This window comes from Corylus avellana, chromosome 3 (assembly GCF_965113065.1).
Source record: "Corylus avellana chromosome 3, dhCorAvel1.hap1.2, whole genome shotgun sequence".
Lineage (NCBI taxonomy): Eukaryota > Viridiplantae > Streptophyta > Magnoliopsida > Fagales > Betulaceae > Corylus > Corylus avellana.
This window is the reverse complement of record NC_142492.1, coordinates 31,479,676-31,617,935: the sequence shown is the minus strand read 5'-3', so window position 1 is coordinate 31,617,935 and position 138,260 is coordinate 31,479,676. Positions and strand designations below refer to the sequence as shown.

At 34.7% G+C, this 138,260-nt stretch overlaps 15 protein-coding genes and 1 pseudogene across 23 annotated transcripts in view; 6 read left to right on the top strand and 10 right to left on the bottom strand.

The window, feature by feature from the left end:
• The first annotated feature begins 620 nt into the window (after positions 1–620).
• LOC132174640 (heparanase-like protein 1) lies at positions 621–6,327 on the top strand. Of its 2 annotated transcripts, none has more exons than XM_059586270.2 (10): positions 621–765; positions 1,578–1,838; positions 1,981–2,017; positions 2,191–2,374; positions 3,163–3,311; positions 3,389–3,622; positions 4,506–4,695; positions 4,845–4,970; positions 5,117–5,216; positions 5,783–6,327. In XM_059586270.2, the coding sequence occupies exons 2-10, from the start codon at positions 1,629–1,631 to the stop codon at positions 6,173–6,175; spliced, it is 1,623 nt and encodes a 540-aa protein (XP_059442253.2). In that variant the 5' UTR covers positions 621–765; positions 1,578–1,628; the 3' UTR covers positions 6,176–6,327. The 2 variants fall into 2 exon arrangements, with proteins under 2 accessions (XP_059442253.2, XP_059442254.2); XM_059586271.2 differs by lacking the exon at positions 621–765 and adding an exon at positions 938–1,033.
• A 2,961-nt stretch (positions 6,328–9,288) lies between these two features.
• LOC132173999 (heparanase-like protein 1) lies at positions 9,289–13,508 on the top strand. The gene is made up of 9 exons (XM_059585717.2): positions 9,289–9,534; positions 10,460–10,496; positions 10,631–10,814; positions 11,135–11,286; positions 11,557–11,790; positions 11,957–12,149; positions 12,259–12,384; positions 12,501–12,603; positions 13,152–13,508. The coding sequence occupies exons 1-9, from the start codon at positions 9,295–9,297 to the stop codon at positions 13,506–13,508; spliced, it is 1,626 nt and encodes a 541-aa protein (XP_059441700.2). The 5' UTR covers positions 9,289–9,294.
• Positions 13,509–17,851: 4,343 nt separating this feature from the next.
• On the top strand, positions 17,852–21,880 carry LOC132175014 (LYR family of Fe/S cluster biogenesis protein). The gene is made up of 2 exons (XM_059586805.2): positions 17,852–18,243; positions 21,549–21,880. The coding sequence occupies exon 1, from the start codon at positions 17,937–17,939 to the stop codon at positions 18,219–18,221; it is 285 nt and encodes a 94-aa protein (XP_059442788.1). The 5' UTR covers positions 17,852–17,936; the 3' UTR covers positions 18,222–18,243; positions 21,549–21,880.
• Positions 21,700–26,863, bottom strand: LOC132175013 (SNAP25 homologous protein SNAP33). Its single transcript, XM_088514746.1, has 6 exons — positions 26,672–26,863; positions 25,086–25,679; positions 23,356–23,449; positions 23,022–23,152; positions 22,083–22,180; positions 21,700–21,941 (listed from the first exon to the last, which is right to left on the bottom strand). Exons 2-6 carry the CDS (start codon positions 25,572–25,574, stop codon positions 21,842–21,844), a joined length of 912 nt encoding a protein of 303 aa, XP_088370872.1. The 5' UTR covers positions 25,575–25,679; positions 26,672–26,863; the 3' UTR covers positions 21,700–21,841.
• Positions 26,864–29,748: 2,885 nt separating this feature from the next.
• Positions 29,749–35,954, bottom strand: LOC132173940 (uncharacterized). Of its 2 annotated transcripts, none has more exons than XM_059585625.2 (9): positions 35,785–35,954; positions 35,025–35,145; positions 34,456–34,515; positions 33,494–33,596; positions 31,886–32,483; positions 30,885–31,020; positions 30,553–30,720; positions 30,354–30,465; positions 29,749–30,158 (listed from the first exon to the last, which is right to left on the bottom strand). In XM_059585625.2, the coding sequence occupies exons 2-8, from the start codon at positions 35,103–35,105 to the stop codon at positions 30,409–30,411; spliced, it is 1,203 nt and encodes a 400-aa protein (XP_059441608.2). In that variant the 5' UTR covers positions 35,106–35,145; positions 35,785–35,954; the 3' UTR covers positions 29,749–30,158; positions 30,354–30,408. The 2 variants fall into 2 exon arrangements, with proteins under 2 accessions (XP_059441608.2, XP_059441609.2); XM_059585626.2 differs by having other exon boundaries at positions 29,749–30,154.
• A 251-nt stretch (positions 35,955–36,205) lies between these two features.
• On the top strand, positions 36,206–43,224 carry LOC132173941 (uncharacterized). Of its 3 annotated transcripts, XM_088514778.1 has the most exons (8): positions 36,206–36,296; positions 36,405–36,510; positions 40,730–41,177; positions 41,348–41,581; positions 41,670–41,762; positions 41,874–41,975; positions 42,078–42,594; positions 42,986–43,224. In XM_088514778.1, exons 1-8 carry the CDS (start codon positions 36,275–36,277, stop codon positions 43,036–43,038), a joined length of 1,575 nt encoding a protein of 524 aa, XP_088370904.1. In that variant the 5' UTR covers positions 36,206–36,274; the 3' UTR covers positions 43,039–43,224. The 3 variants fall into 3 exon arrangements, with proteins under 3 accessions (XP_088370904.1, XP_059441610.2, XP_088370905.1); XM_059585627.2 differs by lacking the exon at positions 41,874–41,975; XM_088514779.1 differs by lacking the exon at positions 40,730–41,177 and having other exon boundaries at positions 36,210–36,296.
• Positions 43,225–46,765: 3,541 nt separating this feature from the next.
• Positions 46,766–48,051, top strand: LOC148587092 (protein ASPARTIC PROTEASE IN GUARD CELL 2 pseudogene; annotated as a pseudogene).
• A 2,599-nt stretch (positions 48,052–50,650) lies between these two features.
• LOC132175800 (uncharacterized) lies at positions 50,651–56,572 on the bottom strand. The gene is made up of 4 exons (XM_059587857.2): positions 56,147–56,572; positions 55,101–55,544; positions 52,457–52,639; positions 50,651–51,304 (listed from the first exon to the last, which is right to left on the bottom strand). Exons 1-4 carry the CDS (start codon positions 56,489–56,491, stop codon positions 50,774–50,776), a joined length of 1,503 nt encoding a protein of 500 aa, XP_059443840.2. The 5' UTR covers positions 56,492–56,572; the 3' UTR covers positions 50,651–50,773.
• Positions 56,573–60,207: 3,635 nt separating this feature from the next.
• LOC132175820 (uncharacterized) lies at positions 60,208–62,397 on the bottom strand. Its single transcript, XM_059587880.2, has one exon. The coding sequence runs from the start codon at positions 62,225–62,227 to the stop codon at positions 60,572–60,574; it is 1,656 nt and encodes a 551-aa protein (XP_059443863.2). The 5' UTR covers positions 62,228–62,397; the 3' UTR covers positions 60,208–60,571.
• A 10,581-nt stretch (positions 62,398–72,978) lies between these two features.
• LOC132175789 (uncharacterized) lies at positions 72,979–77,078 on the bottom strand. Its single transcript, XM_059587842.2, has 9 exons — positions 76,926–77,078; positions 76,767–76,850; positions 76,564–76,673; positions 76,402–76,452; positions 76,157–76,300; positions 75,973–76,062; positions 75,333–75,439; positions 74,541–74,625; positions 72,979–73,578 (listed from the first exon to the last, which is right to left on the bottom strand). Exons 1-9 carry the CDS (start codon positions 77,035–77,037, stop codon positions 73,480–73,482), a joined length of 882 nt encoding a protein of 293 aa, XP_059443825.1. The 5' UTR covers positions 77,038–77,078; the 3' UTR covers positions 72,979–73,479.
• Positions 77,079–78,782: 1,704 nt separating this feature from the next.
• On the bottom strand, positions 78,783–87,988 carry LOC132175600 (uncharacterized). Of its 3 annotated transcripts, none has more exons than XM_059587588.2 (9): positions 87,777–87,988; positions 84,993–85,402; positions 84,581–84,754; positions 82,536–82,709; positions 82,038–82,205; positions 81,514–81,637; positions 80,926–81,153; positions 80,668–80,792; positions 78,783–79,721 (listed from the first exon to the last, which is right to left on the bottom strand). In XM_059587588.2, the coding sequence occupies exons 2-9, from the start codon at positions 85,393–85,395 to the stop codon at positions 79,135–79,137; spliced, it is 1,983 nt and encodes a 660-aa protein (XP_059443571.1). In that variant the 5' UTR covers positions 85,396–85,402; positions 87,777–87,988; the 3' UTR covers positions 78,783–79,134. The 3 variants fall into 3 exon arrangements, with proteins under 3 accessions (XP_059443571.1, XP_059443572.1, XP_059443573.1); XM_059587589.2 differs by having other exon boundaries at positions 78,783–79,715; XM_059587590.2 differs by having other exon boundaries at positions 81,007–81,153.
• A 1,575-nt stretch (positions 87,989–89,563) lies between these two features.
• On the bottom strand, positions 89,564–93,780 carry LOC132175319 (uncharacterized). The gene is made up of 3 exons (XM_059587212.2): positions 93,067–93,780; positions 92,098–92,248; positions 89,564–91,385 (listed from the first exon to the last, which is right to left on the bottom strand). Exons 2-3 carry the CDS (start codon positions 92,240–92,242, stop codon positions 89,971–89,973), a joined length of 1,560 nt encoding a protein of 519 aa, XP_059443195.2. The 5' UTR covers positions 92,243–92,248; positions 93,067–93,780; the 3' UTR covers positions 89,564–89,970.
• Positions 93,781–95,958: 2,178 nt separating this feature from the next.
• On the bottom strand, positions 95,959–101,486 carry LOC132175311 (Leucine-rich repeat (LRR) family protein). The gene is made up of 11 exons (XM_059587205.2): positions 101,151–101,486; positions 100,223–100,292; positions 99,944–99,990; positions 98,585–98,693; positions 98,341–98,426; positions 97,996–98,086; positions 97,195–97,280; positions 96,911–96,997; positions 96,685–96,800; positions 96,256–96,305; positions 95,959–96,167 (listed from the first exon to the last, which is right to left on the bottom strand). The coding sequence occupies exons 1-9, from the start codon at positions 101,247–101,249 to the stop codon at positions 96,690–96,692; spliced, it is 786 nt and encodes a 261-aa protein (XP_059443188.1). The 5' UTR covers positions 101,250–101,486; the 3' UTR covers positions 95,959–96,167; positions 96,256–96,305; positions 96,685–96,689.
• A 3,745-nt stretch (positions 101,487–105,231) lies between these two features.
• LOC132176028 (pre-mRNA-splicing factor ATP-dependent RNA helicase DEAH1) lies at positions 105,232–122,696 on the top strand. Of its 2 annotated transcripts, none has more exons than XM_059588138.2 (28): positions 105,232–105,592; positions 106,353–106,454; positions 106,535–106,665; positions 106,816–107,028; positions 107,143–107,214; positions 107,680–107,766; positions 108,335–108,368; positions 108,524–108,578; positions 108,776–108,835; positions 108,993–109,064; positions 109,965–110,028; positions 113,624–113,703; positions 113,884–113,951; positions 114,046–114,103; positions 114,277–114,334; positions 114,428–114,496; positions 114,993–115,061; positions 115,286–115,375; positions 115,816–115,902; positions 116,373–116,488; positions 116,569–116,635; positions 117,373–118,413; positions 118,747–118,809; positions 119,197–119,320; positions 119,419–119,519; positions 120,412–120,474; positions 120,581–120,653; positions 122,214–122,696. In XM_059588138.2, exons 2-28 carry the CDS (start codon positions 106,355–106,357, stop codon positions 122,255–122,257), a joined length of 3,159 nt encoding a protein of 1,052 aa, XP_059444121.2. In that variant the 5' UTR covers positions 105,232–105,592; positions 106,353–106,354; the 3' UTR covers positions 122,258–122,696. The 2 variants fall into 2 exon arrangements, with proteins under 2 accessions (XP_059444121.2, XP_059444120.2); XM_059588137.2 differs by having other exon boundaries at positions 106,350–106,454.
• A 1,176-nt stretch (positions 122,697–123,872) lies between these two features.
• LOC132176029 (UDP-glucose 6-dehydrogenase 5) lies at positions 123,873–127,497 on the bottom strand. Of its 2 annotated transcripts, none has more exons than XM_059588139.2 (2): positions 127,394–127,497; positions 123,873–125,484 (listed from the first exon to the last, which is right to left on the bottom strand). In XM_059588139.2, exon 2 carries the CDS (start codon positions 125,473–125,475, stop codon positions 124,033–124,035), a length of 1,443 nt encoding a protein of 480 aa, XP_059444122.2. In that variant the 5' UTR covers positions 125,476–125,484; positions 127,394–127,497; the 3' UTR covers positions 123,873–124,032. The 2 variants fall into 2 exon arrangements, with proteins under 2 accessions (XP_059444122.2, XP_059444123.2); XM_059588140.2 differs by lacking the exon at positions 127,394–127,497 and adding an exon at positions 126,568–126,649.
• A 6,588-nt stretch (positions 127,498–134,085) lies between these two features.
• Positions 134,086–138,260, bottom strand: part of DGK1 (diacylglycerol kinase1) — an 8,063-nt gene continuing 3,888 nt past the window's right edge. Inside the window, exons 4-8 of the mRNA XM_059585531.2 lie at positions 137,813–137,889; positions 136,791–136,910; positions 135,936–136,100; positions 134,989–135,126; positions 134,086–134,444 (exon numbers count right to left, since the gene is read on the bottom strand). Of these exons, the coding sequence (XP_059441514.1) occupies positions 134,295–134,444; positions 134,989–135,126; positions 135,936–136,100; positions 136,791–136,910; positions 137,813–137,889 (650 nt within the window). The 3' untranslated portion in view covers positions 134,086–134,294. The remainder of the gene's footprint in view (positions 134,445–134,988; positions 135,127–135,935; positions 136,101–136,790; positions 136,911–137,812; positions 137,890–138,260) is intronic.

The window sequence follows — 138,260 nt, the reverse complement described above, 5'->3', positions numbered from 1 at the left end:
TCCCTCTTGTCATGAAGGGGTAGGATGCCTCTTCAAATGTTAATTACTCTTCTTGTTTTATTGTTTTTTCTTACTTAATGCTAAGCTAATATCAATTACTCTTCAAAAACTTGATTAGATGCAGGTGGGTATTAACATTTAGACAGATCTTACGGTTTATATTGACTTTGATCAAACCATATTTAATTCTCAAATAATAATAATAATAAAAGCCAAAAAAAAAAAAAAAAAAACATTCTTCAACCCTCACCGCATTAAGCAAAATCCATGTTACAGGAAAGAGAGATTTGGTGAAGGCATAACTTTCTTTTTTTGGTAACTTGTGAAGGCATAACTTTCAGCCCAAGCTAACTTGGAATCTCATCCAATAGCACCTGTACAAGTACAACCAAAACATTTTCATTTTTTATTATTTTTAATGGAAAAACATATATTATCTTATCTCAACCTTTTCCCGAAAAGATACTTAAATGTTTAAACCCACCAAACCCATGAAAAGATTATGCTTAAACTAAAACCTCAGCTCGATTTAGCCGTAGCTTTTAGCCGAACCGACAAATGCGACAAAACCGACCCAGTTCACGCAACGTGTTTTTCTTGTAACAGTAGTGTCAGAAACGCCAAGATAAGGAAGACAAGGCGAACAGTGAAGTCGCTCTCCTCCAAAAAAAAAAGAACCGCATTATTGATGTACTTTGTCTGAAGGAAGTTGCTGGAGAGTTGAGCTTCACTGTTGTCATTGATGGTGAATTTGCAACATTTGGGGTTAGTTTTCATCTGGGTTTGCGTTATTTTCTTGAATTCTATTTGGGTTTCTTTAGATTTTGTTCTTCATGTGTCCCATCTAGTCATTTCTGGTGCATGCCTCCAGGAAAGCTACTTTTGAGCGTCACCATTATTAACATCTATGGCGTAAGTTGTATCATGACTCTTAATTTTATTGACGTAATTGTCATCGCGGTTGTCCTTAACTATCTTAAACTCTATTTGGGTAGTTTTGGACTTGGTCCTTCCGTTCTACGAAGTATAGCAGGTGAAAAGCCAGTTTTTTATTTTTTATTTAGTCTTTTATAATGATACTTTCTGGGTTTAAAGAACTGGTTTTGTGATTTCTAATCTTAGGAATGTTGCTTCCACTTCTTGTATCTATGTTATGATTATTGCACTTTTCTCAGATACTATAAATCTTCATGGATCTAACAAGAATTTCTAATACAACACTAGTTTCTGTGTTCTTGATTTTCAACGAATCTGTTTCCAGTATGTAGATGTTAGTATTGCTCTCTCTCTCTCTCTCATCTTTTTAGGATTTATTTATTTTTCTCTAAAATCTTTTTAGGATATTATAGATATGAAATGAATGTTAGTTTTGAGATTTTCAAGTTCTTGATTGGCTGAAAAGGTGAAAGATGCTTATGTGGTTTAGGGCAAATGAGAATTGAAATTCTGTAACTCCCTTCCCAACTGAGTGGAAAAATCACAAGTGTCATGTAATCCATTTCTAGTGACATCTACTAGCTGTACAACATCTTAGAATATCTGCTTCTCATTAAAAAGATCTATCATTCTTGTTGCAGTTAATTTGTATAAGTTGAGGTGCTTCTGAAGCTGTTGTCATTGATCTACCAATGGGACTCCACCTCTCTTTTTTCCTCATCCTGGTTTCCCTCCCTGTGATTTTGGCTCAAGAAATTAGACATGCTAAAATTGTAGTTGATGGGACTACAGCAGTAGCTGAAATTGATGATAATTTCATCTGTGCAACTCTTGATTGGTGGCCCCATACTAAGTGTGACTACAACCAATGTCCATGGGGGAATGCATCTGTTACAAATCTGGTGAGGATTTAGAAACTTACCACTTTGTAAGCTTACATTAGCATTGAAGGACTGATATTAAACCTTTTTCATTAGTTTGCTGGAAAACAGTGAAGCAATTTGAATCATTGCTTGGTGTGATTTTTTTTTTTTTTTTTTTCAGGACTTATCTCATCCTTTACTTGCCAAGGCAATCCAAGGTTTGTCTATCTGTTTCAATTCGTTTTTGTTTTTTTAAAAGAAATTTTCTCGTAACATTCGATTGTTATTTACAGTGATTAACAAATAGTGTATGTTTTTTACGATTAGAATCTTGTTGGATTAGTTTGACTAACAACACAATATTAATCTTTTGACGTTGGTGGATTGATAGCTTTCAAGCATTTGAGGATAAGAATCGGAGGATCTTTGCAGGATCGAGTATTGTACAACATAGGAGATTTGAAGTCTCCTTGCCATCCATTCCGAAAGATGAAAGATGGGTTGTTTGGATATTCAAAGGGATGCTTATACATGAGGAGGTGGGATGAGCTGAACCATTTTTTCAGTAAGACAGGGTAAGCTTTATGACATCGGGAGTATATTTTCTTCCCTGTGGCCAAAAAAATCAATGAAATAATCTTTTTATTTATGTTGGGATACTACATATCAACCTGAATTCTTTAAAAATTAAAATAAAACATTCATACTACCAAGGTAGTTGATTGTCTGGTTTCGTCAACCCTGATAGTGACTGAAAGGACTGTCTTTTCTCTACTTGATTGATTGTTAACTCGCACATAATATGCAAAACAGATAGGCTTTAGTTGGTCGTACTTTCAAGGTCGTGACAAGCATCACAAAGTTATTTGTCAAGCTTCTCTTAGATTGGACATCCATGTAGATAGTCATTCTGTTTTAGCACACCATCTATGATGTAAACTCTCTTTTAAATGCTGTCTTATTTTCCTTATGAAACTTCAATGAGAAGGCCTCTTCTCTTTTTTTGAGTGTGTGTGTGTGTTTACCAACTGACAATGCTGGGTTTCTATATCTTAGGTTTTACCATCCTTCCATGTTCTTTTCAGCTTAAACGCTGGATGCATAATTCAAGTTTTTTTTTTTTTTTTTTTTTTTTTTTTAAGTAATGAAAAACTTTATTGAAAAATCATGGATGCATAATTCATGTTTTTCCAGTTCATTTTTTAGATTGTCTTTTGACTTCCACAAGATTTCCCAATTATGTTGAATTTTTCAAATTTGTATCTACAAGTATTTGAGTAAAGAGAACTTTTTTGTTCTTTTTCTTTTCTTTACTGGTGGGGAGGTTGCACTCATGGTGGTTATGTGAATCTTTCATTTGCAGGGTAATTGTCACATTTGGCTTGAATGCGCTTTATGGGAGGCACCAGATCAGGAGGGGTGCTTGGGAAGGAGATTGGGACCCTAGTAACACAATAGATTTAATGAAGTATACCATTTCGAAGGGATACCAAATAAATTCATGGGAATTTGGTATGGAACAATAGATGAAGCTCTTTATTGTTTCCATTATCTTGTTCTGCTTCACCAATATTTTTGCCTTTGCGTAGGTAATGAGTTGAGTGGAACTGGCGTTGGTGCAAGTGTTCGTGCTGAACTGTATGGGAAAGACTTGATCAAACTTAAAGATATTATGAACGAGTTGTATAAGAAATCCCACTCGAGACCTTCACTTATAGCTCCTGGAGGATTCGTTGACCCAAAGTGGTACACTACACTTCTTGATGTTTCAGGTTCAAATGTACTCAATATCGTGACCCATCATATATACAATTTAGGTGCAGGTGAGCAACTGTAATATCAAAATTCTTTCACTGTTGATATTTATACATACCACCATTGGCAATATGAAATGCTTGTTCTACATTGAAATTAGGGCTTATATAATATTCAGTAATAGCTTTATTTGATATTAGTTATACATCAGAGCATTTTATGCAGTGGATATATTCCATTGTCTTCTTTGCCTTTTGATTTTGTCCCCTTAGCCCGGGACTGTATTGCATGTCAGCCATGATGAATAGTTAAGAGGACATGGAAAAATGATTGAATGTGTAAACTAATGTTCTTGTTTTCTCTTCTTCTTTCTTATAAATTGAACCCTGACAGTATGATTGCTAGGGATCAACTTAGGACTTCTTTTTTCCTTGCTGCTAGTTGTCTATGACAAAAGAAGGGAAACAAATTATTGATCTTCTGAACTTCGAATATAACTGAAGGTCTATACTACTTTCGAATGATATAAAACAGTTGATTCCCCCTCCCAACAAAAAGAAACGCACCCTGTTGTACACTGCACAGCTAGAATATAGACATAGCTCTTTGTCTTCTTATCTCCTGTTTGAACAGCCAAATCTCTCTCTCTCTCTCTCTCTCTCTCACACACACACACACAAACACGTGCACGCCAACACACATACATTCACCATAGATATTTGCAAGGAAGTTAAAACTTGACAAGGCAAAAAGGCTCATATAAGTTTGACCTTATTACATAGATTGCTTTAAGCTCCTATGGACATCATTTCAAGACCTCTGGTTTCTGAATGGTGACTTTCTTGTGCAACTAAATAAGAGTTGACATGTCCCTGACAAACACACACACACACACACTTGTATTTATCATTGTGCTCACTTCTGCTTTTATATTTCCTCTCTCCATTTCAGGTAATGATCCCAATCTTGTAAGTAAGATATTGGATCCCTCTCACTTGAGCAAGATATCAGACACATTCAGCAATCTTCAACAAATTATTAAAAAGCATGGTCCTTGGGCTTCCGCATGGGTTGGAGAATCTGGTGGCGCATATAACAGTGGTGGCCGTCATGTGTCTGACACATTTGTGAACAGCTTCTGGTAATCTTGGTTGTCTCATTACTTCCATTATTTACCTCTCTTTTTTAGTACCTTAAGCATTTTGTCTCAGCAAAAGAAGAATTTGTTATTGTTTTATATTAATTGTGTCATCAATTACAGGACAATTCTTATTTATGTATGAATTCTAGGTACTTAGATCAGCTTGGAATGGCATCCAAGTACAATACTAAAGTATATTGCAGGCAGTCTTTAATTGGTGGGAGCTACGGTCTCCTCAACACAACCACATTTGTTCCCAGGCCTGATTACTACAGGCAAGAAGCCAAGAGCATTGACGTTGTTTCTTTTTTTTTTTTTTTTTTTGCCCGGGGACGGTTTAAAAAGTGTTTGAGTATTTGTCCTTGACAAGCTTATCTAATTGAATATTGTTTCCTTTTGTTTGGTGTCTTTTTTTGAGTAGTTCACTTCTATGGCATCGACTTATGGGAAAAGGCGTTCTTGCTGTTGATGCCTATGCTTCATCATATTTACGCTCTTATGCCCATTGTTCAAAAGGAAGAGTAAGGCTCTATTATGTGTTGATTTTGTTCCAATTTTGGGGGCAATGTGTAGGTTTGTCTTTATTACAGTGAGATGTTCATAGCCAAATTTTTTTATTTTTTATTTTTTTTATCATTTGTGTAGGTCTGTCTATACTATGGTGAGATGTTCATAACCTTTATTTTTTTTAATCATTTTCTGTGACCATTGAAACCCAAGCTTTGGCATCAGTATTTTCATGCGGGCACAGATTTTATCAGGTGCTCAATTGAGGCACATGCACCACTTGCGTTTCATAATTGCACCAACTTGGGTAATCTGTGAGACATTTGTGTTTTACAGTTGTAGGCTCAAATCTCCGGATTTGGCTTAGGTGCGTGCTGTAAAAACAAAACTACAGGAGATTTTCTATAGTTTTTCAACGATCCCGATTTAATTCTACTCTCTTTCTCATTGAAACCTGAAATTAAATCTGAACCGTTAAAAAAATTGCATGAGATCTCCAGTAGTTTCTACAACAATGCTTCTTGTTGCTCTTATCATATCTTGCATTCCCTTATTTTGACTACTGTCATCATTTTTACAGGCGGGTATAACTGTACTCCTGATCAACTTAAGCAATCAGACTCATTACATAATCAATGTCGGAAATCATATGAACTTTGATTTCCGTGCAGATGGGAAAAAAATTGAGCTAGAAAATTCTATCATGCATAATCTTAAGAGAACAGTTTCTTGGGTTGGAAGGAAAGCTTCAGATGAACCCTTATACAGAGAGGAGTACCACTTGACCCCAAAAGATGGGTTCCTTCGAAGTGAAATCTCAGTTCTAAATGGAGTTCCATTAAAGCTTACAGATGAAGGAGAAATCCCCAAGCTGGATCCTGTTCTTAATGATGTAAATTCTCCATTATATATTGTGCCAAGGTCCATTGCTTTCATAGTATTTCCCAACTTTGATGCTCCTGCTTGTGTATAACTCTTCTCAAAGCTTATTTTACAATGTTGGTTGTATAAGTGCATGTATAATGATTGTGATAATTGTAAGTTATGATGTATTAACAAGAAGTTAAAGCCTCCTCGATGAGAAATTATGAGGAATAAGATACTACTTCTGGTTTTGCTGTTTAATATTGTTACTATTTTTAGTCAAGGGATATTATCAAGTTATTATCTTGAGTTTTGTTTTTATATCAAATCACTTCCTGAAATTTTAATTTTTGCAATTAACTCACTGAAGTTTTTCTATATTACAAATTGGTTACTTTCTCCAATTTACCATCCATCATCTAATAGAATCGACATGAATTTTCAATAATACCCTCAAGAAATTGTAAAGAGAAGAGGCTGGCCAACCCCTAATTGAGAGGGTGGAGGTTGCCCCCTAAGTACAAGGGGGAAACCTACTCCTTTTGAGGGGTGGAGGTCCCCCTTTCGAAGGCAAGGGGACAGCCTCCACCCCCTTGGGTCACCCTTCAACAAGGGAAGGGGTAGAGGCCATAATTATGCAAGCATCTACCATCTCACGATGGACAAATATCATTTATATTTCAAATGAAATAGGTAATATTTATTTTATGGTTAAGATTTACAAGTAGTGTATCTAATAGAGTACATGAAGTTAATACTGACATGCCTTTTAAAAAATTTACATGATTTGACATCATGAAGTCAAAAGACTAAGAAATTGGCTGTGTGCATATTTCGGCACATTGTAGAACGCTAATAATGTAACATTTTAGGCATTTTGTTTTCCACCGATAATGTTATATTTCCTGATGTATAAAAAAAGTTGAAAAATTTCATAGCATCTTAAAAAAGGTCGACAATTGTATGAAATTTTAGTGTTTTTCTCGGCCACCCCCATTAGGCCAAGGGTTGGTTTCAACCACCCCCCTTTGGCCATTTAGGGTTGGCCGAACCACCCCCATTGCCTTTGGGAGTGGTCCGGCCACCCCAAAAGGCAAAAAAAAAAAAGAAAGAAGGATTTTTATTTTTGGGATGGCTGGACCACCCCCAAGGGCCATGGGGGTAGTTCGGCCACCCCCTGGCCTAAAAGGGGTGGCCAAGCCACCCCAAGGCCTATGAGGGTGGTTCGACCACCCCTAGGCTGGCCATGAGAGTGGCTGCAACCACCCCTTTCTTCTTCTTCTTACTTTTTTTTTTAAAAAAAAAAAATTATTTTCATATTTTTAGTTTTTTAATTATTAGTTTTGTTATATATATATATGATTCCTGAATTGAGTGTAAAATTTACAAAAGAACATTGAAATATAAAAAGAAAGTTAGACAAAAAGAGAATTTGGAAATATTTTGTTTTCATTCGTTAAGACAATTAAAAACATTACAAATAAAACCCTTATGTTTTAATTTTAAGAATAATAAATGAGAGAATAGGAGAGAGAGAGAGATGAGGTATACCATAATTATCCTACATAAAATCCCGTCACTTAGTAAGATTCATATAAAGAAAATTTTTAAAATAAAATCTTCAGAATAATGAAAAACCCGTTCAGTCTATCAAACACATTAAAAACTGGTTCATTTACTGAAAAGCATGAGTTCAGAATACGTGTCGCAATTCTAGGCTCTCTCTAAGCCAGAACTCGGATATGGTTCCTGAATTGAGTGTAAAATTTACAAAAGAACATTAAGATATAAAAAATAAAAAACCCTAGAGAAAGAGAGAATTTGGAAACTTTTTATTTTCTTCATTAAGACAATTAAATACATTACAAATAAAACCTCTATGTTTTAATTCTCGGAATAATGGAGGAGAAAAGTTGATAGAGAGATGTACGATACCAAAATTATCCTACATTAAATCCCGTCACTTAATGAAATTCACATAAGGAAACTTTTTGAAATAAAATCTCATAATATTGAAAACCGGTTTAGTCTATTAAACACATTAAAAATCGGTTTATTCACTAAAAAACATGGGTTTAGGACACATGTCACAATTCTAGCTAAAATTGCCAGAGCTCGGCTTATATATATATGATAACCAATTGAAGTTTCTAATTCAATTAATACAAAATGTAATTTAAAGTTGCTGTCATGTAGAATAAGTAGCAATTATTTTTTATTTTTTGATACATCCACACAAAGAAAGGGGGAGGGGGATTCGAACGAGTGACTCTCGCTTCATGAGACGTGATCTACTGCCGATTGAGCTATCCCTTGAGGGCAATAAGTAGCAATTATAGTGCATAATGAACCACAAAAACTACTTCTATTAATCTACACTGAATTAAGGGCCTTTACAAATGCCCTTCTTGAGCTCCAAGCCTCCACCATTGCTTCAAATTCAATGCACTATTTTGCGAAAAAAAAATATAAAAGTTGAATTCCTGAAGAAAAAGAAAAGATTATTAAAATAAAAATAAAATAAAATTGTTGGAAGTAAAAATTAATTACGATTTAATGCTACTAATTCATTCAATTGAAAAGGAACTGGCCGGTTCACGGTTATTAGAGCAATGTAATTAATTAATTAATTAATGTTAGCTAGTAATAGTAGTGGCGTTGCTCCCATTTGTACGTTGTATATATATGTTACCTTTTTCAAACCCTATATAAAATGTTCTTCTTCTAATTCTTTTTTCCCAAAGCTCTCTATCAAGTCTCCTACCTGGTTAGTTTTCTTTTTCTAGTATTTATTTATTATTATTATTTTTGTCATATTTTGGGTCCTCTTTTCTTCTAAAATCAATTAACTTGGGTTCTAGGGTTTCTTTTTAACAAAAGATGTGTCTAAAGAGTTGCACAATGGCTTTGGTGGTGAAAGACCATGGCCATACATTTAAACACATTTAGGATTTGTTTGTTTGTATGTAAAATATTTTTCGACAAAAAATATTTTTAGTGAAATCATTTTTTCTGAAAACGGCCGATCAGAAGAAGAAGCTCAAACTCAGAAAAATGGTTTGCAATTTCAACAATGTTCGAGTAGGATCTTGTTATGCACGTGAGGAACATGAGAGGACCAAATCCAAGGAAATGGCAACTGCATGTAACTGCAAAACATATAAGATGTGTTCTCAGTTAACTATTTTTTTTTTGGTTTTGTTGCAGTGAATTTGCATTGATCCGACAATGGGATTCATGAGCCTGATGATCACCTTGTTTCTCGGCCTGCTGGTTTCTGTCCCTGCAATATTGTTGGCCAAAGAAATTAATTTTGATAAAATGCTTGTTGCTAACATTGTTGTTACTGGCAATAAAACAATAGGTGAAACCGATGATAATTACGTTTGTGCAACAATTGATTGGTTTCCTAGTGATACCTGTCGTTACAACTATTGCATGCTGCAGAATTCTTCTGCAATAACTTTGGTGAGTATTTTCAAAACTATATATATATATATATACAACTCTCATCTTCATTTATACAACATGATTTATATATATTAGTGAAATCCTAACAAATACATGATAGTATTCATGGTTGACAAATTGATTATATGGAGAAAAATTATATATACTAAATTTAATCATCTCTCATACCTACTTGCTTTAATAAGTGAGACTCAACATGTAGAATTTTCACTTTTTGTTAAATTCTCATTTATTTCAAAAATTTACGTTGTTAAGAAATGATGAATTTAATTATTTAAATTAATATTTTAACACTCTTTATCACGTATGGGACCAAAGTTAAGTGTTCGAATTCAAGACATTTGCTGTATGATGATATGTTAAACTACATATTACTTATTTCAAAAGCTTATATTAATAAGAGAAAAAAAAATTTTAATTTAATTATTTAAATCAATATTTTTAACACTTTTCATTAAGGGTTATAATGGAATTATGGTATCATTAATTCAGGATCGTATGTTCTAAAAAACCTAACCTTATTGAGAATTTAATGCATTGTTCTAATGGTGATCAAGATTTGAAGGCATAGCTAGCTGTCTCATTTATTTGCATTAATCTTGGGACCATCCATGCATTTAAGTTTAACTTTGTATTAATTGTTGATATTTCACCAACATGTTCATGATGTTTCCACCATGATTACATGAAAGAGGAATTTGGATCCTCTAGAGTTTAAATGTATCCATTTAGTTATATTGAAGGAATATTTTTGTTTTATCAAAAAGTGAAAAGACAAACACATACCCCTCACATATAACTAACTGGATATTCTTCGGTTCAAATGAGAGGGCCTGATATGAAATCATTAAATTGCATGAAATGATTTGAATCACTGTTCAATTAATGTGGTTTTTTTTTAATTTTTTTTTGGTTCTTTCAGGACCTGTCTAATCCTCTACTAGCCAAGACAATCCAAGGTTAATTTGTCTGCTTTAGTAATCTTTTAGAAGCTATTATATTTTATTCAAGACATTCTATTATAGTATCATTGGCATGTTTTTGGAACACAACATGTAATATAATTGGTCTTTCAATGTTGGTGGATTGATAGCTTTCAAGAATTTGAGGCTTAGAATTGGAGGATCTCCCCAAGACCAAGTAATTTACAACGTAGGAAGTCCAAGGTACCCTTGCCGTCCATTTCAAAAGGCAGCAAACGGTTTGTTTGGATTAACAAGCGGATGTTTATACATGGAAAGGTGGGATGAGCTGAACCACTTTTTCAATAAGACAGGGTAAGAGAATACAAAATATATTGTCTCTTAAATGCTCCCTTATTTAATTTCCTTGTTAAAAAAATTGCATTGATAATTGAAAGGGTATGTGTATGCTTTTACGTTATCGTTTTAAAAAATATATATAATTTCACAAACGGGTCAATCATAGGTCAAGTAGGTTGACCTATGATTGATCCCTTTATTAAACGGTTCAAGTGGGTCGTTCCGTTTATGTCAAATTTTAACTTTCTAATTTTGTATCAGGTTCGCAAGTCGTATAAAAAATTATCATATATACTTTCGTATCATGTGATTTTAGTTGAATCTTGTGTTTGTAGGGCAATCGTGACATTTGGCTTGAATGCTCTCTATGGGAGGAAGAAGCAGAATAAAAGTACACTATGGGTAGGAGATTGGGACCCTAGTAACGCTCGGGCTCTAATGAACTATACCATTCTAAAAGGATACCATATAGATTCATGGGAATTTGGTAAGTAGCTCTTAAAAAATTACCACTTATCTAGCTCGTAGAATATTTAATTGAAATGTGAAGTGAATGATGGAAACAATACTTAAACTAGAAACCTTTACTATAATACCATGTTAAATCACCACTTATCTTAAAAGTTTTTTTTTTTTTTTTTTTTGCTGAAAACTTATCATAAATGCTTAAACTAATAAGAATGGATAAATATAATCATTTAATTTATATTTTAACTGTATCGATGAACTAAGCTCTTTGTTGTTCCCATTACTGTAGGTAATGAGTTGAGTGGAAGTGGCATTGCCGCAAGAGTTGAAGCTGCACAATATGCAAAAGATGTGATCAACCTTAAAAAGATTATGAAGGAGTTATACAAAACTACCAATTACAATTCTAGGCTTGTAGCCCCGGGAGGGTTCTTTAACAAAGGCTGGTATACTGAGCTTCTTCAGGATTCAGGTCCAAGCATAGTCGATGTTGTGACACATCATATCTACAATTTAGGTGGAGGTATGCAACCATGGCTCCAAATTTTTCACCTGTGTCGAAAGTTTTAGTCGATAAAAAATAACAAAACTAATTATTTAATCAATACTCTAACAATAAGCTATATAGAAAGCTTATTATATAGCTTTGTTTACGTGCCTTCAGCTTATACAGTCTAATTCCATCGTAGGTAATGATCCCAATCTCATAAGGAAGATATTGGATCCTGCTTACTTGACCAAAAGCGTATTAGACACTTTCACAAATATAGAAGGGGTGATTCAAGATTATGCTCCTTGGGCTTATATATGGGTGGGAGAATCTGGTGGTGCCTTTCAGGGTGGTGGACGTTATGTCTCTGACAGATTTGTGAATAGCTTCTGGTACTAGTGTTTGTTGCCCTAATGGTTTTTTTTTTTTTTTTATCATTTTATTAGTGGAAGAAAATCTCAATTACTCCAACATGTTTGGTTTCTTGTCTACAAATTTTAGGTACTTGGATCAGCTTGGAATGGCAGCTAAGTACAGCACTAAGGTGTATTGCAGGCAGACTTTGGTTGGTGCAAACTATGCTCTCCTCAACAGAACCACAATGGAACCCAACCCAGATTACTACAGGCAAGAACAAATGTTTAAAGATGTTGGGTTGTTTTTTTTTTCTTCTTTAAGGGGGCAGCCTTATCTAATTGACCAATATTGTTTGCTTTGGTTGAATGTCTTCTTCTTAATTATAGTGCTCTTCTATGGCATCGGCTTATGGGAAAAGGAGTTTTTGATGTTCATAGACGCTATGCTTCACCATATTTACGCCCTTATGCTCATTGTTCAAAAGGAAGAGTAATGCTCTATCATATGCTCATTTTTTGTCCCTTTTTTTTCTTGGATGAGTTTTGGGGCAACCCTAGAGTCTCAAGGCAATAGCTTTAAAGCTTATTTTGAAATTATCATTAGGTTTACATTTTATCTCTTTGAACTATATAACCCATTTTACTCTTACACCTCCAAACTTTAAAAAGTAACATTAAGGCCTCTTATGCCTTCCTTTGCCTCTATAAATTAATATCCTCTCATGTTTATTTGAACCAAACAGTATCCAGTTATTTATATTTAAAGGGTATTTTTGTCTCTTAAAAAAGTAAAAGGATAAAAATATTCCTAAAATATAAGTAACTAGATACTCTCCGGTTTAAATGAACCGGAGAGGATCCAGTTCCCTGCCTCTACGTAGTTATAGGGTTTTAAATGGGGAGAGAGAAATACATAGACTTTCATTCATTTTTTTGAAAAAAACATCATAGACTTTCACCTTTTTAGATTCACTGGTCTTCTCATATATATATACAAATTATAGCTATATCTAGTGATGATCATGCATGTTGTGACAGGCGGGAATAACTTTGCTGCTGATAAATTTGAGCAACCAGACAGAATTCATAGTAAATGTCAACAACCGGACAAAATTCAAGTTCCAGGAAAGGGAGAAAAGGAGAGAGAGCCCTTCACATGGACGATCATTCAGAGAAGAGTACCACTTAAGTGCACAACATGGGAATCTTCGAAGCCAAACATCACTTCTTAATGGACATCCATTACATGTTACAAATGGAGAACTTCCAAAACTGGATCCTCTTCTTCGTGAAGAGAATTCTCCAATACGTGTTGCACCTTTATCCATTGCCTTCATTGTAATTCCTAACTTTGAGGCTTCAGCTTGTGCCCAACCTGCACCTTCATCATGTTGATGTATTTTATATATATATATAATCGTAAAGATAATGGTGATTGTAAGTCATGATATATATAGTTACAACAAGTTATAGTATGAGAAATAAAAGGTTTGAGAGATATGATATTGTAAGGTATATTCTGAATATATTTTGGATATCTATCTTATTGTCTTGATATCAAAATCTGATTTTACCGTGTTGAATGCTGATTTATTTCTTTAGATAGTTTGATATTATTTTATAATATTTTGTAGAGAAATGTTACTTTTCACGCATATTTATTACACGCATTTTATACCGGTTGATTTGACGTGTTTTAAGTGGCTCTTGTCAATCACTTAGAAAAAACAAAAAGAAAACCACTTAAAACACGTAACGTTAACCAATGTGAAATAGGTGTTGTAACACTCCCAAAACTAATTAATTTGGAATGTTACTCATAGCACCACTACATTAATTATCTTGTAATTAGCTCAAATTACTACATTTAACAATAATTATCAGAGTAAAGAATGATCAAAGCCAAAACTATAACCTCAGTAATATCATTTATCATCAAATACAAAGATAGAGCTTCCAAGAGAAAGTAATTCACAAAAAAACATTATTGTCTAAACTACACTATGCAAACCTGTCTACACAAGCTTATCACTTAATTAGTATCTTCAACCTTATGAATTGCTCAAATTTGCTTCTCTGGAAACCTACTAAACTACAGAACATCAAAATATTTTGTAGGTGAAAAAGTAACTGCGTAAGTTCACAACTTAGTAAATAAATTATCACAAAACTTGTCATGCAATGAGCCTTATTTTATAGAATATAAGCATTGGACTTTAGTAACCAGAAATTTCAGAGAGTACAGAAAAACCAAGAGTCTATTAGAGAATAGAAGTAGAAGAAAGAGAGAGAGAGAAGGAAATAAAGTAAGAGAAAAGAGGTTGTGCTTCTAAGCTTTAGATCATCCACATTGAATTCTTTAATTCTTTTTAAAAAAATAAAGAATAATTCTATTTTATTTTATTTTTAATGTACACTTTTATATAATAAAATACTCTAAATCTCATTCTTTATTTGAAAGAACCGAATTTGTAAAGAAACTTCCTCTGCATTGTCTCCCCGATCAAATTCTCTTCGAAGTTAGTAAGTGGTGGTAGTTTATAGATTAAGAAATCTTTTTTAATTGCTTTTAAGTTAAAGCTTTTGAATTCCATCGTAGGGAATGTGGGAATGAGCTTCATATTTCTCTACGTTAACCTGTGCCTGTAATAATACCTCTAGTACTTTGAGTGATTTTTATTTTTTGACCCTAATAATATCCCTACTTTGAGTGTTAGTATATTAACATATTAGCTAGTAAACAATATATTAAGTATTACTATGTTATTAACTTACTTTTTTTTTTACCGCACTTAAGCCAAACCCTATTAACATTCTAGTACCATACATGCTAACTACTAATTCATATTAGCATTCCCAATGGAGGAGCCATATTTTTTTGTAAAATGGCTCCTCATAACTCACTTTTATCTAGTTTAACTAAGCTATTTTTAAATGTCTCTACATCCAATTAGCTATATTTCTTTCTATTCTATTAAAATATTATTAAAAGTAAAAAAAGTTTTGGGAATAAGAGAACATGTGAGAGGAAAAATTGAAAAAAAATTTGGAAAAAAAAAAAAGAACATGAAGAGAAAAAGTAGGAAAAGATTTGGGAAAAAGATAAAACAGGTGAAAGAAACAATGAAAAATAAAATAGCTCCCTTAAAAAGTGCTGCTACATTTAGCTATTCCAATCAAATATCTATTTTACATTTTTTTTTTGCTAATCCAATGTATGGGGTTTTTTAAACATTTGAAGAGCTATTTTAGATAAAAGTAACATTTAGCTCTTCCATTAGAGTATTCCCAATGGAAGAGCCATATTTTTATGTAAAATTGTTTCTCAAAACTCACTTTTATCTAGTTTAACTAAACTATTTTTAAATGTCTCTACATCCGATTAGCTATATTTCTATCTATTCTATTAAAATATTATTAAAAGTAATAAAAGTTTTGGGAAAAAAAGAACATGTGAGAGGAAAAAAGGGAAAAGTTTTGGGAAAAAGATAACATGCAGAGAAAAAGTAGGAAAATATTTGGGAAAAAGAGAAAATAGGTGAGAGAAACAATGAAAAATAAAATAGCTCTTTTGAAAAGTGCTGCTACATTTAACTTTTTTTTTAGCTCTTCCAATCAAATATCTATTTTACATTTTATTTTGGCTAATCCAATGTAAAGAGTTTTTTAAACATTTGAAGAGTCATTTTAGATAAAAGTAACATTTGACTCTTCCATTGGAAATGCTCTTAGTGATACTAAAAATAAGTCAACATAAATTAGCGTGCTATATCACTATCTGCTAAGATATTAACCTATATTTATAGCCTCAAGGGTAGCTCAATTAGCTAGCGACCATACTTCATAATGCAGAAGTTACTAGTTTGAATCACATTCTCCCTTTCCCCCCTCCTCCCAACCCCCCTTTTTTTTTGACATGTCCACACAAAAAAATGAAATGAGGGAAGAAAATTCGAACCAGTGACCTCCGCTTCATGATGTAAGTTTCATAGCCGATTAAACTACCCTTTTGAGAACCCTCTCTCCCTCTCTTGGTTGGTCATGCCATTAAAAAAAAAAAAAAACTACATTTAGGATAATTAACCTACATTTACTAACTTGTTATGCCTTAATGTACTTGTGTTAATGTATTAATATACTAGATAATAGTATATTAAGTACTGCTATTTTTTTTTTCTATTCGATCATTAATTTTTTTCTTTTTTTGAAAGGCTATTCATTAAGTACTGCAATGTTAATTGCAAAAACAACATTCTAATTACTTGTAATGAATTAACTTAGAACAGAAGAAACGCCAACAGTTCACTTTCAAACAATAAATCTTATTTATGTTATCTATAAATATCTAATGCTACTTCTTCCAATTTATGGTAATTATTTATAGGCGAAACTTCATTTATCCCATGAATTATCACCCATTTTGCAGTGTCCCTCATAAAGTTCAAAACTTCTCAATTTAGTGTATTGAACTTTTAATTTTTTTCAATAGCCCTCATCCGTTAGGGTTTTACGTTAAATCGCAACAAAATTCCCAAAATACCCTTTATATATATTGTGAAGATTGAGGCATGGGTATTTTGCAAATACCATTAAATTCGGACTAATCTTTACAATTTTTTTCTTTTTTTGTTTCCTAAAACAAATGTGAGTATTTTGAGAAAAGTTAACGGATGGGTGAGGTTGCAAACAATTAAAAGATAGATACACTAAATTGAAAGAAATTGAATTTTAAAGGGACATTACAAAAGTGATAACAATTTAGGAGGATTAAGTAAAGTTTTCCCTTATTTATATTACTAAGAGTGGGGTTGCTCCCACTTCTTGTATTTGTTACCTTTCTCAAAGACTACATAAAATTTATGGTATTTTTTTGTGTTTTTAGTTTTAGTTCATATTTTATTGTTACCATTCTTTATTGACTTAATAAAATAAAATAAAAAAATAAATCTTAAGAGTATTTTGGGGATTTCACTCATCAACCGTTAAATTTTGACAGGAGGGTTGACATTGCAAACTTTTTAAAGATAGTAATATTGAATTGACACATTTTAAAGTTTAATAGTATAATTGCAAAAGTGATGGAAGTTAGGGGTAGTAAGTGAAGTTTTTCCTAATTTATATTTTAACACTCTCATTCATATGCATATAAAATATTTAATTGAAATGGAAGATAAATGACGGAGACCAAACTCTTTGTACTTGTAGCCCCTAGAGGGTTCTTTGACCAAAATTGGTATAGTCAGCTTCTTAAGGATTCAGGTTCAGACATAATCGATATTGTTGTTAAAGTAATGGTTAAATGGTTAAATTTATCTCTTCTTATCAGCTTAAGCTTTTAGGAAAACTGGTAATTTAACATGGTATCAGAGGCAAAGGTTTTGAGATCGAACTATGACTTCGTCAATTCACCCCCATTTAAATTAAATATTTAGTTTAAAAATTGTGAGACATGTATCTACAATTTAGGTGCAGGTATGCAACCTGTTGGAACGATTTTGGGTCCAAGAATCTGCTACCTCAGGTCTCCAACCGGGACCGAAGACAGTCTGATGCTCAAGTCAACATAATTGTTTTTGGTGTAAGAAAAATTGTCTCCCATTTTTAAGAATATTTTGGAAAGCATAAAAAAATAAATCAAATATTAAAATCTCATATTTTTGGTCGCGCACATTCTTGGAACCAAACGCCACCTTGGGCCTATGAGTTTCCTTGCTGGAGGGTTAGTCCCAGTTTAAACAGAAGGAAAGCCCAGCCCGTCAGCTTTGGCTTCTTTCCTATTCGTATGATATCGCTCTCCATCTCCACCTGAAGAGCAGTAGAGTAATGGCGTCAACAACGGCATCAATTGTACCGACGAGGTCGGAGGTGCTGTGGCTTTTCCGGTCGCTTCTACGCACGGCCCGGCAGTTCACCGACTACAACGTAAGGGAGTACACCAAGTGCCGAACCGTCGACGGGTTTCGCCAGAACCGGACCCTGACGGACCGGGACGCGCTCGCCTCCGCCTTCTCTTACGGCAAGGCCCAGCTCGAGATCGCAAAGAGACAGGCCATCGTCTATTCCCTCTACGCTCCCAAGGTCAAGAGCATCATGGACATCAAACCCTGAAACCCAAGCCCCAAAATTTATGGTACTTTCTTGTTGTAGCTCGAGGATGGTCTTCTCTTTGTTTATTGTCAATTTTAACTAAATATTTTTTTGTTATTGATATAGTAAAGTGACAATTTTGATTTTGGATTCATGGATGTCTCTGGATTTACTTTGTTATAGGTTTACTGAAATAATCATTCCTATGATTTTTATGGCTTTCATAGCTTAGTTCAGATTTATTTTTTGACTGATGGTTGAGTTGTTTATAATGGGTTTTAGGGGTTTCCTGAATTGGCTTTGATTTTTATTGACGAGTTCTTTGGGTTCTGAGGAATACCCAGATAGAAGAAATTAGGGCAAGTGATACCAAGTGAGGAATTGGTTTGGTGTTGGAGGTGGGTTTTAGGATTAAGATGCGTAATCTGTGCTGGGTATATGGGCATTCAATTTGTTGAATTATTGGGTTTTGTAGTATCTGGAATCGAAATAATTAAGATTGCACCATGTTTGCTGATAGACTTATACAAAATGAGAAATGCTTGAGCAGATATAGTTGTGGTGCAATCATCAGTGTAAGTTATAGTAGACGTTTTAGGTTAACTGTTTACTGAAAAAGAAATACAGGGTTTTCAACCTATATTTTTTCGTGTGATGTACGGGACATAATTGGTTTAAAATTGTGGATGTTTAACTCTTAGGGTAAAGGATTAGACTTTCAAGCTGGTGGTTTCAATTCAGAGTAGAATGTTCTAAAGGCTTAAAATTTCATAGAAGTTAACTGGTTTATGGTTTAGACTTGGCTTGAGCAAGTGAAATACTTGTAGTTTTTCACTAGTCTGCACATCACATACGACAGGCTGAGCATCCAAGGATGCACACCCACTTGAGAGACTTACTAGTTGGGCAGTTTTGTTTACTTAGAATAGTTTCTGTTCGTGGTTGAACAATAGAAATGTAACTCATGCATGAAAAGAAATTGACCTGGGTTCCTTTGGTAGAACATTGTGTACATGTTATAACAGCTCAAGGAAAGTGCTAGTCAAATCTACACTATCACTACAAAAGAACTAGTTAAGTTGCAATTGGAGTTAATGTAGGATTTAGCACCTGTGAGTACCTTTGTAATCCATCTACCTACTCATACTCAATGTGAGCAATTCATCTTTCTAATGTAGAACTAGCTTTTTGGAGTATCACAATCTCCCCCACGCAAATCATTGATGTCCTCATTAGGACCCATGTCATGTATTGCTTCATCGCCACATGGTGTAACTAGATTGTTCTAATATCATTTATAACGATATAGGAGAACTGCTAGCCAAATTTTGCCATCACTCTAAAAGTACTAGTCAAGTTGCAACTGGAGCTCCCTATTGTCGTTTGTAAAGCTTAATCTCACATAATAAAGAACTAATGTGGAATTTAGCACCTATGAGTACCTTTATAAACAACGAATTTAATGTAGGCAATTCATATTTCCAATGTGGGTCTAACTTTTTGGAGTGTTACATTTGTAATGACTCGGGGAACGTTCAAGTCACATTTGCGTTATTACTCCAAAAGAACTAGTCAAGTTGCAATTGGAGCTCCCATAGAATCACTTATAAAGCTCAATTTCATCTATTAAGGAACCAACATGGGACGTAACACTTATGAGCATCTTTATAATCTACCCACTCAATGTAGACAATTCATCTTCCTAATGTGGGACTAACTTTTTGAAGTGTCTCAATTTTCCCCACTCAAATTCGTGACGCCGTCGTCAAGGTCCGCATCATCTAGCACCTTAGTGTCATATGGTGTTACTAGGTTGCTCCAATACCTTTTGTACCGACCCAATGAAAATACTAGTCACATTTGCGCTATCACTCTAAAAGGACTAGTTAAGTTGCAATTGGAATTCCTTAGAACTACTTATACAACTCAATCTCACCTAGTAAGGATTCAATGTGGGACATAGAATCTCATGAGCACCTTTATAATCCACTCACTCAATGTGGGCAATTCATCTTCCCATCTGGAACTAACTTTCTAAGATGTCACACATGTTTATGAATCTTTGGTGTTCCAGTGTAAATAATGCGATTTGGAGTTGTATTCCATTCTAGCTTTTGCAACTTGCAACCATGCAGCAGAAGTTAATGCTTTTCATCTATAAACACCCAATGTTTCTTTGATAAATATAGTCTGTTGTTATATGTCAAAATATTGGTTCAGATCGCTGTTTCAGATGTTTTTCATTTGCATCGATAGAAGAGTATACATAAGATATAGATGCCCCTTGTTGCAGAAGGTTCTTAGGACAATGTCAGTAGATGGAAGAAGATGAAAGGAGCTTCTATTTATCTGAGAATTGAAGTAGTTTGGTTCCCTGGAGTCTTTTTCTCTGTTTCAAACCTCTAATCAAATTACTGTAACTCTTTAAATTCTTTAAGATTTCAGCCACCTTTAGGGTGGTAGCTTCTCTTGTGTGCGTTTCATGTAGGAAGGCTTTGCTTTTTATCTCTAATAAATTATTATTCATCAAAAAAAAAAATATTGTCTCAAAGGTTGAGAAGGTAGGGAATAGAAATAATAAGAGCAGCTGCCTGACTATAGACTTGGGGAGACATATGCCATGCCTTATGATTGATCATGTATTTAAAGAGGAACAACTATGCCTCAGCGAGAACTGATCGTAAGAGGGCAAGATGTCGTGGAGCAACCTTTTTTTTAAAATGCGCCTAGGAAACAAAAAAAAAAAAAAAAACACTTTTCTTAAAATCCAACTGTTGGAAAAGGAATTAAGTGTGCCTAACGACGAGTGGATATTTGAATCTCACCTTAAATTGCTTAGCACTCATTCTGGGGTCTGAAATTTTTAAAGCCATGTTGAAGTTAGGCGCATTCCGATAATTGGTGTGGCTGGATCTTGCTTCTGACGGCAGGGAGCTTTTTGGCTGCCCTACAAAGAATATTTAAGTTTTAGATAAATTATACTTTACCCCTCAAACTATTATTCTATTGTTACTTACACATCTAAACTTTAAATTAATGTAACTCAAAAAGTATTTGCTCCAGCTTGCTCCCATTTGTCAAATTTTGCTGATATTTTGGATGGAAAAGGTTACATCCACCATGTGTAAATTTCTTATCACACTCCCATATAATTGGATCGACGTGGCCATGCCATAAGCCCTTAGATTATAGCCTTTATTTAAAAAAGAAAAAAAAAATTAAAGACTTATAGACATTGCCACATCAATCCTGTTGTAAGGGAGTGGTGGGATGAGAATTGAATATTTTGCATAACTCATACACCATGTTTTTAAGTTTGATGATTCGGATGACGGGTTTCTATTTCAGGTCGTCTTCTAACGGCCGCTTTTCTGATGGTAGAGTTGGCACTTTCAGGCATTGAAGGACAGAGGCGTGGTTCATATAATCCCAGCAAGAGGCTGCTACGTTTAATATCATATTCATATTGGAAAAAATTATAAGCAGTAAAATTGCAAAAGATGTAGACAACGACTTCCAGTCCTGTAAGATCCCGATATACAAATATTGTTTCAATTGTGTCTAATCCATGTCCATAACCGCATAACAAACAAGTATGGGAGAATTTGAGCAGCGCAGTGTTGCTCTGATGAATTTGAGCTCTACTTTTTAAGTAAATGACGAGCACGACGATTACTGTCTTTTACACGAATGTCCAGCACATCAACATCATCATTGAGATGATCCAGAGCCTTGTTCTGGCTGTAATAAGCATGAGTAATGTAGTTAGATATATGTTCAGGTAAAACAAAAAGGCAGAAGATTATACACAAATTGAGAGTTGTTAGTATAAAAATGGCTAAACATCAAATAGACCAATGTAAATGGATCAGCATAACCAACCCCTCAATTTCTGACCCCATGTCAACAGCCATCCCCTTTAGCTCATCCAATAGATGACTTAGATCATTTAGTGCATCATCCTGCTTCACCTTTTCCACCTGTAAACAAAATGATAAGATTATATGCAAGATTAAATAATGCATTCGAGAGGCACAAAAAAAATATTAAGCAAATAAACAGATTTTGTCATTAAACAAAGATGGCTAAAGAAAATTCTCTTTCTTTTGGGAAGGAAAAAAGTGAAGAAAACTATATTGAAGGTATGATATTGTGTATTCAAATTCAAGCCTCTGATATCTGAACCTGGATTTGCACCACAAGCCCAAACAAACAACTCTGTTAACAGAAGTCAGGTATCCAGGAAGAAAAGAAAAAATTCATATGGCAAGTAAACAAACCCTAATGCAAGCCTGGTTAGTTTCGGTTTGGGTTGGAGGAGAATCTAGAACCAAACAGAGTGGTCGGGAATCAAATCGAACTTGCCATAAGAAAAAAAAAATCCACCGAAAAGCAAAATTTGGGTTGGTTCAATTTGTTTAATCAGGCTGGGCTGCCATTAGTCATGGTTTAAAATAAATTACGAACTGAACCAACCAAAATTTTCATCTCTTCCCTTTCTACTTGAGCAAACTCTGTAAACAAAATTCAGGTATACACAACTCTCAGCCAACTTAAGTAAATTGATATAACAGGCCATAATAGTGAAACCCATGTTGAGTATGTCTTTTTACAAGTGATATTTCTAAAATGCACATAGGGTATTGTTAACAGGTACTGAAACCAAATCAAACAGATGAACCCTCAAAAACCAGTGTGGACCGACTCTAAGGGTGGTTTGATTGGGTTCCCGGCACACCTCTAACAAAATGGAGTAATTTTGTTTCATGCTGTCTTCAAAAACCAGTAACTGTTGCTTAAATAATGAAAAGAAATACATGCCTCAACTTTCTGAAATGCATCTGTTGGTTCAGCAGGTGGGTTTGGTGTGTTTGACCGTCCCCTGGGAGCAGAAGTTAAGCCTAACTTCTCCTTCTGCTCCAAGTGGCTACCCTTTCTTCTGGATGAATCAACTACAAAACCAAGTAAATAACACATTAAGAAAACAACACAAAAGAAGAAAAAGAAGTAAAGTGCACACAAAGTTGTAAGGCAAAAATAGTTCAGTCATTGCCAGTGTTCTTTTTTCGTTTTTGAAAACCAATATAATCTTTAATATTTGTGGGGAACAAAATGACAGATGAGTTATGGAGAGTATAGAAGAAAGAAAATTAACCTCCTGTGATAACAGGGCCTTGTATTGGGCGTGTCTTCTTTGGCTTCCAAGTCTTAGAGAACATGCCTCCAAGATTACCCAGAAGCTTCTCACCCTGAAATCAAGCAAAAACATTAATCAAATTGTCTCTTTCACTTCAGAAGATCAATTTATTATTATTATTATCTCTTTTAAAAAAAATAAAAAATAAAAAATAAAAGGCAACAACAGCTTCAAAACCAGAGGACTATAGGAGTTGCCATTAGAGGATTGAAATGCCAAAAGAAGCAATACTTCGTAGGTCAAGGCTAGTGAGAAGAATATACTAAGAAATTGAACCTACAAGTCACCTGTCTTCACATTTTTAATTGATTTTCTTTTCTTTTCTTTTCTTTTTTCTTTTTATATCTTGGTATGTGATCATGTTTTAATTAACAATACTTTGCTTTTCCTTTTGCAATTCCAGGAAGACATGAAAAATGATCTATAATAAGGTGGATGTAATGCTGCAGATGTATTTTACTCGATCGAGGGTGCAACAGGAAGAGAAGGAACAAACTTAATATCAATGCAAATAGGACTTGCTAGCAACCAGATACATGACCACATTATTCATATTCTAAGACTGATCAATAGGACTACTTCCTATAATGGCCAAGCCTCAATATCTGAAACTCAGATCCATCAAGTGATCTCAAGCTCTTTCAAGATGAGTTTTTTTTTTTTTTTTTTTTGGTTGGATGGGACTCACACAAATAAGGCCAAAGAATAAACATATGTCTTCAAGAAGCATAACATGCATACAATAACTATATTAGAAATTCTGAAGATAACATTTGGTAACTATATTAAAAATTCAAAAGATCACCCACTCCATCTATCTTAAAAAACACCAACTCTAGCAAGATATAACTAACCTGTTTCTTGTTAAAATATTTATCTTACCACCTTCAGCATAGACTATTTTCTTACCAAAATATCCACATGCACTACATTTTTCTTTTCGCCGGGGGGGGGGACCACACAGCAACATGAATGAACACAATGAGATGGTGCAGTTGAGGAGGGTGGTGCTGTAGATAGACAGCGCAATAGTGGACTAGTTATTGGTAATAATCATAGGATTGTACAATTTTGGTGATAAGGTTGGCACAGCACCAGATTAGAAATTAATGGAACTCATCCTTGATTAGGTGTCCTCGCCATTCTTCCTCATTGCTTTCCACCCAGATAACGACATTTAGAAAGCATGGTGGAACTAAAAGGCTTGATTTTTGTGTGTGTGTGTTGAGTGTAAAAGCTTGCTCAGTTACTAAAAAAATTAAAACTAAAACTTATAGAAGTCATGACTCCTTTGGTTCTCAAACTAGGAAGAGGATCAAAACCCCTAAAATGAAAAGCTATTTCCCACAAGCAGAGACATTCCTAATCAACTTTCTAAAGCATGCAAATTATATCCTAAATCAATGACTATGTATATATTACTATGAAGATTGAAGCAGCACAAATGTACCATATCAAAGACAATCATGTCATAATCAACTGGTAAAACAAACAAATATTAAAAATCTACATGTAATAAAGGATGTAAAGATCCCATGGCAAGCCTATTAATTTCAAGAGCAGTGTTAATGCGGGTGTGAAGAACAGACCATAAACCAGGAAAATTTCAGTGGAACATAGTTTTTTGGTTATTTATATGTACTATTTTCTTAAAGTAGAAATTCTGATTCAACAAATAAGAGGCATACCCTACTAAGATCGTGATCAATATCGGCAGCAACCATGTGGGTCCTGGTAATTTGCTCACCCTGCTGGTGCAAGGCAACCAAAGTTTTGGTCGCATCCTCTCTTATGTCCTCTGCTATCTTCAGGCAGCTGTTGACTGACTTCGTGGTCTCCTCAGCCTTGTACACAGCAAAGTTCTCCAGTTCTTGCACTGATTGATTCTCTAATCCACCTGAGTCACGGAAATCATTCTTGTACATGTTTCTCGCTGCTGAGGTATGCACATATGAAGATGAAGAAGAGGTTGTTTTCCCCTCATCATCATCAAAGGGGTTGGTGCCAAAATTTGGTGCAACTAGGGAAGGCTCAGAAGAAGTCCTTCTTGAGGAATTCTGCTTTTTCTTAATATCCGAATCATCATCAAAAGGGTTCGAGCCAGAGTGAACAGGATATCCAGGGTCAACTGAGTTCTGTTTAGCAACCTTCACGGGAGATTTCTTTAAACCAAACATTTTCCAATGAAAAATATGCAGAATCCAGTCAGAAAGATGATGCTGTATAAGATCTTGCAGACGAAACAACGATACTATTGAACTGCACAGAGATCAACAATGATCCTGTGGAAGCAAAAAGGAACAATATGTGAGATTGCGCCACTTGTTATAAAGAGAAACAAATGAAAACGAATACAACCAAGGCTATCCATCACCATGAAGAAGCACCATGAAAATAGGGGAAAACATAAAAATCATTACCACGAAGCAGGAAAGCTAGACATATAAAGTAAGAGAGAGTCATAAAGCATGTCCAACATTCCTATAGCAAGAGGAGATATAACCAAGGCAATCATGAAAAGTTCATGGTTTTCTACTTTATATTCTTGAAAGAAAAGATGTTGGGAGACGGTTTGACTAAATAGATCAAAAGGAAAAAAAATTCCAAAAAAAAAAACTGTATTATCAATTTTATTAAAAATAACAAAAGCACAATCAAACAATCAACCTACCCATATGCTCTGCTAGGTTGAAAGGAAAATTCAGGAAATAAAATAAACCAAATTCTTAAATAAAAAATGATTCATCCTGTCAGAACCCAAAAAACTAAAACCTTCTCTATGATGAGCCTAAGACAAGAATTTGACTTGGTTGACATGACTTTCATTCTCTAACAGCCATAACAACATAAATGATAAAACATAAAACTCAAAATTTTCATTTCCCTTTTCTTTTCCTCCAATTTCTCACCAATCAAACAGAGGATTAGGAAAACAAAATAATAAAAATAGCGCAACCCATGTAAGATATCAACAAAAAGTACCTGAATTTCATAAGTGAGAATTCAAGAACAAGTGTAGAAAAGGATTATAAAGCATATACATACTGAGTTAAAAGGAAACATGGGTTATGTTTTTTATATCCCGAAAGAAAAAGGAAAAAGAAAGGAAATGGAAGTAGCATTGACCGTACGATAAAAGCAAGAAAGCAAAGAAGACAAAAGCAAAGACCCAGATAGAAAAAAAGATTTAAGATGTTAAATAATCAAAGCCCAGAAACAAAATCCATCCAAACAAATCAATAATCATCGCTGGTGAGTAGCACAATCTGGGTACCTCAGAAGTTCCACCAAATGAGGGAGATAGCCTCGCAAGAATGCAGAGTTGCACCCCCCACAGTCAATATATGAGAGAGAGAGAGAGAGGGAGACGGCTTCAAAGGACGACTTGGCAAAAGCGTGGGTCAGGACTCAGGCGATACACAAATCGCGTCACGAAAAGTCTTTGGAAACTGACATGAAAGTGCAGGGATGTTCAAAGCGAGTAATCTTCAATGTAGACGTGTGTTTTTTTTTATTATTAGATTATTGTTTGTTGAATAATACAAATCAAATTGTAAACTTGATCACACCCACCTACTCTTCTATTTATTTTATTATTTTACAATTTTTTGGCCGGATTAAACTCTATAAATTTCTCTGATCTCTTCGAGAGTAAGGAAGATTAATTCAAGCAATTTGATTTTGACAACTTCTTTCTATGAAAGGTAAGACCTTGGGCAAGATAGGCTTGCACAATCAAGGCAATGTAGCCAATATTAAGCCATCAAAATTTGATAATTTGTGTGCTAATATTATCTAGCAACTTACAAAAGGATATAGACAAAGGTCGGTCACTTTTACTTGGAAATGAATTATCAGGACAAAATATATGTGATAAACAAGTTACCAACTTTTGTGACTTAGCATTTTGTATTTTGATGATTACAAAAGCCTATCTAACCAATTGGGTACTTCATCTCTTTGTAGCAAGATGAAGGGTGAAGTCATGATTTCAAGCCCCATCGAGCATCCGGTACGTGTGTTGGGTCTGTTTGAATTTGAGAGTTCAAATGTATAATTTGAAAACGAGATTTTTAAAAACATAGTTAATTTTTTGGTAAAATAACATATTTGCCATTTAAATTCGCAATTTAGCCTTGTGCTATTTGAATATACAGATTTTTCTTCGTTTTCAAATTGTCAATCCAAACGATACATTATTTGCAATTTGATTTAAAATCGCATTTTTAGACCGCGAAATTGCAATCCCAAACACATTCTTATTATTTAGAAGAAGAAAAAAAAAGTGTGCATATTTTAATATTTTATGTGTTTTTTTTTTTTTATTACATAATATCATCAAGGATAAAATCTTTCACCTAAACAAGTTAGTAGTCCCCCTATCTCAATTTAGAGTCCTGCTTTATTTTTTGAAATATCCCAAAATAAAATTTCCACTTTCTTAAAGGAATATTTCTTTGATATTTTTTAAACTTGTCTTTATCTTCTTCAAAAAATTAAGAATGAGTAAAGATGGCCCAATTGCCCATATCTTTGATCATTCCGCTTAGGATCGAGACACTTATTTTTATGAAAAATGATAGAGACGCAACTTTGGCCAAATTTTTCTCTTATATGCTCATTTAAAAAAAAAAAAAAAAAAAGTAAAAATAATTTTTGAAGTGATAACATCCTATGCGGTCATTTTTTTATTTGGTCTTTTTTTTTTTTAAAAAAAAAAATGGTATTTTTCTTCATAATAATGACATTTTTTTTTTAAATAAGACCATTTTTATGAAGAAAAATACTTTTTTTTTAAAAAAAAAAATAATAAAAAATGATCACATATGATGTTATATATATATATATATTTGTTTTTTTTTTTAAAAAAATGACTACATAAGAGAAAAGTTGGGCCAAAATTGTGTTTTTATTATTCCTCATCTGTAATAAAGTCGAGAACCAATTTTTATAATTTAGAAAAAATTTATTAAACTTTTTTTAGTTTTCATTAATAACCATACTATTTAGAATCGAGACAGATGAGATATTATGAAACGAAAATAGATCCAAATTCTTAAAAATTGAAAGTGACAGGCAAGAAATTCCCCCCCAAAAATATAAAATAAAATAAACAATAAAAAATAAAATAAAAAAATAAAGGGGAAAGGTCACAGTTATCATATATATATATATGAATATAGATTACCCTTTTGATGATGAATGAAGTGCAAAACGTTAAAAATAAATAAATAAATAAATAAAACACTTGCAAGCGACGTTTCTCTTCTTAATGGGGGCGGTGTTTGGTTTACCTCAAAGTGAAAAGAAAAAAAATCATTGAAACCTCATAAACAGTAAATGTCTGGCTACAAGTTTGAAAATGTCTGGCTAGACAGAGTTGCAAGATTAGAATATTTGATTATTCTAATACGAGGTGGTAATGTTTAACTAGGTTTTATTTTAAAAGAAATTAAAAAAGTGAAAAATACCTTTTTGGAGTTTCAAAAGGTTTATTTTCTTATATGAAAAATGGTTCAATATTTCTTATATTTTCATATAATATGAATAGCTACGAAGAAGAGAGAAACAAAAAAGACGAAGGGTGGATGAGAGTGAGAATAAAAAACTTAAGACGTAAGATTGAAATTAAATGCAATTGTTTTCCATATTGCTTGCAATTTGAACAAATAACTGTGAGAGGACCCTTGTAAAGCCCACCCGCCCAGGTGTAACCCGAGACCTGCTTGAGAAAGTAGTCCCGTAAATGGTCTTCTCACAATTTCATACCAAGAAATGTGAGAAAGTAATGGAAAATAGTTTAGACAGATGAGAAGTTTAAATTATTTTATGCTTTATGAAGTTTGTTTTTCTTAATCAACTAAAAACACTTTCAAGTTGTCCAATATTTTACGCCGCGTTTTTAAAAAATATCACAAAACATTAGGCATTTGGCATTATGATTTAAAAAGATCTTAATCTAAAATAGGAAGAAAAAAAAAAAAAAATCTACGATTTCAATAAGCAAGCTAGAGAATACATATTTGAAAAAGCACGAATTTAAACCAAAATCACAATTTCGCATAACAAATATTTGATAAAAATAAATAAATAAAACTTTTTAATATGTTTTACCAAACACTTTACGATTTTAAAAAGTAGCAATTTCAAAAATACAATTTTTAAAATTGCATTTATTGAAACCGCAATTCCAAACCGACCCTAAATAATATTCATTAAGAAGTACTAATTATCACTTCTTTTTTTTCTTTTTCTTTTTTTTTTTTTTAATTTTTTTTTTTTTTTAATTATCACATATTGAACAATCATGATACTTTACTCCGCAGTCTATCAACTTTCTGCACACATGAGACATATAAACGGGATGGATCTCATTCGTTCCGTGATGCTCAAAAATATTCTCGACTGCCTTAAGCACCAAGTATACAATTCGATACAATTCACCAACAACATAAATAAATATCTACATCGATTGCTGAATCATATACCCCCCCAAAAAAGGGCTATTTCCATCTGCAATGCATTCCATGGCTGCTTTAACAAACAATTTTATCCATACAAATTCCACTCATGACACAACACACCTTGCCTAACCTCTTCAATGCCTTGCTACATAAGGCTGCTTTACAAAGTGCTGCATCATCTGCAGTACTCCATCAAGTTTTGCTTTCTGCAGGTACTTTCACAAAGCAACGCATAGAAAGACTTCCTGAGGATGGTAGGCTTGACAGCTTCACACATTGTTTCTGTGTGGAGCCTGCCTGCATGGAAAGATTAAGCATGCATTTAAGAAAAGAAAAGAAAAAAAAAAAAAAAAAAGATGTTCTGCTTTCTTGTCAGAGGGTACTAGGAATATGAATTGGAGCGCCTTATATGGATGAAAAGTAACAGTTATGAGCAAGGGAACAGTGAAAATGAATGTGCAATTTAGAAAGAAACTTTAGAGTCATACAAACCTCAGTAACTTCTTCTCTACATGGACCCCTAAAGCTTTTGATACCAACATCTCTATTATGCTTCACGGAGGTGCAGGACAGCAGCAAAGGATTTTCTATTTTCTTTTTGAACCTTGATCACCAAAACAAGATTGTACGTTTTACAAAGTGTATTCTTTTTAAGGTTTACAAGAAAGATTGCAAATCTAAACATCAATACCTGTGCCTCTAATTCAGCAATTCTCAGCAAAGATGCATGTTCGATGCAAGCACGGCGCTTGCACTCTTCTTCAAGCAATCCTGTAATTTGGTACCTTAGCTCAGCCATTTCTTGAGCTAGGTCCTCTGCTTCTTCTTTTGCTTTCAACTTTTCATCTCTCAATTCTTCCTGGAAATCATTAGCATGTTAAATTCTACAGTTTAAGAATCGAGTCATGAAACCTCCAAGTTCAGAAAGGACAAGAACCTAGGCGACAGAAGTCTCACTTGAAACCTAATTTTGTTTATTCAACCCACTGAGATTGTTCACTCACTGTCAAAGGCATGTCGTACCTTAAGTTGCTTCACAAGAAGTTCATATTCTTGGACCTGTCGTGACATCTTTTCCATCTTCGTTCTTGAATCTGCATCTGGTCCTGATACCACTACCAATTTGGAAAGGAGTGGACCCAAGACTTCTCCACAAGTGCTAAAAGTAGTGTTATATATTAATAAGGATGTCAAAAGATTAACTTTGATTGAAAGTAGCTAGAGAGACAAAGATAAACCCATAAAACTAGTTAACAGTTTAAGGGTTCAAAACAAAACTTAATGCATCATTTTCTCCTCAAGACAATTCTAACGACAATCCCTTAAAAGATAGGTTTAACATCTACTCATTGGGTCAAGAATTATGCAATTCAAAAGATAAGAACACTAGTGCAATGGAGCCAAAATGGATAGAAACCAATGATTTATATTAATCTATTGGAGATAAGGAATGTATTCTTTAATCTTCTAAAACCACCCGTCTGAAGTGATGCCTTTTGTTTTATGATCTTGAGTGGATGTCATAGTAGGATTTGGACCCAGGTGAAGTTTTCTGACCATCTGTCAGAGAAAAAGAACGAATAGATCTTGTAGGATTCCAAAGAAATTCTTCGATTTCTTTTGGAAGCAGATGATTATCAGTCACCTTGAAACAACACTGACCAATAATTGTAGTAAAACACCAATAGAAGGACTCCACCAAGGAAGAGCTCAAGATCCAAGTCAAATCCCAAATGGAAGCAAGTACTATCCGATGTCAAAAAAAAAAGAAAAGAAGAGCTGGCTCATTGACTATTTTTCTGATTCTACAGAAATGTCTTGACAAGTGGATTTATTGAATACGAGAGATTAATCTAAACGTTGATTTTATTGTCAGGTGTATCTGGCAGGTCTAAAGAGTGGACTAGAACAAAAGCCTCTTCCTATAAACTATTATAATATTATCTAGATAGCATACCTAATTGGGACATACAACTTACAGGGTAAACAAAAAAAGCAATTATAAAATATAAATTGCGATGTACCTCATTTCTTTAGATATACTCATCTTGTTTTCCAGTGTACTCAAGGGCGTCTCAGACTCCTGATGTGATCTCTCCTTGTTTGCTAGCCATTCTTCAATCCTTTGATAAAATACTCTAGCATTTGTTTCAGATGTATCCAGCTTCTCCTTTAGTTCCTTATTTTCCTTATCTAGATATTTGATAATTTGTTGTGCATCCTGAAACTGAACCTCAAGCTCTTGAATCAACTCATTCATCTCATCTTTTTCTTCAACAGTTTCTTCCTGGATTTTCTTAGCCTCAAAGCAACTCTGCTCCAAGGCCATGATATCAAGCCTCATGCTTTCTATTTCACATTGAGACTCTAATGCCATCGATGAGATTGACTCCTCTAGTTTCACCATGTACAAAGTTGACTTTTGTAACTCTACTTCTTTGCTTTCCAGTTCCTGTATCAAGAACAAGCGCTCCAAATCAGACCTCTTCAGTTCCTCGCTTAACCTGTTAACCTTCTCCTGTAGATCTTCCATGTCTGCTAATTTCAGCTCAAGGTTGTGTACATCCTCTTCCAGGCAGTTCACCTCCGTGTTCCTTGCATTTAGTTGATCCTGCAGGTAATCTGCGATGAATATTGTGATTGGGATGAGCCAAAGAAAACCACCAACAAGAGAGTCATGGATGGAACAGCATGCTGCTAGAGCCATCAATGTGCATACATTGTTATATTGTCATTGACAAATACGCAAAGGATACATCTTAAGTAAACCATTGGATGGCTTAAAGGATATTGGAAAGCAAAACTTAACTTTAAGAATCATATAGTTGAACACAATTGTCCTTATTTGTGGAACCACGTACATAAACTGCTTTACCCTAAACCCTGCATAAATGCAGGATGAGCTATATAGAAAAGCGGGTGTCAAGCCCCAACTCTTGATATAATTTGTCAGAGTACCTGATCAGGGAATGATTATCATGACGACTTGCATGGTAAGGTGGTGCATGAATGTAACACACCAATTAGTTATCCGTGCATTGGGTTATACTATTTTCTAATGGCTATGTCAAATAACAGGTTCCTTTAAATGTAAGGACGAAAAAAAGATCCAAAAACACACACACTGTTGCAGTTTCTACATTGCCCTAACTAGCATGCATAATGTGAGTTTCCACTAATGAGAAATGAGTGAACATATCGCAATCAATAAAATTCTTTGCTCATAGGTTTAATGTTATTGCATCTTAATAGTCTCTTAATCAAAAGGGTTTGGAATGCATTAATCAAATAATCGAATGCTTTACTTTAGATTATAAGAAAACATATATTACAAGATATTGATCAAATAGTAGACTGAAGATGATCTCATCCATAGTTTAAATACCACAGACAAAAGTGGATTAGAGCTTGAGGAGTCAAAATAGAAGACATTCATAAAATGCCACTGAGACATCCATTATAAACATAATGCATGTTTCAGAGATGGCAATTTATGATACATGAGAAGACATCATCAAATTACAGAATGCAAACAAGCTATAATACTCCATACACAAGCAAAAATAATAATCAGCTACAAAAGTTGAATGAACTAAGCAAATATACATCTTTATAAAAGCAAGAATAACTACCTATTTCTTGAGAGCAGTTCAACAGCTCTTTTTCCACCTTTTGAATGTGTTTCTTGTCTTCTGTACGAGCCTTTGACAAAGAATTTACATGTAGTTCTAGTCTCTGCATTTTAAAAAAAAAGTTTTAAATCAGATAAGTTTGCTGGAGATAATAACTTCAAGCATTTTTACTGATATTCTGCCGGAATATATTCTTCTTCTCAAAAGGCAACTTGTTTACAGACCAAAGAAGAAGGGTGGAGTGGAAGGTTAAAACCACCATCTTTTTTTTTTTGTTTCTTCTGTTATATCCTTTCTTTTCTTTTCCCTTTTTTGCCCTTTTATTGACCTCTTCACTTCAAATGAGGGGTTTTCTTCACATGCTTTTCTGAAAATTATCATTAGAATATTTATGGAAAATTTAGAAAATAACTATGCCTGACTTGGCACCCTTTTTCTAGCAGCTGACTCGCAAAATAAGCAGAAACAGTACATGCATATGTGTCATAATATTTACTAAGTTGGATTTTTCAATCTATCTTTACATGTCATAATACAGGAAATTGTCATTAAAAGATTGGTATTCAACAGCTATGAGAGGCTCGACCTCAACCAGCCTATGCAAGGTTACAACAGTTAGGTATTACCTTTGGAATTATATCTAATTAATGCAGTTCAGAACATGGTACACTGCATTCCAAAACAGTATATTTTGCAACACCAAAATTTTCTTTTCATGTCTTAACTAGTTTCTATATTACAGGACAATTTCAATAATAATGAACTGAAAAGCAACAGAGAATGTTGGTAAGAGGACAATGAAATGGGAAAAAGGAATAATTCAATGTCATGTCCATACTCACTTAATTCATCCAAAGAGGAACCAAATAAATGACTTGATCATATCAAAGATAATGATTGTTTTTTATGTTAGATAATCTGTTGAAATGAAAACAAAACTGCTATAAGCAACAAAACATTACTCGGATCAATTCGAAGCTTTGGGATTGTGAATCTTTCAGCCTATCCTTTTCTTTCCTTAACTGCATACAAATAAGTGAATAAACAGATACATCAATTATAAAAGGCACGAGGTGTTAATTTGGATGACAATATACAGATATCCATATTGAAACTTGAATTGATAACAAAGAAACATCACCCAGCTAATGGCTGAAAAATATTACTATGGCAAAGTCTTCTGAAAATAGGACAAGTGGCTGCTAGTTTCTATTAACCTGGCTCATGAAATCTAAGAGGATACATTAGGAGTTCTTTTTTTTTTTTTTCCATCTCAATCATTTATACTCAACACAGCGACGATTATATGAAAAAGGAAATTCATTGCTCAATCCTACCTCAAACTGTTCATTGCAAATGGTTCATGGCAATTTTCATATACATAATCCTAATATAAATTAATGTTTGGATCTCAACTCAAAAGCTAGCCAATTACAGTTATCTAAAATTACCTTAAGGCCACAGATTATAATTCCCCTAACAACATCTTAAAATCATACTCAAAAGTAGGTAAGATGGGCATAAAATATACCTCTCTGCATCTAGTTCCAATCTGTAAGAGTTCCTCAATGTCAAAAGAGTTTTCACTATCACTCCTTGTGTGATGCGACATTTGTGCAAGAAAAATAAAGACAAATGCGCAAAAGGAATACCTGTATCCATTACCAAACCATCAGACATGCTCCCACAAGTATAGCATTAAATGCCATCATCAATAATAAACAAATGATGAACATAGATGATGCAACACGTTTTCCAGGTAAAGACTATATGCAACATATTCATGTAAGCTCTAAAAAAAACCAAAAAAGCAAAACAAAGGTGAGAAATTGCTTATATTTGTCGTACCAACTATACAAGAACACACGAAATGAAATAAAATCCCAAAAAAGAAAACAAAAATAATGTGGAAATTTTCTCGGTTTCTCCCTCATATTTTATTTTAAAAAAATGGAAATAATATTTGAAATTCTTAGATTCACGTCTACATTTCGTCATTACTTAACCAAAAACGCATTTCGAGTACTCTTTAATTCAAGCAATCAAGTTTATACATAAAATTGCGAATTACATCTCCAAGGAAAAAAAAAGAAAATACTAAAATACAACATGGGTTTGAACCATTAGATGCGAAAAATGAAACCCTTCAGCACAAATTCATGAAAAGCAAACCCTATTCTTCAGATTCTCAATTCTTCATAACCTTAGCACAATATCCATGAAGACCCAAGTAAATTAGCAAACCGAAAAACAAACCAATACAGCAATCTAAAATGCATCGAAGTTTTTACCTCTGTAGGTATGAATCAGAGACTCAAAGCTCCAAACTCTGCAGGGCTGAGAGATTAAAAGGGTTTATGATTTTATGGGAAAAAGATCGAAACGTTGATAGAATTTCGATTGTTGGCAAATGGCCAGCTCAAACTGCAATTTGAATGGGAGCGGTTTGAGCTGTCGAGTGATTCGGGTCGGGCCAATATAAATAGTTCACATTTTTTTAGATTGCCTTAAAATAATTGTTCCGCCTAAAAAAAAAATAAAATAAAGGATCTGGCTTACGTGCAGTTGCTCAAATAACCGGAGATCTCCTGTAAAGAAAATGGATGGTCACGATTTAATCTTATAAAACGACGTCGTGGGTGACTAACGCTGAAGGCAAAACAAACGTTCCGTTGCCTTTCTCAGCCTGATAAATATGTTTGACCGGGAAAGAAGAAGCCCTAGGGAACAGTGGAAGAAGGCGGTGGAGAGAGAGAGAGAGACCAACGGTAAAGAAATGCAATGAGGAAAAGGAAATGCAACGGTAAAGAAAATCTTTTTCCTTTATTTCTTCTTCATTGTGTTTCTTGGCCATGAAAATCCCATACAATTTCTTGATTATTTTTGTTTTTCCTTGGATTCTTGATTGCAGATTTAGCAAGTGGGTTAGGTTTAACGATGTCGAAAAGGGAGCTCCCAGAAGATGTGCACATGGAAATCCTATCAAGGCTGCCCGTCAAATCTCTGGTGCGATTCAGGTGCGTATGTAAATCCTGGTGCAGTCTGATGACATACCCTGATTTCATCACCAAGCACCTCACTTCTCACAATCCCCATCGTGGGACGATCCTCCATAGGCATGATTGGGATGGGTTGGGGCAACCGCGTGTCTCCACGCTCTCTAATGAAACCCTAGAGCTGTCCGGGGATGTAGATCTATTACAATTGTTTCAGGATAAGGTTGCCGGGGTAGTGAGAGTCTTCGGTCCCTGCAATGGAATACTTTGTTTTTCTGGTATTCTGTGCAAGGATAGGGCAGTGCAGGGTGATTATGATCAGGTAGTGTTATGGAACCCTGCGACATGAGAATCAAAGATGCTCCCCCCCAATCCACCGCCAACCGGATTTGCCACTCTCTGTTTCTAACTTTGGCTTCGGTTTTGATCCAAACACTAATGATTACAAGGTGGTTAGGGTTCAGAACTTGGATTCTCGATCCAAGGTTGCCGTGTACAGCCTTAGTACTGATTCCTGGAGAGAGATTGATTCATCCGCTAACCCAGCTTATAAATTTGGTTTATCTCGTTTTCCTTCATACCTAAAGGGAGTTCATCATTGGTGGACTGCTGAGAAAAATGACATTTTCCACCCATTCTTGCGTCACTTAAAAAAAAGGGTATGTTTTTGACGTGGCAAACAGTAACCCACCTTTTGCCACGTCAATAATTATTTTATTGACGTGTTGAATGTGCCACGTCAATATTTAGTGACGTGGCACATTCCACACGTCAAGAAATAGCAACGTGTCAAATATTGACACGTTGCTAAATTTAAATTCAATTTAATTTTTAAAAATTATATTTTAATAATTTAATATAGTGATGTAGTAAACTATTTATTGATGTGTGAAAGTGACACGTCAATATTTACTGACGTGGCGGAATGGCACGCCAATAATTTATTGACGTGTTAAAATAACACGTCAATAAATATTAATGTGTCATTGTTTCACACATTAAAAAATAATAATATTAATTATGTATTTAAAAAATATTTAACAATTAATAAAAATTAATAACAAAAATTTTATAAAAAAAGTTTTAATAAAAATTAACGATTAATAACAATTGGACATGCAGAAATTCCCTCCAAATCGGTTTGGAGGAAATATTTTCCAACCCATATAAAATAGTGTCAAATGTTTATAAACATTTAAAATGCACACTAATTTTAATCTAGATTTCCTCCATACCGGTTTGGAGAAAATTCCTGTCCATAACAATTAATAATTAATAACAAAATTTAATTGCTATGTGTATAATGATTATTGTAATTAATTTTATTGTTTCCGTAAGATATATATATATATATATTAAAACCCATTAAAATGTTATAAAAATCATAAAATTTAATGTGTTTGAATTATAGGCTTATAATTTATATATATTAAGGCCTTTCACAATATACGAAAACTTCACATGCATTGATTATTTTTACTTTGAAATTAATCCTACATGTTTAATTTGACCTTTCATATATATATATATATATAGCTAGCTAGGGTACGTATATGAACCTATCTAGCTAGCTATATATAGCTGTTAAGTATATATATATTATAGGGTAAATACACCTTTCATGGACTATCAAAAAATCAAGTGATATAAGAGGCACTTTTTATTTATTTCTTTTTAAAAATTAAACAGTTAATTAGTAGCTAGCTAGGTTTTATAAAACTTAACTACCAATTAAATAATTAAGTACTTACCATATATAATTAGCCGTGTTTTAATTATGGTAATTACTATAATTAAAAACCGGACTAATTATGGTAAGTTAACTAAATAATTAACTTACCGTAACTATAGTAGCTTACCATAATTAATTAGCTAGGTTAAAAACATATATAGCTATTTATGGTAATTAAGTTAGGTAATTATTTTAATTAATCAGCCATTTTCTGACGTGCCACATGTGACACGTCAGAATTTATTGACATGCCACATGTGGCGCGTCAGCCTTTTTCTGACATGCCACATGTGGCACGTGAGCCCTTTTCTGACGTGCTACATGTGCCACGTTAGAAATTCTTGACACGTCAGAAATTCTTGACGTGTCGCATGTTGACACGTCAAGAATTTAGATCTGGCCACGGATCCCCATGCCAGCTCCTTTTCTTTCCTTTTCCCTCTTCTTTCTTCCTCCTCCCGCGCACAGCTCGCACAGCTGCTCCCATTCTCAACGATTTTTTTCACTGCCGACCACCCATTCCTCTGCCGTCGCCGCACATATCCCCAGCTCCATCTCACAGTACTCACTCTCTCATTCTCTCACCCGCTCTAGCTCACTCTCTCTCTCTCTCTAACGGCCAGATGCCGTACGTCTCCATTCGTCCTCGCCGTCGCTGTCTTCGTCTTTGGCGGTTCCCCGGCCTTAGTTTCTCCATCTCCGACTGTAGCTTCTTTGCCGATTGGGTATATATATATATATATATGGTTTAATTTATATGTTTTAAATTTATTTATGTGTTTGTTTATTTATTTATGATAATTTGGATGCAAATATATGTTTTTTAAATTTATTTTATTTATATGTTTATATATATGTTTTATATTGTATTAATATATGTTTGGATGCATTATATAATGTTAAAAAATAAATTGCTCATAACTTTGACAAATTATAGTAGAGAATCATGAGTCTCTGATTTCAATTATCAAAATTTACTTGGACAAATCTCAAGGAGGAAGGTGGAATAGGGTTGATTTAACTTTTTCATGCATTAAGATAAATCAAGATGAATTGATTTAAGTTTTTCAGCAAGTTGGATATTGTCAGTACTGCAGGCTAGTGCATTTGTAAGGTGGAATAGGGTTTTCACATTTTTGTGGGTTAAGTTGGGCCAAGGGTACCCCAACCTTAGTAAGGAATATTCAAGGGTTGGTTTGAGTTTGAGTGGAGGGCGGGCTGCCCTAAACCCAACAATCTAGTCAATGTTCTTTCTCTTGTCCATAAATAGGAAGGCATAAGCTTTATGCACATTCTAGTGTATTTATATACAGCAAATTAAAGCCAACATCAGAATCAACTTTAATACTTTTTACATATATATGATCATGTGCTATATATATAACCAATGAATCTACTAAATCAATTAAATTTGGCAAATTTTATGCAACATGAAATTAAGTTGAACTTGGGCTAGCTTTGCCTGCTTTTGGTAACCCAAGCAATATTGTTTACATTGCATGGGTTAAATGCCATGCAAGCTAGACAATTGAAATTATACAGGCTCATACAAATTCTTTGACATTTAAACTTTTGAAATCAGTGACGATTTAACAAGGCTAATTTCAAACTTACTTTTTTTTTTTTTCCCAATTCTTCATGTATTTCTATTCAAGTCTATTTCTTTCATGTAATCTCTATATAAAAGTTGAAACAATTGTTGTGGGCATGCATATGATCATCATCATATCATGCATAAATAAATTTTATGCATAAATAAATTGTGTTTTGGTTTTAAAGTTCATATTGTGTAAATGTTAAAAAACTAACCTAGATTTATTGTATTTAGGGTCCTCATAACGAACCTAGGTAGATGTTATAGAAAAACCTTATAAAATAACCTAGTTAGAATTATTTTGTTTAGGGTCTCCACCAAAAATGCATTTAAATTTGGGTTGAGTATTTTTTTTTTTTTTGGGTTTTTCAAGATTAATTAGATTAGGTAAATGTTAAAAATACACTTTGGTACTATTCCCCATATATAACAAATGCATATCCATGAATACTTGATATATTTGTTAATTAAATAACTAACCTAGTTTTCTTTTATTTAGGGTCCCCATATATAACAAATGCGTATATACCCACGAATATTTATTATATTTGTTAATTAATTGAGAGTTACATTTTCACATAAAAAATATAAAATGTTAAAAATACACTTTGGTACTATTCCCCATATATAACAAATGCATATCCATGAATACTTGATATATTTGTTAATTAAATAACTAACCTAGTTTTCTTTTATTTAGGGTCCCCATATATAACAAATGCGTATATACCCACGAATATTTATTATATTTGTTAATTAATTGAGAGTTACATTTTCACATAAAAAATATAAACCTATATATATATATATGTTTATATTTTTTATGTAGTTGAAATTAGGTTTATATATATGCATGTGCTTGAAATTAGGTTTATATTTTTTAAGTCTTATATATTTGTTCCTAATGCACGTAGAGAAAAAATGGACAAGAGTTGGATGACAAGGTCTAGAGGTACGAGAGAATACAGAGACGGGTGTAGATTGTTCGTGGAGTTTGCAGTTAGTAACTGTAGAACCCCTGATGGATTCATGTATTGCCCTTGTAAGATTTGTAGAAATAACCGGCGCCATCCGCCAGGTTTCGTATTCGACCACTTGACAGGGGGTAAAGGAATAATGCCAGAATACACACTCTGTTACTATCACGGTGAAAAGCATGTACAGGGTTCTAGTACAGGCTCTAATTCGAATCATCCGGCCGCAGATGCGGGTGCAAGCGCAAATCAGGTTATGAGGTTTAGCGCTATGAGGTTTAGACAAATGACCAGTAAGATCGTAAGGAGCGGAAATTATGTCCGAATACGGGACGACTGGACGAAGGTACCGAAGTGTACGAAGGAGGATTTATGGGACGCTTTGATGGTATGTTTTAACTAAATGTTATATGGTAGCATGTGTATTTTATTATGTCAAACACTCATAATGCATGTATATATACGCTTTAAGTTGTACATATATATGTGTGTTTATATGTATATACATATACACATATTTTTTTGTTTTTTTAATTTATCAATTTTGAACTTGTGCAGGTAGACTTTTTCGTCCCGCCCGAATGCAATATGGTTGCCATAAAGAAGAATGCATTTCGAGATGTTGGCACCGAGCTGAGGACTTGGAGGCACGAGTTAAAAAAAGATCTTGCCATTCAGCCGGACGATACTCCGGACACCGTACGGGCGAGAGTGGGGCAAGAAAGGCTCTCCGAGTACGACCCCTTCGACTTGGAGATCTTGTTAGATAAATGGTGTAGCAAGAAGAACCAGGTAGGTCATGAGTAATATTATAATTTTGTGTAGTTTCATTAATTGTAATTATGTTAGTATTAACATATTAAGAATGTTAATTGTGTAGGAGTATGCTGCGCATATGAAGAGCTTGCGAGCATTGAACAATACGCCCCATTGCACTGGGTCGAAGAGCTATGCCAGGGTAACACATGAGGACGTATGTGTGTAATTTATCCTATACTTATAGATGTAAACATTTGATATATATATATATATATATATATATATATATATATAAACATATCTGTATGTTCTATTTTTTCGGCAGACCGTAAGTGTGGGCACGCCTCCTACACGAGCACAGTCTTACATCCGCACACATAAGAAGAAGGATGGTCAATATTCGGATGACATAGTCAAGGAGAGATGTGTATGCTACTCACCTTTCATATGATGTTTTGCTTATATATGTGTGATAATTTATTTGCGATTAACAGTTGTATGACGCATCAATAATTAATGTAACATACAGGAGAGGATGGAGGAGCTTATACCCACCAACCCTGCAGCATCGTCGAGCGTGACAGAGAGGACGGTACGATGGGCGTTAAACAACTCGTACGCGCAAGCGATTGGAAATAAACCTGAGTACGCTGATAGGGTTCAGAAGTTTGGACCGAATGTTCTACCTGTGCGGGGCACCATACACTCATACTATACAGCACGATCACAGAACACTAGGCACTCCGCGGTCTCACAAGAACTTCTTGACAAAGCACTTGAGGCGGAGAGGGCACACTACAAGGCACAGTTAGAAGCGCGGTTGGCCGCAGAACAGGAGCAGATAGTTGCGCGAGTAGCTCTGCAAGTGGCTGCGAATCTTGCGGAAAAGAAAGCTCAGATGACAGCAATGTTTGAGGCCCGTTTGCGCCGGCTCGAGGAAATGATGTGGTCGAGCTCCGCGCCCGAGGTGACTCATTACAAGGGAGCGCCAGACATAGCTTCCCCACCTTTTGCGATTGTGACATCGTCGGTTGATAGTGGATCAGGTAATGACATTTTTTAATGGTCAATGTGGTTTTAGAACTGTCCCTATATATATGTGCACTTCTAAATTTAGAGTTTGGATATGTTGTAGTGATTCTCATTAATAATGTTGCAAATCCTATTGAATTTGGTTTATATCATGATTTGTTTGGTGGTGGATGTGGGTTAGAGCTTTGCATTTGAAGTGTTTAGTATTGTGAGATGGACCACTATGGTCCTTGTAGAATGTGACGTCCATTTGATTTGATCACGAAAATATGTTGAGGGTGTAGATATAAATCTGAAATTTGTTGAGTATGATGACTTTTGTTTATATAGTGACGTTGCTCAATGATTAAGACTTGATAATATTCTAGAATATTGTTTGGTGATTTTTTGTTTTATTATTTGCAGCTAGTGGCTATCATGGAGAAGATACTATTGATATCAATGATAACTTGGATTGAACAAATGGTTGACCATTCACACTAGGTGTACATAAGTTATTTTGTTGATGTAATTGTATTTGCGATAGTTTTCTTGATGTAATTAGATATATATGATATCAGAGATAGTTTTATTGGTGTATATGTCTTTGTTTGTGGTTGGTGTATAGTTTTATTGTGTTTTGAAGCTGGTTTTGGTTGATAGTTTGTTAGATGTACATCGAACTTGTATGTTTGTGATCGACGTTGATCAATATGTATTATGTTATTTGCATGGATTGATGGATAGTTCCGTTGTAGTACATATGTAAATTGTATATCAGGTTAAATCCAAAATTCAGGTAGAGCCCCGAAAAAATTCAAAAAATATATAGGGGGGAAGCAAAAAAACAAATTTAAAAATTACAATTATTTTTGACCACGTCAGTAAATTTCTAACGTGCCATTCTTGACATGTCAACCATTACTGATGTGTCAGTAGTGGCACATCAGCAAAAATTTTGATGTGGTAAGAGTGGCATGTCAGAAAATTGATTGACGTGTCAAATTTATTGACGTGGCATTTTCTGACACGTCAGAAATTTATGACGTGTTATAAAATAACACAATAAATTTTTTTGACGTGCCACTTTTTGACATGTCAAAAATTATTGACGTGTTAAATAGTGACACGTCAAAAAACCACCGTTTTTTACACTCATAAATTTTAACGCCTGACACGTCAATAAAGTTTAATGACACGTAAATAAAATTTAGTGATGTTTCAAATCACCTACGTCAAAAATAGCCTGTCAAAAAAAATTTCATTTTTTGTAGCGCTTTCCTTTGATCTGAGCAATGAGGTGTTCCAAGAGGCACTGCCTCCTCCAACTGAAGAATCCATTTTTCAGGAGATTGCTTGCTGTTATCCATAACTCTGTAGCTTTGCTTTTACAATGTGGCAATGTGTTTGAAAAATCGCTTGATATATGGGTGTTGAGTGAGTTTGGTGATGAAAGATTTTGGATCAAAATAGTAACATTCGAACTCATTCTTCCACTTCTTTGGGATCTAACACAGCTTCGGGATGACGGTTTGATAGTTCTAAGCAATCAAGATGGAGGCTTGGAATTGTATGACCCAAGAACACAACAACTGAGGGATCTTGGTATAGGTGGGGATGGATTCTGTCAACTTGTTAGTTACACAGTCCATAGTTTTCCTCAATGGATCGAGGAATGTGATTGAGCAACAAGACAATTCATAACAAGATTCCAGGCTATTTTGGTGACCGGGCTTCCAATTCATTTCATATGTGCATGACCTACAAAATCACATATTTGGCGTACTATTTTTGGATTCCAAGTTCCTGGAATTACGATGAAGGTTAGATTTCTCATTAAATTCTAAAACGTGGCTTATTTTATACGCTTAGATGAAATTGAAGACTAAGATTTATGAACTTGAAAATCTTAAATTTAAGAAGAATTCTAGGGGATCTCAATCCCCCACAAGTAGTCTCCTCTATATATATATATATATATATATATATACATAATAGATGTGAGCGCCGCACAAGGGTGGCCTTTGCTGCCTCCCCTCCTTCCCCTTGCCCTCTCCCCCTTTCGAGCTAGGCAATTTACCTGATGCTCCCTAACTTTCTGTGCGGTGCTCTTCCCCCTTCTCTTTCGCCCTTTTCCCCTTCTTTGTCCTCTTATTATTATTATTATTTTCAGCCCTTCTCCTCCATTTTTGCTCAACTCCTCCTTTTCGTCTCAAAGCTCTACCCCCATCGTATTGCCGCCTAGCCTTCTCCTCGGTCTCTGCCATGTCTTTTTCCGGATCTGTTTGGGCTCTTGGATTGGGCTAATCCACCGTCCTCTATCTCGTCGACACGAGCTCCACCACCTGGCTCTCCGGCTCCGCCCGGGTCCTTCATCAACTACCGCAGCTCTATCCTCGTGCTCCGACCAGTTTCCTCTGGTAGTTTTCCTTCCAACGGGGCTTTTGCATTGGGTTTTTTCTTTGTGTTTTTGTTTTTATTTTTCAGTAATTCTTATGTTCTTGTGGTTTAGTTTCATTTTCCTGTTGTTTTGTTGCTTGTAATAAAGCTTTGTTTTCTATTTGATTTGTGGGGTACTCGTTTTCTGATTCAGACCTTTAGATTGTAGATGAGAATTGTATTCTGGCATTTAGGTCGAGGATGATGAGTTTTGGCTTGGGGGTTTTCTGCTCCCAAGGTCGATGAATAAGAGCTACCTCCTATGCACCAGTTTGAGTATGTCTGATGCAGATATGTTGTTTCATTTAAAAATTAGTCGTGGGTTAGTGAATATTAAAAGAGTCTGAAATGTAATACGCCATCTATGATGCTTATAACCTCGTAGCTTCGGCTATGGTTGCTTCAGAACTTTTTGCTCTATGTTGTAAGAGCTTTATGCTCGTGTTATCAATGAATGAGATAAGTGATAATTTAACATATATATAAATAAAAAATCCCACGTATCAACATATAGACGAATATCCACAACATTTGCGAGGCGGAAGCATTTTTTGATTATGAGTAATGCTAAAAATCATTCTCTTATTCCATTCTTATATATTATACTGGGCTGATGTGGCAATTTTATTTGTTTTTTAGATCTGCCAATATTTAAAAAAAAAAAAAAAAAATGCAAAAGTTGTATCCAGGGTTCAACCGTTCAATTAAGGCCATAGTGAGAGCAATAATTTCGCTCGCTTTATTTGGCTTGCCAACTCATGCAGGTGTATTGTGAAGTTCGACTGACTTTTTGGTTTATTTGGAAAAACAGTGGACTAGCGTTTTGTGGAAGAATCTATCCTAATACGGATAGATTGGATTGGCGTTGGTGGTACGTACTTGAAAGCAAATAAAGGATCAACATATCATGGATGGATGACAAAGAAAATGAAAGGCCATGATCCATCGTGGGGCCTCATAATTATGACATCAACAACACTGGATAATCTCCTAGGTAGCTAGCTAGATTTATAATTTGCTGTGGGTGGTAGTAGTATCACTATGTGTATGGGGACTTCTCTCTCTTTCTACCCTTATTTTATTAGTAGTGGAATACGTGGCAAAACAATGACCATTGAATAAAAAATAAACGGCCTGAATTCAAAATACCTAAAACTGAAATTCTCTAAAAATCTCAGTAGATCTTAATCCTTTCTTTATCTCCAATTTTGTTTGTTTTTCTTCTCTGCATTTATGTCATCGTTCTTGTAAAAGATCCTTTGACAGGGTTGTTCCTTAAACGTTTGGGAATCTAATTAACATAGTGCTTTTTCTGACAAAAAAATAAAATAAAATGTGCTTCTTCTTCTTCCCTGCATGCATGCATGATGCAGTTCTTTTTCCCTTGTAATTTTCGTCATTATTATCCATGTGGTGTGGTTCAAAGTGACTTGGTTAATTTGCTTTTTCCTATTTTTGGAAAAATAGAGACAACACAACCACATGGCTGCTTAGCCTGCTTTGATATAGTGAAGTACACCCCCAAACACACTTGTTCGATCTAGATATACTTAATTAATTACAAGTTTCATAATATGACTTAAAACTTTTATCTGACTATATTCTTCATATAATTCTATCCGGCCCTATAAATAGGGGGGCTGGGTGGGGGGACATTCATCCAAAAATCAAGATCTACATCCTCTCAAACCTGTCAAAACCCCTCTCTCTCTCTCTCTCTCTCTCTCAGATAGATACATCATGGACTTGTTTTGCAGCTCAGTAACAATGGTAATTGTGATAATATTGATGACCTCCTCCTCCCCTTCCACTCCCTTTCCAACAGTCCCACCCAACCCATTTTCATGTCCGCAGAGATTTTCCCCCAAACGACAGGGCTTGGGGCATATTTTACTCAAATAGAAGTGGGTACCCCTCCAGTCACCCAATTTATGGCTATACACAGGGAGTGACATTCCATGGTTTTAGTGTAAACCATGTAATTGTGACCAAACGCCAGGCCTCAAATTCGACCCACTCAATTCCACTTCCTTCTCCATACTACCTTGTGCCTCCGCCGCCTGTAATCACCTCCGTCAACACAGTTGCAACAACAACAACAGTCAGTGTCCCTACGTGGTGAACTATCCGCAAGGCACCTCCTCCAATGGCTCGCTTGTACTCGAAACGCTCACGTTTGGAAGCACCATTGTCCCGAAGGTGTTTTTTGGGTGCAGCCACTCAAACTATGGCATCGTGGCTGGAACCAACGGCTTGTTGGGCCTGGGAGGTGGCCTATTGTCATTGCCGACTCAGCTTCTGCTCCGTGGATTCACTGACATCTTCAATTATTGCTTGCAAGGTTTGTTTGGAGGGCCACCAGGTTGGTTGAATTTCAGCCTTATTGGTGCAGCGCTACCTGCGGAACCGCATGGATTCCTTTGCTCCGAAACCCAAAAACACCGACTTTCTATTATGTCGGCCTCTTGGGTCTTGGGATTGGAGACGTGCAGCTACCCATTCCCGAAAACAGCATCAAAATAACAAAACAAGGCTTCAGAGGAGTGATTATAGATTCAGGTACAATATTTACCAAACTAACTGAGCCTATTTACAAGGTTTTTCGCAACGCCTACATTGCAAAAACCCTAAATCTTCCTCGAGCCCTCGCTAGACCCCCGTTTGACACGTTCTACAACCTATCCGGGGTTCAGGTTCAAAATGTGTCATTCTTCTTTGCTGCCGGACCAATCCTAACATTGAAGATATGAAACATTCTAGTTGGGCATGAAAGTTATATTGGCAAAAGCATTTTCTGTTTAGCATTTGTCCCAACCAATCATCATAGATCCATTATTGGGAATACTCAGCTCATCGGAATCCAAACTTCCTTCGATACGGCGGCCGGATACGTGAGATTTGGTCCGAATATTTGTAGTCCACTAGAAGATTCTCCTCATTGTCATGGGCATTGGCCACCTAGGAGTCTAGCCTTGGAGAATTATATTCCTCCAAATCCATTACTTGTATGTTTATTTACTTGTTTTTATTTGTTAATATATACATGTAATTGATCAAATTTGTAATTAAATAAAAATTGCGAAATGGGTGCCCCTATAATCTTTCTCAACTTAATCGAGATCACTCATCAAGAGACTATGAGTATTTTTAGCCAATTAATTTCAACTTCAAAAAATTGCTCTTTATTTTCTTCAAGAGGAACTCTGAGCAGTCTCTCTTCTAACTCACCCTTTGATTTTAGCACATGGTTCGATGGTTCAACCATCTACATTATATCTTTGGACTAAAAATTATATATATATATATATATATATATATATATATATATATATATATATATATATAATGATTATCATATGATAATTAATTGAAAAGGAACGTTATTTCACAGTTATGATAATGTGGAAAAGTATTTTGACTTTAACTAATTATTCATTAAGAGAAAAAAAAAATAATAAAATAAACTTATTGTTAATCAATAATAGAAGAAAATGACTAATCCAAGGAAGTTAATTTTTTTTATTAGCGGCACAAAAACTACAATACAAGTACAGAAATATGACCCTATCAGCCATTCACTTCTAATTTTTTTAGGAAGAGAAGAGGAGATGCAGAGATAACTTCTGCAACATCCCTAATATTTGAGAGGAGGTGGTCTACCATCACTTCCATAACATTGAAATATAATTATTTTTTCCTTTATTTTCTTTTGTTTTATTTATGAGTACCACCATCCTTATTTCATTTGGGAGTAGTTTCATTAGCTTTTGAAGTAGTTTCTTCTTTTCTGTAGCAGATGCAGATATCTAGTGGGCCACAAATTCTATAGTACGGACAGTTTTTCATATATAGAACGCAGTTGATATTGCTACGACAGTGAAGTAGAGCTACCTCAGCTCTTGGTACAATTGAGAACGATACACCTGTCATTAGTATTTCATCAATCATTACGATAATATAAAACAAAAAAAAAATCAATGGTTAAGAGAGATAAAGACTACTATCTTATATATTGAGAAAAAAAATACAAACTAGCTAGGGTTATTAGAGAGAGATTAACAAGTTGCGACAAATAAGACCATCAAAAAGCCATTTTGAAACAAGTCTTCCCCATTTTCTTATGAGTATTGATGTTGGAGAGTTTGTGATCGATGACTTGAGAATTTTATTTGCTTGGTAGTGTGTTTGATTTTAATTTTTAATGCAAGGAAAAACGAAAAGTGGAAGGTCCAATAAATTTAGAATTTAAAGACAACCATAATCTAATTAAAAACAATTTACACATGCAATGAATCACTCTCTTTTCTTTTAAGGAAAGAAAATCCCATTAAATGTATTGTAAATGGAATCAATTTCCCTCCTATTATCACCCACTTTTAGAAAATGATTCTATTATCACCCTCTCATTTTACATTCCATTCAATTTTTTAAAATATCTATATGCATGTATTACAACATAGTATCATGTTTAGTGATTGGTCATATATGATGGTGATATAATATCAAAATATGAATTTGTATAGCAAAAATACATGCATATAGATATATAAGTACTCACTCAATTATCTATCAAAAAAAAAAGTACTCACTCAATTGAACCTTGCTTTAATATTATCTTGTAGACATTGCATGCTCAACTATTAGAGTAAGTTAGAGAAAATTTCTGTCTTTAAAAATTTATGTCCTTAGATGGACACAAATTTCCTGAATAATGCATTCAATTCTAAGATGAAAAAAAAAAAAAAAAAAAAAAAGAAAAGGTTAATAACTTTTTTGGTACCTCGGTTTTAACATTTTTATTTCCCCCTCCCCCCCCTTGGCTCACCGGATGGGGGTGGCTCGGCCACCCCCAATGAGCCAAAGGAGGTGGCCGAAACCACCCCCAAACCCACTAGGGGTGGGTTCGGCCACTCCTATGGCTATAGCCACCCCCAAATTTTTATTTTCTTTCTTTTTTAAAAAAATATATTTTTTTTCATCTTTTTAATTTTTTTTTAAAATATTTTTTTCAAAAAAATTAATTATATGACATGTGTCAATTTTTGATTGGTGCTGACATAACATTCCATTAAATTTTGGATAGAATTTTAATAGAGGTATTATCTCCGTCTTTATGAAAACTACAAGTACCTCTTATGATAAAAATGAAAACCTATGAAAAATAAAAAATAAAGAGTTTAAACCTTAGGGGGAATAAGGTATTTAACCCTTCACCGTTATATCAAATTAAAATACTTAAAATAAAAAACCCTCTAAAAATGTTTTGCCAATAAACCCAACAATGACCTAGAAATAACACAACCATTTTTTTTTTTTTTTGATAATAGGGAATCCTTCAAATGCAAGTGTACCCACCTATATCAAGTAAACCTCGAATCTGTGTAAAGCACTCCCTCTACATAAATCGAGTAATAATCCGGCTTCGCCTACGGATTGACCCCAAGAAATTATTTGCACTCAAGGAAATTCGAACTTTGAATCTCATGGACTACTACAAAGACCCAGGCTCTTACCACTTAAGCCAACCCCTTGAGATTGTAACCAATTATTGGAAACCATTGACGCATGGTAGTATTATAGGAATTTTAATTCCAAAGAATCATGATTTTTGTTGCATTTTTTAAGGGAAAAACCTTACTAGGACAAAAACACAGACACTAAAGGCTACATCTTAATATTTCAAGACAAAAGGGGCATGTACAACATCTTGAAAAGAAAAAATGATCCTGATAAATTATACTTGGTCTCCAAGCAATCAGGTTTAGGTGGCAGTTATTAGTTGAGACCCTGCGATTGCTTCACCATGGTAGCATGCTTCTGACCAGCAAGATGAGAATTGAAGACTGTCTGGCTGTTGCACACCACATTGCATATGGTGCAGGTCCTAACAGCTTCGGCTGCTGCTCCAAGTCCCAAAATCTTACGTTTCTTTGTCTCCAGATCTTCTTCTGATGCCTGTGACTCGGCTACCTTTTCCCCTGAATTTTGCACAACACTCTTGCCCTTATTGGCCTCCGGATTTTCTATTGGTCCAATTACTGGCTTTGTTGAGGCCAGTGGAGCATTTGGGGCGGGGGCACCGGCATCATTCTTTGATTGCGACAGTTTCTCCAGGTTCCTCTGGTGCTTCTTTCCTGATATGTGTTTGATGTAGATATCACTGCTGTTGCAATTGATTTTGCATACTTCACACCATGCAGATTGAACAAACTTGTTTTTCTTTGGGTATTTTCTGAAAGTGCCACTATCATGAGACCTGATTGCAGCAATATATGGTCCGACCCCATTAAGAGCTATTAAGCGAGCCTGCATAACCAAAATAAAGTACTATAGAAGCATAGAACTATTATGATTCCTTCGCAGTTATGCTTTTTATTTCTAAATTCCAATAACTCACGCCATAAGTAATCATCAGTACATCATATTGGTGTATTTAGTGGCTAAAACACCCTCATACTCATACACCACTAACATGAATGAAGAGTGCGTGTAGTATATGAGATTTAGTGGGTGATAATTTTCTAATATCAACAGAACCACAGAGAAACCATGCATATAACAAAAATCAAACCGCACCGCATAAATTACAAACTACAAACGCAAAGAGACATAGAGAAGGCAAGTTCATATTTTTATGAGCCTATGAACACAAATAACAAAAGATGAGGGTGCAGCATACGAAGTAAAAATATAAACTTAGAGCAGAACAATAGTTAAATGTGGTTATAAAATGCAAAAGGGAACACTTAACAAAGCCATCCACAATAACACCCTTTTTTTTGATAATTTCATCCACAATAACACCCTTAACCAAATCATTTCCTTAATGAAGGTAATCAGGGTCCTATTTAGAGTGTGTTGGGGTTACATGGCTAGTTCTCTTTGTGGATTGATTTATTTTGTGTTCTAGCTCATGTATTGTGTGTTGTAGTAACTTTATTTTGTTGTTTTTGCACCCTTTCCCTGTTTTTGTTATGTTTTAAATGGTGAAATTATTCCATAGTTCCGAACATCAAGGAATAATTTATGTGGCGTTCTGGATGATAGGACTACTCAATATGGGTATTACTATATTGGGTTATGCAACTGTTGCTATAATACCCCAACAAAACACCCGTTTTAAGGTTAAGGATTTCTTACTTAACTAGTTAATGTTCCCTTGAAACAAAGCCTTAAATCATATTCTTGGGAATTTTCCTTAACAGGAGATCTGTGAGAGAGACGGTTGTAGTGAGGTCGGATATGACCTACTTTGCCACATAGATGGCAAGTGGGAATAGGTCTCTTAAAAGGTATTCTCCTGATATGAATTTGAGAATTTTGTCCACGGGACCCTCTCATTCCAAGGAAGTTAGGAGACCTATTTGTAATCCTACCTTTATTCTTGTCATTATTCCTAATATTACTCAATTCAACATGTGAAGCATGAACAAAATTTATCAAATTTTTTTAAGCTACCATATTTCTTGAAGTAGAAGCAGTTTGATCATAGCCAATTCCATGTTTATCACCAAAGGACTTCTGCATGCTCAGAATGGTGTTCAGTTTTGATGAAGGAGATTCTGTAAGAGTTTCCTCTTTTTGGGTATCTTCTGATCCCTTGATTACATCCATCCTATTCATCAAGAATTGATTCTTGTCCTGCAATTTGACAACAACATTGTTAATATCAAACAACTTAGTAGACAAGGAGTTATTTTCTACCTTCAAGGATTTTTCAGTTTTGTTGGCTGAATCCATCAAATTTTGAAGATAAATGTTTTCTTCTTTTGCTTCAGTCAGATTTTTTAAGAGGTCTGATGCGGTCTTTTTATACCAAAATATATCAATAATAAAATTAATCACTTGCAATAGAACGAATCCTTGTCGGATAGGGCTATATAGAGGGTGTCGAACCTCAAGGACTTCGAGGTGTTGTTATCAAGTTTTTCTTAATTTAGAAGAGATTTGATTTGTGTTTTAATTATAACTAAATGCATAAAAGTAAAAACATAAAAATAAAGATAGTAGTGATGAGAGAAAGAATAGGGGGTTGATTTTACCACTCACTGCATAACAATGGTCAATCATAACTTAATAAGAAACATTCATACTATGCATGATATAGAGCTTGTCTCACTCGAGTAATCAAGAAAATAACATCATTTAAGAAATAAGTATAACCCATCTTCGGTTAATATGGACCGTCCACCTAACCACTAAGATGCGGTACGATCCGTCTTCCCTAGGTATGGCCTATCTAATTCCTTAATAAGATACACACAATCAATGGAATAGTATAATTCATCTTCGGTTGGTACGAACTGTCTACCTAAATTACACTAAACTAGGGTGTAGTACAATCCATTTTCCCTAGGCATGATCTATCTAACCCTATTGATTATGTGTCAATTAAAACTGTTATATAACAATCATTCACATAATCACATAAAATATGAAGGATTGAGTTCAATCAATATAAAAGACTTTCAAAGACAAGATAAGAAATTCATAATGATTTAATATAAACATTAAGATCAATTCTCACAGTTATACAACCATCATGCATATAGAAAAGTCTAAATTAAAATACAATTAAACCATTGTTACTTGAAAAAGGCTACATCAACGCCCTATTACAGAGTTAGCTGCTCATCGTGGTGCTGGGATGGCCTCCTGCCTGATCTTCCCATTTTCAACTTGTTAGGCCTCCAAGACGATAGTTTATGTCTAAAACTAAGCACACCTTCTCTTGAAGCTTAGAGGCCTATTTATATGGAGCAAACAAACCCTAGAAGCCCTAGGAAGCCCATAAAAATCGTACTTCAATCTCCTAGTCAAATTAGGAAGCAATCCAAGTACAAATCGGAATAGAATTCGTCTAGATTTGCGTTCTTTTATTGCAGGAAGATTTTGGCATAGCAAACGACAAAATTTGGAAACTCCTATTTCACAATAATTTGTAGCATTTTGAGTTAGATTTCCAATGAAGCTGGATTCACCTCAACTAGATATTACTCCTCTTTTCATTCCAAATTCAAGAATATGACCAATACGATTGATTGGTCTGTGTGCCTCTATTATTACTTTTTTGTTCATCGGGCATGCCTTCTACTTTGACAAAATAGACCCCTCATAAGTACTTCTTAGAGTACTAAGTAACATCGCACCACATAGATTATAATAAAAGTAGTTTTTAATACACACTGATGCTGAATAGCAAGAAAGAGTTACGTCGCCAATTCAGGGCCTAAAAGGAAGCAACTCGAATAGATTAAATGTAGCATATGACATGAATATATTTTCTTTTTTATACCTTACATTAAAAAATAAATAAATAAAGGAAGGAAGATGAAAGGGATATCCAAAATAGATTACAAATTCTCCTTTTTGACAAGATAGACAGTTAGACCATCTGCAAGCACTTCTTAGACAACTCAGCTCCACCAAATGGAACATAGTAGTGATTACAAATCAATTGAATGGCACAAATCAAAAGCATTTAAAAATGAAACTCCCATAATAGTTCTAGCAATGCAATATCTAGAGGACCTACTTAAGATAATTCAATGTACCTAAGATGAATCATTATTTACATATAACATGAAAGTTTTTTTTTTTAGCATACAGCATGACAATTACAGATAATTTTTTTTTTTTTCTTTTAAAAAAAAAAAAAACAACAAAAATTTGACCCCTGAGGGAGGAGAAGAGGAGTTCGAACTAGTAACCTCTGCTTGATGAAGCGTGGTCAACCCCCAACTGATTGAGCTACCCCTTGGGGTCAATTACAAATCATATATCTTATCTCTCTATTTATAACATGAATTGAATAGTTGTGGTAGGCAATCACCTTCGAGAGAAAAAAAAGGAAACAGATTTCCAGAATAAGTTTGAATAGAAGACTTGAACAAATGATTTGAGCATACGAAGTTTATATCATAGATCAACAAAAGAAAATCAACTCCAATAATTTACACAAGCCCCGAAAGAATATTTGTTTCCTCAAAAGCAAAAAAACAGAGGTTGGTGGTAGGGGTGGCAGAATCTTAAAAGGCAAAGCAAATGATGAACATGGTACATAACTTAATCCTGGAAAAAGCTGGTTAACTGCTTAATTTACCTGAGAAGCATGCTTTTTCCCAGCCAGATGTTTATTGAACACTTCTTGGCTATTGCAAGCAACATTGCATATTGTGCAAAACCTGACAGAATCAACTACTGCACCGCCATCCAAAAGCTTCCGTTTCTTTGTCTCCAACTCCTCACTAGCAGCCACACCTGAAGCTCCAAATATTGTTTGTCCACCTATACTGCCTATCTGGGTTGTTATATCAGTTATCATATCAGAGCTGCCTGATAACATTGCACTAGTTGGACAATTTTGTACTTGCAAATTCCTCTTGTGTTTCTTTCCCATTATGTGTGTCTCATAAACGTCTTTGCTATTACAATCAATTTTGCAGACCTCACACCTCATGGACTGAACAACCTTAGTTTGCTGTGGAATTATCCCCGAGGCATCATTGGTGGACACACTATAATTCTCACTCAAAGAACAGATAGCCTGCAAATGAAAGGATATGGGTTTCAAAAACAAATAGTGTAAACTTCAAACTTTTCACAAGGAATGCATAACTGCATAAGAGAATTTATGGGTCGTGCGATGTTCAGTTAGATGAGATCGGTCACGTTAACATGTCTCACAAGTGTGTGACCATAAACATGCACTCCCGCATGTATATGGCACATAATGAAATACTACTCAAGCAACTCCAGAAACAAGAATTAAACCATAATCCCTATCCACTTTTCCACTCACCCAAAAGCCCATTCAACATACAGAACTGAAATTCAATCGCTCTCCCGAAAATCATCCTCATCATAAGTACCCAAACAAATCTGTCAGACAATGGCAGTATATCACAAAAACCTAAACCCGCTTTATAGTCTTCATTAACACAATCCCACATAACAAAACACCTCCAAACTCCATTTCTAAGCAAACCAACACCAGTACATCATATAACAAAAGCCAAATTTCACATAAAAACCCGAAATTCACATCAACAGCTAAAAAAAAAAAAAAAACCAAAATTTACACACAAAAAACAAAATTGACTAAACCCAATAGAAATTAAACAAGCACAAAACAAAAAAGACACTTACAGCTTCATTACTGATGGCTTCAGCTTGATTAGAAACCCATCCGTGAAAACCGACCTGGGTTGATGGGTAGGAGCACGAATTGACAGAGGGATCGGTGCCAGGTGGGTGAAGGTCAGGGTTAGAGGTTAGGGAAGAGGGAAGCACTGGCTGCGGAAAATATAGAAAAGGGCTAGGGATAGGATTTGTGGTGTGATGTTGGTGAGAGAAGTGGGATGACAAGGCGGAGAGGGAGGTTTCTGGTGGCTGGTGGTACATTAGAGCGTGCGGAATTGAAGAAAATATAGGGGTAAGGTTAGGGATTTGTGGGGTTTGCTGCTGAGAAGACCATCTGCCGGTGTAGTCCATGGAAACATGAAACACGCATCTGGTGAGCGCGAGAGAGAGTTTTGCAGAGCCTAGTAACGTGTTGTGGGATGCTTGTTGGCCGATCATGGTAGAATCCGGGTGGCTTTAAATTTTATATTAACTTTTTCCAACCGTTCAAATCAAATTTTAATTTTTTCATAAAAAATAATAAAATTTGAACGGCTAAATTAATTTTTCATAACAAAATTTAAAAAAAATTATATTTGAACTGCTAAAAAACTATATTGTAAGTGCTATAGTTAATTATAAAGTAATTGTAGATATTATATTTTTATCGTACAATTGTCTAACAGTGCTCACGTGGTACTTTTAATTAATTATTAAATCTATCTCCAATGGGATAACTTAATCGGCTGGAGTCTGGAGATCACGCCTAATAAAGCAGAGGTCACCAGTTCAAATCACTCTCTCTCCTCTTCTTGTGTGGACTTATAAAAAAAATATTTAATCATTGGATCAGGGGAGAAATGGGAGATTCCAACTAGTGACCTCATATTCATGAGGCGTGATTTCCAACCAATTAAACTATCCCTTGAAGACAATTAATTATGAGTGTTATATCAATATTTTTGGACAATTATAACATTAAAATATAGTATTTACCATTGAGAAATGTTTTATTTAACCCACATAGAGTCTCACATATTTAATTGTGAATTTACAAAGAGATTGTTAGTACAAAAGCTGTTTTAGTAGATAACAATGGTCTCACGTCCGCCTACCACGAAAAAGGCCTACACAAATGAAGAAAAGGTTAGAGAGAGTCATCGGTGATTAACCGATGAGCCCGCTCCGACGCCCTAGTCAATAAATGTGTTTTTGAAGAAGAAGGGTGCAGTCTCAGACATAGACAAGATATAAGGAAGATAGATATATAACAGCTCTCACATAGAGAAATGTTTTGCATTACTCTAAAAAAAACTTCAGCACTTGCGAAATAGTTATTTAATGATTCAAAATTTTTTTAAAAAAAAAAAAAATTTAGGAAGAAATGCAAAATTATTCCTTATGGTTTACTTGATTTACAATTAACTCTCCGTCATATCAAAATGAACTCAGAGGTCCATGAGGTATGTTAAAAAAAAATTTAATCCATACAATCAAATTCTACCCACTAATTTAACATATTTCATTAGTGTGACATTGACTTAAATGCGACAAGTGTCACAATTTTATTAGTTCTGACGTTTCACATTATCAAAATCCGATTAAGTTAGTGAACGAAATTTGATTATTTGGACTTTTTTTTTTCTTTTTTTTTTTTTTTTTATGGCATACATCAGAGATTTTTGAGTTCAATTTGATACCACATAAAGCTAATTGCAAATCAAATAAATCACACAAACTGATTCTACATATTTTCCAAAAATTTAAAATTAAATATGAATCGATGAACAAACCAAGCAAACCTAAATCTATTGATCTTAACCATGTGGAATTGCAAGCTTGGGCTTGCTAATAAGTTCAAACTTGGGTTAGCCACTTTGCCCCCACTTTTTTCTTATGGGTTGAGAGAATGTGGGCTTGAGCTCAATGGAGTATGTCACAGAGGATAAGAAAGACCATCTCTTCCCTAGTGTAATCTATAAGTCCAAATGTCCAATAGATGGACCATTGTAAAAAAGAAAAAGAGGAAGACATTAGTGTAGAGAGAGATAAAAGAGAAAGAGGGACCATAAAAAGGAGAAATAATAGGGAGAGAGTATAGAGAAAGGAAAGATAAGAGAAAAGTTAGGGAAGAAAAGAGTTGGAGATCAACTAATTGGTTAGAGACTAAGGAAACTATTTGCTTAGAGACTAATGAAAATTATTATTTTTATTTGAGATATGTTTTGTGTTTTGAATTGTTTATTGTTATTGTTAAGACTTTGATAAAAATAAAAAATAAAAAAAGCAAAAAGTGTTTTCTTTTAAAAACAAAAATGGTGTTTTCAAAATGATTAACAAACAAGGCGTAACATTTGGCCTAGAGTCCAACTCATATTACTCTCTTTATATCTTTCTTTGGGTAAAGATTTTTGTTGAATCTTTTTTCTTTTGTTTCTTTTCCATTTGCTAAGACACTTTTTGGTAAATATGGAATAGTTGATGAATTGGAGATGAACTATAAAGTTAAGACTCGATCTTATAATTTTTGTTTTAAGAGTAATGTTGCTCTTTTACACTAAATTTTTTACACCAGTCGATGTAACGTATTTTAAATGGTTAATACTTTTGTGTGGTTTTTTAAGAGACTGATAGTCAATTAAAACACGTTACATTAGTATGTGTAAAATTTGTGTAAAAATTTAACTATATTCTATCATATCCCATGAATTGGGTTGATAAAAAAAAAAAAATCAATTTTCATAAAACCAAGTTGATTTTGGTTTAAAGTTGACTCAAACTTCACACGATCAACATAAACAGTATGATTCTTGCTTGGATCCAAAAAAGTCACAACACTTGATGACATACTTCTCACGTCTTAAGGAACAATTATATTATGCCACGTCTCATTCATACCTTTTTTTTTTTTTTTTGTGGGTGTGTGTTGGGTAAGGGATTGCTTTATTTAGATTTTTGCAAGTCTGACGTGGACGTGGGAGAAAATGTGTGAGACGGAAGGTGACGCAAGCATCTCTCCTGTCCATGTTTGACCAAAAGTAGCCTTGAGGTTGATGAAAGGGAAGCCAATATATGCAAAGCTTTCTTGGTAGTTAGTTCTTTGTACTACTTGACAAAGTGGCACCAACTGCCAGCTACTAGAGCCTACTGAAACAACCACTTTTTTTTTTTTTTGCCCAAAAAAAAAAAAAAAAAAATACTTTGTAACTGAAAATTCTAATTATCTAATTACGCTAGAAATCACATTTTTATCTCACCCAATCGATAATCGGTTGGGACTGCCACATTAGCGTGTGATAGTTGTAAGATAAAAATGTTGTTTCCAGCATAAGCACAAATTTCAAAGTATTTCTCACATGTTTAAGAGACATATAACACTTTTAAAGATCGAATTAAAAAAATTTCTACAACCCAGTTTGTAAAAAGATCATATCCTCCTAATATTACAATCTTAATCAATATTCTAACATGTTAGTCGTACCCAACTTGGAGACTTTATTTTTTTATTTTTTTTTTTTTGTTATCTTGCAACATTTATGGTGAGACCATATATAGGGGCCAAAGTGGTGGCGTGCTTGATCCACCTAAAAACAATAGTAAATTTTTTTTGAGTTTTCTTATAATTTGTCCAAGTGTTTGATAGTTTGTCATGAAATACTATGATGTGTCCAACACACAGAAGCCGCTTGTACCGGCTTTATCTTCCGGAAATAACTCCAGACTTATTGCCGGCTGTGGTCCATTCTCTCTTTTGCCTTTAAAGAAAAAAATGAATATTTGATTATATATTTTTTTTTCAACTGAGCATAGGCTTTTAATAACGCCACTTGTATTGTATAAGCAAAGAGGAGAGTGAGATGGGTAGTCATGTTGTATGGTGGGTGACTAAACAACCACCTTCAGCTCACATGCCTTCTTTATGTGCATTATAAAATTACTCCTTTTATTATTATTATTTAAAAAAAAAAAAAAAAAATTCAACACTTCACTCATTCTCTCTTTGATGGCAAGAAAAAATAATTACCCCAAACACACAAAGACTTTTACATAAAGAGGGTGTTCTACATTGCTGGTAGAAGTATATATGAGAAGAAATATATAGAAGAAAGAAAAAACCAAGTTGTTACAGTATTTGAAGTTTCAAGGTGGAACTGAAACACATTGATGAGCTTATTCTATAACCTAAAAGAAAAGGTAAAACATATAGGCATATAGGAAAGAAGTGTTTGACAAAAACTTATCAGATGAAGTCTGCAGAAGGCCTAGTTGAAGGCAGTGAGCTTGGCAATGCTTGAATCTTGTAAAGAATTAATGGAATAGTGTCCAGAAAAAACTTGTGTGTACACTTTGTGCGACTCCTCTTTGTTTCGGCGGTGAGAGTCTGTTCAACGTGAAATTTATCTTTCTTTTCTTTTATTTGTCCGGCGTCACACAGCCAGGACTAAGAAAAATTCAGTTAGAGATCAAACCGACTAGGGCCTCGTGCTTGTGGGTGCTTCCTACCCACCACGGCGCGAACCCGACACGACCATTATTGCTCTCTTCTTCGACAGGAGCAGGGAGATTGAGATCAAGAAAGTCCCGAGTTTCTGGAGCCGCTGCCTTCTGGATTACAATGGTGGCATTGTTTCTAGCCTCAGAGCCACCAACCAAGTGGGATCTTTTGTGACCTCCCAAGGCTTGGCCTGATGGAAAAACCTTGAAGCAAATTGGGCACTCATGCCCCTTATTACTCTTCTTGGACCCTGTGGTTTTCTGTCTCTTTTCAGCACAACCAGCTGGTATTTCTTGGTCAATGGGGTTCTCATTTTTGCAGAACTTGATGAGCTTACTATCGGCTGTAGGGTGAGGAGAGTGTTGAACAGTTTCTATGCTAGTTTCACTGCTCTCAATTTTTGAAGCAAAGCAACCTTTGATCTTTTTATGGCTAGCTCTGTGCCCACCAAGAGCTTGGTATGAGTGGAAGGTTCTGTTGCAAGTAGTACACTCAAATTTACTCCTCTTATTGGAATTCTTGCAGATTTCAGAATCCATAGAATTGGTAGTCAAAGTTTTCAAGGACTCTGACCTCAATTCAGGATCATAGGAATCAAGGAACTTTCTCTTGCTTGAGTTAAACTTGATTGAAGCCAATTGAGCTTGACTTAATGCAGTTTCCTTGGAGAAATTCTTCCCCAATTCAACTTCAGAATCCTCAAATCCGAAATGATCATTCTTGAAAAACCCATCAGTGGAAGCTTCAGCTTTGTTCTTTCTAGAGCGACTTCTGGAATTGCCAGGAGCACAGAATTCTGACCTTCTCCCTTTGAGATCCTCAGAATTCTTATCACTAAATTTCTTCACTTTCACAGTTTCACTACCATTGCAGACAAAAGTCTTGCCATCGATTTTAGAAATCCGGTTAGTTTGAAAAGATTCAAGAGCTTCTAAGTAGACAGAATTATTATCAGAAGACTCTGCAGCAGAATTCAAACCACCCCAATGACCCACATCCCTAGAAAGCATCATCAAGCACATAGCAACCTCTTCTTGTTCTTGCTCAATATCAGAAACAGAGGAGGAATTACCATTGGCTAAAGAGAAAGAAGAAGAGGTTGCAGTTGCCATGTACCTTGTTCTTCTTTCCGATCTCCTCCTCCGACTTGGATTGTCGGATTCATTGTCGGATTGGCTGTCCATGACGAGCTTGTGGCTAGCACTGATCCACGAGTCTTGATCCTCCAAGCTAATACAACCTTTTTCTTTCTCTGAGTGACATTTCATGTGACCAAACAGAGCTTTCCAAGAAAGAAACTTCTTACCACATTCTTTGCATAACTTTTCATAGAGCGAAGTCTCTTCGCTTGAATCAGCAAGCCTCCTAGTCTTCTTGGGGTTCTCTCTAAGGCCATAACCAGTGTAAATCCCAGCTTCCAAACCCATCTCAGCATTAGTCTGGTTTCTACCATTGTTGAAAGAGGAGACTTTTATTTTGCTCAGTTTTTCCTCTGTTTCTGTCGAATTAATGGTCAAATGAGACCTCATGTGACCGCCCAATGATCTACCACAGGGGAAGCGCTTGCTGCAGAACTTGCATACGTGCTTTAATCCTCCTCGACCTTCCTCCATTGAATTAGAATTACAATTTGCAAAAGGAAAACACAGATCAGAGCAACAATGCTAAACAAAAGCCAAAGGGTAATCAAACAGAGGACCACAAGGAAAAGAGAAGAAGACCCAGATCAGAAAATCAAGGTGAAAGCTCAAATCTGGTTGGAAAACCGTGTCAGATCACGGTTTCTTGCTTTCCGAGCTAATCAGAGAAGAACCCATCTCGGAATTCACAGAATTGTAGAAAAAAAAAAAAACAAGATCTGAAGCCCAAGAAAAGGAGGAAAAGGAGAGGCGTAGTAAACGTGTAGTATATTAGCTTTATCTCTGCGAATTGAAGCAGCTGTTTCTTGGGTAGTTGAAATATGAAGAAAAAATCAAACTTGCACAAGGTGGAGGTTCTGTTACCTTTGTTGCTAATGATGGCGATGAACAAGGCAATGAAGAAAAATTAAAAGGACCTAAGTGAGCGAGCGAGCGCTTGTTTCTCTTTTATCTCACTAGTTTCTCTCTCAAAGATTGACTATATTTGGAGGAGAAATCCATGCATGGAAGCAAAGATAAAAGAGAAAGAGGTAAAGGAGTGGAAAGATAGCAGCAGCACGTGTACTCAACCGAGGATCCTACGCCACTCCCAATCCAACGGCCTCAGATTTGTCCAGTTGAGCACCCATCTGGGAGAGCAACCTACTCAAACTAACTTCCTTCCTTAACTATTCCTTCCTTTGTCTTGCTATAATGGAATACCCTCTCTCCCACACACACCTCAAGTGAAAGGTTCCACTCTCCGGCCGTTATTCTTTTGGATTTTCTCCTATATATATATATATATATTTTTTTTTTTTCTTTTTTCTTTTTTCTTTTTCTTTTCCCAAACAAATAAAAAAGATTTCCATTGCTGGGTCCCCCAACTTATCCTCAAACCAGTTCCTTCAGTTTCCAAGCAAAGCATGCTAATGCTATAGCACTCTACCTCTACCATAATCTAATAATGAAATGAGCAATGCTATTATATTGCCGATCTACTCTTAAATTAGTCATTGTCAAGCGGTACGATATATATAACATTACTAATCGTCCCAAGGGTGTTTTAGGGGGTGTTACAAGCTATGCAATACAAGATTTTGTACTAGTGCAGCTTTATCTTGGCATGTTTGGATCATGCAGCCCAAGTCTTTCTTTTTTTTTTCTTTTTTTTTTTTTTAGGGTTTATTCAACTAATGTCATGGGAATAAAGAATCATCAAATGATCTTTGCTCCAATGGCCAAAATGATCATGCTATTTCTCTAAGCATGGATGGAATAAATTATGGTGAGTAGGTAGCCTTTGAAAATATCTATTGGATGGAACAAGAAGACATGGGAACCATCTTCAATATGAGGTCATTCTGTTGAAAATTCACCATGCATTCTACCATGCCAAGTGGGCAACTATTTTTTTTCCTGGCATATCCAGAGAATTTTCATTATTGGAAGTAAAATAATAAAAAAGCCATCCTCTAAAGGTTTTCTTTCCTTGTAAGTCCAGTCAAGAATTCAATCTCAGCAATATGTAATAAATTGTTGAGAAATTACATCCGTTAATCTTCTTGACATAATTGGTGTAGATTTTGGTAGATTCAACTTTAGTTGGAAATTGTGCATTAGAGATAGTGGAATTAAAAGAATAGCTTAGGAAAATACCTATGTAGGAAAAAAAACATAATCATAGATAAAAAACTTAAAACAAAGGGGAAAAAAAAAAAAATTGAAATCATAGCTTTTCTGGACACTTTTCACAGTGAAAGGGACAAAACCCTTATGAAGGGATTTTTTTTTATGAATTTCCATCCCAAAATAAATGTTTTATCTGTTTTTTGTTTTATTGGAAGGCAAGTAGAAATACCCATCTCTTCACTTCTCCTGTTCTCCATTAATAAAAATAATAAGTATAATAATTTTTTTTTTAAGATTTCCTTTTTATTTTATTAATAAATACATCATTTAAAATGAAGACATATAATTAAAAACAGAGTGTATCCTAATTGTTTCCCCATAAAAATCTCTTAGGTAAACCTTATCTAATTCTAAGGTGGATTTGTACGTTTTTGTCACAAGCTATTTGTGCAAGATTAAGTTAAATCCTTTTTATAGAGGTCAAATTGATTGAATACCATTAAATCCTTTGAACTTGTTCCATAAACCACAGAAAAAAAAAAGAAAAAAAAAAAGAAAAAAAAAAGGCAACAACAATAAACATATAATAATATTTATTTTATGCTAGTAGTACTCCAACCAAGAGTATCGTCTCACTTCTGGATCAATGATCCCATTATAGAAGTAGATCCGAAATATTAAATTAAATTAGTAGAAGCTGTCGATCTTTTGATATTTTAAGGCAAAGGTGGTGTGGATGTTTTCTATGATGTTTGTGACAGATTAGGCAGGTTGGGCAGGGTGCGAATGAAATGCCGGCCTTTCTTCACCCAGCCGGCTCTCATCGCACTCAACGAAACGTGAATGTCTTATTACCTTCCCCCTCCCACCCATTTGACTCCATTAAATTCATGGCTTTGTGCCCTTTTCTGCCGGCAGTTTAGTACAAATGTTTAGCTGTTACATGTTTGTGTCTCTGTTTTCGTCTTCTTTTTTTGTTTTCAATGGTTGTTGTGGGTGAGAGAGAAAGTGTCAAAATATATACACTCAAATTGCCATTGCCTTTTGGGATATTACTAGTTTTCAAATGCCAACATGTGCATGCGCTTTTGTTTGCCTACCGCGGCTAGCTTGTGCCTGCCTATAACGCGTGACCCAATTATGCTGCCCCTTCATTGATCAACACCTTATATTTTTTTCAGATTCTAGGTTGATTTTAAGTTAGAGATAGGCGTGTTAGGCTCAGGTCATGTCAAGACATAAATATATAAGATTATGTATGTCAACTTTAAGTTCTAACCTAACTCATTTAATTAAATAAGTCGAACCCATCAACCGTAACTCGTTAGTTTTGTGTTGAGTTTTATAGGTTGTGTTAAAGTTGTCAATCGTAAATATCGTGTGTCAGGTTTGGATCGTGTTGAAACATGAGTATAAAATTATATAGGTTAAACTTAACTCGACCTATTTAATTGATTAAACGAGTCAAATCTATCAATCTTAACCCGCTAATTTTATGTTGGATTTGTGTGGGATTCGCGGGTCATGTCAAAAGTTGTTAGCCCTAGTTGAAGTAGTCACCCTTTGAAAAATGATAAATATCTTTTTCAAAGATTAAGTATGTTGAACACTTAATCACCATACAACTTTTTTTTTTTTAAAAAAAAAAAAAAAAAAAAAAGGGTATGTTTATTAATATGTTTTGGAGGTGTTTTTTTTTTTTAAAAAAAAAAAAATAAATAAATTAAATTTGAAAAAAATGTTTTGATGTGGTATAAATATGTTAATATTTTTGAGTTGAAATAAGAAAACAAATTGATTAATAAAAATGGCCACTAATATTATTTTATTGTTTATATGTACGTATGTTTGGCGTACTGACTATTGCCTCATGGAAACTTCACTTGAGAGTGAAGAATTTTGGTCCTTCAAAAAGTGATGCTCAAATTGACAAGTATACCCTCCTTCCAGTGCATCAAGACTTTGTGCTTCCTCACCAGTCCACTCATGGGCAATGGCAAAATCCTAATGCAAGAGATTAGCCCTTCCACTAATTTATCCAAATCTTCTAAGCTTCTTTTGCCGTCCCTTTTTTCACCACCCTACACTTCCTTTCAACTCCACCTTTTTGAATAAAGGAAAAATATATACTTATTCTCCTTAAACTCACTCTTATTTCACTATTTCTCCTACTCTCTCTCTCTCTCTCTCTCTCTCTCTCTATATATATATATATATATATATATATATATATATATTACTTTAGCCTTTTCACTTAATCCTTGACGTTTGAATTTTCTGCTAATTTGGACGGTCCATATTACTTATCTTTTTCGTTCGGATTTTATGTTAATTTGGACAACAAACACATCACATGACGTAAGAACGTCTATTATACCCCTATTATATGTGTGAAAATATAATTATACCCTTAGATCAAAGGGAAAAAAATAAACTTTCCCTAAATTTGGGGACCCATGACTTGGCAGTGGGTCTCCTTCCACATTTAAAAAAAAAAAAAAAAAAACTATTTATTTGACACTGAGGTATTATTGTCATTTTGTGTCACGTGTATCACGCATGACTCATTTTCCGTCGAATTTAACAAGAAATCGTAACAGAATATGGTTAACTAAAAGGGCTAGATAGTTTGTGTAACTAACTTGGATCCGAGAACTATTGCATGTGATCAGCACTACCAGCTACAGGGCGGGATCACCAATTGTGGCATCGAGTGTCACCTGGGATACCGAACTAGTCGATTAATTAGAGGATGGCTGGCTATATGCAACATCTAGGGAACCGGGATTGTACTAGAAGTCCTACGGGACACGCAAACCTCACTATAAGTACGGATAGTCCATACGGATAAGAGTTACAACTCAATGTAGAAATATAATTATATATTAAGTGCCTACGCTTCAATATCATGATTTTCTGTCTTACTATTTTGTTGAGAGTTCCGATGCATGAAATTTGATATACTCACATGTCGTACAAATAATTGGTTCACTTCATAAAGTCTATTAGCTAAAAAAAAAAAAAAAACAAAAATTTACAAGTCTTGTGTAGAGTTATTTTCTTCCTTTTAAATTTGCTAGCTTTTTTATAAGTAAAATTAAGGAACAAAATATAGTCAAATTAAGGGAAGAATAAACTTTGAGAGAAAAAAACAATTGAAATTAATTCAGAATAATGCTAACCTTCAAACAAAATATAATTTCAAATTTTCATGTTTTTTGATCAGTCGCGATAAGAGAAATAAAAAGCTTGAAAGAGATCATTACAAAAAAGGATTATTGTTTAATCATGCGGAAAATTTTTAAAAAAAAAAGATGATTCGAAGAAAGATTAAACAAATATTTTCCTTTCTTAAAGCTTATGTAGTTTTTTAGATAATCGAGGTAGTTCGGGCTTCGCCCCAACTAGATTTTTGGGCAATGTGTCCCTTCCACTCAGAGAAATTATTTGCAATCAAAATGAATCAAACCTTAGACTTAATACTTTGTAATTATCCTAAAAAAATAAAAAATTTATAATAATCTCCAACACATGGATATACCCATTTCAATAAAAAGACCAGAAAAGATGATAAAAAAAAAAATCTTAGCCACGTAGCTTCCTTGAGTTGGATAAAAGCACAAGCTAATTGGCACTATTTCACAGGGTTTTGTGTATCTTGATTGGTCAGTTAGCTAAAGCCGACACCCAGCGCGCAGTGATTAAAGAAATAAAATGATTAGAAAGTTGCATGGAATACAAGCATATTTTAGCTTTAATCAACTCACAAGCTACTAATCTTGGCGGTTGAGCCAATTTTCCTCTCACTGCTTTTAGTGGCAAGTCAACCATATATATGCTTGCTTGGTTTTATAAAATATCAAACAGTAATGAAACTTTTGATGCTAATATACATTTCTTGTGTTTTTTATTTTTTCTCCCATATTTTGGATTGTTTTAATATTGGAAAAAGTTCTCCTTTAAACGGAATTTGTTCTTTAAATTAGGTTGAAGGAATTCTATTAAATTGACATGTGTCCAAAATGCCTGTAATTTTTACATGCGTTTTTAAAACTGCAAGTGAAAATAATACACTCGATTAAGAATGTATGTGAGAATTTAAAATGCATGTAAAAATCACATGAATTTTAGACACACATTAGTTTAATAAACTAAGTTAAAAACAGAGACGGATTTATGGGGGGACGAGGAGTGACCCTGGTCCACCCCCAAGTTACAAGAAAAAAAAAAAGTATTTTTTGCCAATTGGTCTTTCCCCATAATTTTTTTAGCCCTTGGTTCCTCAATAAATTGAAAGTTGAATCCGTCCCTAGTTAAAAATAATTATTTAAATTCAATTTGAAGGAATATATATATATAAAAAGCAAGTACATGTTTACTACTTTTTTTAATATATGGCCTAATCATAACGATAGAGGTTGAACTAGCTATCAGCGGTTCTCTCAAAATTTTAAAAATTATTTATTTTTGTGAAGCGGACTCCAATTTTTATTTTTATTTTCAAAAATCTTTTTTTTTTTTTTTTTTTTTTAACTCAAACTAAATTAAAATTTTTGGTTCCGCCCCTGCCTGGGGTGCATGTGTTCCCTCCTACAAGAAAATTAGGAAGAATGGTGCATGTGTTAGTAAGTACTCACCAGCGATGCTTAGGGAATACTCAAAAGAGTCAATAAATTCTCAAAAAGAAAATTATTATATTCCGAAAAAAAAAAAAAGCACTATTATGTAGGACCCGTTTGTTGCTTTGGCTTTTCGAAGAAAGTTGGTTTGGGTTTAGCATTTAGCAAACCTCATTACTACCATTCCTACTGTGTTTGTTGGTAGCTTTTGAGCTATCTATGCAAAAGTCCTCCTTATGGTTGCATTTACCTAATCCTAAATCATGTGAGTCCAACCTTCAAATAAGGAAAAAAAATATATTTTACCTCCTTAAAGTTTTATCTCATTTTCAAGTTTTATCTCATTTTCAAGTTGACCTTTAATGTTTAAACATAATTGACAATGTATTTCAACAAAGTATCAAAAATTCGCAATGTGGCCCATACGTTAATAATTCCCGTTTTCTCTTATGAAAATTATTGAAAAGACCTAATTGCCCCTATATTTTTAGAAAAAGAAAAATAAAAAAACATAACAAAAAAACAAAAAGTTGGTCCTTTTTTTTGTTTTTTTTATTATTTTGGTTTATTTAATTTGAGGTATTTTTGGAATTCTCTCCCCAAAAAAAAAAATGGGGCAATTTTGAAAAGTTTAAACCAAAAATGCACGTGTGGAGCATGTGAGCCACTTTTCGTCAAATTTTCAAAATTGCCCCATCTTTTCTAGGAGAATTTCAAAAATACCTCAAATTAAATAAACCATTTTTCGTTTATTTGACGAAATGGCTAACAGAGTAGCCATATTGTGGATTTTTGATAATTTTTTTGTTGTGGTACATTGTCAATTTTTAAACATTGAAAACCAAATTAAAAATGGGTGAAACTTTTGGAGGGATAGGGTAAAGTGTATTTTTCCCTTCATATAATCATCCCACTACATGCCCCTTTTAATTAGTTTAGTTATTTTCATAAGTAAAGCTTGCATTATGTGCTTTGTACAACATCAATAATTAAGGATGCGTGGCAACCTAGCTTGCGTTCTGTGTGCACAGGCACAGGACACAAGCCATAGCCAATTTTTATTATCATATCATTCATTTATTTGCTTTTATATCCTACCACTACTTATTCAAAATTGCGTTGAAAATAAAGTTTCATTTTTAAGCTTTTTTTTAAAAGTGCATTTTGACCTTTTTTTAAGAAAAATATTAAAGAAGTATTTTTTTTAAAAAAAAAAAATTTACCGAATAGACTAACTTTTTATTTGGCACGACTCTTTATATACTAAAAATAGTTTTTAAGCTTCTTAACGCAATCCCAAAGAAATTTAAGTAAGTTGAAGTCTATGCGAAGTTTAATTGCCTCCTCCTAAGTGTTAGGGTTGGAGTATTATTCTTCCTAATATTTTAGGTGTACATGGAGGGATGGCCCATTGTGAATAGTCATGGCTAATGTTTAGTCAAAACTTGAAAAAAGTAGCTCATCTTAAAATCAATTGCCCATTTACTCTTTCATCATTCTAATGCCAAATGCAACTTCATTACCTGCTTCATAATTGTCAAAAAAAATTAATAATTAATCATGCTAAAGAAAGAATCAAAGATTTTGTTGAACTGTGGGGGTTCTCAGGCTGAAAAGAATGAAAACTGCAGGAACTTACCATCATGAAAACATTTCAGTTTGGTTCTGTAAAATTGTATTACTGTCAAATGTTGCATTTATTTCTATTTATGTGGATTAGCATAATCATTTTCTTTTCTTTTAGGCTCATAATGGGCTGGGCTGTTTTTAAAACGTCAAAAAGCTCCTATTTTCACCCTAACTAAAGAAAGAGAAGTATTACCCATTCATTTCTTGTTTATCTGTTGTTCATCTTTTCTTGCAAATTCACCATTGAATCTGTAAAACTCACATGTGAATTCTACAAATTCAATGATAGAATTTCTTATCTCTTGTAGGATCGACCAGAGATAACAAAAAAAAAAAGAACAATAATCAATACAATATATTTTGCAATGACTAAACACTTTTTTGCTAATATCAATGATCTTATAGTTCTATCATTTATTAAAAAATTAAATCCTTTTTCCTAAGTCATGACCAAGTAATGCAGGATTATATAAGAACGATATAGGATTAAATACAACTCGGATTGTTGTTAGGGTTAAGGAGTCTGACCTATTTAATTAAATATGTTGAATTAGAATTGACCTATATCAATATCTTGACACAATCTAAATTCGACAAACAAACCCAAATTATCCCCTTAGTATATAAATGTGCAAATTAGTGTATACCGAGAGAGGGTAACTCAGACGCACGCATTACAATTCCCAAGGGCATTGGACTACCACATTACTCAATCAATGAGCAACTGGCTGCAGTCTATCTAGAAAAATAATTTGTACCCACATAAAAAGTAGGGTAGACAATTTTTAACACACTATCTATAAATCCGATACAGATTCAACATAAAACTTTCAGATTAAGATTAAAGAATTTGATCAGTTTAATTAAATATAGCGGGTAAAGATAAACCTATATATATTAGGGAATTTAGATATAAACTCCTTAGGTCAATACGCCTTCATTAAAAACTCTCTAGGTATTTTTTTCGGAAATTTAGTCCCTGTGTCAATTGAAACTACAAGAAACTCCCTACTGTTAAAATTTTTTAACACCCGTTAAGGCCACTCAAACCACCCCTGGGGTGGCTTACGGCCACCCCATAGGGGTTGGGCGGTCCTTCAATTTTTATTTATTTATTTATTTTTATTTTTTAAGATTTAACTTTTAAAATTAATTTAATAAAAAATTAATATTTTAATCAGGTAAAACGAAGAGTTTTGAGTGGCCCTAACGAGTGTTAAAAATTTTTAATGGTAAGAAGTTTCTAGTAGTTTCGATTGCCCCTACAAGAAAAAATTTTAATGGTAGGCAATTTAAAAATTTTTAAATTCCGTATATACTATTATCACCTTACTTAGACCTAACTTAAACCCAACACTCAAAAACAAATTGGCACCTCCAGTGAAAAGTGAGCCGGCAGTACAAAAGCCGTAGCTAATTAAGTAAACACATTCATAATCAGTCACAAGACTAGAAGCACTTTGATGAAGATCAACGGCTGGGAAGGAAGACTGCCAACTGGGTGTACAACTTGTAAAGAGGTGTACGTACGCAGTAGGAGTTATTATATAAATATATAAATCATTTCTTTAAGAAAAGCATTTAACTTTATCCACGCGTAAGCAGGAGCATGAATGAAGAAACGTTTTGGTTTAGATGAAACTTGAAAGTATATATATATATATATATATATATATATATATAATGCTTTCTTTCTTTAATTGTTTTCACAGATGCTGTTCTTGCAGATTAGAGATTACAAAGACACACTTGGGTTGCCATCACTCCTTTTTGGCTGCCTAAATTTGCTACTCTTTTTTTGAGCCACTGCTTTATCATGTTGTTTTGCTTCGTCACTTGTTTTGACATTTTTTGTAATGGATTTGAAGAATAAATTAGTAGAAAGGAAAACTTGCTTCATACTTCGTACTTTTAGGGTTGGTATTGTTTCGAAGAAAAATAATTTTTTGAAAAACGTTTTCTTTATTTTTTGTGTTTGGTACGACTGAAAATAACAATTAAACCGAAAACATTTTCGGGTTGACTAAGAAAATCTTCTTTAATTTTTGTAAAATTGTTTTTTTAAAAAAAAAACTATAAACCATTTTTTGAGTTTAAACTTCTCTTTTTTTTTTTGTAAGCACTCTTTCATAGTTCATTCTCCGCTGATGTCGATGTTTATTGGAAGTTACTAGCCATTGTTCACCGTCTCTGCTTTTTCATATAAACCAAATGCCGAAAATATTTTTCAATGAAAGATGGCCTAAATTTGGTTGTATGACTTTGTAAAAGAAACTATCCTTTAGGAAAATGAAGTCTGAACACACTCCTAAAGCGTAGCTTGGAAGAGTAAATTTTTCTTGTTGGTCATGATATTTGTCATAAAAGAACAAATCTAAGTATAGTTCGATCAAGAATGAGTGATTGTTTTGCTAGCTCTTTTTCCTTTTCTGTTCTTTTTTCTGGTCCTTCGGATATATGAAGTATAAATAATTTCATGGGGTTGGCTTAGATGGTAAAGGTTCAGATTTAGTGGTGTTTCCATTAAGTTTAAGGTTCGAATTCTCTTAGGTACAAACAATTCTTTGGAACCAACTTACCCGCGAAATCAAAGTATTACCCAATCCGCGTGGAGGGAGTGTTTTACACTACAGGTCTGAGATTTACCCGACAAAAGTAAGTACACGAAGTGACATTGCCTTGAAAGGTACTAAGTCGTAGACTTACATGATTTTCACTTATAAAACATCCGCGCTTTACATATTAACATGCAATAATTCCAAGAGAGGAGGCTAAGGGTATTCACTGGGTTTTGAGATCGCAGTGCAAGGTAAGTTCAGATCACTTGTACAATTTTGCAACAAACAATTATAATATTATTATAGTACTAATGGTGGCATCTCAAGTTAATTATCACTTAATTAATTTGAGGGCGACATAGATAGGTGGTATCAGAGCAATCAGCTCTGTAGACCATAGGAAATGAAATGAACATTGGACATGATCTGATTAGACTTGGCAGTGATCCACTAGAGCATAGAGATAAAGAGTCAATGGGCGTTAGCACTAAGCCTAAGAAGTAGGGTGTAGGGTTGAATTTACACCAAGAACACTTTAGGATCCTAAAATCTTCTTCTTTTTTTTTCTTTTTTTTCTTTTTTTTTAAGTAGATCCTAAAATCTTAAGTTGGCAGAAAGTGATGAACATAATTCTCTGGGTTAGAGCTACAGTGATCGGCTCTTTCATCTTTGCATCACAGGACTGATTATCTAGACCTGTGATATATATATATATATATCAATTTCTTCCTCGAAGACGAAAAGTTAAAACCAAAAAAGCTCCAGCTTTACTAAACAAGTAAAGGCCAAAATTGTCTTTGAGGTGGCATCAATCTCCAAGAAACTTCCTTTTCTTGGCAGTGTTCATGAATGGTCTGATGATCCATTCAGTCTGAGCTTCATCCTGATCCAATGTTCCTAATTTTATCTGAAACAGCGACATAGGGAAACCAAATACCAGTCAAATACACATAAATATACGCGTCTACTACTACTATGTAGAGACTCTTTTTAACCAGGTGATCAAGCCAACAATGGCAAGAGTAATCCAAGGATCTCAACTGAGACCAAGAAATTATGAATCGAAGGTTTTACATATAGTACCAGTAAATGCTGAGTTAGAAAAGTCTAATAAAAAGCTTTACATCAGTGAAAAGGTACTTTTAAAAATAAATCCATGAACTTATGTTTGGTAGCTCAAGACTATGATAATACTTGACAAAAGTCCTTGGAGACCAATTCTGATGTATTTCGTCTTTATTTCGATCGGTTGCTTAGTTATTTGTTTACTTTGCCAAGACCACTACAGATGTCTTAAAACATGTTTTCAAATGATTCATCCAAAATCACAGTCCAATTTTTGTAATTTTTCAAATTAATTGAGATAAACACTAGAGTCTAAATACTGTTAAAGTTACACAAGTGAAAACTTTATGACTCATACCCACTCAATATAGTGTGGGCTAATGCCTTACATGAAAATGTTCAGATCATTACTGAGCCCATTGCCCTAAAAGATTGATGCCTTTTGCTAATAAATTAGTAAAAATTTGAGGTGCTACTGCAACATAATAACAAGAGGGTTTGTGTGGAAGCAGAACAGGAAGATGATTTTTTTTTTTTTTTTTTTTTTTTTTTTTCTGATCAAATACAGTAAAAAGGGAAGGGTTATATGGGGGGATCCTTCCCACTATTGAGAAGAAGATCAATTATTTGGACGCATCAAGTGATCACCAATCAACAAAAAAATGACGTCAAATCAAATTCAGGGATAGCTAATGGTCCCAAAGAAACATGGAAGAGCATAACTCTTAACAACAACAACAACCAAAAAAATCAAGCTTCATTGAAAAGCAAACTAAGTAGCAAACTAAGTAGCAAACGAAATACCTGATAAGGTCGCATTTCAAAGCGAGGACCAACTTCTTTAAGCTCAATTGATTTAGGACCTCCAGGCTTCTCATACACATGATGCCTGTAAGTATACAAGTTGTTAATGGAGTTCAAAAAGACAAACATTTATTCTGTTCAGAACAAAGCAGATCTTGTATGGAAAAAAAAAAAAAAAATCAATTACGCACCAGAATAATAAATTCCAGATGCAACCACTTACAAAAGACAAAGCCAAAATATGAGATTAGCTACATGCATAATAGAAAAAACAATCATAAAAGCAGTAGCATAAGTAAAAGAGATGCCACTCAGAAAAACTTGAGCAGCCACATTTAATTTGATTCAATCACTATGCAAAAAGGTAATGGTCCATTTTTAAACCTTGCACCCAAAAAAGTTGGATTACTTCATAACAAGGCATCCTATAAAAGACCTAAAAGGGGCTGAATTCAAAATCTGTAAACTCAATACCAAAAACTGTTCAATAAACCTTCTAAAACCTTTGATAGCTATTTATGAACTAAAAGGCACAACATGATAGCATATTAAGCTAATCAAAAAGATACTGAATGCAATCTGATGGTAAGACTGTCAAAGGATCAATCTAATCAACAGTTGCTGAATGTTAAAAGTGTAACTTGAACCTATCCTATCCACATTTACTAGAGATCTACATTGGTAAAGATATTATATGTCCAAGCCAACATCATACTTGACAACAGAAGTTTCACAAACTACTAAAGGATAGCCAACCAAAGCATCTTCCAAAGAATCAAAAAATTAACCAACCTGAATGAAATATAGTCAGACTCATTGGCAAAAGTTATAATGCGTTTAGTATCTGGCTTTGGCACAGGAAAAAGATGCTGCAAAATGTTTGCTGTCCTCTCCCCCAGCTATCAACAATCAAAATTCCAAATCAAATAAACAGTGGACATCAAAGCAGAATATAGTCTACATCCCATAGGAGTAGAGAAGCCAAAAGCAAGATAAAAATGCAACTACCTAAATATATACATATAACACGAATCACATCCTCATCAAATTTTGTAGCTACGCTAGCTAATCCATAAAGATAGTGAAACCCGCACCCACCCAAATAAAGGAACCTACTGTTTTTCCAGCAGTAAAATCCTCCAACCACCTTCCTGAACTTAGCTCAATACTAAAATAACTACTGAAAAATCATTTAAAATACTGATATTACATATATGGGGACTTGTTCAAAAAAAAAAAAAGAGCTACAGACAGCCTTCAATATATTTACTACATTTAATAGATATGCAGTTCTCTAAGCACCACCAATAGTGGCAAGAACAGCAGAACGTCAACATGCAAAATTTGATTGGATTTTTGTCCACCTAGCTTTCTCATAATATATTGATGAAAACCAACCAAGCAAAAAAAATTCTAACCAAGATATGGATACCTTTGTTGAAAACTTGTTAAGTATCAAGTGTGGGCAAGCCTCAGACATTTTTCCAATGCCTTTCCTGTCTTTAAGGTCGTGTCTGGTAACCTACAGGCAAAAAAGGATTTATTAGCATATTGATGCAAAGACAACTAGGACAAAACAAAAGTCCAGAAAATACTAGTATGACCAAACTACATACCACATTGAGTAATCCAAAATATGCAGTTGGACCAAAAGGTAGATGGCTTATAGTCATACCATCTGGCACACCGCGATGTTCATGAACTAAGATGACATCTGTAAAATCATTTGCACGGCAAGTTTCAATAATCTCTTTAATAACCTGCAAAGAATAAAATATTCAAAATATGCTTGAAAACGGAAAAATGATCACCACAATGTTCATGAACTAAGTGCGTGGACAAAAAAAAGCCATTCACCAACCTGGCCACCACGATTCATTCGCTGTGCATTAGGAAAGACAACCTTCAATTCCTGCACGAACATGCCAAAGAATTGCAATGAATGACCAAAACTCAACTGCTTGCAGAATGCCAATGGAGTAAACAAAAGTGTATAGCCATCATATATGAATTGAGAACCAACCTTTACAAACTGTGTAAGTGGACCACTTGGATTACGAGACGTAGTTATCAAAATTTTAGGATCTCTTTCTGATGCATTTGCGTATTCATCATCAATGTGCGTCTTCGGGACTAGAATTTAAGCACAATTTCCCATACATAGTAAAATGCGAAAATTAGCAGGTGCCAGCAGGGGAGAAGCAATGTCCATAAAATAAAGCATACCAGCTGTGTTTTCGTCCTCAAGCTCGATTTGGTGCCGAAGCTCCGCCTCCTCGTTCCGTAGCTCCGTAGGAATTGGCTTTCCCTCTGTGAAATCCCCATTAGCACATGGAATTAAAATAAAATAAAAAAAGTTTGTGGAAAAAAGTGTGTGATACAAACCTTGTAGAGCTTCTTTGATCTTTCGCTTTTTCTCATAGAGCACGCGTTCTTTGCCTTCCAAGCTCTTCCTGTACAAATACTCTCTCCTCAACCGTATGTTTCTTCGCAACATCTTCGCCAAACCAACCACAAACCACAATAGAAGCGCAAAGATCAGGGTTTTACAGAGAGAGAGAGAGAGGTGGTTTATGGTTTTGGGCGCGAGTTTATGCGACGTCGTGCCGTGCATAACTCGGGGCTGTTCAAGACGAATTGGCTAACGTTTCAATAGGTGGCCCCGCTCCTTTTGATGGGCCAATTTTGGTTTGCCCAATAAGGCCCGTAAAGATGAATAAGTAAAGCGTAGCACAAACCGGGCCATAATTCACATGAGAATAATGCTATATATCATTCTTCTTCTTTTTTCATCTCACCAAAATTTATGTAACGTAGTTTTTATAACATTTGGTGCATTTGCATAAGAATTAATTTTTTTGTTGGAAAACCACGGCATACTATTCGTAGGAATAGTTATTCCCCAGCGAAAATTAATATATATATTTCTCTAAAAAATAGAAGAATAAAATCGTTTTTCAAAAAAGTCGTTTTTGTTTTTTGCAAACCCTTTTTTTTTTTAAGAAAAAAATCACAACTACTCTATGGGTGACCAGCCACCCAATGACACCGGGCCATCTAGTTAGATTTGGAATTATTTAAAGCCGTTTTAGGCTTCTTCTTTTTTTCCTAATAAAATAAGAAAAAGAGGATTGCAGTGAATGATCTTTCTCATTCTTAATCTGAATAGAAAAGAATAGGGGATTCCGTGAGAATGCTTCCAAACACAAGATGTGAAGATGCCCATTTAGGTAAAGCATGTGCACAAAAATTGGTATATCTAGATACTTTTAAAGCATTCTAACTTTGAAAAGAAGAGCGAACTAAACTAATATCAGAAGCTCAGTTATTAGTTTAGTTAATCTGTTTGAGTACATGTCTTTGATTGGTAGTATACTTTGAGAATGATGCCCAGTTATTATTACGAGGGTACAAAGACTAATCGGTGACATGGTTGAAAGTTAATAGGCATATATGCATATATGCTTGGTGGTAAGCTTTTCCAAGAAAACAATTTTAGTTTTCTTCTCATAATGATTGGAGGACCCAATTACCCAAATGAGGCACCCATGAGGCCATGATCTACGGAGATAGTAGCTTATGACTGGAACTGGAAGGCCCACAAAACAAATTCAGATTCTCATGGTTTGATCAACAAGGGAATGAGGGACTACTAGAGGACCATATTACATACCAACGGGCGTCTAAGGCCGAACTACTAAGAAAGCCAGGAGCCATAAAAGACGTGCATACCAGCCTTAGTGGAAGGCCCAAGCACTCACACTAAAGCTACCACACTACCAGGAGCACTTCCATATATACCCACCCCCTACACACCCACATACACTCTTCTACTCCTTTTTACTTGGCTTTTACTAGTTTTACTCTCTGAGAGCTTGAATTTTATCGACTTGGGTGTCGGAGTGCCTCTCATCTCCAAACTGACAGCTTTCTTACGAACTTTTCCTTATTTTGCAAGTGGAGCCTCTCCCTAAAAGGCGGCCTGAGGCACTCATTGGTTTTTGATATCAACACTGCGAGAATAACAGAGCCTAGCAGCAAACTGGGTAGAGCCACTGGCCATGCTTGAGAAAAGTAAAAGACCCTGCCTGACTGCATAATCTCCCTCTGCATAATTACCTCTCCAGTCAGCATTTCTCTCCTTTTTGCAACCATTTGCAGGCATAGTTTCACCCATTTGAGTATGGCCTCTTGCACCATAATTGCACACACATACACACACATATGTGCAACAATTGTCAATAACATCATAACAGTTTCACATAAGAAGATACTAGAGACTACATTGCTCCAACATTAAAGAGGCACTTTGGAAGCAAGAAAGGTTACTAGAGCTGAACAAGCAGACAACAGTCCTTACAAAATCATAATTTCAGTTTATGGACAACCTAACTTTTCCATGATGAGAAAGAAACTGATATGAACTGTACAAATGCACTGTGTACCGTATGATGAAAGTGAGCAGTCTGTAGTGCAGTTTAACGCTGTGTCTCCCATTCTAACTTGATCTTTACATTGCTGGACCAACTGTACTATTCAAAAGAGTTGTGGTTTGGGCTTAAAACCTACATTTCCTATATTTGCCATTCACAAATTAATCTTGAGACTGCCTTAAGAAGTATATTTCCTTCTTTACAGAAACCTTGGTTCTCTCACTAACCAGAAGAGGTTTTTCCGTTGTCATTATGATCTGACATGAAGTATCTTTCAATTTTGTTCTTGCAATCTTCTCAAAGCCTCGAGGAATGCCAAGTTGGTCCACAGTGAAACGCGGAACACCAAATTCATCCACAGTGAAACGCTTCCCATTTGAGCTTTGCAAGGGGAGCTCCAAAGAAAAGTCACTTCTAGTTTTGTCAATATCCCCAGAAGACAAAGCAGAGACATTTAAAATCTTTTTTTCAGACGTCTTCAAGGTACTCCCAGTTACAGTTTCTTCCTCAGAAATTCCAGAGAGTCTCGTAGATGCATCTTTTGAAACAACAATATCAACTCTCCCCACATTCTCCCCACCTACCATATCAATTTCCATATCAACTGCTTCACCGTTCTCCATGCTCGTGGGGTCATTGCTTACACATTCCAAAGGAGAAATGAATGGAGTGCCTTCCTCATCTGACTTGTCAAGAGTCTGATTGTTTTCTACTGCGTGAAAGACTCCCCACAAGAAGTATTCTGCCACTTTCATAATAAATAGGTAAATCATAAAAGAAAGGTGCTATTTAACTGAAGTAATATGATCCCCAAATGCACAATTATGCTAAACCAGGAAAGTATAGTAATTTGTAAGGAAAATTTACAAGGCAAGGCCCAAGTACAAGGTAAGCATAAAATGACCTTATTCATCCCTAAAGGCACATTACTAAACTAACAAAGAGAAGACTTTTCTAATGAATGTTGGACTTAATTCCACCTAATTCCTGCAATGGCACCACCAAAAACGTGATGGCTTCTCTCCATTCCAATAGTCCATATCACATATAAGGATGCAGATTTCCAGTCCACATGAGAGAAGCACAATTTTAAGTTAAATAAATGAATGGAAACCCATCAAATAAGTTCAAAGTCAATACTAACTTAATAGAAATCAAAAGAATTTTACGAAGTACATAAATTTAAGACTATGCAACATTTTTTTTGTTCGGCCCTCCCCTCTGCAACACAGATGAAGGAAGATTCAGTGTAAAAATTTAGCAGCAATCTTTTTTTCCTCGTTTTTTTCAATTTACTTATTTTCCCATTATAAAAATGGGTCTACGGAGTCAATATCGAGTTCATCAAATATAAAAAGGATCTTTTCAAATAATCTCATGACTTTGCTTCTTTCCTTTCCCACTTAACAGTCAAGCAAGGACAATTTTAGTACTTCACAGCCCTAGTTTTCTCCTCGGTGAGGTTGCAAAAACCTTGGTACTTTGAACACAAGCACCAATATATCGGTTGATAACCCTAGATTTCATTTCAACTTTTCAGTATTAATCACAATAATCTCTACCAAAAAAAATCAGAAAACCTAAATAGTTGTCCTTAGTATACTGATCTATGGGAAAAGCTGAAGCAACAGCGAAAAAGTAGATGTAGATGAAAATAAAGGAAAACCGAATGCTATGGATTCCAGATAACTCACCCTGTGAGTCCATATGCAGCTGCTTCGATGTAAATATCAGCAACTCCACACCATCAATGCAGCTTCTCATCATTGAACTTTGGACCTCCATCAGCTCAATCAGACAGGCAATGTTCCCTTTGGATCTAGAAATCAATAGAAGACATGTTAAAAAGAAATTTATAACCAACAAATACCATTAGAATGAAGAAAAAAAAAAAAGATGAAGAAGAAGAAGAAAATGAGTTTTTCACCCAGAAATCATATTCCAAAACAGACCTCTCAATATTATCAGCAGGGAAAAAATATAAAGCAATATCATTAAGATCAGGACAATTGTTCTGGAAGAGTTCTGCCCACATTTGGCACCGAGGAAGCAGCTGAACCTGAAGGACTGGAGGCATTCTTTTTGAAAACTCCAAGGCTTTCCGACTGACAGTAAATGGAGGTCGAGCCTGGAGACCACCATAAGATTTAATAGGTGTAGCAGTAAAAAGAAAGTCTCCCCTGAAGAAAGACAAAACAACGAAAACTTTTTAGAGCAGGAAAGCCATGGAAATTTCAATTACAAGATTACATGCTAGAGTAACCATCTAAAGGAACTTAACAACTTTTGCACCTTGTACCCTTAAGGAAAACATTCACTTAAATGCTACAATATCATAAGATTAAGTATCTGCACTGCACGTATTAAGAAACAATCTACCAGACAAAGTTATGAATATAATCTGCCTGTGCGTACCAAGAAACAATCTACTAGACAGAATGATAGAAATATTGACTTCTGTGCATTCCTTTAATGAATGAAGACTTCCAACGTCATAAAAGAATAGGTTATATGCAAAATCATGAAGATTGGTTACCCACTTCCAAGTAACATGTAGAGAAGGGAGATTATTATGACATAGCTTGAATTTGGGTAAAATATTCAGCAAGTCTCTTTCTTCAACAGCAGAGTTCTTACATTCAGCAACAGCTTTGAAGTTACCACCTTTAAAAACACAGGAAAAGCAATTAGCACGAGCAATTGGATTAGAAAATAAAATCCAAACTACAACACGATTTGCCAATTTCAATATCATGTAATGATATTATGACAGTTTATTTGAGTAGCATTCTTCTTCTTTTCTTTTTTTTTTATAATTTTTTTGGTGTAAAATCATACCTTATCTAGATATCATGACATATGCATTTTAATGTCAAAACTTTATCCATTTAATCATAAAAATCTAATTTTTTTTTTCCTAATGAAATGTAATTAAAATAAAGTGAAACAATTATTCTGCCTCTATACCATTAAACCTATTTTTTTTATAAATAAAAAATAAAAAAATCTAGACCCAATACTTCATTTCAGTAAAATATTTAAGTAAATGGTGTAATTCTCTTGCCTGGAGTGACAATTGGCGAAGTATGCATCAGTGGTGAAAATGTGCATGATGCTTTGTTTGTATTGCTCCCTGTCTTCATTGTAGAAGTTTCATGTTCTTTAGCAATTGGGGGATCCATTGGTAGTTCTCCAGAAATATCCTCCTCCAAATCCACGAGAGCCAGTTTTTCTGAAATGGAGATCATTAGGACTAAGACATAAAAGAATATCTATATATTGAAAGATAAAATTCCCAACCAGTGCATTACCTTTTGAGTTTACTTATGAAAACAAAATACTGAATTAATAAATGCCCCCAATAAAATCGAATCTCATACTTTCTAATTGGTGAAAGATAGCTTTCGTAAGGCAAAAATGGAAATAAAAATGTTGACTCCACTTCTAAGTTTGTTATTAGGAAACTTCTACGTCAGCAAATGAAAGTTGCAAAACAATAATATGCAAAGAGCCTAACAGCTCATATTAGTAAATTCATAGGCATCAATAGGGATTCCATTACCTGAGTTGACAATAGGTGAAGAATGTCTTGATGGTGAAGGTGTATGTGATGCTTTATTTATAGCATTCTGTGTCTTCATATTAGAAGTTTCAACTTCTTTGGCAGGAATAAGAGCTTCCATCAATGGTTTCTTCATAACAAGCTCTTCTGTAGCAGCTATAAGAGGCCCTTTCCCTGACATGGAGACCATATAATCATTCAATTGGACTCAAAGATAAATATCATTAATAGCATGGACAACCAGGCTAGAGCATCAAACTTGTATATACTCAAGATAGTAGCTTGTACCACCATTTCATAGCATGTTGGTAACAATTATGGGAGGACATTTTTATAGCTAGGTTTGCCTAGTGAGGCCACTACTTTCTTTATTGAAATAAAAAAGGAAAGGATTGTACCAACTGGTTCAAACAATCCCAATTTGCATCACTTATTTGAATTACTACTCGTACCTAAAAAATTTATATCGTAATTAATTGAAACTCACAGTGCTAGGGTAATGTAATGTACTTTTCTTCTAGCCCAGATAATTTGTTACTTTTCGATTATAATCCGAAAAGTAACATACTCAGTTCAAATGCAGGTGACTTTAGTTGAGGCTATCAAGTCTATACCAAATTTGTTACCAAGAAAAGCAGGAAATAAAGTTTTTTAAGTTGACTCAAAAATTTCAAGTTGAGCCACCAAGTCTAGACTAGCATCTACAATGCGTTGAGAGAGAGCACAGAATGTGAGGATGCAAATTATATTGACTGTTTAGCTTTTTCTCTTCCATCTATGTTAACCGATTTGAGGACAAACTTTATGTAAATGTGGAACAGATACAAGATCTTTCAATCGTTTATTTTATTCTCTTTTGATAAGTAACAGAAATTTTATTAGGAAGGGGAGAACCTCAAGTATGCATGTCATATGCAATTGATACACCTACAAAATTACTTGATGTTTGAATAATGTAAGGTCAAAATCAACTTCTTTCAAGGGTCATGACTAAGTGCTTTTACGGTTAGGTTATTGGGAACCCTATATTTATTTCAATGACTTGATTAATTATAATTGACATCTTATCAGAATTTTACGGCCCTTTTGAATTTTCTCTAAAACCCTAGAAGATCTAATGGTTTTTCAGAAGGAGTAATTCCTAAGTTCCTATGCTAAAATCCTAACTATCCCACATCGGTTAAGTGTAATTTTAACAATGTGTATATAAGCTCTTGGACACCCTCCATTACAAGCCGATTTTCAAAAGTAAGTTCTACCGAAGGTTTGTATCATTTGGTATCAGAGCCGCCACCACATTGAGTACGAGATCGGACATAGCTCGTAGAGTATGAGATCGAATGGGTTGTGACTTTGTAGCCAAGTCCCAAAGAGGGTAACGTATATGCTATATTAAAATGTCTTTGTATTATGTATGAACATAATATTAAGTCATTGAAACTAACAGGTGAATGGAGCTACCAAAACAAAAAAAAAAGTTACCATTAAGTCAATATCGACAAAGTGAATCATCGGCTGCGGAGTGTGGTGGTATGTTACAATTGTAAGTGTTCCACGTCAGTTAAGTGCAATCTTAACCATGTGTATATAAGTTCTTAGGCAGCCGCGCCTTACAAGCTGGTTTTCAATGGTAAGTTCTACTAGATTTGTAATGGAGTACTAGTGCGATGCTAGTGGTGATTCTTTGCTTTTTCATTGTATATTCTTTGGTTCCAACAAAGATAACTAGATCTATAAACCCTTAATTTGTTCACCAATTTCACCAATACCCAATTTGTTACACACACCAACTCTAATTTTCATAACCCTTAATTTTCCTTTCGCCATCCTATGTCATTTTTTCTTCCATCATGACAAGTGTAAAAGCATTTATAAGTAATACATCATATATTAGTCGCCTCGTATTCTTCATTGAAACTTTTTGGACAAACCATTTCAAATTTTCTATTTTAATGAGTCAGACATTTCATTCAATAATGAAAAAGTGACAGTCTTCAGTTAAAGGCAAAAACAACTTAAATAAGAAAACAAAAAAGTTTTCTTGCCTGTACTGACAACAGGCAGACATTTTTTTGATGGTGAAGATGCACATGATGCTTTATTTGTAGCCTTCTCCACATTAGTTTCAAAGGTTTGAACTACTTTAGCAGATGCAAAGGCAGCTACCAGGTGTTCCTTGCGACCATATTCCTTTGTGAAAGTGACTGGAGCCTTTGGTTCTGACACAGAAAACATAAAAGCAACTGCAGGTATAAGATGAACAGTCGCACATATACACCTTTAATCAACACAAGCACAAAAAAATCTGTTACACCCTCGAGAGATTTTGAGAATTTCATCTGTTTCTTCCGTCCCTTTCAAAAACCTTTTTCAATTTCGGGCTAAGATGTAAGAACTTGAAAAACTAGAATTGATGTAAAACTAGAATCTTGAAAAAAACAAAAAAGAAGTTATCACCTTCTAATTTTTTTAATGCTTTAGGCGTCTGTTGATTAGTCATTGAATGCACTCCACCATGCCTAGGAAACTTCACAAGTCCTGAAGGTCCAACACTATCATGTATTTTTAACCTTAAAGGATTTCCTTTTTCAGTGGCTCTTGATGACAGCCTAATTACTTCCTCAGTAGGAATGAACTTCACTTTGCCAGTTTCAACTGTCTTTTGCCTTCTAGAAGAAGCCCGCCCCCGTGAACTGGGACCTAATGTATGAATACTTTCATGGCAAACAACGTCAGGAGAATCCAATGGCATGGTTCTTATCGTGTCTTTCTTCCTACTAGCTTCTAATGAAACTATGTTGTTTGACAAACATGATTCACAAATCCAGTCTTCTGGGATCCATTGGAGATTAACCCACATACAATAACTGAAAAAAAAAAATGGCAAAAATGGAAACATGTTGAGAACAAGGATGACCATAATTCTAATCTTCGTATTATATTCATCAAACAAAAAAATTAGATTAAGGCATCATGGGAGTCTGGTGTAGGCAAGTAGGAACTTCAAACAATAATTTTATAGGAAAGCAAGGAAAAGAAAAGATAAGGTTGAAAGACGATACCATACACATCCAATCTATTCAAGTACAAGATAGAATGATTATGATGGTTCAAGAGCAGAAAAGAATAAGTATAAGAGATCTGTCCAACCACATTAGGGTTCAAACACACTGCATTTGGGCCATGAAAGAACCAGCAGCATTAGCTCTCATTACTTTCAAGAACAAGAGAAACAATATACCTAAAGAAGATGGAACTAGAAATTATGCAGACTGATCATAATTAGAAGACATTATTCTAAAAATAAATGAGGGAAATAAAGGTCACACTCCTTCATAGAGAGAGAGAGAGAGAGAGAGAGAGAGAGAGAGGGGAGAAAGAGAGAGAGGGCTAAGGGTAATATCATACACATGTTCATGAGCTATACTACATTTACTGCAAGTAGCTATCAATTCTTCAAATCCAACATTACCACATATGTTACAAGGTTCATCCTGCAAGGTGGAAGAGTATCACATATGAATTCCAGATTAAAATTACCAATCAAAGGCAAAAAGAATGAAATAAGAAAAACTTGACCCAAAAGTCCGTCACATCTACGAAATAAGAAAATCAATATGACATTAATGTAGCTAGAGGTCATAACAATCATGGATCAAACCAGATTTTGCAGTTTCTGAAACAAAAACTAAATCACTTGTCTTAATCTAGATTACTGGCACATAACTTCCTTCTGTTTGCTTGGATTCGACTTAGGTTATTGTGTACTTCTTTCCATCTCTACCCCAAACATGTCAAGCACCCATAACAACTGTATAGGAAATTCTGTTAAACTGAATAGCTTTAGGACTACAAAAAATGGTCTACATAAGACCTGAAACCATAGAGTTATAGACAGACTAAATAAAATGTAACTGCAAAGAACCTATGCGAAGTACAAATGAGCATGAAGTGAAGATAAAATATACAGAAAAACATATGTAATATTATCAATTTCTAAAGTAACTGAGTGTAGTGCAGTTCTAAAAAGTAGGAACTCATACTGTATCTTAGTCAGAAAAAATCTTACAGTGATAAAACTGAAGAATAGGCTAGAACAGGGGCATAGAATTGAAGAATGTATATAATGTAGGGCTTCAATACAAAGAATAAATTGCTAGAAACAATGAGACATGGAGATGTCAAATACTTATCTAAAACCTGTAAGGCTAAAAGAAAATGGACCATTATCATATAGGACGCATATTAAAATACTAACAAAACTAGATACTATAATAGAAAAAAAACAAAACAAAACAAAACTAGATACTAAGTCATGATAACAAAAATGTTGATGGTACCAATGATAAACAACTAAAGAGACGACAATGGAAATAAATATGTAATTAATACTTTTTCTAAGTAAATCAATAAATATGTCATTAGTACTTCAATTATGTGATACAAATAATCCTAGCAATCATAAAAACAAAAGGCACAACAAGAGTTGCTTTCAAGATCTTTCAACTAGGATGCTCAGTTGGTAGCTCAAATAGCAGTAGAAGCAAACCAATCTTTTAATACGTGTTGCTAACTGGAAGTGACAACAACATTTTGGTAGAAAGTCAATAAAGTTTTTAAATCCTGACAACATTCTACTTTCAAAATTAATTAGTTTAAATAGGAAAAAGATTACTAAAACCAAACAAATGTACCACAAAATTTTTAGAAATTAAATGGAACATAAAGCCATGTTAATCAAACAATTACACTGAGTCAAGAGTATATAAAATTTCTTCCCCACATTTATACTCAGTTTCAAAATCATAGTAAATTCGGGCTCGAAGTTTCCTGTACATTTGTGCCCTGTTGGGAAATTAAATATTATAACTCCAAATTATTTTATGGTATACTAGTGGCAACGTAAGGAGGGTCAAAGATGTCCAACACATTTCTAGCCCACTATGGACATGGCTTCATAGCTATCAATGCTACTAAAGAAATATAAAACCTACAACAGGTTGTATCCAAACAGAGATTAAACTTTCCAGAATACAAACCATATTCACCCATAACATTATAAAAAAGAAATCTCAACAGCACATTCTTGAAAAGAGAGAAGAAAAAAAAATGCAAACCCCACTTCACCCAAAATACAGTCCAACGAAAATGGAGTGCCAAGTACAAAAATGGAGACGAGAGAGAGAGAGAGAAAACAATGACAGAATAAGGTATTTAGGGGTTTTTATGTTTTTTTTTTACCGAGTTGGTGCGACTCCGAGGTGATTTCATTCTCATTGTTGCTGATATTCTTCTTTATGACCTCGTCATCTGCTCCCTTCTTCTTCTTCTTCTTCTTCTTCTTCTTCGTCTTGGAGAGTCAAAAAGTATGCTTGTGGGGCAAGGCACAGAGGGAAGGAAAGAGTGGCATTTGTTGTGAGGGTGTATATGGTGTGTGAGTGTGACTCAGTGTGTGTGAGTCTCTGCTTGCATATTCTGAGTACTCTCAGCTACCAGAAGAAGGAAATGAAATAAAAAATGAGTTAAATTTTTATTTTTTATTTTTTTTCTCGAGAAAAAGTTGATGGAGTTGAAAGACCATGCACTAAGGTTTGGGTTTGACTCTAGCATTGAAAATTTCTTAGCCTATTAGTATTAGTCACTTTGCTCGATCAGTCTTGAAGGTTGGAGCACCTGTGGTTCACACCGTCTAAGCTCCTCTTGAGCAACGCCCCACAGTATTATTATAATTACGCTCGAGTAAGATAGTTATAATTGGCCTTTCCTCCAACCTTTTTGGATTAAAAAAAAAAAAAAAAAAAAAAAAGAGGAATGAAATGCAAAAGTGGCGCTTGGGTTGTACGTGACTCACACTCTTCCGATTCTGTACAATTTGTTTGTTTATTTGATGGGTCCCGTCAGTACGGAGCGCCACATGCAGTGTGTGAAAACTGGGTGGTATTATAGTTTTGTGGTTAATTGTGGTAAAAACTTCTTTCATAAATGGTAAATTGTTCGTGTTTTAAATTGATTGTTATATTTTTTTTTTTACTAAAAAGTAAAAAAACTGTCCTAAATGGTAAAATCCTAGAATAAGCCATTGCGTCTAAACTTTACATAGAGTCGCTTATTACGGTCAATCCTGATAACAGGTAACTAGGCCACCTTGGCACAGATTAATAGGAATTTTTTTACTCTTTGATAAGTAATCAAATTTAAGGCTTTGCCAAAACATTTGTTAGAAAGGAAAAATATCTTGTTTACTTACTATATATATATATTATGAGTCAATAATTTCCTTATATTTGGATCATATTATCTTATAAATTTAATAGATCAACTATTAGATTTGTAAGGTTCATCATTAACTTATGTGAAATATACGTAAATCTACAAATCTAATGATTGATTTGTAAGATGAGATGAGCCAAATATAAAAATATATGTATTGACCCTCAACATTTCTCATATATATTTGTTAAAGAGTAATGATACAATGCACGCCTGGTGTGCATCAACAGTGATGCACGCCAGGCACAAAATTTTATTTTATTATTATTTTATTATTATTTTAAAAAAAAAAAAAAATTTGCACAGGCGTGCATGGGCGTGCCACGCACGCCGCGTGCATTGTATCATTACTCTTTGTTAAAAAGAGTTGGACTATCTAAGGCTGGTTACCATATGGCAAAGTATCTACGTGCAACCTAGGCCTCGAATATTTAGCTGCCACGTAGGATCAAAAAGGCACCCAGCTAGGCCCCACCTAATAACCCTGGATAGGCTATGTTGCAATCGGCCAAGACAAAGACGAAATCGCTAGACATGACACGAAAATGAACACTCTTTATGACGCGGAAATGGACACTCTTTTTCTCTTTCTTTTATCCCTTTAAAAAAGAATTTTTTTTACTTATCACTATACAACTTGTTCAAATCTCATTTCACATTTATAATACATCAAAATCTAATAATAATTTATCACAAATTCAATGGTAATCTTAAAATCACATCAGTTTTAGAAAGACACAAAAAGGACATAAGGAAGAAAGAGAAACAAAATTTGTGTAATAAATCTATCATTAGAAAGGTAATTCAAAATTATATCACTGAATCCTATATCCTTATACTTGTGTGTATCCGCTAACCATCTCCCCCATCCAAGGGTGATACCCCCCCTACAAAGATAATCATCGTGGATTTCTTTTAGACAATTTTTTGAATTACATGAATATGGAGATAATAAACAAAAAAAAAATATGAGGGGACCTAAGCACATGTAACCAATCGCCTTTTAAAACACTATATTACAATGAAGGCAAATGTACAAAGGACAAAACTTAACCCTCCCTGGTCCCTATCTATGAGATGAAACTTCGTGAGATGGTCTCCACATGAAAGCCTCAGATTTCAAGTGCTTCTGAAAAAACTACATCTGGTGCGCGGATTGGCAAAACTAGCTCAATTTCTGACCATCTCCAAAAATCTCTTCAATCATACTGCAAGTTGACAATAAGTCAACTTTATTCTTAGGGCAAGGCATAAACCTGGCATCCCAAACTTTCGTGTCGCAAGGCTCCACCATATATTCATGGCCAACCCCGCTGCTTAACCCGTTAATGCCACTCGGCCAGTGATTGCCGTTTGCAGACTTTGCCTGCGTCACTTGTGAGGCAACCCCCAAATCCGAGGATGTGCACGAATCATCTTGGACTTCCCCATCTCCACTTTCATCCAAAGGAGTTTTATCCTGAAGCAGAATTGAGGGACTGGAACCACAGTTGCCAGGCAACTTCTTAGGGCTTGCTTCTGAAACGTTGGTGACACCCTCTCCACTAGCAATATCTACATTATTATCACAGGTTCCATCTGTAGCATCCTTATCATTCTCTTGCAAATCATCTTCCCTGCTCCGATCAGAACCTGGATCATCGTGATATAAAGGAGACTCAACAACAGAGTCCTCATCTTCCTCTGTCATTCCAAGTTCATTGTCACCATAATCATCACTCCCCTGCCATTCATCATTGTCACTATCGATGTTCATTGGGACACGTCTGTTCTGCTCGGCCCTCCTCCGAAGCATAAAGACATTGAAGTAGTAACTAACAATCTCCTTTTTCGTTCGGGAGGAGAAGACAATAGAGAGATTTTTCCAGAAATTCTTACCCAACGATGCTAGATTCGAGAAGACAATTTCATTAAACAAATATTCCTCCTCTTCATTCCATTTCTGTGTCACATGCTCTCCCATGTCATCAAACCCCAGCTCCACAAATCTTTCTAGCCCAATGTTCTTCAAAAGTTTCTCCCTTGCTTCCATAATGTGCTGCCTGACACATCTAACAGAACCCCCATCCTCACAGCTGCAATCAATTCTACCATTTCCAACTTTGACACCGTTGCATGAAGACAATTCCAAATCAGGCATTGGAATGACACAGGTCCCCATCAGTCTCTTCTCATCTTCATCCCCATTGATGGGGTTGGAGTCTGAAATTGCTTCCGATGTATCTAAATGATTTGAAGTAGCCTTGGTACCCTGTGAACTCCATGCTGGAATATCAGCTTGATGATTGGGTCCAATAGGAACACATTTTCGAGGAGGACCATCCAAAAGTATAGAATAGATATACTCGCGAGATAATGTCCTTGTTGGACGCTCGGCATGAAAATAGTCTGGGAAACAAGATCCATGAACTGGTGCCCCCAACCAGAAATCTTCTTCACTTGTACTGCTGGTGGCCCAAGAGGAGATGGAAATGCATCCAGGAACACTGGCTTCAGTGTCCTCGGCACTTGGAAGTTCAGTAAATATGCCATTTGAGAGCTTCTCATCAACTTCAGCATTACCTTTCCCAAATCCACCCTCTACCAATTACACATTAGAACTCAATGAGTGTTTGTTGAAAGGTTACAAAAGGATATCATCCAATCAACTTGTCTTTGCATCCAATCACTTGGTCATAAAGACAACCCAGGAAACAGGAGAGTAAAACAATACCATTTAATGATCCTGGGAATTCATGTAAACACTATCTTCCAACGGGTAAAACTAATGATGCACATGCACAATTGCTTCAAAACAATTTTTAAATTCAAGCTCCAAAGTTTTTAACCAGGCATAAAGAAATGCTTGTCTGTAAATAGATAAATAAAAATCATTCAAACTAGAAAAAATGAATTGGTTAAGAGTCAAAATTCTGTTATTCAACAAAGGTGGACCACTAAAAAGAGTTAAAACTCTACTAAAATGCTCACAAATGAATCATTGAAACCTTTTATATGGCTAAAATAAGTATTTTGGATTTGCATGTGGTTCAGAGGAGATCGGATGAGTAAAATTACACAACCAGGCAAAACTTGGAATGGGACACACAAGAAGTAGCACTCATCTGGTGGGTATACAACTGCTCAGATAGTATTCCCATTTTACACTTCACATCATAGAAATTTTTTTTTTTTTTTTTTTTGGTTGACAAGGAGTCCAAGGCTCTCATGTCTAACATTAGTAAGAGACCTTACACACTTAAAGAAACCCACATTCAGCATTCCACATATTAATGGAGACTAAATGTCTCACCTAATTTGTGAGGGATCTGGGGAGTATCTTCAGGAAAAACAGATTCCGAAAACGAAACTAGCTGATTACTGTGTCCCAACTGTCTTGGAAGCTTGGAAGAAACCTCAAGCACCTCATCATCATCAAAGCGCCTTTTCTGAACCATTTTATACTGCAGAACAGAGTTGAAAGAAGTTAATGCAAAACGAAAGAAACAGAACGTTCATATTATCATTTGACTGTAAGTTGTAAACAAAGCAACCAAAGAGAGATAATTGTACCACAAAAGGAAAATTGAACAAAAACAGGTCATTTAATAGCTTTTTGCAACAAAAACATACAAAGAAAAAAGATTTCAGACCAAGACTCTTGCTGTAATTAATAGCTAATGCCAATTACAATTTGCCTAATTCTTTCAATTAGTATGAGCTTTCATATGAAGCAAAGTCATCCTAAGAACTCTTCTGAAACTAAATGTGTTTAATTATGCTTCTGTACATTTCATCAGATACCCTTTTCTCAGACATGCAAGGAATTATTAGCCATCAAAATGCATACATAAATCATCTACATATTAACACCGCAACCATAAGAAGTAGCGCGCTATTTACATTATCAAGAATTGTATTAGTCAATTTATTATTTTTTACCTTATCCAAAAAAATATTTTTTTTATTAGATTTTATGGCTAATTTTTTTTTTTTTTTTTAAAAAAAAAAGGTGGGGCCAGTGATTTGGGCAACCCTTTCATAAACAGAGCACCATCTCTAATAAAGGGCAACTTGGTAAAAATAGCTACAATCCTAATTCCCCTAAAAAAAACCAAAGAAAACAAAAATAATATTAAAAATGAGCCCAGAGCACTGTAAAATTTAAAAAAAAAAAAAAAAAAAAAAAAATGCCAAAGAATTACAACAGATAATCTTTTATGATTAACTACAAATGAGACGCTAAAATTTCATAATTATTAACAAAAGGACTGGTTTATACCTCAAAAGAAGTCTTCGCCAAATGATATATCAGATCGTCGAATTGGGAAATACTACTCAAATTTACAAAGAATCAAGGGAAATTTTCGAGAATAATCGAACAGTTTCACTTTACCGGAACCCAATTCAATGAAATAAAGAAAAGCCCTAATTTCTTCAAGCCCTAACCTTAGATTTTCAAATATTCAACGAAATTCCAAAAATTGAATCGGAACCACAAACATATACAACGGCTCGCAGCGAAAACACCTCAAAATCCTGAAAGATCTAAGAATCAAACAGCCCCTCAATGAATCAAACTCCGAAACCCCCCCAAAAAAAAATAGTAAGTTTACAGATCGGAAAAGATTGAATCGAGGAAAACAAGACCCAAAACCAAAATCACTAATCCATAGAAGGGTTTCACGGATCTGAGATCGAAGACACGGATCGAAAATTTTCTGAAACCCTAACCCTAAAATTAGATGGAAATCACGGCTAGGGCTAAAGTTGGGATCGATCGGTAGAGGAGAGCGAGGAACGATTAAATCCAACCTTGAATCAAGAATTCAGAAGGAAAATCGAGGTTGAATTTGGACGAGAAAGGATCTAGATCGAAAAGTGGCGGCGATTAACGAAAAGGGCAAATTTAGGGTTAGGTTGTTTTTGTTAAAGGGTTGTCCGAGAATGCGAAATACCAAAAAGAGACACGTATCTAAATTTAATTACGGGGACTGCCCCTTCTTGTATGGGAATAGAGGGACGTAGATACAAGGTTTTATATTGGCACGAGGTTGGTGATGGATTTTAAGATTCTATTACAGGGAAGCGAAAGGATGACACGTGGTATGTGGACGGAGAACTGAGGAAACAACTTGATTGGGGGTTTTTGGCTCGCTTTTTCTTTTCTTTTTTTTTTTTTTCTCTCTCTAACCTTGGGCAGCCCAAACGTGATTTAAAAATTTCAAGTTTTTCCTAAGAGAAATAGTGAAATTGAATCTAGACCATTGATTTTTTATAACTACTAAACAAAATATGATATTATTGGTAGATAGGACAAAGCCAGAAATTATTATGGGCAGGGGTAAGGGGCCAAAAAAAAATTCTGCGAACGGCTAGTACCTTATAATTTTTTTTTACCTTATAAATTTTTATTTTTTACCTTCAAATTATTTTGTTTTTAGGAATTGATGGGTCATGGCCTATGCCAGTCCCTCCTCCCTGTCCTTGCTGATATAGATAAATTCGAGGTAAATATGACATTCAATAACTTTTAAAAAATAAAAAAATAGTCACAATCTTAGAGATGTAAACAAGATTGAGGCATAAAAATAATAATAATAAAAATAAAAACTATATTACAATGTTTGGAAGAAGATCGTGAATAATCAAATCTTTTTGTTTTGAGTACATCTCACAATATTATTATGAAGAAAAATACTATTTTTTTTTTAAAAAAAAAATACCAAATAAAAGAAGGACCAAAAAAAAAAAAAATTATTGCTTCACACATTTTTTTCATTTTTTATTTTTTATTTTGTTAAATTAAAAAATAAGGCAAAAGTTGGCCCAAAGTTGGGTAAAATAGTTTGGTCTTTAGCATTTTCCTACCATAAATAAGGTAATCTATATTGGTTGTATATATTTTCTTGGTTTTTTTCAAATTATTAGATACCATATATTGAGTTATGTAGGGGTGTAAATTGCCTCTCTCAAGACGAGAGTTAAAATGTTCAAATGAATCAAGTCAATTCATACTAAACTATCGGTGTAGATGAGATCATTTGTTTGTGGTAGCAATTTTTCTTTTTCATCTAAGGCCAAGTCTATTTAGATGGGATAGAGTTTTCCTCAAACTCAATCTATATAAATGTCATGTGTCCATTTGCATATGAGATGCACATGCATTTTTAATAGCAATGACAAAGTTGAAAGGAAAATTATTAAAAAAACATATGATTCTCAAATATTATTTAAAAATGAATGATTGAATATGCATCTCACATGCAAACGGACACGACATTTCTATAAACTAATTAACTTGATGATCATCAAGTAGAGAATTGATGTTACAAGTTAATTAGTTTGAAGTCGTCATAAAAAAGGTTGAGAGTAGTTAATATCTCGGTTCAATTTACCAGGATTCCCAAGATCTTTATGATCTTGGCGAAATGTAAAAAGCTGAAAAGTAAACAATGCTTGAAAAGTTATCGTGATAAGTTTCAGTTCTACCATGTGAAAATTTCAGAAGAAAAGATGAAAGTAAATAGCGCCCGACAAGTTATCATGTGAAGTTTCCAATTTAAAAGTCAGCTGTAAATAGTTCCACCCTAACAAAAAACTATTCATGAACAATGCGACCCTACAGATTACCATTCATGAACAATACCATCACCTAAAGACAAGTTTTCTTTTCTATTTAAGGAAGCTCTCAGAAGAGTTCCAATCATCTCAGAATGTTTCCTAAATGTGTTTTAATGTATCTTATGTTTTCCAAACTCGTGTTATTCTTCATCATTTCAAATTCAACTTTCAAGTCAATTACTTTGTAATTAGTAAGTACTCTATTGAATTCAAATTTGAAGTTAATTATCATGTCTTCAACTTCAATATCTAGTTTATATTTTCATGAACATATTTACTTTACATGTTTCAATAATTTTCCTTTGAGTGGGGTTTGACCAAACCTAGAAATCCATCACTTGTCCAAGATACAAGCACATTTCTACATAATTCCTACGGATTCTACTCCCATGGTTGCTAGAGAAACTCACTTTTCCAAATTAGATGCAACAACACTACTTGGACATTACCAGAGTTGTGTGTCAACCAATTGTTCATTCAATTAAGTTCCAATAATAGATGTACAGTGAATTGTCCTGGGAATCATAACAGCCTGAGCACTTGTTACATATACAAGCCTGCAAAATGACAGGCATATCAATAATAAAACAACCACCATTTACAATGTGATAGAATTGAGTTGGGAGACATTATTTCACATGCGACAAAAGAGGTATAAACAAATGTTGTCTGTCCATCCCAAGCTGAAATAAAAAGCTGGTTTTAATTTATGTCTGCCAAGAAATAACACCCATTCTCTTCCGGTAAACCCCCTCTGGTCTGTTAAAAAAGAATAAAAAGTTCAGAGCATTCATAACAATCAAAAAAATAAAAGCAACCAAGAAGAAAATATGCATAAGTTGATTACCATATGCAGCTGTAACTGTGGTAGATACGAAAGCCAGCATCAAATAGGTCCTACAAATAAAGAAGAGCCATAATTAAGGAAATATACATAAAGAATCAAATTTGTGAACATAACAAAAAATGGTGAGAATATATAAAGTTTTTAGTAGATTGTACAAACCACTAAATCAAGAATACGAAAACCTCCTACATTCAAGATTCCCGAACAAAATTACTCCCTAAAAGTCTGTTTTTTCTCCTTTTTGCTTGACGCTTCTTAAACTCAGTATAATAAATCTTTTGGTACTTGAAGAGTTTGGATAGAGCACCAAAAATTATCAGATTGGTAATATTTCAAGATCAAGCCTGAACATATATGGACATGTTTACAAATTGACTCTGCCGGTGCAAGATGCTTAAGTAACCATAGAGATTGTGGCGTGGAACTTACTTCATTCATAGATCAACACCCTCATCAAGGCCTTTTGACCCCATCATCACATTTGAATCAATTTGCTTGTCAAACTTCTTCTTTCTTCTTGCTTCAAAATCTTGAAATCCTTCCATCTAGAAGTGTGTAAGGTTTAGTTGGATTGAGACATACATATTGAGAAGTTTGCTGAAATATGTAATGAACAAATAAATAAATAACAATCCAAAAGGAAATTATGGAATACCTGCTGAAATTGATCCATAGAAATAGGATTTCCATGCAGGGAAATATTCTGCAGAGCTTTGCAGTCTTTCAACAGATTTGGAGGTATCTGTTCAGAAAGCAATACTAAATATTAATACAGGCATGTCCAGCTATATTGAATAAATAGAACAGTATGAAGGGATTCAAAAGAACCACGACTCTGCCATTCTTTAACCCCCTTATTATATGAGGAAAGTTGACAAGATATCCACATGCATGTGATAAAATGGAGAGGGAGGGAGAGAGAGAGAGAGAGGAAAATACCTGGTTCACATTATTGTTGTTTAAGCTGAGTGACTTTACATGAATGAGATTGCAGACTGATGCAGGTAGATCTTCAATAAGATTATCTGAAAGGCCATCCAGAATATCGTAGTTGTGAGTGGTAAAAATAGAATCAATAGATTACAACCATAGCACATAGGTACCAAAGTAAAGTTCACTCAGAACTCTTCAAAAAGAACTAGTTAAATAATGAAAAGATATCATGTGAAATACAAAAGGCAGAATCGCGCCTCCAGCATGTCCACTAAATTGACACTCTAATCTATGAACAGCTTAACAAATTCATAGTGATCGTAAATTTGAGAAGCACATGATGACATTCAACACCTCAACAAGAGAGGTAACAAATTGTCAAAGTGAATTTAGTAAAAATGTTATTAAGAAAAATATGGGTCTTGTTTGATAACACTTTTTAGAGAAGTTTTTTACTTTTTTGCACAAAAAACAAAAGCATTAACAAACAACTTCAAACACAAAATATTACCAAAACACTCAAAACTATTTTCGCCTTTATGTCGCGTCAAAAAAATTCAGCCAAAAAACAAAAAGTACCATCTAAAAAGTGTTATCAAACTAACCCATGGTCTTTGCCAAATAGTTGATGAAGATTTTTTTAACATATATATATTCAGCAGTGAGCTAAGAGTTTCTGCAAATGCAGAAATTATGACTCTAAATCTCAGAAAATTACATAATTTCCAAATCCACTTTTTGTTCTAGCGTGTTAGGCAACAGTTGTTATACAAGAACACATCAACTTGAAGAAAGATTTGAACATACCATTTGCTTGTAATTCTTCAAGCGAGAAACAACTCCCAATTGATTCTGGAAGAGACTTCAACTTGTTATTTGACACATTTAAAAGCAACAACTGCAAAGTCAAATAATCAATATTAGATGCCTGGAACTTATAACATATGCTAAATGTGTCATGCCTTTGTAAAGTGACATTTAAATGCTCAAAAAGTCATGTGAAGTTAACTTTTACTTGTGATTCTGATCATCAAGCACAACTACTGCATCTGACTCCTATTTCAACTATTCTACCATTAAAGAAATGACCAAAACCACAGCAGCAGCATAACAGTCAAATAGCATTCCAGTTCACTGGATAAAATTACTCACATTGCGCAAGCTCCCAATGGTCTCTGGCAAGCATGTTAACAAATTTCCTGAGACAGATAACCGCTCAAGCCTCACCAGCTGCCCCACTAGAGACAAAAAAACACATAATCTGGTTAGAAGCTAGTGAAAAAATCTCATGCAAGCTACAATCTAGGAAGTCCGCAGATAAAGCCAAGGCAGGCACATAAACGATATTAAAATTTACAAATTAGCATTCTCTTACTTATTTAGAGAAGAGAATTACATTCATCAGGCAAAGAAGTTTGTCGATTTCCATCAAGTGTCATAACTTTTAGAGACTGAAGTTTCCCCAAATTCGTTGGTAGTCGCTCGATGAGATTCTCAGATAAGATCTGAAAAGATAGAGCAATTTTAAGCTCATGTCCTGCCTATCTTGATCATATTATAATGAGCACTAATGGGAATTTTTGTAAAAAAAAAATAAAAAAGAAAGAAAGAAAGAACGAAAAGAATCATGTGCGCATAATCATGTCATAAAAAATATATAACAAAGATAAGCCTTAGAGATAAAGTCACAAGAAAGGCTCTTAGAGAAAAGTTTATAAATGAGGTACTTGACTAGAGAGAACAATGAAATGTTTCAATGAATCACTTACAATTAATTCCAAAGAATATCTTTTCTGGTGTATGTCCCTCTCTAAGACTCTTTGCTTCCAACACAGCCAGATCAGGCCGTACATTTTTTATTCCTTATAAATATTTGTATTGATCAATTCTAAGAAGATAAAGAGACTGAATATCAGAGAAATTCAGTTCCATTAGAGCATTCTACCTCCAATAATGTCCCTTGGTTAGCAACTATGTGTGTTAGCCAACCTAGGTACACTGATTCAAATCAACAATGGGTTCTAATGCCAACTAAAGCTTTGTGAAGCTGGATGGCTCTATCCAACTTCTCCCTTTAAGATGCAGCAGACACGCAGCATTAAAGCCTTATACAACTTGATGAAGCTATTAATAGGTAATCTCTCAAGCATCCAACCACTGTCTCTCTCTACCATATTTGTTATTAAGGGTGCATTTCGCATTGCGATTTTAAACCAAATTGCAAAAAATGTGTTGTTTGTGATTGTGTTTTTAAAAAAGTACGATTTGAAAACGTAAAAAATCTGCACTTTCAAATCGCAAGGGGTATATTTTTAAAAACGCACGATTTTAAAGGCTAAACTACAATTTTACCATTAACTGAGCTTTTAAGAATCGTGTTTTCAAATCGCTATTTTTAAATCACACTTCTTGAAATCGCAAAGCCAAATGGACCCTAATATACATTTGCATGTTCTTATTCTTTGCAAGAAATTTCCTTTTACAACTATGTTCATTGTAGTTTAACTTGGTATGTTACACGGACTAAACTTCCGAATATAAATCTTTATATGTTATTAATTTAAATAAATAACGCATATACTGTATTCATTGGTTGAAACTAGAAGCATTCTTTTCATCACAAAATTGACCAGCTGTCTCAACACCAAAAATGTTACTAAATGTTATATAATGTATGCGTATGAAAAATGCTTTTATAGCATGTGATCATGGAATGTTACAGCACATGTACACAACTGAATTTAAAGATCCTTACCAGGCGTTGCATGTTAATTAATTTGCTTATGTCCACAGGTATGTCAACTGCAAAAATGAAAGAAAAATTTAGTAAGAGCCTAAGAGGTGTTAAAAGTAAGACAACTTCATTCTTTAGGGTTTGAAAAAACGAACAACATCAATTCCTCACTACTAACTGAGATCAGGTACAGAAAAGTATGAGACCAAGTGCTGAAAGCGGCTCTTTCACCAAAGTTAACCAAGTGACTCATATGCTTTTCAGAAAAAAATAAATAAATAAATAAAAATAGAGCATTACCTATTTTATTGTGTGTTAAGTCGAGAGTTCGTACAGATCTCTCCAGGTCGAAAACTTCATTTGGGAATGCCTGTTGCAGGGAAATAGAGTATAAACAAGTAAATTTGGTACTTCTTCAACTGGTATTATAGTATCCACAAGTTCACCTCCTTATATTTTTACATATTGACATCTACCAATCTATGATGATGTTTTGTTCTACTTATGCATGCATAAACCATAAAATATGGGTTCACTCAATGCATTGAAGAGATATCTATGCGGGTATATGTGTCTCTATATTGATCTAATCGAAATATACATTGACCACTCTAATTGCAAAAACTTAAAAACAGATAGAACCATTGTATCTAAATCATTTTAGTGTTCTCCAATGCGACAATACTGACAAGTTCAACCAATGAAATATTTTGTGTTCTCAACAAGATGAGAGCCCGTCCACTTATTTGAACTTTTGAACTCTCTTCTACTTTAAATTACCCACACTAAATCAAAACTGTTAAGAGCAACGACAGGTGATACAAAAACACAATTCCAAAAACCAACTTGACCAAATCTCTTTCACCCTCTAAGAAACACACCCATTAATTCAAACCCAAATTCCCTCACTATTGAATACAGAACACAAAGACCCACAACCCCAAAAATACGCAGAAGGGCATAAATACAATTAATATACACACCAAATCAAAACTGTTAAGAGCAACGACAAGTGATACAAAGAGACAATTTCTAAAACCAGCTTGGCCAAATCTCTTTAACCCTCTAACAAACACACCCATTAATTCAAACCCAAATTCCCTCACAATTCCACACAGAACTCAAAGACCCACAAAACCCAAAAAAAAAGAAAAAAAAAAGCAGAAAGGCTTAAATACAATTAATATACATAAGGCGATACAGGAAAGGAGAGAGGGAGAGAGATTACCTTCAACTTGGAGTCTCGGAGAGCCACAATGCCGGTCGAGCGCCACCGCGCTATCCTACTGGCCTTCGAGTCGGCGTTCTGGCTCGCACAGCAACCCATTTCGCGATCAAACAAAACAACCAAAGAGGAAGTGAAAATTTCACGAACTCTCTCTGTGAATACTGGGTTTGAGAGGCCTAGGTGCGTTGTGGCTCAAGGTCAGAGGTTGGGAGGAGAAGCTGTTGTCATTTCCTGGAAATTTTGGGAAGGAACAAGGAAACCGCGTTGGCTTTTAGTTCATTTTCATACGCGGGCTTGATCTTTGTTGGTCGTGCGCGGTACGCAATTGGAACGCGGAGACATGTCATAATGCATTGAAAATAGTGTCACATAAGAGCATTCCCAATGGAAGAGCCATATTTTTATGTAAAATGGCTCTTTAAAACTCACTTTTATCTAGTTTAGCTAAGCCATTTTTAAGTGTCTACACATCCGATTAGCTATATTTCTAAAAAAAAGGTGGGAAAATATTTGGGAAAAAGATAAAGCAGGAGAGATAAACACTAAAAAATAAAATGGCTCCCTTAAAAAGTGCTGCTACATTTAACTTTTTTTTTAGCTCTTTTAATCAAATATCTATTTTACATATATTTTTGGCTCATCCAATGTGGGAGGTTTTTTGAACATTTGAAGAGCTATTCTAGATAAAAGTAACATTTGGCTCTTCCATTGGGAATGCTCTAACAACCAACCTTTTCAATCCTTTGTCATTTCCTAGCCATTTTTGCAAAGAGGAAAAAGTCACCTTCGTACTTTTTATTATAATCTTTTTAGGTCTGCTCCATTACAACTATGACATGGGTACGGGGTATAAGTATGTCAAATTCGGAATAAGCTTTTATAAGGTTAATTGGTACTCGACTTGATTGTAAAATAAATCGTTTCGTGAATATAAGTTCTAACTTGAATATTAAATGAAATAAGTTTAGCTTAACTCGGTTAAGCTTACGAGTATGCTCGTATACGCGTATATGTTTTATTAAGTAACAAATATATATATATATATATATATATATATATATATATATATAGTCAATAATAATAAATATACCATATGATATTCATATAATCATAGGGTATAAGTTAATGTGACATTTAATCAAATTATTATCATTAGATACTTTATACTTAGAAATTGTATATCACATATCGCATATCACATGATGTTAGATCTAAGATAATATTAGTATGAATTGTGAGATAATATGATCATATAATTTAAGTATGAGTGTATGACCATTAGATCATTAGGACTTTGGAGTTTGAGCATTACCATTAGATAATAAGTTAATATGATAATAATTTAAATTAATAATCATATGATCTAATTTAATGAGATCATACGATCATATAAATCACCATTACATTAGATCATTAGGAGTTTGAGTATTATGTATTTCCATTAGGCATTAGATAGTAATTTTATATGATAATAATTTAAATCATATGATATGATCATTAGATCATATAAATCATGATTCATGATAATACATAATAATTTAAGTATTACCCTAAACCCTGAAGTCCTAAACCCACCATTACATCATTTCATCATTAGGAGTTTGAGTATTACCATTAGGCATTAACATAATAATTTAATGGTAGAATTCATTTAACCTCCTCAAATTACCACTACATTGATAATCTCTCTCCCCCCCCCCCCCCCCTCTCCCTCCAAAACAATTAATTGCGACAATATCTCCCGAAACTTAAAAAAAATTGATAAATTGCCCCCCAATGCTAGTAAAATGACAAAATTGCCATTATAGAAATTTCAATAAGACAAAAAATATTCCTAAAAATTAAAATAAAATTAAATAAAATTAAAAGACAAATTTTAATTAAAAAAAAAAAACTGGGTGGTTCTTTCAAAAAGTTTGAATAAGTTTTATTAATAAAAACACTGCAAGCAATCGCTAGCAGCCCGACAGAGACGTTGAGGGACGGGATAATTCTGGTGGTCAGGTTCAGCTTCATGACAATGAAGGTGAAGAGAACCCCAAGCATAGAGCTAACCACAAAGGCCCGAAAAGTCAGTTGCCTCTGCCATGAGGGCACCTCCTTGCTGGATAATATTTCTTCTATGTATTCCTTTAATATTTCATCCTTCTCATCTGCATCTTCCGCATGAGCTGCCATTTTAATGTATGTTAAGAACCCTCTCTTTTCTATTATTACATAATTAGTCATTTCCTTACTAGGTTATAATTTATTCTCCTACCAGGATTAGGGTTATTAATCCTATTCCTATTAGGATTATGTTTATTTTATACTCTATTAAAAGGAATGTAAGTGCCTTTAGGCCAAGCATCCAATAACAATTTAAATAAATTGATATAAGCAAATTGTGAATGCTAAACCCCCTCGAAGAGGTCATATCTTTCTTAGGTTTTTTTTTTTTTTTTTCCTCTGATTTTAGTTGTTAAGAACTACAGTTCTTACCAGTGTACTTGTCTTCTTCGTAAGACATGGCCACCGCATCCGGCCCTGCACGGGAAGCCATATGATCCAATTCTTCTCCTACCTATAGGTCTCATCCGCCGTGGCAATCTCATGCATAGATAAATTGATGAGAAGAAATAAAAAAGCCCTAAATTAGACATACAACAACATGAACAACTGAGAGGTTGATTAAACTGCTTAGGGAAAAAAAAAGAAAAAAGAAGAGGTTGATTAAACTGCTTAGGGAAAAAAAAGAAAAAAGAAGTTGATTAAACTGTTTTTGGGGTGGCTGGCTTGGCCACCCCCAAAAACATCTTGGGGTGCCCGACCACCCCATTAATGAGACGGGGGTGGCTCAAAAATGGCTCGGGGGTGGCCGATCCACCCCCTGGTGGGTGGCCGGACCATCCCCAGTTACTTAGGGGTGGTCCGGCACCCCTTATGCTTTTTTTTTTAATTATTTTTATTTTTTATTTTAATAAGGGTAATTTTGTCATTTGTTAGCATTGGGGCATATTGTCAATTTTTTGTAATTTGAGGGGCATATTATCGCAATTGATAGTTTAAGAGGAGGTTGTCAATGAGATGATAGTTTGAGGGTATTAAGTAGACTTTATCTATAATTTAATATGATCTAATTAAATCATTAATCATATAATTTAATTTATGAAATCATATGATCATATTCATTTTTGTTGAAAACCATATGATCATATTCATAATTTAAGTATTACCATTATATGATCTAACATAAACATATGATCATGAGATTCATGACATTATTATTTTTTTAAAGACGAAATTTGACCACCTGATCTATTATTTTAAAATATCGGATGGTCAAAGATCTGATATTTTTTTTTAATGATCGGATGGTCAGATTTTGATCATAACATATAATTTTTTTATTATAAAAGATCCTATTAGATTGGAATAGTGTTATGGAGCCAAACAAATGAATTTTAAACTAACGTGAAAAATGTTTTTAAATTAAAAAAAAAACACAATTATCTCTCTCTTCTCTGCCAATTACAATCTGTCACGTCAGTTTAAAATTTTTTATAAATTCATTTGTTTGATTATCTAAAACTACTCATGACAATTTTTTTTTTTAGAATGGACAGTAGATGTTAATCTGACCATTGATTTAATTTTTTTAATGATGGGAATTCGGACCGTCAGATCTTCATCACATTAGACGGTTAGATTGAAATATGACAGTTTGATAAAAATATTTATTAACTAATTTTAAGTTGCAAATTCAAACGGTTGTAGGATATGTTATTTTGATTTTTTGAGGTAGACGACTCCGTCTGAAACTTTTTAGTACACCGCGGGAGATGGATTTTTTCAGTGCGTTGGGGTTTTGAGATTTGGGAATTTTGATGATGGGTAGCTCTTCGCCGGAGAAGTGGGTGTATCGTCGTCAGCGGTGCTCGGCGTTAATGATCTCCGGTGGCCGGCCGTAAGTGAGGGGAAAGGGAAGAGGGAAGAGGTGAAGGGGAAAGAGAGAGAGAGAGAGACAAGCTTTTTTCATCCCCAATTTCTCCTAAAATTTTAAAACTTTTTTTCTTAAAGGTCCAGACGTGGCACAAGGCCACGTTGGATTGGGCGGACGCTGGGACTACAACTGTCTGGCGTATAGTTATCCGTGAAATAGGACTCCCACTAGTGGAGAAACCAAACACCACCTCTACCCCAATAAAAAACAATCCAACCCTCCAAGCTTCGAAGCACCACGCCAGACCCACCGCCGGTATCACAGTGACACCAGAAACAGCCTCACCACGCACGGCTTCTTCGCACAGCGTCACACTATCGCTACCAGACCGCCGCTACCGGATAGAACGCCGCCAGATCGTCACCAGCACCCACCGGAGTAGCGCCGATCTCCCACTGCACACGTCGACGGCAGCCAACATTCAGTCTGAGCAACCCAACCACCACAGGCAGCGCTACAGGTAACGGCTGAGAAATATCCCACTGCCACACACCAGCACCACACACGGCACTGCAATCCTCCACCGTTACACTACACTGCACATCGAAACCTCCCAAGAAAGCACTGCTCTGATACCAGATGGTAATCAACTAAAATCAGAGAAAATCAAAAGGATAATAGAGAAATAAAATATATAACCACTTCGAGGGGTCTGTCCTCCACAGATTGCTTATAGCAATTGATTGAAATTGTAATTCGATGAATAGCCTAAAGACACTTGCATTACAAATCCTAGTATTTAGTAACGGCTTTCTGGTTAATTTCACCAACTTTGTGTTTCATTGCTCGGACTATTGAACTTCGAATTTTACTTTCTGTGAATCTGTTTGGTGGTTGCATGGAATAGTTGAAGTAGCTAGAATTTTTTAATTGACGTTTGGTTGCTGAGAAAAATGAGGATAGAGAAAAGAAAATTTACTGATAACCTTTTTTGTGTGCTGGTTTCTGAAATTGACGTGAGATCCACATTCATTACTGCCGTAGCTCAGCTGAAGAGTGAAGGTTTTATTTTTCTCAGGTCCGTATAGAATCAATTTTAATTCAAAATATTTCAGGAAGCAGATAGGACACGAGCAATCAAAACTTTAAGTTTCTTTTACATTTCTGGCCGTTTTCTCGGCAACGAAATTTGATTTTGATGATTTTTGGTACTTTTATTTTGTAACCGTTTTAAAAGCTGGAACCATTGATCTGATTTGGTTGCTTATTCATTGCAGTAGAAATGGGGAGTGAAAATAATTTGAAGACATGGGTATCTGATAAGCTGATGTCGCTGCTGGGATATTCTCAACCCACAGTCGTTCAGTATATTATCGGACTGGGTAAGTACAATTCACCTTTGAAAGCACTTACACGATTGTGGTTAGCACTCTATCTAATGGGGATGTTGCTTTTGTTGCAGCTAAGCAAGCAACGTCACCAGCTGATGTGGAGGGCAAGCTGGTGGAATTTGGTTTGTCTTCATCAAGTGAAACCCGTGCATTTGCTGCAGAAATCTTAAGTAGAGTGCCTCGTAAAGCATCTGGTGAGAATGTGAGTTTTCTTATTTGAGATTTCGGGAATGCACAGACTTACAGGTTTTACAACCAGCTGCTAATTTTTCTTTCCTGTGTTAATTTTTCATTCTTCACACATGCATCTAATATTTGTTGCTCTTCTCACTCTACTTGTTATCTGTAACAGCATTATCAAAAACAAGAGAGGGAAGCTGCTATGTTGGCAAGGAAGCAGAAGACTTATGCAATTTTGGATGCTGATGATGATGAAGACAATGATGTTGGGGGAAATGTTGATCATAGGTCTTCCGTTGCAGATGCTTCTGAAACCAGAAAAGTAGATTCCCATAAAAAACGTTTCAGGAAGAAGATTGAAAGTCAAGAAGATGAAGATGATGAGGTATGTCTATACCTAACTGGTAGGTTTTTTTTTTTTTGTTTCCTTTTGGAAAATACTGAGAATGCTTATCCTAATGACACATTACTCTTGCTTTGCCTTAATGCAATGCTGTAGGTAATTCCACGAGGGGCAGCAGAGAGACAGGTTAAAAGACGAACTTCTGGTGATGAAGATGATGGTTCAGAGGTATTTTGTTATCCTTAAATGTGGATGCTTTTATTTCTACATGTCTTGCCTTTGTTACACTGCAGTTCACTGACAGTAGAAGGCTGAGTTATAATGGAGAATACTTGTTTCATTTTTTTCGGATAATTTATAATGGACAAGACCAACCACGCATATGGGCTTCATCAATTGATTCACTTCTTTAATACTTTTAAGCTTTTAGCTGGTGTTCTCATTTATTGATTTTGTCAGCTTGCTATATAATAGTAGGATCCTTTTGGTGCGACTGGATGCTGACATGTTCAACAATATCTGATCTTTAATATGATTTCTTGAATACATACATGGTTTCGTTGATTATACTATTGTGTACCTCATTAAAGTTTGTACCCATGTTTTTCTAAACATCAATTTTATTGAGGAAAAGCATCCTTGTTTCCACTGTCCCAAATTTAAATTATGGCCTGTGTTTCTACTGTTGTGCAGTCAGAAGAAGAAAGGTTGCGTGACCAAAGAGAGAGGGAGCAATTGGAGCTAAATATAAGGGAACGGGATGCAGCAGGGACGCGGAAGGTACACAATTACATCAAAATTTTTAATTTGATCTGTTACTTTTAGCTGTTGTCAAATGATATGCTTGGACCTTTTTGAGTTATGTCTCGTCGGTCCAAAGCATCATGGTTTATGCTACCAATGCATCTGTAAATCATTGATTGATACCCATGTGCATACAAATGCAGCTAAGTGGTAGCTGCATGCCTGAGCTTGCCATCAGAAGCAAATCAATCTGTCTTGTCCATGTAACATAGGATATGACACACAGTCCTTTAAGAAATATAGAATACCTGAAAACTGTGGTTTCTTTTGGACTTCACACATGCGCCATATATTTGGATATGGGCTGGGCCTGGATCAGTTCATATCTGCAGTATGGAAATGGTCCCCAGATTTGGATTTCACAGCACCTGCATGCATGTAGGTACATATAAATTAAACAAAATTTATGCATGTACATATTCATCATACATATGTACATACATGACGCCCGTATAATCTCTTACAAAATGCTTTATTTGTTAATTTTGATGTTACTGATATTGCTTTTTTTGTTTTTGTTTTTTTCTTTCTAATTTCTTAACAGTTAACAGAACCAAAGTTATCACGAAGGGAGGAAGGTATAGCATTTGAGAGCTCTGCATGATTATTAACTTTTCAATCCATAAATAGGTTCATAGTTGCAGACACACATATTTACATGTGTGCATGTGTATTCAATCAAATATTGCAAAGCCCTGGTACGCTCAGTTTGATTTATTTTATTGTATAACAGAAGAGGCAATGAGGAGATCTGATGCTTTGGAGCAAAATGGCCTTGAAACCTTAAGGTTAGTCATTATATGTATCATTTGATTTGGTTCCTGATGTGTGTATTATCATTCCCATTTTACCTTACTTATATTCAGAAGTACTAAAATCCAGTGACGGATCTTATGTATATTCTATCTGTTGCACCATTTGGTATTCCTATTTTATCTGCTTGATAGCAATAAAACTAATCATCTTTTTCTTGCCCCTGGTTCAGAAAAGTTTCAAGACAAGAATATTTGAAGAAAAGAGAACAGAAGAAACTGGAGGAGTTAAGGTATGCTGGATTTATATGTTGCTCTAACTTTAGTTCAGCTGTGTGCTGCAGCTTCTGCTTTTCAATGATTTTCCCACTGGGAACAAAGAAGAAGAATAATGGCAATAGTTATAGGTGAGTTTTCTTAATAATTTCTGATTATTTGGCTCCATGTCAGAGATGATATAGAAGATGAGCAATATCTATTTGATGGCGTGAAGCTTACCGAAGCGGAAAATCGCGAGTTAAGGTAATTTGTCTCTCAATTTTTATTTTTTATTTTTTGGATTAGTAATGTAATTTGTCTCTTACTGCTATGCATATTTTCTGTACTAATCATTTACTTCTGCATATTCTGAGTTTATGAGCTATTCATTTTTTCATTTAACTATTTATCCTTTAAGTAGAATGTCAAACCGGTATGTGTCTGATGCAATTGGTTGGTATATACTTTTTAATTTTTTGAAGAGTATATCTGTGCTGGATGTTGGAACTTTATGATGTGATGTTATATTAACTTGCATGCCCCCACCCCCCCCCCCCCCCCCCCCCCCCCCCAAAAAAAAAAAAGAAATGCACTTGGTACTCTTGTGAAATGAGTTTTGATGTAATAAAGTTTACCTCATCGACTTTGGTTTAGTCTGAAGAAGTTATTCCATAATTTGATAACCACCTGTTCCACATCTTTTTATTTTCTTCTCCCTGTTATTTTGTAAAAAAGGAAAAATTTACACTGATCATATTATTCAAATAAAATTTCAAATTGTTGGTCTCTGATTCCAGACATTGTCATTGCTTAGTTCTTCTGAGCACTCTCGAATGACTACCATGGTTGAATGCAGAAAGATGGTGAACGACTTGAGGAATTCCCCTTTTTGTTGTAATTTGATACATGTGGTACATTTTGTTGAACCATGTCTTTGACAATTAACTATAATTACCCTGTTTTCTGAGTATCCACGTGAGATAAGCTTTTGTACTTGTACATCTTGTATGCGGAAGAGCTATGTAACTTCATAATTTCAATTGGAGCAAAGTGATAGTTTGAAGCTCAAAATCCCTGTCATTAGGCTCTGAAGCAATGTTTTACCCACATAATTTCTGGAAACTGGGTTGATGAAAAAATTTTGTGGATTTTATATTTCTCTAGGTACAAGAAGGAAATATACGAGCTTGTGAAGAAGCGGTCAGAGGATGCTGACAATACAAGTGAGGTAATCAACAATTCCATTAAGGCATTGTTGGCAGGTCCATTAAATTCATTCATTCTTCAGCTTAATTGTTTATTGTTATGTTAATTGCTTTTGTAGCTACTTATGATAAAACAATTGCTTTTATAGCTACTTTGAATACTAACTGTTAGCAGGTGACATTTTTCCAAATGTTGCAAATAGTTAAAGTAGAGGAATTGTGGATCAATGTCAAACCATAAGTATTTTTCTGCCTCTCATTCACTTCAGGATCTTTTGAAAAGATGATTGTTTGACAATTAGAACCTAGATGACCATAAATAGGACCTAAATGGTTACTCTTTTAGCTCTAGGCATTGCAGAAACTCTGAGCCATTAAATATTGTATTCCCATTCCTGATGTTCCTTATTTGAATATTTCCAGGGAGGTTATTATCCTCAGAACAGAATGGTTCTGAGTAGGCCTTTTAATTTTCTAACTTCCCCCAGCATTGGCAATTTCCTGCTTGATACATTTCTAAAACAAATTGACGGATATTAGGAGCCTGAACAACTTTAGGGTTTTGTGATAAGGGGTACATTTCTATTGCTAGAGAGTCTAGGGAAGGTGTTTGAAAGAGAAAAGCTTTCTAGAAATGCATATTTCCTCTTTTCTCTCTGTTCAGATCATAACCTGTTTGGGCTTAAAATTTGGTCGCATGGCAGGAGGGTTTTTTCGCCTTGTTTCTTGGGAATTGCAGAAAATGATGTAAAATAGGTCTGCAAGTCTTCATCCTTAATCTGAGTATATCTGGGCCCTCCAGATAGTCATTATAATTCCAATGTGGCTACATCAATTTCTTTTTGTTCATCAATGGAATAAACATTATAGAAGGAAAAAGTAAATGCAGTTAATTGCGTCCATGTTATAATTTTTTATTTATTTATTTTTTATATAATTGTTGAGAAAATAAGTGGGCTAATTTTCATGTTCTATACCCATACTTTCATTTATTATTTATAAAGGAGATTACACTTTAAAGATAGACACAGTCTATCATAATTTCTAAACAAGATAGGCTACTAAAAGCGTCAAATAAGATTAAACTACTTACCATCAGTGGTGGTGGTTCAGTGGCTTCAAGGAAATCCCCAAAGTAGTTGGGTGTGTACTAGGGTAAGAGTTCGATTCCCGAAATGAGAATCCTTAATCATATTAATATTAATTGCCTTGAATCCCACCGATGCCCCAAATGGGGCTTGGTTAGGCTATAGTTCAATTGGACTTGAGGGAATACCTGCGGTTCCTTCTGTCCCACCCCCTCTTGTTCGGCTCCTAGCAAGCTGGTGCTACTAGCGGTCATGCCCAGGTAGAATAGCTACAACTGGTTTCCCTCTCTCTTTTTCGAAAAAAAAAAAGAAAAAGATTAAACTACTTATTCTAACACTCCCCCCCCAAGTTGGAGAGTACATATCATTTGAGGTGGGAGATGACTCTAAGATCAAATTTTGGAATGACAAGTGGTGTGGAAATCAAGCCCTCAATGAAGCTTTTTCCAGTTTTGTATAGTATAAGTCACGTCAAGGATGCCTCAGTAGCATATTATTTTGGAGGTTTCTAGTGGCTCCATCGATGGAAGGTAAGCTTTTATTAGAGCGGCTCATAATTGGGAGGTGGAAGTCTTTGCTTCGTTCTTCAATTTATTGTATTCCTCTAGAACAGGTCAGGGAGGTGAAGAGAAGCTTTGTTGGGTCCCTTCAAAGAGGGGGTTGTTCGATGTTAGATCGTTCTATAACGTCCTTGTCCCCCATGATGGTACTCCTTTCCCTTGAAAGTGTATCTGGCAAAATAAGGTCCCCCTGAGAGTGGCGTTCTTTGCTTAGTCGGTTGTCTTAGGGAAAATTCTCACCATGGATAACCTTAGAAAGCGGCATGTCATTGTGGTGGACTAGTGTTGTGTGTGTAAAAGATGTGGAAAGTCTGTGGATCATCTTTTTCGACAATGAGATTGCTAGTGCCTTATGGAGTGGTTGATTTGTTTGCTTGTTGGAGAGGGTGGAGTGGCAATCCCTAGAGTACAACAGTGTGGAAGATGATTCTGTCATGTTTTTTTTGGTGTATTCGGAGGGAAAGAAATGATAGGAGTTTTGAAGATTATGAGAGAACGATGGTGGATTTAAAGTTCTTTTTCAATACACTTTCCACTTGGCAGCTGCTTTAGACTTTCCTTGCTTTATTTTCATGATTTTTTTTACCTTTATTTTTTATTTTTTCTTTCTAGTTAGGCGTTCCTCTTCTATACTTCCTATAAACCTGAGTGTGCCTTTTGCGCCTTTTAATGATGTTTCGATTATTTCGTCAACTCATAGAAAGGAAGTGTGTGTTCATTGAAACAAATTATTTATATAAAAAGAAAACTCTGTGAACTGACTTTATCAAAAAGAACAAAAGAGTGGGAAAAAGAAGAGGAAAAGAAGTGTGTCTGTGAGGATATGTGAAGAGGAATTGAGGTGGGGTGGATGAGGGCAAAAAAGACAATTTATTTATTTTCTTTGAAGAAGGCTTTGATACCATGTTGAGAAAATAAGTGGGCTAATTTCATGTTCTATACACACATTTTCATTTATTATTTTTAGAGGAGATTGCTCACTTTAAGATAAACACAAAGTTTACCAACAAGATGCATTTTATCATAACTCCTAAGCAAGATAGGCTACTAAAGCAGTCAGATAATGTTGAACTATTTATTCTGACTGAGACTATTTTTTCTGAGTTCAATGTCTCATACCTGGATGGGAGTTTTTTAAAGCTTGCATTCATTTTTAAATCTCTTAGTATTAGATATTTTCCTCCATACTTCTGTTAGTTTTTTTTGATGTTTTGGGAAGTATCAGTTTCTCTTTGTCACATTTGGACAGAAAGATTGTATCTATGCTCATATATGTATTTATGATTGTTAGCAAGTCTGTAAACATGAATATATATACATACTAATGCAAGCACATGGCATGTGCCTTTATGCTTGTAAAAGGTCACATTGGTTTATTCTTGAGTTTATTTACAATTACCATGTATTAAGCAAATGATATTGCTGTTCAACCTCAACACCAATCATATATAATAAACTTCTGTAAAAGAACTATAGATTTCACAAGATCATATGGTCATTTATTTCTAATGATCATTTATTTCTAATGAAGATGTTCTATGTTTTAATATTTTGATTCTCGGTATAGGTTAATACAAAATCCAATGCATAGGTTGAAAAAGAGAGTTGACTGCAGTGGGTAAAAGATGGTTGAATAAGATAAATTTGTTCCATCAAAGATATTTGCCTGATATGTAGGTTACAAGTATACTTTTATGAGGTGTTAGAATATTACATTTAAATAGTGAGTTTGTTTTTTCTTTTCTTGATATTACCATGATATATATTACTAGTATGCTAAGGTGACCTGCTCCTAGAAGAGTTTTCTAAATATATTATCCTCCTGGTGCAAATGAACTCCATGAAAAATATGAAACAATGAGTGAATGCATTCTGTCGTATCTTCTGCCTATATGTGTTTCTTGTTCTTATTATATGTTGGTGTCATTAACCAATTATGTGCTATACTTCTTCATTCTTTGAGAGTGCAGTACAGGATGCCTGAAGCCTATGATCAGGACGGTGGTGTTAATCAGGAAAAGAGATTTTCCGTGGCTTTGCAGCGTTACAGGTGAGTTTACACTGGAAAGGAAGGAGGCAGAGATGTTTACAATCACCACATACATCGCGCACACACACACACATGCATACTATCCGCATTTCCTCTGGCACAACTGGCATATGAATCTATTTTCTGGAAATACTTCATGCTCTGTCTTGTTAACTTTTTAAAACGTATTGTGCCTTATAGGGATCCAACTGCTGCGGAAAAAATGAATCCTTTTGCAGAACAAGAGGCTTGGGAGGAGCATCAAATTGGTAAGCTGTTGTTGAAATTGCTTTATTTAAATTTATCTTTTAATCAAAATTCTTCTTTGTTCAGTATTCTAATTCTAAAGTCATCATCTTGCAGGGAAGGCAACGTTGAAATATGGTTCAAAAAATAAAAAGCAAATATCTGATGACTATCAGTATGTTTATTCAGTCTCTCCACTCTATTACATCTTTTTGATTAATCTTCTTTACATGTTGGTTGGATTTTTACTGATATCTCAGATTGCTTTTTGATATTTTGTCATAGTTTCCTTCTGTGTTTAAATGAGCATGCATATGATTTGCACCTGTTGTTTCTTTTCATGTTCAGGTTTGTGTTTGAGGATCAGATTGATTTTATCAAAGCATCGGTTATGGATGGTGACAATGTATATCTTTTAACTTCATTTATTATAGCATGACAGTTCCTCTCTGATTTTGTGGTAAAAATTTTATCTGCATCTCACTTTCTTTTTTCACAGATTGTTGATGAAGAGTCCACTGAGTTGCTTGAGAAGTCTATGGCAAAATCAGCTTTGGAGAAGCTTCAGGTTTGCATTCCATAGTCAATTTTATTTTTGCAGGAGGTTTCATATACTTCCCCCTCGAATTATCAGGATTGAAATATACTATTTTAAGCATGTTGCAAGCTTGGGCAATAGATATTATATAGGGAAAGACACAAATGCTTCTGAGGTAAGTTAGAAGGAAGAATATTTAAAATAATGAGACATTCCTGAAGAGACTGAATAGAATATTAATTAAACAAAATATCATTGTGAAAGTTTCAGAAGATTGTGGAAGTTTAATTTACTCTAGTTGCCCAAACAACATGGAAAGACAGCAAAATTCTTGTTTTATGATAAGTTAGAAAGTTTATCACTTAAAAAAAAAGGCACATATATCTTCGAAGTTTCTGAAAATTGAGTGGCATTAATACTATGTCTAGATGTCTGTTGGAGATGTATTTATTTATCTTTGAATGACATTAATGTGAGAAGTTTTTGCTATGCATTTTACTTATGGTTTGTCTTTCTGTTAATTCAGGAGGACAGAAAAACATTACCTATATTTCCATATCGGGATGAATTGCTCAAAGCTGTTGATGATCACCAGGTTTCTATTTCTCCTGGTTACATCTAGTAATGAATTTTTTCAAACATGTTGCTAATGAACTTTTTTGCACTTATATTTATATTCTGCACTAACTATTGAGAATTTTCATGTTGTATTATGTGTTTGCATAGACACACACAAACCCAAATATGAAATATGTAACCTGGATGTTATTCAAGGTGTAAACTTGTTTCTCATGATGTTGATTCTCTTTTTTTTTGTAGGTTCTTGTCATTGTTGGTGAAACGGGTTCCGGGAAGACTACACAGATACCCCAATATCTTCATGAAGCTGGATATACAAAGCGTGGAAAGGTGTGTTTCTTTTAGGCTTATAACATGTTTGTTATGGCAGATACGAAAGAAAATCCTCTTGTTTTTTCCTCAATACTAATTGCTGTCACCTTCTTGTGAAAGATTTGGATGGATAGTTGGAGGCAATGTTACCAAGCCCATTTTATATGCGCATAAGACACACACATGCATCCCACCCACAGAATATAATTCTATTTCTTATAATATTTGCCAATTTGAACCCCATAAATATCAATGGGAAACAAGATATTTAGTTAGGATTTCTGTAATAAAACGTTCTTGTCCTATGATCTGCAACATCCTGACTTAAATCATAATTACTCCCCCTGGTTGCCTATGCATACTAAATCTAGAAGAATCCTGTGTTCAAGGGAGAAGGTTTGGTTAGTTGAAAATATGGAAGTCAGTTTAGGCTTTAATTGTGATTTTGTCCTTTACAGATTGGATGTACACAGCCACGAAGGGTCGCTGCCATGAGTGTTGCTGCCCGAGTTTCTCAAGAAATGGGTGTCAAACTTGGCCATGAGGTATGCTGCCTTCGATGCTGTACTCTGGTTTGTTTTAGATAGCTTGCCGTTATTCCGTTTTTAGCACTGGTTAGTTTTGTCAATATAATGAATATTTTTGTTACTGTATGTGTGCCTTTTCATTTAATGGAATGTGTGGTACCTCTTTGCACATCTTGATTCTGATATGGGATTGGCTGCTATACGGATGTTTCTGACATAGAGCAACCAGATATGGAAGGATTGGCATTTTATGTCTTGGAAATTTTGCATCTTTTGTATCAATTTATCAAACTTCTTGGGATTGAAATATTACTGTTATTCCCATTTTATGATCTTTTTAGAGATGTTCTTTCTGTTTCTTATTTATGCTAAAATGTTGCAATAGACATTATGGTTGATGTAATCTGATTTCCTTTGTATTTGGATTTTGCAAACTGTATAATTTTCTTCTGTCGAAGGCCAACAGTAATGATTTATTTCATCTGTAGGTTGGCTATTCCATCCGTTTTGAAGATTGCACTTCAGAAAAGACTGTTCTTAAATATATGACAGATGGGATGTTGTTGAGAGAATTCCTTGGTGAGCCAGATCTGGCAAGCTACAGGTGAGATGTTTTTTAGAGTCAGATTTATGGTTTAGTTGGATTTCTTGCGCTGGTTCACTTAGTGTCTGCAAAATTTTCAGTGTGGTGATGGTGGATGAGGCCCACGAAAGAACTCTCTCAACTGATATTCTATTTGGATTAGTCAAGGTAAGCAGAAACCTTTAAATTAAAACAGTTTCTATTTTGTGGTTTTTCTTTTTCAATATAAGTGCATTAGTTGGTGGACCGTGGGGTCATTTTTCATATTATAAGTTAGCATTCCTGCAGTTAGGTGTCTGTGGGTTTGTTAATGTTTTGGTGAATCCAACCTGATTTATCTCCTATTGGTATAATAACCTGGTGGGTTGAAGTTTCAGTTGTTTGATCCCTTTAAATAGTTGATGATGTGTTAAGTGATTTGTGAAACACCTTTTTCTTTTATTTAAACATGATATATAAAAAAAAATATATTTTCGTCCTGCCTTATGAGGGAAATAAATTATTGGAGTTTTGAGGACCCTGAATGGACAGTTGAGGAATTAAAGTATTTTTTCTTCAAGACTCTTTACCATTGGACATCTGCCTTTGATTTAAATATTTCTAGCTATCATGTTTTTTTTTTTTTTTTTCAATCTTTTTTCTTTTTCTAGCTAGGCACATTTTAATAAATTTAATAAATTGTGATTACTTATAAAAACTATATTTATTCATGCCATCTGATGGTTTTAGATTTGGAGACTGCTTTAATATGGAACCCATAAGATCACCCACTCTCATATCAGTAAGATGTACTGGAGGTGTTTTGTTTCATTTGAAATTGTCAAATACCTTTCGATTAGGACTCAATCTGGTATTTATTGTCCTTTTGTTTACATTCTAACTACTTGTGCTCTTGTATATAACAGGATATTTCTCGATTTCGTCCTGACCTTAAGTTGCTCATCTCCAGTGCAACACTTGATGCAGAGAAATTTAGTGATTATTTTGATTCAGCTCCAATCTTTAAGATTCCAGGGAGGCGATATCCTGTTGAAATACACTACACCAAAGCTCCAGAAGCTGATTACTTGGATGCGGCCATAGTTACTGTTCTCCAAATTCATGTGACACAAGAAGCTGGAGATATATTGGTTTTCTTCACTGGTCAAGAAGAGATTGAAACAGCGGAAGAAATTTTAAAGCACAGGACAAGGGGCCTAGGGACAAAGATTGCTGAGCTGATTATCTGTCCCATATATGCAAACCTACCGACTGAGCTCCAAGCAAAAATATTTGAACCCACTCCTGAAGGAGCACGGAAGGTCGTTCTGGCAACAAATATAGCTGAAACCTCCTTGACTATTGATGGAATCAAATACGTAATTGATCCAGGCTTCTGTAAAATGAAATCCTATAATCCAAGGACTGGGATGGAGTCGTTGCTGGTTGCTCCTATTTCCAAAGCATCAGCTAATCAGAGGGCAGGTCGATCTGGACGAACAGGTCCTGGAAAATGCTTCCGATTATATACTGCCTACAATTATTACAACGATTTGGAAGATAATACAGTGCCAGAAATACAAAGGACGAACCTTGCAAATGTTGTCCTTACACTCAAGAGCCTTGGTATCCATGACTTGTTAAATTTTGATTTTATGGACCCACCGCCATCTGAAGCATTATTAAAAGCCCTGGAACTACTCTTTGCACTGAGTGCATTAAATAAACTAGGTGAGTTGACTAAAGTGGGTAGACGGATGGCAGAGTTCCCCCTTGATCCCATGCTATCTAAAATGATAGTGGCTTCTGATAAGTTCAAGTGCTCCGATGAGATCATTTCCATTGCAGCTATGCTTTCTGTTGGAAACTCAATATTCTACCGTCCTAAGGATAAACAAGTTCATGCCGACAATGCGCGGTTGAATTTTCATACTGGAAATGTTGGGGACCACATTGCATTGCTAAAGGTTCTTTAATAATGGTTTTTTCTTGGTGTTCTTTTGTGCACAGAGCTTATACAGCTCTACATTTTCACTGACATGATAGACATGTTCAGTGATTTGAATTGTATAAGTTTCTTTTGCTTGAGATCTTTGAAATTATAAGACAAATGGATTTCCAGGTGCGGACAGATAGTAATGTTCATTGTAGTGATGTACACAATAAGCTGTTCTGGCTGAATTTTCAGTAGTAATCAAAAGAATAGATTTGTTGTAGTACTGTATTATATTTTATGAGCCTAATAATGAGTTGCCATCTTGGAGTATGGTGATTGACCTATTTGTTATTTTTTTATTCAGGTCTACAGTTCATGGAAGGAGACAAATTACTCAACACAATGGTGTTATGAAAATTATATACAGGTATGGTTTGAACAACAATTCCTTTTTTTGGTTGTATTTATCTTAGTAGTGCTGATATTCATAAAATCTATTGGCTGCATACATGCCACCAGGTGCGAAGGCCTTGAGAAATACAAGCTCCTTTTCTCCCCTACTCTTTTAATGTTGAGCTCAAATTTTAGTTTTGTTATTTATTTTTGTTTGTTTACGATTGATGTGTTTGGTGAAGATTGCAAACTTAGCTCTCTGTTATCTTAGTTTTTGTGGTTATCAATTATAGGATTATGTTGACTGCATACCTTATTCACATTCTTATCCAGGCTTAAATCATAATTAATTGTGTGGTTGTTTTCTTTTGCTCAAGAGTGCTCTTAATGTTCTTCGTAATTTCAATTTCATTGTTTGCAGGTTAGGAGTATGAAGCGTGCAAGGGATGTGCGAGATCAGCTTGAAGGGCTCTTGGAAAGGGTTGAAATTGAACTAACCTCAGAACCCAATGAATTAGACGCTATAAAAAAAGCTATAACATCTGGTACATCTATGGTTACACTTTGCTTGCAATGATTAGGAAGTAAAAACGATTCTCTTTTGTATTCATTGTTGAAATTAATTCTATATTTCTCCTTTCAGGTTTTTTCCCACACTCTGCAAGGCTACAAAAGAATGGATCTTATCGGACAGTAAAACATCCACAGACTGTTCACATACACCCTAGCTCAGGCCTGTCACAGGTAAGCTATTTGTGCTTCATTAATAATTGATGATGTTTATGGTGGGAGAGCTTATGATTGCCTAGTGTGAAGTGCATTTATGTGGTCAATGAGATGCTTGCATTACATCTATAATTCTGTTAGAAGTATATGCTTATTCTATATAGTCTAATCAGGTGATATATGGTTGGAGGATGTTGATTTAAAAAATTAGATTGTTACAAGGGTTTACAGACATCAGGATAATAAAGGGGAAAAGGTGATTTTTGTTAGAGGTTTCAAATAAGGTTTGTTGTTAGTCTGAAAGTTGGAGTAATTCCAGTTTGGCCTGTTTCTCATTTAAAAATATCGATTATTCTGGATGCAAAATCTGAAGGAAGATGAGATGTAGGAGGGTTGGTAATTACATTCACACGTAGATTTTGATTCTTCTCAATGGAGTTGGTGCTTACAGTGATGTGTAGATGCAGAATGTTATATAATTCATCGAAAAAAAGAGAATGGTTGTTATACTAATTGTACTATTTTTGTCTTCAACTTTGTAATGAGCTGTTGAACTGCCTTGCCCTTGTTTTCATTCTCCAACTGGGTTTCTGGGCTTCCATATTACAATATAAATTGAAATGTTAAATAAAATGTGTTTTCCATTAGTAGGGGGTTTCTCTTGTATACTTTTTTTTATATTAGACTTGTGCATTTCTGCACTTTCTAATGAGATTTGAATTACTTATCAAAAAGGTCCGTTTTTAAACCTGATGTGATCTCTGGGGTATGACTGGAGTGGACTTGGAGCCAGTTCGCAGTCCGACCAGTCAAGTCCTTTTCATAAAAATGATTTGTATGCTTTAGAGGAAATTCAAGTGATATGATGTTGCACAGTGCTTATGTTCTTTTACATCTTTTTCACCTTTAGGTCCTTCCGAGATGGGTTGTATACCATGAGTTGGTACTCACGACCAAGGAATATATGAGACAGGTAAGTGTTATCCTCCCTCAAACCATTTGATTCAAGTCAGTTTTCCTGTGTGCTGGTTTGATATATTTTTGCTACCATAAGTAAAACTGAGAATTTTGAATTGCAGGTAACAGAACTAAAGCCGGAGTGGTTGGTGGAAATAGCCCCACACTATTACCAGCTTAAGGATGTTGAAGAATGTACTCTCTCTCTCTCTCTCTCTCTCTCTCTCTCTCTGTGTGTGTGCATGTATGTGCGCGTGTTTAGATACAAGTCTCCTGCCTGAAGTAGGGATAAGTGCCTCCCCCTTTTAATCTTCAACGCTTCCAATATTGTTGAGGACCTTTGGTTGAATTACTCCACCTTATATTCTGATGTTGTTAAGGATAAAAAGAATAAAATCAGGTTGCCTATGGATGCATGCCGGGTGATTAAATATTGGAATGATTAGATTTTTTCAGACTGTTTGGACCTTCTTGTAGATGTAAAGTAATTCCAATGCCGCATGCCTGTTATTAATAATTGTCATTATTATAATTTCTAATCTCTGTTATGGTGATTTCGTATGGGTGGTGGCTCCTCTTCTGCATTGATAACTTTTTAGTGGATTGAAATTAAATGCAATGACTTACCGAAAAAAGTATTAAACATGGTTTTTATACATTCCATGGAATGTCAAACATGCCCAAAATCTTTCTTTGTAAAAACCACTAGTCTGATGGCTTTTACATGGAAATTTTCCTTGTAGGTGTAGAACCATCCATATTGATATTAATTATCTGATTTAACCTTGCTTAGCATTTCACCGGATCTAGTTAGCTGTTTGGACGTCATATGACTTTTGTATTATCCTATCTGTCATTGGAAGACAAAACTTATCTATGCTAACTGTTCAAGAAATATAATAGACTTCAAGAATGACACTGACTGGGATTAAGCTATGCACCTTTACTGAATACTAATGTGTAGATGGATCACCTTCATGTGGAGAAGTGATAGTTTCCTGAGTTGTTGAAACTTTATGTGCCTTATTATGCTTGTAAGGCTAAATAATTTGGTAATCATTTAAGATTTTTAACATGCAAACTTCCATCCTATTTTGTTTCTAAAATTGAAATTGAAAATTTGCAACTGGGTTATGGATCAAGTGTGATTTTTTACTGCAGCTACTGACTAGAGAGTACTTGAAACCAAATTAGAACTTTTTAAGAACAGAAAAATAGAAGTAAATAAAATGCACTTTGAAGTTTAAAGAAACAATAATCAGAACTTAATAATAAAGACAAAATTTACCTGGGCACAATGGAGTCCTTTATAATGGCATATATTATTATATTTGTGTGAATGAAGGATAAAATACATTCTTTTCTTTTCCTTTTTTATTGACCTAATCTGCATTTTTCTTTTCAAGTTATTGAGAAAGCAGTAGTATATCTGAATGAAGTTTGCATAATTTTTGTCAAAGCATGTATGTACTTTATGTAAGGCTAGATGAATTGATTCATTGAAGGAAGACTTTTTTACTGGGAAATATCTTTTGTAGCATTGTCGAGACAGGATTGATATCTGGCCATCATTTTGAATGTTGATCTCTACAGTTTTAGGTTGATTTATGGTATTAAATAATTGTACAACTGCTTGATGCATGGTGTTAAAGTTGTGGTTCCTTTTCAATTTTAATGTTCAACAAACAAATAGCAAGACAACTTTTCTTATATCATTTAGTTGCCAGAATTGCTAACATATATTATTTGTGACAGCGGTTACAAAGAAAAAGCCTCGTGGAGAAGGGCGTGCATCGTAGGACTCGGAGCTGGCCACAAGTCTGGGAAAGGAGATTGCATATGCTTTAGCAAAGAAGATGATAACTGTATATACATCTGATGGATTTTTGGGCTAAAGGTGATCACAGACACTTCAATAGAGGAAATGGTGATTTGTAACTACAATTTTGTATATCTAGAATTCCTGCATTTTCTGAAAATGTAGAACTCAGCGGACTTCCCACCCTCTGGTTAGTATCTAACCACTCTCTCATGCATTTGGGTCTGGGGCTTTGTACAATACTCAATTTTTTTATATCATTATATTCTTTACAAAGAAATCCCAGTGTATTGATCCCATGATTTTGCGGTAGAGCTTACTTAACCCAGTGTAGAATTTAGTTAAGAAGAGCTGCTTGTAAGACATTGTGTAATGCTATAATTCAAGATTAATATATCTTATTTCCTAGCTTTATTTTTTGTATCTTGTGTTTGAGGTACTGTTGAAGTGAACTCAGATTTCAGCAGCCTAGGTGTAATTCTGCTCAAGTTTCGACATACGTATGAGAAGACTTATTGATATTGCTATCATATCTGTGTTTTTAGTTCAAGGTGGATTTCATTTCACTCTTGTTAGTGTTGTTTGGGAGTTGATATGTGTTTTGCTGTACATTATTTTGCGTCTTCTTGAAGTCCCATCTTTTGAAGTGACCTTTGAACATGACTCAGCCTAACAATAGTGGACTCTTGTAGTTGGGTCTTTTTTTTCTTTTTTTTCTAATTAAAAAGGCGAGAATGGGCGACCAGTGTAATTTCCCCCTTGGGTGTGACCATCGAGGTTCCCATCCGCTGTGAAATGTTCAGTTTGAGCTATAACTACTGTCTGGAAAAACGAGTCCGTCATCACAGCTCTACCAAAGTGCAAGTTGGTAAAGCCCCTTTTTACTAGTATTTGGTTCACAGACTATTACCGCAAGCGGGTTCAAACTCGTGACCACTAGGAAGAAAGGAGAGAAGGAATTGAACCTTATCCTCTGTTGCTTTACCAACTCATAGTTGGGTCTGTTAAAGTCAGCTTTTGCTGTCCTACCAATTTTTTCAGCCAAACAATGGCCAATTCTGGTTTGTTGTGCAAATGTGTTGCGACTTTTCCACCATTGTTACTCGAGCTTTTGCCGCGTTTTTTATGCCGAGTGTAGTCTCTCAAACTCTACTATGCACATTCTGTATCATGCCCGTTTCCTGAAAGTGGTGAGACTATTGATGAATTAGTAATGTTAGTTTTTCAATTTAGCATTTGCTGCCCTACCAATATTTCTGCCAAACTGTGGTCGACTCTGTCCAAATGTGTAGCGATTTCTCCTTCACTCTTATTACTTGTGTTTTTGCAGAGTTGTCGATGTTGATTGCTGTCTCTCAGGCTCTATTATGCACATTTTGTATCGTTTACTGAAATTGGTGAGATTGTTCATTGATCAACTGGAACTAACATTTTCTGTTCCTTTCCTTTAGAAATCCTGGCAATCAAGATTGCATACACCAATGGGCTTCAATAAAAACAGGAAATGATGCAGGCTAAGGTAGTTGGAACCATTAATATGTTAAAGTCCTTCCCAACATGAATATAATACGCAAGATTGACAACTCAACAAGAAATAAAACATAAATTTTGGTCTATTATTTCAAAACAGCAAATTAAGCAACAGAAATATCTGTTCTAAGGTTTCCAAAGTGAAACGACAGAAATACCATTACATAATTGTAATGCCACACGGAATAACAGGTGAAAGAAAAGAACAATGAGTGCAGATTCATCTTATGCGACAGCAGGCATGTCCTTGAGCCATGGGTCCAATGGCTTCCCAATTGAGTAGACAATGAATCCTATATCCCTCAGCTTCTTAACATCCACAATATTTCTGCCATCAAACACAAATGCTGGTTTCTGCATATTATCAAAGATCCTTTGGAAATCAAGGCTCTTGAACTCATCCCACTCAGTTAGAATGCAGATTCCGTGAGATTCCTTGGTGGCCTCATAAGCGTCCCAAGCTATGCTCACTTGCTTCACTGTATTGGGACTCATAGGCTGGAGATGAACTGGGTGATCCCAATCAAACTTGTTTGATGAGAGATCCCTTTGTATCTGATCCTCAGTGACTTGTGGGTCATATATGCTCAGCCGTGCTTTATCCCCCAATAGCCCTTTGCACACGTCGATTGCCGGCGTTTCCCTTGTGTCCCCGGTATCCTTCTTGAAGGCAAACCCTAGTATGGCAATCTTTTTACCAGACACTGTGTTGAACATTGAAGAGACAACCCTTTTCACAAACCGGTTTTTTTGGTGGTCATTCACCTTTATCACTTGTTTCCAGTAGTTGGCAACTTCGGGCAAGCCATTGCACTCACAGATATAGACCAAGTTGAGTATGTCCTTTTGAAAGCAAGATCCTCCAAAACCGACACTAGCAGTAAGGAACTTGGGTCCAATTCTGGTGTCCTTACCAACGGCATCGGAAACCTGTGCAACATCTGCCCCAGTTGCCTCGCAGAGAGCTGACATGGCATTGACGGATGAAATTCTCTGAGCCAAAAAAGCATTGGCAGCTAACTTGGATAGCTCTGCTGACCAGAGGTTGGTTGTGATGATCTTGTCTTCAGGCACCCAATGAGCATATACATGTTTTAATGCTTGAATTGCCCTTTGACCCTCAGGAGTTTCTCTCCCTCCGATGAGAACCCGGTCAGGATTAAAAAGGTCCTGAATAGCAGTTCCTTCGGCAAGAAATTCTGGGTTTGAGAGAATTTGATAGTTGATGCCCTTGCTATTGAAGGCAAGTATCTTTTCAATTGCCTCGGCTGTTTTCACTGGAACAGTTGACTTCTCAACAACAATTTTGTTTGATGTTGAAACATTAGCAATCATCCTGGCTGCACTCTCCCAATATGTCAGGTCTGCAGCTTTGCCGGCTCCGAGGCCCCGAGTTTTCGTCGGGGTGTTAACCGAGACAAAGATTATGTCTGCTTCAGAGACATGTTTTTCCACATCAGTGTTGAAAAATAGGTTCTTTCCCCTGCACTGCTTCACTATTTGTTCAAGACCTGGCTCATAAATGGGGAGCTGATCACTGTTCCAGGCCGTGATACGAGAGACAGAGATGTCAACAACAACCACTTCAATTGATGGGCACTTGAGTGCAATGACTGCCATGGTAGGACCTCCAACATACCCAGCTCCAATGCAGCAAATCTTCACCATTTTTAAAACCTGAAAGAATTTTTTTGAGTCACATGGAATATATCAAAATAAGCCTTCTTTGCATAAGCTAACTTTTATACACTACAAAGCATGAGCACCATTACACTCATTTCTATTCATAGTCATTTACATTGGGGTCCCCTCACAAATCACAAGTGTCAAAAAGCCGCTTAATTTGATTCAACAGCAATTGAATTGAATTGTAGAGTATGGGTTGGAACCTGCTGAAGAAGGTCGTATTTTTCTATATAATTGTTACGAACCTGAATATTAAGCCCGAGATAAATTAAGTAGGATTCTTAGAGGAAACCAAGGGTTTGGAAAATAAATTTCTCTTTATATTTTTATTAGCAATCAAGCCATTTTTAAAGACTTACAACCAACAGTAAGACTCTTAATATAAGACAACTTACAATCAAAGACTCCTATTGGTAACCATACTGAGACATCTAAGAAAATGACCTTTATTTGACAATTACTAACTCCAGAAAACTGAAATTTTAATGAATGGACAGTAACAGTAACAGTAACAGTAGTAGGCACAAATGGATCTGGACAAACTGAAAGAAAAAGCTAGGGCTTGGTGGTTGGATACAGCCCTCTTAAATTACCATTTGTTTTTTCTTAAAGAGCCCCATCCGTTAGATGAGGGTGTTAAATTCGACCAATAATAATAATATATAAAAAAAAAAAAAAAAAAAATCTCAAATGATAAAAATTCCTTCCAAATAAAAAATATGAAAAAAGGAACTTGAGGTGATAAATGGTAAATGGTAATCCACTTTAAGGTGATGGCGACCCTAAAGTGTTTGAAAGTTGAGGTGGTAAATGGTAAATGGTCCTATATAGGCAATGAAGAGGCTAGTCCTGTATGAAGAAAACTCCCAATGGTCCCAACAAACAAAAACCCAGTAATTTTTAGACACTAATTTAGATTGAAAGATAACACACAAGCATCAACAAGAAGCAAAAATATTTAAGCAAGCATGCACAGATTGGCGACATTAGGAAAAACTAAGAACAATAAAACAACATTCAACCAAACATAATTCACACAAACTTAATTATGTCTCAAACCGTAAGAATTAATACCTTAATTGTATCTTCTTATAAACTTCAACACAAGGACCCAGAAAGAAGAGAGAAGAACAGCAACTATAATGGAGAGAGAGAGAGAGAGGAGTAGATGAAAGGAAGGAAGCAAAAACCTCCTTAAATACTTGCTCCAAAGCCAATCTAAGACGAACGCATTAAATTAATTTTGTACTTTCACAAACCAAAGCAAAGTCGTCAGATTTAAAATGTTCTCCCGGAACGTTCAACACGTTTCCAAGAGCAGCTTTCAGTGAGAAACAAGGGATCAATTTCCGCCACCCACTTTCAATTTCAAGACAAAAGTTGTTTATATATCAATGTTCTCACTAAACCATTAACCATAATACAAATGGTTCTCACTAAACCATTAACGACCATAATACAAATGGTTGGCTCATACCAGACAAAAGTTTTTTATATATCAATGTTCTCACTAAACCATTAACGACCATAATACAAATGGTTGGCTCATACCAGAAAACCCAAAAGAAAAATATATATTTTTACGAGAAATTATCAAGATACACATCAACCCATTACACATAATAATCTTTTAGTTATTGCTAATTTCCATCTCATCTCGTGGTCGTGGGCATATGAAATGGGGATTTAACGGCGCACAAAAATTTTACCGGTTGGAGTAAAAATGAATTTGCAAGGCACGGAAACAACGTGCTTGTGCTGTAGAAACGGCGTTTCAGTGACATGGAAGCCACGAGATGAGCACGTACAGAATATTTTTTTTTTTAAAAAAAAGAAGTGGCATTTAGAGTTAGAGAGAGCTTGATTTTAAAGGAAGCAGTGCAGGTTAACGTGTTGATACCTGCGAAAATGCACACAAATCAGCACCAAAAGACGTTGATGGAAAAGCGTGAAGTATACTACAATTCTACCAAATTATATATATATATAGAGAGAGAGAGAGAGAGAGAGGGAATATGATCCCCTGCAATTTCTTGTAGGTTCTAAAATTATGAAATTTAAGTATAAAATTATTAAATGGTTTGGAAAATTTCGACGTATGTTATTGATAGGAATCGGTTTTTACTTTTTATGTTGTGAAAAAACTTTGATTCAAAAACTGTATTTTGGTTTTATGAAGAAAAAAAAAAGGTGTATGCAAAATTAAAGTGAAGAAGAAGTCTTTTGAGAGAGGATTTTTTTTTTTTTTTTTACTCTCATGGTAACATGACATATTTTTAATCGGTGGCATTTTTCAAACTTTTCGTAATTTAGAATATATATATTGGCTTAAGAGTTAAGTTTGGCTCCCTATAAAAAATAAGTTTGACTCCTCATTCATATTTTAGCCCCTCTAGATGAAAAATCTTAGCTTCGTGATTCGTCCTTAGGTGGCTATCTCAATCTATGATGGGTAGTCTCTCCTCATTGTGGGGTGGTCGTCAGGCTCAATGCTTAGGCAAATTAGGCAATTGCCTAAGGTCCCAATAAAAATAAGGCCCCAAATAACTGTAATATAATTAAGTTTCATTTTATAAAAAACGAAAAAACAATTAGAGCCTCAATTATGATAAAAGTTAGTCAATTGTCTTTAATTAAGGCCTCAATTATGGTAAACAAATATGACAAAAAAGTTAGTAAGTGCTCTTTAATTAAGGCTCCAATTACTGTAAACATAAATACAAAGAATTAAATTTCAAGATATTAAGACTTTAAAGTTACATTAATTGCACTCTTAAAGCAGTTAAATTCTACATAAAATAAAATTTTAAAAAAATATAAAATATATATATATATAGCTCAACACAATATGACAAAGTTTTCCTCCAAACTGAGTTGAATAAATTTCCTTCAGCCTAGTCTATAAAAGTGACATATGTCATTTTTTTAATAACATGTGAGATACACATATTTTTTTAATAAAATTTATTTCAACTTTGTCCCTATTATCAAAAAAATATGTGCATCTCATATGTTCAAGGGACACATGTCACTTTTTTAGACTAGATTGGAGGAAGAAAACTTTGTTCTGACATTTGTTGAAATTAAATGTCTCCTAACAAAAATGAATTTTGCAAGTCATTAAAAAAAAAAAAAAAAATTAAGGGTAAAAGTAAAAAGGAATGATTTAAAATTAAAATTATTCAATTAAATATTTAAATAAATAAAAAGGTTCTACTTAAATTTGTCGCCTAAGGTTTTGAAATCTATTAAGTCGGCTATGGTAGCCGTCCTTCTATGTGAGGGGCAAACCCCTCTTCTACGAGGGGGACGGCGTCCCTTCACATAGGGCCGATTGCCTGACCCTCTCTATAAAATGCAATTTTCTTTTATTGAAGTGTAACTGTCTCTTTAGAAAGGTCAACCCACTCTATGATAATGATAGAGTTATAGTTACGTATTTCTTTTATGGTTGTAAGCTTAATTAAAGACCCTTCAATGTGGAATTTGGTCAAACTAACATTTAAATGGGACGGCGTCCCTTCACATAGGGCCGATTGCCCGACCCTCTCTATAAAATGCAATTTTCTTTTATTAAGGTATAATTATCTCTTTAGAAAGGACACCCCTCTCTATGATAATGATAGAGTTATAGTTAAGTATTTCTTTCATGGTTGTAAACTTAATTAAAGACCCTTCAATGTGGAATTTGGTCAAACTAGCATTTAAATGGCTTTTAATAAAAATAAATAAATATCTTTACTTCAACCCTAAAAGCTGTTCTCAGCCCTTCTTCTCATAAGACAGTTTTGAGATGAATATTTGGTTTTTTTTTTTTTTTTTCTCTCTTTCTTCACAAACCAAAAGGAATTTTTAATCCTATAATCCCTATGAACCTCACATAATTTCCAATAATGACGATTAGTCATTTTTCACTCTCCTTTCTCACTATAATATGTTTAGTTACCTTTTGGGCGGAAGCAAGGCTTCGTCCTCCCAAAATTTTGTCCTTCAAAATAATATTTGTGTTCCTCTTTAATTTTTTTTTTTTTTTGCAACATTAAAAAATAAAAAATAAAATTTCAAATACCCCCATTTATTTAATTTCCTTTCATATTCTACTTGGCTCTTAACCAAAAACTCAATTTGGTTTGGAACTCTGAGTGGTTATTTTAAGTGGTTATTCTGTAGAGTGGTTATTCTGCAATCATTTGAGTTCAAAATATTTGTTTTGGTATCACAAGTTAAATGGTAATTAAATCATTTATGATTGCACTATTGCTTGACTCGACTTTTAGCATTATTGTTGTTTGGGGCTTCAAGAAATTGTTAGTAGAAAGAGGTCACACTCAAATGTATCGTTTTTCTTGGACCCAATAGATCATGATTAGTTTATTTTACTATTTATCTATACTATCGTGTGTTTGTGATGCCATGAGATTACATTTAAGAATTAGATACTTTTATTTTATATAAATACACACAAACACACATATAGAATCTGTGCTTTTGTATTTATTTAAGTCCATCTCCCTAACGTATATAAAACAAAACTAAAAAATTCGTCTCTCACATCAAAAATTCTGGTTCTGCCCCAACAGTGACGGTATGAGTACATACTTGGTTTCACATGCTCATAGGTCATTAATGCAACAAGTAAATGAAAATACAGCAATTGAAGAAATGCTTGTAGGTATTATTATTATTAAATTACATGTATGCATATTAATTTTGAGGCTATCTAACCATTGTAGGTAATATTCTCTCATATCAGCCTAATAAATAAATAATAATAAAAAAAAAACTATTGTTACCTCCTTCCTATAAAATGAGTCTCCTACCTTTTAGTTGCCTTAAGCATCCTCTCATTTCCTCTTATAACCCAATGACAACATATTTCACACAAAAATTTAGCAGACAATAAAAAATCAATTCATAACAATACAATTTAACCACAAAACAATATTAAAACATGGGGAAGTGCTAGGGAGCCAAACAAATGAACTTAGAAAATTTTTTAAATTGACGTGGCAGACCGTGAGTAGCAAACAAGGGAGAGAGAATTGCATTTTTTAAATTTAAAAACCCTTGTCAAGTCAGTTTAGAAATTTTTCTGGATTCATTTATTTAGGTCTCTGGCAGTTCTCTAAAACATGTTCTCATCTTTAATTTAAAAATTATTTGATAAAATTAAATTATTTTTTAAACTATATTTTGTTTATTTAAGAAAGTCATATCACTATAAATTTTCATCTGTAATTATATGAGAGAGATGGTCAATCTAACACGTGGGTTAAATACAAGGCTCCACATTATAATGTACTATCCTTGTTTATTAAAAAACTAAAAACTTTAAAGAGAAATTATGTGAATTAAAAAGAAAAAGTCAATTTCTTTCTTCTTTTGTGAAGATTTGCACACAAAAATTTGCTAAGTAACCGTTTGTTAAAAAAAAAAAAAAAAAAGATAAAAATGATTAGTAAAAAATAAAAAATAAAAAAGAAAGAGAAAGAGTGTGACTTGACAAAAAAAAGGTCCAAAACATCAATTTCTTTGTTATTTTGTGAAGATCTACACAGATTTGCTAATTGATTTATTTCTTCTTTTGTGAATGATTTGCACAAAAATTTGCGAAGTAAATTTTTTTGTTAAGAAAAGATAAAAGATGGTCAACAAATTAATTGCCTTTAGGTTCAGATTTGAGAAAAATGTTTTAACTTTTTTTTTTTGGAGTCCGTCTAGCGTGTTTTGGGGGGAACATTCGTCCCTCAAACCTTTGGTCCGCCCCTAGTTACTTAGTTATAGTTTTCTTTTTATTAAATTCTTTTGACATCTAACTCCACCGTTGTCGGAATTCAACCCGGGTCAGAACCGAGTTGGGGGTTGGATGTCGGGTGGATGGGTTTTTGCACACCCCTAAATTTTGCTCCTCACACCATACATGTTAGTTATCTAGCTATAGTTTTCATTTTTCTTTCTTCTAAAACAGGTAGTTGGGGAGTGGCTCCCCTCTCATGGAAAAACCTCCGGTTTCTTTTTATTTTATTCCGGATACAAATACATGTCCAAAAAATAAATCTAATAACCAATTTTTTTAAACTAAACCAAATTAATTATGTTAATAACAACACCTGCTCCTATACTAGTTAAAGGCCACGGCCATTGGCTGGTCCACCAACCAGATATAGCCCAAGTCATAGGCGGGGGGGCCATCCTTGCCCTCCTACTCTTGGTATTGATTTCAATTTTTTTTTTTTAAATAAATTATATATTTAACTTAAATACTTTTAATTTTTTTTTTAATTGAAAATTAGTCTATACATGGGTCCTTCCTTGGTTATTCAAGTGGTGTTGTATAGCGATCACAATTTTACTACGTTCACGTGGCGTTGTCAATTTATTCTTAAATTAGTAAAAAAATTCAATGGTAGATTGTCAATGTCACATTAGTATAATGAGATAATAGTGAAATAATGACGTGATATATAATATGAGTAATTCTAAATACTCAACTCTCATCCCACTTTTATTCTATTGGGCTAATATGGCAGTGTCCTTCAACTCTTGAATTTTTCTTCTTTTTAATGAAGTATGATTCAATGGTTGCCACATCAATTCAGTGGGATGTGAGTTGAGCATGTAGCATTACTCAACATAATATTAGTCCTATTATTATGAGAAGAGTAATATTATTTAGTTGACTACTATACGACTATCATACAATTAGGATTGAGTAATTCTAGAAGTCACTCTTGTGTAACTCTAAGAATGAGGTGGCTTTTAAAATCATTAGTTGATCAAAATTCAATAATGACCAATCACAAGCCCAATAATGATTTTAAAAGCCACATCATTCTTGGACTTCTAGCATTACTCACTGGGATGACATGGTAGTGAAAATCAACCCTTCATTTTTTTTTTTTTTTTTTTTTTTTTTTTTTTTTTTTTCACAAAGATTGATTCAAGGGCTAATTTTTAGTTTTTACTACCACATCATCAAGTTGTAGGGTAATCGATAATAATCTACAAAGTAGCACTACTCTTATGGGAAAGTCATCTTCGTCGACTTAATACTATTTAGTAAACTATTGTACCACTCTCGTACAAAAAAAAGAGAGTTATATATAAGTGCTTATTCAAAAACTTATGTTTACTACCTATCACTTCATTCAATTGTATTACAGTTATAGAAAAACCTACCCCATGATTAATACAATAAGTGCTGATTGAAAAATTGATGTTTACTGCCTGTCACCTGTCACTTCATCCATCGAATTATATGACAGTTATACAAAAATTTACCCCATGATTACAAGGGAATGACTAATGAGGATTAACTTTCCCTTGATTCAGATTATCTGGGCCGGCATGTGGATTCATACCAAGCCTTCCGTAGCATTTTAGATACAAATCTCATTAGAATAGTGTACCTTGTGCTCTACGCCTAAATACAAGCCTTAAATCAACCGTTAATCCTCCGAATACCGAATAATAACATGGCAGAACATGCCAAATCAAAGCGTAAACAACAACGCAATCTTCTTGTTGAGGATGCACCTAACCACGTTACTCACGAGGCACCCAATCAATACTCAATAGAAACCTCAAAAACATGGGAGAGGCTTCAAACCACACCTGCCCTACTTCCATGGAAGTCCCGGAGCAGAAACAGCTATCACTGACCCCTCCAACCCATGCCCACTTCTGGACTTTGAACCCCATCAATAAGCTCACCCCCCAACATGAGGGCAGCACCCTATACGACTCGTTTGAGCTGCGTGCCATGACCCGGCAACTCAACAAGGCCATTCACGGCTCAAATGTCTCTTCGCCGCCGCCATACATTCGCCACTTAAATTCCCCCTTATACCGCCTAGGGCTAGATCGTATCTACAGAGAAAGCATGAAGACACCACGGAGAATTTCATGTTCGCCATCCGCCAATGCAGTCGTTGACAAAAGGATGGGTATGAAGCATACCAGGGTGGATACTGGAGGATTTGTAACACGGCTGTGGAAGAAGGTTAAACAAGGGTTGCTAAGGAATAAGAAGAGAAAGGAAGGTTGACCAGAATTAGCATGGATCATTCCTCAATTATTGTGCAGATTGAACAAAGTATGCAGTCAACGAGTGTACATAAAATCTGGCTTATATAGCATTGTTGATGCAAAGGCAAAATCAAATATGTTTGCTGCTCATGGACAAGTATCTACATTCTTTTGAGTTTATCTTTTGCCAGGTAAATTTGTGTGTGTAAACAACATACGTTTCAGGCCTGCACCACCTTCATATTAGATAAAAAAGAAACTTGGTTTTCTAGTTTAGGGTAGACTTACAAATCTTGCACTTCAAATTAGTAGGTTAGGATTTAAGGATTTGACCTATTTAATTAAATGGGTCGTTTAAGGTTTAATATATATAGTCATATACCCAAGTCTCGACACAATATAACCCAAACCCGACACGCAAACACGAATTTTCACCCTTTATATGAATAGAACCAAATGCAGGTTTGAACAAGATGCAAAGAAGCACCAAGGAGAGTACAGAAAATGGAAAGCCAATTCACATCTTATGATCTTATCCTAGTCAAATCCGAAAATTTGGTGAAGACAACTCTGAATGCTTCTTTCCATTGATAATAAAAGAGGTTCATTTACAAGCATGCTTCATATAGAAGCAGTAAGTTCATAACCACCAGACATAACATCTGAGGAATAGACACAAGAGGCTGTAGAAAACGTGTAAAAGATTTTAATTAACAAATAGTACTACCGCAACCAAAACTGTAATCACTAACTGGAGGAGCTAGTAAAAAACTCTAGGACAGCCTCAGTGCCATTTCTTGTAAAAGAGCTCGCTTCTGTGAAGCATTGATTATGTGATTTGTCTCGGCATTCTCAAGCACGTCGGTGATTATGGCAGCCGCATGGCCAAGAGGTTCCTCAGCCACCCTCCTCAACATGAAGGCCTGCACAGTCCAAACTAATTAGTATAGTAACCAAATTATAAATAGGATTTTGAGAAGTAACAAGCAAAAGCTTCTGGCGAATATTTTTTTTAAAAAAAAAAAAATCAAGAAATTATTAGGGCTTAAGAAGGAAGAATTCGGTGAGGGAACAACAGAAAACCTGTGAAATCAACAATTCTGAAATTGATTAGAGCGAAAATTGAGGAATAATATTCAGTGACAAAGAAGCAACTGTGACAACTACAGGGTTCTAGTTTATTTTATTATTTCTTTTAATGAAGTATAATAACCACCAGAGAAAACGCCACCCTCAAAAATTCATCACCAAGTCCATGATGTGAACACTTGAAAATTAATGACAGAGTATACCAATTGAACTATAAAGGGGCACATAAGGCTCTCCTTGACTTGATAGTTGAATGGTTTCAATTAATTGATGAAATATTTGAAAAATGAAGGATAATGGAGATTCAAAATTGCAATTAAACCACAGCATATGTAGTGCTATAAAGGTGCACATGAATATGAGAGAGAGGGAGAGGACCTGGCCATGATGGGATATGGTCAATGTACATGGATGCTGAAACCAAGGCTCCCCATCAATTTGAACAGGAAGTCCAGCAAAGAGCTGTATCTTAATTGTTTGCCCTTGTGCAAGTCTTCGAGCACGAGAAAGCCCAACCTGTTCACAAACAAACAAGCAGTTCAGAAGCATTTCACAAGCTAGAAACTAAAAACGCCCAAACTCATTTTATCAGGTTAAACAAAGAAATGGGGTGAATAGAGAATTAGGCTGTTAGGGAATACAAAACATTAAGACCACCGGAAATGGTGTTAGGTAATTTCCGCCAGAAATGGTATTAGGTAATTTCCAACTATGGGGTTGTTTGTTAAACCCCTTCCCATTCCTCCACATTCCACCACACTATTCACTTCATTTTTTCCAAAAAAGACATTTTTACTTTTATATCAAATCATTTACTTTTTATATCACATCATTTACTTTTTATTACTATTCAAATAAAAAAATCACTACAAAACAAAATTTTTTACTTTCTAATACCATTTTTTCATTTTCCCATATCAATCATTATTATTATTTTTTATTTTTTTATTCATGAACAGTGTGGTGTGGTGGGGTGTTGTTTAACAAACACCCCCTATATCTCTGCCAAAAGGAGAATGGCTCCACCGCCAGAATAAATATTACAGAAGTAAGTGCTCCATGACTTCTTTATCTGGATGAAGTGTGCTGCCCAGGAGCTAATTTAACTTTTTCTCAAATTCCCAACTGAATCCTCATGCTACACCAGCTAGGAGATAAAATGTTTATTAACAGATCTCCATAATTTGTAAAGAAACTCAAATTTGACAAGCACGCATCAAATATACATTCAATTTTTAAACGGTAGGTAATAAAATTTATAGAAAACACTCAAAATGGAAAAAATGAATGTGTACACATAACAGTAAGAGAAGAAACCAGTTCACCTGAAGCTTCCCAAGATGCCATGTCCCCGATATGCTCACAACCTCAAGTATCTTATCATGCATAGATTGTGGATCAAAATTATCATAATTTTCATCCTCATTTTGCCACAGATCTACACCACCCATGTAGCTTCCAATATTTGCAACAAGTACACCTTCGGCATCCTGCAAAAATTCAAACAGAATCATATGATTTGTTGCAGGATTGATGGGAAATTTTTTTTTGACATGTAGTGCAAATTCAGGATTAAAAATATCAGTTCAAGGGGAAGAACAAAGAAATCCAGCAATAATAGAAAAGTTAGCAAAGTACTAGCAGATAGTTCTAGATATCAAAAAATTAAAAAACGGAGGTGGAGGAGAAGAAGCATTTGCTCTCATATATAATCATTAATTGTAGTGAAAGTATTATTAATCAACTACGACAATGATAGAAATTCCAAGTTATTTAATCAAAATCAGAAGGCAAAAAAACATATCAACTGTTTCTAATCCAGACAACTCCAAGAAAGTCTAGAGAGAATATAGAAAGTAAGGAAAATGAAATTCATAGGGATTGTGACTGCACTTGATGAAAGTTTACACACTCAAAGCAACCTGAATTTTCTTGATTGATAAATAAAACATGTACACAGTGGATCATAATTCATAAAACGCACAAACATGCCCTGGAAGGAGACGCCATTTAAATTAGATTTCATTGGTCACAGTATCCAGAATTTCAAAATCCACCTACATCCAAAATTCACTGATATTGCCAAAATATTATCCAAAAACCTCAAGCCCAACTAGCATGGTGATGATTTCTTAGACAGTTGAGAGCATTCCAAAATCCACAAAATAAATCTAACCCACCTCAGGGACCTCAACCTCAACTCCATCCACTTCGACACGAACTTGCCAAGGAAAATCCGCAAATGTCCTATCCATTATGCTCCTAGCGCCCTCTCTTGCGTAAAGAACCTTATTCATAAACTGCACATATATTATAGTAATTTCAGGGAGTTGGAATTAAATATCACAATAAAATAAAATCAAGTGAACAAGAAGTAATAATTGCAACAACAAAACCAGCATCAGTAAGTAGCACAGTTATGTAGAATCCTTCCAAATAAAATAAATAAAAACTAAAAAAAGGAGAATAAAGTAAGATAGTGCTCCATCCTAGGTTAGTGTGATGCTAATCCTCCCTCCTGCTCTGTTCTTCAAATCATCCTCCTAATATTGCCCATTATTCAAAACAGATTTGAATCAAGGTAATATCAAGATACAATGCATTGCAAAAAAAGCACAAGGTTTATTGTCCTTTTATATTTTCTCTCTTTTTTTGGGAAGTGGGGGACAGGCAGCTTAACATCATTAGTTAACATGCCCAACATACAAAGAGTTCATAAAATTAATAAAAGATTCCCCAATTAGATTTTTGTCTGTGTTATAATATTGCACCAGCATTTTTGGAAAGTTTAAAATCAAGGTATTTTGCAGACCATGTACGCAGCATAATGGGCTGATATTCTCCGCATAACTTCATAAATAGGTTGCACTTAAGCAAAATGTTTCCTTCTTTATGCATAAAATATGGAATGAATTTTTTTTTTTCTTTACAAACTAAAGCATTAATAGCCTTATCCATACCTAGACTTATTATGACCCCAAATATATCACCATGAAATTTCAAGTAATTTATTTGACATAATAAATTATATCGGATGAAAATCATTACAACTAGAACTACATTCCTTTCCCTCCAAAAGGAAGTCTAGAGTCAGTTTTAAGCAAACAATAATCAAGATTCTTTTGTCTTATATGTAGTATACCATAAATGGAAGTTCAAATGCTAAGCATTCAAGACTAATCATAATTAAAGTTTAAATTACCTGGTTATAGAACTTCTCTGGATTCTCCTCCCGCAGATTATGAATATCCAGAGCAACCTTTGCATCACATCCAACTCCTGTAAATAACTCTTACTGAAGTTGGTCACCAAATGCATGAGAATATCCATGATAGAACACCAAGTGGACCGTAAAGTATACATGTATGCTCACGCATGTGGTAGAAGCTAAATGGGGCCCACCCACGAATTGTATGCCAATATCTACCCATGAACCAGCCAAACTATTTTCAGTGCAATTGGATTGGCCATTTTACAGTAATTAGTGGAAAAAATAGGCACGAAGATAACATGGTTAGGTTTACAACTCAGACTACACCAATTCAGAAAGATCAGAGTTCGTTTTTTATTTCCTTTCTAGCATTAATTTTGTCTTTTCCAGGATTGATTTTTGACCTATGACTTCAGAAACCAATACTTGGCAGAATGAA

Coding starts and splice junctions, on each gene's coding strand:
- LOC132174640 (XM_059586270.2), top strand. CDS start 1,629: ATGGGACTCCACCTCTCTTTTTTCCTCATCCTGGTTTCCCTCCCTGTG. Junction 3,312..3,388: donor AATAAATTCATGGGAATTTG/GTATGGAACAAT, acceptor GCCTTTGCGTAG/GTAATGAGTTGAGTGGAACT. Junction 3,623..4,505: donor TATATACAATTTAGGTGCAG/GTGAGCAACTGT, acceptor TCTCCATTTCAG/GTAATGATCCCAATCTTGTA.
- LOC132173999 (XM_059585717.2), top strand. CDS start 9,295: ATGGGATTCATGAGCCTGATGATCACCTTGTTTCTCGGCCTGCTGGTT. Junction 12,385..12,500: donor CCCAACCCAGATTACTACAG/GCAAGAACAAAT, acceptor TCTTAATTATAG/TGCTCTTCTATGGCATCGGC. Junction 12,604..13,151: donor CTCATTGTTCAAAAGGAAGA/GTAATGCTCTAT, acceptor ATGTTGTGACAG/GCGGGAATAACTTTGCTGCT.
- LOC132175014 (XM_059586805.2), top strand. CDS start 17,937: ATGGCGTCAACAACGGCATCAATTGTACCGACGAGGTCGGAGGTGCTG.
- LOC132175013 (XM_088514746.1), bottom strand. CDS start 25,574: ATGTTTGGTTTAAAGAAATCTCCCGTGAAGGTTGCTAAACAGAACTCA. Junction 22,181..23,021: donor ATGCATTTCAGAAAGTTGAG/GCATGTATTTCT, acceptor TTTTGTTTACAG/GTGGAAAAGGTGAAGCAGGA. Junction 21,942..22,082: donor ATGGGGTCAGAAATTGAGGG/GTTGGTTATGCT, acceptor TGCTTATTACAG/CCAGAACAAGGCTCTGGATC.
- LOC132173940 (XM_059585625.2), bottom strand. CDS start 35,105: ATGTCGCATCACACAAGGAGTGATAGTGAAAACTCTTTTGACATTGAG. Junction 34,516..35,024: donor TTGGAACTAGATGCAGAGAG/GTATATTTTATG, acceptor ATTTGTATGCAG/TTAAGGAAAGAAAAGGATAG. Junction 30,466..30,552: donor TTGCTGAATTAGAGGCACAG/GTATTGATGTTT, acceptor TTGGTGATCAAG/GTTCAAAAAGAAAATAGAAA.
- LOC132173941 (XM_088514778.1), top strand. CDS start 36,275: ATGAGGAAAAGGAAATGCAACG. Junction 36,297..36,404: donor GAGGAAAAGGAAATGCAACG/GTAAAGAAAATC, acceptor TCTTGATTGCAG/ATTTAGCAAGTGGGTTAGGT. Junction 42,595..42,985: donor GTCGGTTGATAGTGGATCAG/GTAATGACATTT, acceptor TATTATTTGCAG/CTAGTGGCTATCATGGAGAA.
- LOC132175800 (XM_059587857.2), bottom strand. CDS start 56,491: ATGGACTACACCGGCAGATGGTCTTCTCAGCAGCAAACCCCACAAATC. Junction 55,545..56,146: donor AAGCCATCAGTAATGAAGCT/GTAAGTGTCTTT, acceptor TTTCATTTGCAG/GCTATCTGTTCTTTGAGTGA. Junction 51,305..52,456: donor CTTCTACTTCAAGAAATATG/GTAGCTTAAAAA, acceptor TTGGTTATGCAG/GCTCGCTTAATAGCTCTTAA.
- LOC132175820 (XM_059587880.2), bottom strand. CDS start 62,227: ATGGAGGAAGGTCGAGGAGGATTAAAGCACGTATGCAAGTTCTGCAGC.
- LOC132175789 (XM_059587842.2), bottom strand. CDS start 77,037: ATGTTGCGAAGAAACATACGGTTGAGGAGAGAGTATTTGTACAGGAAG. Junction 75,440..75,972: donor TTAACAAGTTTTCAACAAAG/GTATCCATATCT, acceptor GATTGTTGATAG/CTGGGGGAGAGGACAGCAAA. Junction 74,626..75,332: donor TCTGACTATATTTCATTCAG/GTTGGTTAATTT, acceptor GTATACTTACAG/GCATCATGTGTATGAGAAGC.
- LOC132175600 (XM_059587588.2), bottom strand. CDS start 85,395: ATGTGGGTTAATCTCCAATGGATCCCAGAAGACTGGATTTGTGAATCA. Junction 84,755..84,992: donor AGCATTAAAAAAATTAGAAG/GTGATAACTTCT, acceptor TTTCTGTGTCAG/AACCAAAGGCTCCAGTCACT. Junction 79,722..80,667: donor GCTGCATATGGACTCACAGG/GTGAGTTATCTG, acceptor TTATTATGAAAG/TGGCAGAATACTTCTTGTGG.
- LOC132175319 (XM_059587212.2), bottom strand. CDS start 92,242: ATGGTTCAGAAAAGGCGCTTTGATGATGATGAGGTGCTTGAGGTTTCT. Junction 91,386..92,097: donor CCAGATCCCTCACAAATTAG/GTGAGACATTTA, acceptor TGTAATTGGTAG/AGGGTGGATTTGGGAAAGGT.
- LOC132175311 (XM_059587205.2), bottom strand. CDS start 101,249: ATGGGTTGCTGTGCGAGCCAGAACGCCGACTCGAAGGCCAGTAGGATA. Junction 98,694..99,943: donor TAATTAACATGCAACGCCTG/GTAAGGATCTTT, acceptor CTATCTTTTCAG/ATCTTATCTGAGAATCTCAT. Junction 96,998..97,194: donor ACAACAATAATGTGAACCAG/GTATTTTCCTCT, acceptor CTTTCTGAACAG/ATACCTCCAAATCTGTTGAA.
- LOC132176028 (XM_059588138.2), top strand. CDS start 106,355: ATGGGGAGTGAAAATAATTTGAAGACATGGGTATCTGATAAGCTGATG. Junction 109,065..109,964: donor GCGGAAAATCGCGAGTTAAG/GTAATTTGTCTC, acceptor ATATTTCTCTAG/GTACAAGAAGGAAATATACG. Junction 119,321..119,418: donor AAAAAAAGCTATAACATCTG/GTACATCTATGG, acceptor TTCTCCTTTCAG/GTTTTTTCCCACACTCTGCA.
- LOC132176029 (XM_059588139.2), bottom strand. CDS start 125,475: ATGGTGAAGATTTGCTGCATTGGAGCTGGGTATGTTGGAGGTCCTACC.